The 144,179-nt window shown below is 32.5% G+C and overlaps 3 protein-coding genes across 4 annotated transcripts; 1 reads left to right on the top strand and 2 right to left on the bottom strand.

The window, feature by feature from the left end:
* The first annotated feature begins 4,713 nt into the window (after positions 1-4,713).
* Positions 4,714-48,677, top strand: LOC127718961 (uncharacterized). 2 transcript variants are annotated; one of them, XM_052225030.1, is made up of 6 exons: positions 4,714-5,134; positions 6,445-6,613; positions 26,528-26,700; positions 28,045-28,072; positions 42,261-44,316; positions 44,419-48,677. In XM_052225030.1, the coding sequence occupies exons 1-6, from the start codon at positions 4,985-4,987 to the stop codon at positions 45,305-45,307; spliced, it is 3,465 nt and encodes a 1,154-aa protein (XP_052080990.1). In that variant the 5' UTR covers positions 4,714-4,984; the 3' UTR covers positions 45,308-48,677. The 2 variants fall into 2 exon arrangements, with proteins under 2 accessions (XP_052080990.1, XP_052080989.1); XM_052225029.1 differs by having other exon boundaries at positions 42,261-48,677.
* Positions 48,678-53,319: 4,642 nt separating this feature from the next.
* Positions 53,320-58,529, bottom strand: LOC127719132 (macrophage mannose receptor 1-like). Its single transcript, XM_052225157.1, has 5 exons — positions 58,422-58,529; positions 58,184-58,266; positions 57,176-57,263; positions 55,422-55,645; positions 53,320-53,877 (listed from the first exon to the last, which is right to left on the bottom strand). The coding sequence occupies exons 1-5, from the start codon at positions 58,492-58,494 to the stop codon at positions 53,320-53,322; spliced, it is 1,026 nt and encodes a 341-aa protein (XP_052081117.1). The 5' UTR covers positions 58,495-58,529.
* An 11,353-nt stretch (positions 58,530-69,882) lies between these two features.
* On the bottom strand, positions 69,883-142,421 carry LOC127719131 (von Willebrand factor D and EGF domain-containing protein-like). The gene is made up of 29 exons (XM_052225156.1): positions 142,172-142,421; positions 124,322-124,488; positions 122,603-122,828; positions 120,434-120,493; positions 118,235-118,467; positions 117,549-117,620; positions 116,150-116,282; positions 111,702-111,910; positions 108,106-108,179; positions 107,535-107,598; positions 106,851-107,048; positions 106,342-106,520; positions 103,327-103,955; positions 102,575-102,894; positions 99,574-99,708; positions 99,020-99,107; positions 96,140-96,402; positions 95,695-95,800; positions 93,647-93,778; positions 92,753-92,887; positions 90,937-91,062; positions 81,845-81,940; positions 80,521-80,616; positions 78,449-78,640; positions 77,208-77,303; positions 74,811-74,909; positions 72,643-72,738; positions 71,109-71,200; positions 69,883-70,127 (listed from the first exon to the last, which is right to left on the bottom strand). Exons 1-29 carry the CDS (start codon positions 142,239-142,241, stop codon positions 70,113-70,115), a joined length of 4,401 nt encoding a protein of 1,466 aa, XP_052081116.1. The 5' UTR covers positions 142,242-142,421; the 3' UTR covers positions 69,883-70,112.
* Between the last annotated feature and the right edge of the window lie 1,758 nt (positions 142,422-144,179).

Here is a 144,179-nt window from a genome sequence, read left to right as displayed (position 1 = left end):
ATATGGACAGAAATTTTACCTTAAAACCGGCCATCCACGGACCCTTAAAAATGGTGTTTGCAAGGGTTCTTATTGCACAATGAGCGTAGCACTCTCTATTAATGCCCAAATTCTGACCGGACATGGCTGCGTACTTGAAAATCCCACACAGCCAAACGGGCGTCCCACTTTGGCAATGGTCGGCCGGAAGAGAACTTAAGTGATCATATATCTATTCCCTTTCCCCACTTGGAGGTAAATGATTTTAGAAAAGTATTTAATGTATACATGTCAAGTACTGACTGCTGAGCTGGTGATAAACTCGGAGACCTGTCCAATGTCTTTAATAAACAACAGAATAGATAATCTGTAAGTTTCAATACGATCCTTATTAAATAATAGTAAAAAAAAGCATAAATGTGAATTTAATATGCGTTCACCTCACAAATATACATTGTCAAGTTTTATTCTTTTAAAATCTGATGGGAATGAAGCTATGCTGGTGTTTATAATTACGCATACTATTGATAAAACTTCTCTTTACAGTAGGAGAAATTAAACGTTGTTCTTGATTTCCATTCTTAGAACGATAAAACATTCAATTGATTTCGTTTGAAGCAATAATCTTGTAATTTAATTTGTCAATTACCCGTTAATAAAACCCCATCGTAGTTTTCCAGGGGATAAAACAAATATGCTAAAAATTCCCCAAAAGATGCCGAAATAAACTTTTGGAAAAAAAAATAATAAAAGAAAATAAAAAAAATAAAAAATAATCCTACGTTATTAGCTGCTTTGTCTGCCGGTACGAACATAAACCGCTTTGGAGTTTATTTTTTACTCTAGAAATGGGTATATCATTAACCCTATTATTGATTTCAGAATTGCTTTCAAAATGAGATATACGAATATCAACAGTTTTCATAATTTTATTCAAATAACTGTCGAAAGATTTTTTATCAGATTTTTTACGTTTACACCAATTTTTACAGTGAGCAGACATTCTTTAATAACCTGACATCACTTTTTGCAATCTATAATAGATGGCGGACAATATTAAGGTCCTTTCATAAAAACAGTTTTGACTTCACGGCCTTCAAAGATGTTGAGGTCTCCTGTAATGACATGACCATAGGGAACATATCTAAAACTAGATGTTTCACAGTCTGAAGTGGAAGGATCATTATATTCTATATTGACGTGTGATGTTACTGTCGTATAATTGAAAATCAAACTTTTTTTTGTAAGAATACGAATTAATAGGTGGTTTTGTATAATCAAAATATTGAGGTATTTGGCTATGGACGGTGGAGTCATTGAATATTCTAGATAAGTTAATAAACTCAATACCTCTGTTTATATATTTTATTTCAGAAAATGCCGTTTATGATTCTTAGGTTAACCGATACTAGGAAACAGTCTGTGATGCCAAAAGGCTGTAATAATACGGGAGTATTCACTCCACGGGCTAAACAATGAAATTTTATAACACTCCAGGAAAATATCATATTGTTTACTTATTGATATATGACCAAGTTTGCTGAATAGTTCATGTCTATTATTATTTTTTGTTATAGATCAGATCAGCAAGTATAATTTATACGATGTTTAATATGCAATTTACGGCTTTTATGTTTACCAGGAGACTATTATTTCTTACCCGTTTATTGAAAATATAAATGACATCGATAGAAGTTTTAGATATGTCTCCCTGTCCCAATATTTTGTCATTGAGACCGAGAGGATAAGCTGTTTAAAAATATATTATTCAAAATGATTCGCGAACTTCACGAGATTTTTCAAATTGCTTGTGTGATTGTGTTGGTTGTTTCTGAACGGTTTCAAGTTGAAGGAATTTTATAAATTTTAGACTGTGATTATGCTTATGCTTATCTAAATGTTGGTATATCAAACTTTTGAATTTTTTAGGTCTTCGAAAGCGGTAAGGGTGCTTCTGGTTTTTTTCTGTAATATTCTCGTCCCGTCTGTCCAACATATTTGAATTGTTAGTAATTCAACTTTATTTTATCATGTTAATCCAACGTGACAGAAATGTGCAAAAAAATTAATTAGAATTTATAGTGTCGTATTAATTTTACGCTACAATCTCGTCAAAAGAAAAACGATAATATTAAACGTCACATTTACGTGTGTTCAACATTATATATAAGATGTAATGATTACAATGCTGCACTAATGTAACTAAAACATAAACATAAACAAATATAATGATAAATTGGTTACAAGATAGCGTTTATTTATACTGAAGACACATGGTAAATAATCGTTTTAAAGAATACAATGAGGGTGAAATGTTCAGACTGTCTAGTGGTTGCTATTTACTTGTACACATTAACATGATTAACAACATACGGAACCGTCTGAAAAGCTAATGAACAGTACTTAATTGACTGCAAGCAAAATATCCGAAAATTGACTTAAAGATTGATAATGACTTAATAATGTATTGTTCAAACTTTAAAGATGGTGTTAAAATGACCGTTTCAGAAAAAAAATGATTTAATCTTTTTGGTTATGGTCAGATAGAATGGCTCTATTTGAGGTTATATCCTGAAAGAAAAGAAGGTTGAAAACAAAATATGCAATGCCAACAAAGACAAATCAATACCAAAATCCTTTATCCAACGCCTAATGATTATAGAGATAATTCTCCGTAACAATCCGAAAGTTTTTTCGTCGATATAGTAATATGTTTTATGTTAAAACACTCAAGAATCATTAGAAGTTTGACATTTCTTTTTTCAAAAATATTTGTATATCCTTTGAAAACATGTTGAATCTGAGACAATTGAATTATACAATTTATAACTTAATGTAAGCTTTATAAAATACGTCTGCCACATTATCTTCATATTTTCGTTCAGTTATTTATATGTTGCGCTTGATACATAATCAATCGAAAATTGGGAGCTACTGCGGTGAACTAACTGTGATTATATGCATGATGTTAATCGAGACAGGCATTTACAATTAGTCGCATGTTCTACAATGAGAAAAGATGGTAAGATTGGCAATACATATCCAAAATGTCAAAAATGTCAGAATGATACAGATGTAGCAACTGTCTGTCACTCTGTGGCCTTGAACAATTTGAAAATCCCATTGAACGTTTCTTAGTTTACCTGAGAAACTTTAGGACAGAGCTGAAAGTTTCGTAATTATAACTGTCAACCATTTGGTCATTTTGGTTATATATACTTGTAAAACATCAGTCAAACAACTTGCTACATAATTATGTGTCTCTTTTATCACTTAATAGAAAGAATGAGTAAACCAACAGAACGCAAACCATTAATAACGACAATAACACCTGAGTTACAGAGACTAGTAAAAGAAATACCAAAAACATTACAAAAAAATACAGGTATGGAAATGTGTTATATGAATACTTATAAGATAAAAACCTTTGGTAGATATTGCATTCTAAAATATATGGGTCAATGATACAATCTTGAAATTTTGTTTTAAACAACTTGTAAAGCAGTCTTTTAATCTGAATTTCAGTATTAGTTGTTAAAAAAAAAAGAAAGGACTTAAATTTAAAGTTAGAAGTATGTGAAGGAAAGGATGTTTTGTGTCTACAATAATATTCGGTAGCAATTAATTAACAAAACAGCCTTAAAAACTTGAATACGACCAATTTGGGGCCTTATTGGTCAAAGGACATAAGACCTAAAGGCCTTTGCGTCCGTTGGTGCGTTATTCCGTTACATTTTATTTACACTCGCTACCTTCATAACCCCTAGCGTTAAGAAGTGAAATGGGAATCATATTTACCTCTACTATATATGTTATCCTACGTTAAAGGTCATGGTCAAAGTATTAGTTTTACTAAGTCACCCCGTGTATAGTTAAAAAATCGTTTCCGGTCTTCAAAATCTAAATTCCATTTAATATATTTGTTCACCACTACTACAAGGTGTGTCTTCTATAAAGTCAAAAGTTCAACCCTGTCACCCCTGTGCATATGTAATCAATCGTGCTATCTAAATTGAGACCGAATGAGTTAAGTATTCGAATTTCAGAGAATATTCACAACATTTAGATAATATACTCGTACAGAAAGTCAACACACAAAATGAAGGCCATGGTCAAACGCGCACTTCAACTAAGTCAATCCTGCAGTGCATATGAACAAGATCCTTCCACCCCCTATATTTCAAACACATGAATTTGGAAATGTTAACTACAATGATGAACATTCGCCTCAAGAGAGAAAGCCATACAGTGAATGTCTTGGTCAAAAACTTTCAAAAACTCTGTCGACCCATTTTTTATCCACAACTACTCCTTAAGCCCTGTTTAGAATTGGTTTACCCTTAAACGCAAAATTTAGGGTACGTAAACAGTAATCATCCTCTTTCTCCATCCGTCAATTATTTTCTGTTTGTATGATCATGTGCCTTCTTAGCACATTTCCTCCTTACCTGCTGGGCAAATATTGAAAATACTTTACAAAGATGGAGAACACTATCTAACAATGTATCAATGAATATAATCATGGTTCTTCTTGTTCAAGGTGGATAAAAAAAACTCGTTACTTTTGATGATCTGAATGCCAATTTTAAATGATAATTCATCATAGAATGTTTAAGACAAGTTCAAATTTAGATAGCAGGCACATATTTACGCATTTGAATACGAGTATTACAGAAATATTGAGCCCTACTTTATACGGCTAAAAGTGTATGTCTCAGCATGATTATTTATAGATCTACCAGACGAAATAGATGACAGGAAAACAAGATGGTTAATAGTGGGTATCTGTCTTCATACAATCATATCTCCAGTACTGAGGAAATATGTTGTTCCCGTTGTTACGAGGCTGTTTTTTTCTCTAATAAGTCGGAACAAAATTCATAAGCAAACTTATGGAAGTCATCTAAAGATATTTGATCTGACCAACACAGAACTGAATTATGAAGCAATTAATAAAAACAAAACTAAATATGGAAGTGATAGGGCTCTTTATGATTATAGAGTCATGAGTCCTGTGGATTTATCCCGATTATTCCTTCAGACTCATATGGCACATTTCACAGCATTTGATAACTCGTGTGATTCATCTGCCCTACTTGGAATCATTGTTAACATTGGCAAATTTCCAGCAGTTGTAGAGTCTGATGCTAGAAAGGTAATTTTAATATACCGTTCCTCTTTCGATTTGTAATTGTACATATTTTCTAATTCCTATACACATTTTGTGCACATACGTGTCTGTCAATTGTATTTTGAACAATGCCGGAGATCAAATTGGAAATTGTTCAATTTTTATAGAAGCAAGTATAAATTATTCAATTGAATTTTCGTTATTGAAACAAACAGTTTTTAGAATAATTGTGTTTCATCAAGTCAAAATCGCTGCCCTTCGAACGTGTAGTTTTATGTCTATTTTGAATAATAAAAGTTCTGAATTATCCTATTAAAATCAAAAGAATTCTCCCATCTAGCTTCACACTCATTTTAACATTGGAAGGCATTATCTTTGCCAAATGGTTTGTACATATTTCTATTTTTGGCCAAATGTGAGTGAAAGACCAGCTCACATTTTGTAAAGAAGGTCCTTGTATTTGATATAAGATTAAAATATCCTTTCTTACTTCGGTAGTATTATTCCATTACTGCACGTCCCCAAACTTCAATTGACTCGTGAGTCTTGTGGTAGCGTACTTGCCTTAAATTATGGAGATCGTGGATTGAATCCCTGGCAAAACAAAAGACTTAAAATTGGTATTCGCTTCGAAAGTGGAATTTACGAGTCAGAGCATAGGCTGGTAGACTTAGAGTAAGAATTAGAGTATTCCTTTTGACCTGTTACCTTATGTTTGTATCTTGTGAATTAGGTAGTAGAGTAATGTCTGCCTCATCGTTTTGGTCTAGTACAAGGTAAGGTTGATATCCAAATCTTATTTTAACATGTTTACTCCTGATATCTTTCTAATATTTTCACTAGAACTTTAAATTCAATCTGTTCATTCTTTAGTTGTTTGTTATGGTTTTATACCTACCTGATCAACTGTGGCATAAAAGAGATGTGAAAGATAGCAAGAGACAACATAATCTGACAACGCCATGGCTAAATAAGAAAAAAAAGAAACAGACAGACAGACAGACAGACAGACAGACAAACAACCGAACAACAAAACACAACATGGAAAACTAAAGGCTTAGCAACTCGTATTGAAATTTTCGACTTATTATGATTAACAATGATTGCAGTTATTATTTATACATAAATATTTTCATAATTAGAACGCTTGTATTAGTCATACTTAATTATGGTGAGCTGCATTTTGTGGATATATATCGACAAGTTACAAATTTGAATGTTCGAAAAAATATAAATGTATTGTAGGTTTGTACACTATTTCACAGCTTACCTTTTTGAACAATTATGTCAGTTTATATTTTATTTTATTTATAAATGTGAAGGTAATTTTATAGATACGATCAGATGTACAGAATCCCTGGACACATTGGGATTTTACAGAATGGACTTCTATAAGATATAGAGATTCATTCCAGTCGATGAGACATCTTATTAGCAACCTCAGGCTGAGTAACAGAGAGGAAAACAAAATCCAATGTGATCTACATAGCTGGGCAGGAAAAGGTAAATGCATTAATGATATACAGTCAGGGACATTACTTAATCAAGTAACTTTTAAAATTACCCATACAAGTTATGTTGAAAACGAAGCTATTTTAAATATTACTTATATAAGTAACTTTTCTAAATATTGTTTTTATAAGTGTCCAACTTTACAGATTTTACTAGCTTTAAAAAATCTTGGTTATTTTCCCCATAGAATATAATATCTAATCCTTCTGAAACACTAATTTTCTTTCTGACGCACATATCTTTGATATCGAAGCTTTTGGGTCAAAGATTGGTCTCTTTGGGACTATTGAAATATAATTTTCCTCAAAAATCTTGAAGGTAGACAGATATGTCAATGCAACTTCCTAAATGTATGTTAAACGTAATTTTAAAAAGACCAACAGATATTTTTTGAAATTTCAGAAATCATTGTTTGAATTTCAAGACTTTGTTAGGAATGTATTCAGAACATTTTCAGTATTTTTCAAATATTTTATTTACAAATCCTCACGGATACAAATTCTACAATTTTACCCACAAAAATTTGATTTACAGTTAGATGTCAAATTTCAACCATAATTGGCTTCTATGACAAAGATTGATAAAATAGTATAGGCAGATAAAAAGATACTCTGCATTTATACCAAGGTTAGAGAAAGGACAATGTATGATAAGGGTCATTTTTGGCCCCCTCTCGGAACCAGTTCATATTCATACCATCAATAGCCCTCTGGCAGGTACTACAAAAAATAACAATTTTTATTCGTTCCTGTGACTCTTTGGTTGCTAGCAACCGATTTCTAAAATCAAACTTGCAGTCTGCTTTTCGTTAAAAAAATCACTTTTCAATGATTTTTGATGGTTTATTATGTTAAATCATATTATATTGTTTATCTGTACAAGTTTTTTTTGTTTCCTTCAACAAAAAAATAAATGTCTTATGCCTAGCAACTACATAACTCAGATATTTTGCTTAGCAACCATACTATTGCAGGCATTTAATGTATGTATTTGCACAAACAAGTAACATTCAGTGTATGACAACACTATAGTATTAATACAAACAAGCTACTTTGTTCCATGCATCAGTTTAAGACTTGAATTTTGCTTAGAAACTACCTAGCAACGTGGATTTTGCATAGCAACCATACTATTTTAGGCATTTAAAGTATGTATTTGCACATACAACGAAAATCACAAACCACAAATAAATAATTCATATCTACTGGCTAGATTTTCTAATGCATTAGTTTTAGATTAGTATTTTCCATAAAAACTACCTAGCAACGTGTATTTTCCATAGCAACCATACTATTTCAGGCATTTAGTGTATGTAATTGCATATATAAGTTACATTGGGTGTTTGACAACAACATATTATTAATACAAACAAGCTAGTTTGTTCCATGCATCAGTTTCAGATTGGTATTTTGCTCAGAAACTACCTAGCAACATATATTTTACATAGCAACCATACTATTTCAAGCAATTAATTATGTATTTGCATATACAATTTTCATGGCATGACAACAACAAACTATTTCTTCATGCAAGCTATATTTGCCTATGCATCAGTTTCAGATTCGTACTGTCACCTAAAACTACCAAGCAATTTCAATTTTGCATAGCAACAAGTTTTTGTATTGTTACATTTTTGTAGAAAATATATGATTGATTTCGACATATCCATGATTTTTTCATATATATAAGCTGCAGTAACTTTCTAAATGTAGCTGCATAACAATGTGTGTATCTAAGGATTTCATCAGCATACTAGTATAGTATTTTTTTTAACAGTCACTACAGGTTTTACATTAAGTGCATGGTTGCAAAGGAAGATGTATTGTATATATAAAAAAGAAGATGTGGTATGATTGCCAATGAGACAACTCTCCACAAGAGACCAAATGACACAGAAAGTAACAACTATAGGTCACCGTACGACCTTCAACAATGAGCAAAGCCCATACCGCACAGTCACCTATAAATGGCCACGAAATGACAATGTAAAACAATTCAAACGAGAAAACTAACGGCCTAATTTATGTACAAAAAATGAACGAAAAACAAATATGTAACACATAAACAAACGACAACCACTGAATAACAGGCTCCTGACTTGGGACAGGCACATACATACAGAATGTGGCGGGGTTAAACATGTTATAAAACGGGATCCCAACCCTCCCCCAAACCTGGGACAGTAGTGTAACAGTGCAACATAAGAACAAACTATCAAAATCAGTTGAAAGAGGCTTAACTCATCAGATGGATAAAAATACAAAAACTACAAATACAAGTGGACGTGGCCGGGTACTTGTACACCCAAACAACAAAAAGACACTAAGTACAGATCTGAGAGTACTCGCAGTTACTGACAGCTAGTTCAAAGCCACTAACAACTAATAAAAAAAATCATGCATCTAAGACTAAATATGCATAATTTCAGCATTGCCTTTCTTTGTATGTCAAGTTTTTTCAGATGGGTTGGGTAATCGTGGTTGCAGTATTTTTGGAAAATTCGGGGGTGTTATTTTTTTTTTTTTTTTAAATTAAACTTACAATTAGAAGCTGCAAACCTTTCTTTAGTAAATAGTTTTTTTTTTCTGTCGAATGGACAAAAGAATCATTTTGTTTATACAAATTCTATATATTAAATAAATAAAGTGTCACATTTTCTGTGTATCCAGGTGACAACACTCTGTTGATTTAAAAATGTACTAGTTTACCTCTGTTTCATTACACAATTTTTTTAGAAGAGGGTGTTTTTGTGTTGACCTATGAACTTTGTTTACCAGATTTCATTTGGTACTAAAGAAAACAACCAAACCTTTAAAAACAAATATCATTTTAATTTCCCTCACTATCATTGAAATGCAATAAAATAAAAACATTATAAGTAACAGGGAAATACATCTCTGTCTGTCTGTCTGTCTCCCTATTAAGTACCATACTTTCATTGAAATACATTGTATTTAATAAAATAAGTACATTATAAGTAACAGGGATATGAACTTACACACACACACACACACACATTACTTCTCTCTCTCTTTCTCTGTAAATATCTCTGTTTTCCATATACTATCATTGAAACAAGGTGTGTTTAATAAAATAAGTGCATCATAAGTGGCAGTAACTTGCACACACACACACACACATTTTCTCTCTCTCTTTCTCTCTTGCTCTTTCTCTTACTGTCTCTCTTTTGCTCTTTCCCTCTTTCAAATAGAATTTCCTCCATGTATCATGAGTATTTTAAATCGATTATTTGTATAATATTTGATTGCGGAATTTAAAAATTAACAAGATCAACTGAATCATATTAAAGCATGAAAAAATAGTCCATCTCCAAAGTAAATGAACATCATTCACACACACATACAAATATACACAGACAAAATTATTAACTGCAATATGATAATTTTCAGAAAATGACTATGGTCAACAAGCAAAATCAAACATAATCTTTTGTGACAAAGACTTTGTTTTGAATGTCATTATTCTCCTTAATTAATTTCAGACAATTAAATTATTTGTATTCACGTAAGGACTAGAAAAATGTCTAAATGTGTGCAAATTCCAAAGATCATTGTGAAAAAATTTGTCTGTGGAAGATTTATGGATTCATAGACTAGGCCATTAATGCAGTTATTAGATTAAAAAAATCAAAGGTCTTTTGTGATTGAGTTCCATATTTTGAACCATATTAAAGCTCTTATGATTTAAATGTCAAGCTACCGATATTTAGTTTTTAGATTTCCTGTTACAAATGGATTTTATAAGAAATAGCATTTACTATTTAATTATTCAAGCTCAAATTGTTCATCATCTGTAAAAGTAACTAGCTATATATAGATTTCACAATTTACAGGCAAATACTTTGATTTTATGATGTCCTTTGAATTGTAAATATATGGAAACAGATATTAATTATCAGATAATTAATGAACTTCAAGCAATTAAATATATGAATACAAATTAATTTCATCTATTTACTAATTAATGTTAATTAGGTTATACTGATAAGGAAACTATTGTCTACTCTTCAATGCCAGCTGATGATGAGGGATTATCTGACAGTGTACCCGTATGTGCATATGAAATGGAGGTATTTCCCGATAAACGTGATGGCTTGAGACTTTTCATGTGCCTCTCTAGTCCCAAATACCACAGCACACTTGCCACATCTGCACAGCAGCCCACCATCCTAGCCCCAACTTTGCACGTGCAGTACCATCCATTAACAGGCTTTTCCACACTTAACCCAGCATTGTAGTCAATCCATAATGTATGGATGGTAGATTTGGAATGTCTTGATTGAATTTTGACTTGCAGAAGAGTTTCAGATTCTTTGCAAAGTAATAGTTCATAATTTCCAGATTCAGAGAGATGTTCCCTTGTGTATCCTGGTGCCTGTTTAAGTTGGTAGATACCTAAAGTGATATCCCTTAATATTTCCTCTGTCAGTTTTGGAAAATTTTCAAGTACTGTGCCAGAAGCATTAATTGGTAAGTATACAGTTCTCCGTCTAATCAAGTTGTTCTGTTCTACATAAGTTTGTAGACTGTTTTCTAAGACAGAGCGGTCAAGCATCTTCTTAGCTACTTCTTCATTTTCAGGGTTACAGACAAGAGGTCGTTTGTACTTATTTAGTATACCACCAGTAATCTTTACTAAATCACCAATACTGGAAATCATGGTATTTGGAACCACCTTTTCAAAAAAATGAAACTGTTTCAATCTGGCATTTGTGCTTTCTACAACCCAGCGACATTTAGTTACTAAGCGAGTCAGATTAGCTTCGTTCGTTGTTAACTGTTTTTTCCCTTTTACCAAACAAACAGGCATCTTAACCATATATCCCTGATCTTCCAAGTACTGAACTGCATCCCTGAAACCCCTATCTACAATGCAAATATCATCATCCTGCAACCATGCTGTTATGTTCTCCAAGTTGTTTGTTATGGCATGTTTTGTTATTGATGCATCGTTATTGTGACCGTCTGCAAAGTAAGGCCCTAAGATCGACAGGATATAGCCGTCAGTTCCTACAATTATCATAGGTTTGACCAATGGGCGGTGTTTGTGCATGCTGTAAGACATTCTCTGGAAATGATAATCACTACTTTTTTGAATGAAAATGTATGTGCCGTCCAGGACGATTACTGCTTGTCTTGGATCTGTAGTGAACAATTGCTTTGCTACTGGTGTTGTATGGTTTGTTACAAAATCTCCATGACTTATATGCTGAAAACCTAGTGTATGTGGAACAAAGGTTTCCATTAAAGTTCTTCTTGCTGCATGGATAATTCTCTGTACCTGAGATGTTTTCAACCCAAAGACTGTTCCAAGAATTTTGTTTGACAAACCAACACGGAGCTTGGTAAGAAATACTCCAAGGCAAGTCCTTACTGACCTTACTCCAGAACTCCTTACAGTGGACATGTATCCAAGTAAGTCACTAAACTGATCCTTACTCAGTCCTGTCAAGTCATTATAATTTTCTTCAGTCATGAGTGCAGGTATATCAAAGTTTAAACGTGAAGATGTCATTTTCATTATTGTTCTTAAATCATTTAAGAGACCTGTTATGTCAGTACGAGAAAAATATTCATGCTGTTTTGATGACTGTAAAACATCTAATGCTTTCATCTTAAAAAATCTACTTTCCATATGTGTTTTGCAACATCGACTTTTTTGGTTAATGAAAATTCCTTTTTCAATAAATGATTGAGTTCTGGCTTCAGATGTTATTGTTACCAGACAATGCCGCTTGTTTCCTTCCTTCTTACATACAATGCAGTACCTGTGTGTTTTTGGTGCGGATTTTATATCTAGCCTAATTGACTTTGGTGATGTAAAAACATTAGCTGCACATGCTCCAGGAATATCTGCCACATTTTTTCCCCTTGAATTGTTTGTCTCAATTGAGCGAGATCTTATTGTTTTATTGCAAGTTTTTACTTGTTTATAAAGTTTTGCTGTGCAAGATGCACATAACCTGTCTGTTTCCTGGATACATCTCTGCAATTCATCTGTTAGGAGTGTCTTTAATACACCACTGAAGCAGCGTCTTCTGTTATTAAGCTGGCATCTTTTCTTACAAAGACAGCAATTCACAGACTTTGTCATCTTGTAAAAATACTGGAATAGAAAAAAAATAAAATGAAACACTGTGAGCATTATGGACATAATTAATGGACAAAAAGAATATATGTATATATTTCATTACCTGAAGATCTGTTAAAGCAGTGAAAGTGCTAGTAAAAGTGATGAATTGAAACCGTTATTATCTTATATTTATTTTCTTACATATTATATATATATATATTTTTTTTTAAATGCCTAAAAAGTGTACAAAAAAACACCAATAACAAACAAGAGGCTCTCAAGAGCCTGAATCGCTCACCTGTATTTCAGAGGAGAAGATTTTTAAATGTAAGCAAACTTGATGAACAAATTGTGTAAAATTGTCTTTAAAGGGCAATAACTCATTAAGGGGTCAATTGACAATTTTGGTCATATTAACTTTTTTGTAGATCTTACTTTGCTGAACATTATTGCTGCTTACAGTTTATATATATCTATAATAATATTCAAAATAATAACAAAAAACTGCAAAATTTTGTTAAAACTACCAATTCGGTGGCAGCAACCCAACAATGGGTTGTTCGATTCGTCTGATAATTTCAGGGCCGATAGATCTTGACTAATTAAACAATTTTACCCCATGTCAGATTTGCTCTATAAGCTTTAGTTTTTGAGATATAAGCCAAAAACTGCATTTGACCCCTATGTTCTATTTTTAGCCATGGCGGCCATGTTTGTAGATCAATCAAAACTTCGGATACAATTTATAAACTAGATACTCTAAGGAACATTTAGTTAAAGTTTGAAGGTATTTGGCCCAGTAGTTTCAGAGGAGAAGATTTTTTAAATAGTTCATGACGACAGACGATGACAAACCATGACAGATGACGACGACAGACGATGGACGCCAAGTGATGGCATAAGCTCACATGGGGCCCTTGGGGCCCCTGTGAGCTAAAAATGGAGTTGTAGATTTGTATCCTAACTGTATATATGTAGTTGATAAAATAGAATAAAATGGCCCGCAGGGCGCAGCTTGACACAACCGCAGAGGTCGAACCCTGAACAATTGGGGCAAGTATGAAAACAACATTCAAGCTTGATGCAACTCTGAATTTGGATTGTGATTAAATATTTGACACAGCATAGGTTTCTGACACAGAATGAATGTGGTCTAAGAACTTAAAAATTTTAAATTGGACATTTACCTATTATGGTCCAATATCCCAAATCTAAATACATGGTTAGATTCAGCATATCAAAAAAAACAAGAATTCAATTTTTGATGAAATCAAACAAAGTTTAATTTTGGACCCTTTGGAACTCAATGTGGACCAATTTAAAAACAGGTCGCAAAATTCAAAAACGTAATACACCGTTAGATTCAGCACATCAAAGATCCCCATATATGCAATTTTTGTTGAAATCAAACAAAGTTTAATTTTGGACCCTGATTTAGACCAACTTGAAAACTGGGCCCATAATCAAAAATCTAAATACATGTTTAGATTCAGCATATCAAAAAACTCAAAGATTCAATTTTTGTTAAAATCAAACTAAGTTTTATATTGGACCTTTTGGACCTTAATGTAGTCCAATTTGAAAACAGGAACAAAAATTAAAAATCTAAATATACGGTTAGATGCAGCATATCGAAGAACCCCAATAATAATTTAATTTTTGATGAAATCAAACAAAGTTTAATTTTGGACCCTTTGGACCTCAATGTGGACCAATTTAAAAACAGGGCCCAAAATCCAAAAATGTAATACACCGTTAGATTCAGCACATCAAAGATCCCCATATATGCAATTTTTGTTGAAATCAAACAAAATTTAATTTTGGACCCTGATTTAGACCAACTTGAAAACTGGGCCCATAATCAAAAATCTAAATACATTTAAGATTCAGCATATCAAGAAACTCAAGAATTCAATTTTTGTTAAAATCAAACTAAGTTGTATATTGGACCTTTTGGACCTTAATGTAGTCCAATTTGAAAACAGGAACAAAAATTAAAAATCTAAATACACGGTTAGATGCGGCATATCAAAGAACCCAAATAATTCAATTTTCAATGAAATCAAACAAAGTTTAATTTTGGACTCTTTGGACCTCAATGTGGACTAATTTAAAAACGGGGCCCAAAAATTCAAAAACTTAATACACGTTTAGATTCAGCATATCAAAGTACCCCATATATTCAATTTTTGTTGAAATCAAACAAAGTTTAATTTTGGACCCTGATTTAGACCAATTTGAAAACTGGGCCCATAATCAAAAATCTAAATACATGTTTAGATTCAGCATATCAAAACACTCAAGAATTCAATTTTTGTTAAAATCAATTAAGTTTTATATTGGACCTTTTGGACCTTAATGTAGTCCAATTTGAAAACATATTGGACCTTTTGGACCTTAATGTAGTCCAATTTGAAAACAGGAACAAAAATTAAAAATCTAAATACACGGTTAGATGCGGCATATCAAAGAACCCAAATATTTCAATTTTTGATGAAATCAAACAAAAGTTTAATTTTGGACCTCAATGTGGACCAATTTAAAAACGGGGTCCAAAATCCAAAAACTTAATATATGGTTAGATTCAGCATATTAAAGAACCCCAAGAATTTAAGATTAAAACGCCATTGAAATTGGTCAAGAAATTATCAATTTATACAAAGTATTAGAAAAGTATTGTTTTTGGCCCCTAATTCCTAAACAGTTTGGGCCATAATCCCCAAAATCAATCCCAACCTTCCTTTCTTGGTATGGAACATTGTGGTACAATTTCAGTAAGATCCATACACTTACACACAAGTTATTGTCTGGAAACTAGAAAAATGCTTTTTTGGACCCCTTTTTAGACCCTTAATTCCTAATCTGTTGGGACCATAACCCCCAAAATCAACCCCAACTTTCCTCTTGTGGTTTCAAACCTTGTATTTAAATTTCATAGAGATCCATTTACTTAAACTAAAGTTATTGTCCGGAAAGAATGTGTCTTCGGACGACGACGACAACATACCAATATAAGACCGCAAAAAATTGTGGCGGTCGTATATTGGTGTCACGTTGTCGTCCGCGTTCTTGTTTAAAAATTAGAAGAGAAATATAGTGTTTAATTATCTAATAATCCGAGCAAGCATTAAAAGGATATATTCATTTGAAACCAATTTCATTTATTTGTTGTTTTATACAAAACTGTCAATATAAAACACCATTCTTTTTACTACTTTAGACATATTTATTATTGGAAAAATATTCATTTTGAATTTTCTTGTTAAAAACAATTAACAAATACTTACTGTAAGGTACGCATTTGTTTAACTACTATTCAACATCAGGCATAGGTGTTCTTCATACATGTTAAATCAAAATTCACATTTATGGTACAATGTATCTATGGAGAAATCTGAAAAGGAAAAAAAAATATTATTTTTTTACAAATAACACAAGAAAAATTATGAAACAGTTTTGAAAAACAAAAATTTTACAACAGGGGTAGGGAAAATGTAAGAGTGCAAAAGTAATGAACTAAGAAATAAATAAATGTTGTAATTGACATAAGAAAGTACATGATGTTACTTACTATCTATGTAATTTATATAAATAAGCGGTTTTGGTCTCTATATAAGAAAAAATTTCTAACAATTTGCGTTTATTTACAGGATATATATTTTCAAATTTTTTATTATGAATACAGCATGTTTAATATTTAATAACAATGATGCTGATGAACTTGTGCATGGTGTTTTATTTTCAGTAGCAAATATAACATGCTTATTAGGAATGTGAATATTTTGATGAAGCATGAAGTGTAAACAGTGGCTTCTTTGTACTTTAAAGATGTACACTTTTGTAAAGTTTACTTCTTTAGCATAGGCACTCAGGGGTGGGGAGAGGGTTCTGAGCCACCCCCACCCCCCCTTATTTTTTACTGCCAGGTCAGCTCTTATTTTTGAGGTGATTTCTCTTGGCACCAATTTTCTGCAAAGTCCTGGACAGGGTACATGTATTAGGTTACAGGACTCCTATATTTTAAAAGGGGTGGGGTTGGAGGGGGGTCAAGAGGGGTTGCAATCCCCCCTTACAGAAATGAAAAGTTTGCTGCAATATTGCAACAATATAGCGGCAATATTGCAGCAAACAAATTTGCTTGCAAGAAGTGTTTGCAAGAAAGTTGCAGGTTGTCGCAGCTACCTGCAACATTCTCGCAATGTTACTGCAACAAAATTTGTTTGCAAGAAAATTGCAGCAAGTTTGCTGCAATGTTGCAAGAAAGAATTTGTTTGCTAGAAAGTTGCAGGAACCTTTTCTTTTATTATTTAAGGAATGACTTTTTGCAACAACTTTGCAAGAAAAGTTTCTTTAATAATGTCAGACAATCAGATAGTTTGCACCAATATTTCAAGCATTTTAAAATATTACATATTAACTATCTTTAAAAAATATGGAAAAAACAAATAAAAAACAAAAAAAAAACCCAAACAACAGAAAAAATGTACCATGCACTTTAAAACACTATACTCTCTCTCCGAAGTCGTAAATTATACATCATACATCGAATGCCCATCGGGGAATTGCTGTTCCAGTGGCTTCTTGATGAGTTTAAGACTATACTAAAACTTGCAAAAGTACATGTTACACATCATAGCAATCTAAAGCACCTATTATGTATACATTATGTGGACAGAGGCAGTGGGGTCATCGTTTGATGGTGTTGAGTCTGTTGTTGAAGATTTCAAACAGGATATCTTAGTCAGACCTTTATTTTAATATTGCGAGGTCATAAAAAGAAAAAAATGATGCATTGTGAATGTTAAGAAGAAAAAATCAACTTTACATCACCGGATCTAGTAGTAAAAAGTGTGAAATTTGTGTTGTACCGCAATGTAGTGAAGGAATAAAGAAAAACAATATGTAGCAACTTTTCCCGTGTTACCTATGCTGTAACAATGGTTTTAAGTTATCACCTGCTACATCATGTGCAGTGCAGCCACTGGAACAAATATTTTCTAACTTTTGCTTTATATACATTTTGTTGTACTAGCTGGGTTTTTTTATTATTAAAAAGGTTAAAGTTTCTTATCACTTCAATAAAGGTCTGACTAAGATATCCTGTTTGAAATCTTCAACAACAGACTCAACACCATCAAACGATGACCCCACTGCCTCTGTCCACATAATGTATACATAATAGGTGCTTTAGATTGCTATGATGTGTAACATGTACTTTTGCAAGTTTTAGTATAGTCTTAAACTCATCAAAAATTAGCAAATACTTACTGTTACAATTCATCTTTAATTCATTTCTTAGTTCATTCCATGGCTTATTTGTTGTACATGGCATATTAATACATATTCAAAACTTTTTGGAGGCAATCTACAAAATAAATTAAATAAAATATTGATGAAAATCAAGTGCAGCAAGGGATTTATTTATTGAAATAATCTTGAATGACTTTAACATTTGAATATTACCTACATGGTGAAGGAAACCAATGAAAGAAAGTGAACCTAAATAAAAGAAACTTGTTTTTTTCATATCTAAGAACCACACATGTTAAACTAATTTGTATTTGGATATAGTATCAAACTGAACAAAAATTTGGAATAGCAAATACTTACGGTTACAATTCATCTTTAATTCATTTCATGGCTTATTTGTTGTACATGGCATATAAATTCACATTCAAAACTTTTTGGAGACAATCTACAAAATAAATTAAATATTTATGAAAATCAAAAACAGCAAGGGATTTATTTATTAAAATAATCTTGAATATTTCAAACAGGGTTAAGGAAACCAATGAAAGGAAGTGAACCTAAATAAAAGGAAACTTGCTTTTTAACATATCTAAAACCCACACGTTTAACTAATTCATTTTCACCCAACTATCGAATTTTTGGTTTTTAGTCTCTTCAAAATTTTAATTGGGAGGCCAACTCCCAACCGTTTTGATTTGAAAAACATTGGTAAGTATTTTTATTTGCAACATTCTGGGAACAATTTGTCAACCTGAATGATCTTTGATGATTTATTTTTTCAATGTTATTTATTAGATTCAGTTAACCTAGCATTTTTCTATGTATGTTCACGGGGGGGGGGGGGGGGGTCTCAACATGGGATTTTGGGTACAGTTGTGCAGCTGAGATTTAAAAAACACCCCCCATTCATATATTGAATAATTGTGAAATCCCTACCTATACATATATTTCACAGCGAAATCATAACCCATTCATATATCTATCAATAACAAAACTTGTGTCAATAAGTTTCAGCAGATGTGGAAATTTTAATGACAATGAGTTAAACTTTGAGAAAATCAGTGAAAATCGTTGCACAACAAACTGACCCATTTATATATCACAATTACTACCTATTGATATATTTCCTCGGTAAAATTGCACCTCATTGATATATTTGACGTATCAAAAAAGGGACCCATTCCAGCGGCACATATGTATAGACCTTCATATAGGAAGAGACCCCCCCCGTGTGTATGTTGCATCATGTGCATTTTATTCATGAATGACTAAGAAATTATAGCACATTTTACATTGAGATATTGTCATTTCAAGAATTCAAGCACAGTTTTGACAATTATTTGTTCTTCTGGAATTTTTTCCCAACAATACAATGCTCCAAATTAGGCGAACTAAGAATTTTTAATGGGTATATATAGTCATACATCTACCTTCTTCCAAGTCAATAGGTTTATAATATTAACATAATTTGTTATTTGTTATTGCAACATTTTATTAAATTTGTATTTTTTTCTTTTTATCTTCTGATATATATTTAATAATACCCTATGAAATGATTTATGGTTGTGTTAATTTATCTTTAACAAATACTTGAAAGAAGAATTTTATAAAAATTACTTTTATACTGATCGCGAGGGGAGATAATCATTTTTAGACTTCCGTACAAAAATACAAATTGTTTTTTTTTTAAACCCAATGATTGACCATCTGGATGTCCAATTGCATTAACCACATCTATATTCGGAAAATAATTGATCTGAAAGGGAAATATATTTTTGCTTTCAAATAGAGAATTACAAGTATGACGTCTGCTCTGAGCATGAACGGCGGTGACCCCGTGTTTTTGTGAATTTAGACTTCTTTGGTTTGGAAGTATTTATGGAACCTATACATTATCTCACGTAATGTTTATAATATATATATATCAGTTTTTTTTTCAAACAAACAAATATCACATTTATCACTCTATCATAATATAAGCTTTGAAATAGAGAGCTAACAGTAACATATGACGTCTGCTCTTTTTCGTGAATTTATTTTATGATTTCTTTTGTTTCTTCTTGGAACTATTTAAGGAACCCGTGCACTATCCCACATGAGATTTATGATATATCTCTGTTTTTGCATGAATAAGTATCACATTTACCATTCTATAATCATATATTATTACAGCAGCATTAAGTTTGTTGACTCTGATGATATCCAGCTTCCCTGACAACTGAAACCGGAAGTTGTCAGACTGAAATAAACCGCACGCAAAAATCAACGACTGTACATGATATTTTTTAAAGATTTTGCTATGAGCGCAGTTGAGAACATCTATGAAATTTGTATATAATGTCAAAACTATATCATACATGCCATATGTAAAATATCTTACATGTTCTCACTTGCGCTCATATTTAAATCATTCAAAGTAGAGTCGGAAAAGTCCGATTTTCCGTATAGACACCCGTTTATGGTGTATTCATAGTATCATTTATAATCGATATCCTGCATAACCTTGAAAAATAAGTTTATTTCAACAAAATACAAAACTTCAATAAGGTTTTATGGTCATTTTTGCCCCAGATATTGTTATTGATTTTTTTTGCATACAAAGGGGCCAAATACTGCACTTATCATACATCGTCCTTTTTAAACTGACCCTAAACTAACTAATCTCAATTTTCTGAAATGAAAATAGTCAATGTAAGAACAAACGTTTAAGGATTATGGACTTTCCGTTTTGAATTTTCCTCGGAGTTCAGTATTTTTGTGATTTTACTTTTAACATAGCGTGTAGCTAAATGTGCTATTCAACATGTTGATGTGCTGTTTGTTGCAGGTAAAAAAAAAATCGGAATACACAGCGGCCATATCATTTTCCTTCGATGGTATTATTATCCTTTAAGTTTCCGGAAACGTAGTATTGGAATTTTGAAAAATTAGCGGAAACGCAATACGATCATATTTTCGATTGCAGGTTAAATTAATTACACAAATGTCATCACAATTATTTTGTGTTATCATATTTCGTGTTATATAGCTTTTAGTTAAAACAAATTTTATTTGAAATACATGAAACACAAAATATGACTGCAGTTATACACAAAGAGATTCAGAAAAATATTGTTCTTATATGAATCTCCCTGTCAAATGAAAAAAAGAAATGACTGCTATTCACATGGTTAAAAATGTAATCAGGATATGTGTTTCAATGCTGTTCCAAATCTGAGATAAAGAGAAACTCACTTTAGGCCAAATAGTGAATAGATATTTTTATGGAACATATTATTTTCTAGTGTTTACGTTTTTTGGCAAATGAATAATTATGACACTCAAAAAGGAAATGATTACTGCTATCTATTCTGTCACATTCATGAACAGTTTATATTTTCAATGAGACTTCTGTCATATAAATGTTCATTAAAACTACTGCAAACCAATGCAAATAAACACTTTATTGCAACTGGGATTGAAATTTTGTATTTACGCTAGATGCACGTTTCGTCTACAAAAGACTCATCAGTGACGCTCGAATCGAAAAATGTAAAAATAAACATATGTCTGGCATGAGTTTTTTTTTCTCCTTTTTATGTTACGATTTGATTACAGTTATTAGGTATTGTTATCAAATTTTTTATTTAAACCTCAATTACACATTTGAAAGTGTTCCTGATGTTTGAAGGTTTTGTTTTAATGGATGCAGTCTGCATTAGCGCATCCGGTATACTGGGAGAGGGTGTTCTGGTGGTTGAAACTCCATTGGTTTTCGATTTATGTTTATTTTGTGAACGTTCCAGTGTGTTCCGTGGTTAAGCTCTCTCTTTTTTCGGAAAAGCTGGATCCGCGCCTGGTCTGATATCGTCCATGATAGTATTAAACGATGACCTGATAATTCAACCGATTTTTTTATAGTTTGGTCTTGTGATGTACTGTAACACCAGTCCCAGTTTTGGAGAGAACTGAGCGCACACAAACATGTTTAACCCCGCCAGTCCCAATGTACCTGTTACAAGTCAAGAGCCCGTAGTTCAGTGGTTATTGTTGGTTCATGTCTGTCATATATAATGTTCGTAAATTGTTTTGTTACAACTTAGGCCGTCAGTTTTCTAAATTTATTGTTTCATATTTTTCATGACGGGATCTTTAATAGCCGACTATAAAAGAGGGATGAAAGATACCAGAGGGACAGTCAAACTCATAGATCGAAAACAAACTGACAACGCCACGGCCAAAAATAAAAAGACAAACAGACAAATAGTAGTACAGATGACACAACATAGAAAACTAAAGACTAAGCAACACAAACCCCACCAAATTGCTTACATCCACTTCATTTTAACTTTGGTGGATAGTTGTCTCATTGGCAATCATATCACATCTCCTTATTTTTATATTGAAGATAGAAATGTGGTTTGAAAAAATGTTGTTCTCACTAAAAAAAAACTGTGTCGTTCATTCGTCGGGAGTTACAATTAGGAATATTAAAAAGTTCCTGGAGGGTGACACTACTCATTATTATGAGAAAATTCATGTTAAAGGAGTTTGTGTTTTCTCTGTCTTTCAGAAAACAAGTCACACCCCGATCCTTGATAACGTTTATTTTTACGGGAGCTTTTTTACCAGTAGCTATAGCTTGTAATAAACAGATATCTCATTTGCAATTATACCTCATCCTCTTATTTTATATCATGTTTATTGACTTATACGTGTCTTTTCTTGGTTCCGTGAATAGCTACCACAATTAATCCACAATCGAATGCCTCCATCAAGTTAGAATATCCTGATCCTCTGATGAAACATTCTTTTGTTTAAATTCATATATATTATTTTATTCGACATGTTGCAGTCTACGTGCCAACTAGTAATTCGACATGTTCACTAGTCTGCAGTCTACGTGCCAACCAGTCATTCGACATGTTCACCATTCTTTCTACGTGCCAACCAGTCTTTCGACATGTTCACCATTCTGTCTACGTGCCAACTAGTCATTCGACATGTTCACCATTCACTCTACGTGCCAAACAGTAATTCGACATGTTCACTATTCTGTCTACGTGCCAACTAGTCATTCGACATGTTCACCCATATCCAACTAAGTCAGACATCACGTGACTTTTGTGACGTATACTAGCCGCCATTTTGTATTATATTGCCCCATATAAAATGCATAGGTGCTTCAATAAAAGTTTAGTTTTCTCATTAACCTGACCCGTTTTCTAACTTTTGCAAATCAATCCTTGATATTCAAACATATTTCTATCAAACAATGTTGGTCCTAACAGTTTAATTTTTGATTAAATTCTGTCACTGGAGAATCGTAAAAACATGTACTTTTTCTCGTTATTTCTCCGTTGACTCAATGCTAAATGTACCGATACCCATGTCGACTTGTATAACAAATAAAGAAATTCCGTTAATAAAAATAAAACTTTGCAAATCGATTAAGTATATTCAAACATATATCTGGCGAAAAATACTATTTAAAACAGTTTAATTTCTGGGCAATTTCTGTCAAAAATCGATTTAAAAAAGTGAATATTTCGGGATTTTTCAAAATGGCGGATGATGTATATGGAAATGTTGCATCAAATCGAGGATTTGTATAGTAAGACTTTCCTTGATTTAATTTAATTTTTCATGTAGAATCTCTGATGTTTCTGTTATTTTCTTTGGTGATATTTCGATATGATTGATTTCAAAAGTTCTTGATAAAAAAATATTATTTTAAGTGTGACACGGGAACATTTTATTTTGACAGATATCCAGGATATACTGTTACCAGAAAATAGTTAACAATAAAATTTATAATAAAAATTTTTCTCTTCTTTTTTTAAAAGGTTTTTTCCTGTTTTCTGTATAATTTATCTTTCTTTATAAATATATTTATACATTCCTTTTAGAACAAAAAAATATTTACGTCCCAAGAGAGAAAAAAATCCCAACAATTATTATAGATAAATATTCCATACCTTCAAAATCCCATCACTTGACGAACAGGTGAACTCTGACTTTGGATGTAATGTTACATAACAATATATTGTCAGGTAGACGTGCAAACCAAAAGCAACCAGGTGACATTAAACATCCTGTGTATACATGTATTACAAGAGTTTAAATTTTGTGATATACAAAAGTTTTCATAACTGTACAAATAAATATCTTCTCTTCCCCGTGTCAAACCAGAAGAAGTATGTATCATAATAAACTTGAAGAAAATATGAATATTATAAAAAAAAATCTTTAAAAAAATAATTTTTGCTTTAAAAGATAATATCAACTAATATTTATGTTTCTATGATTATTTAAAAGAAATATTTTGATTCAAATTTTAATTTAAATGGATTTTGTATTATTTCGTAAAAAATTAAACGAGATTTCATTGAATATGATTTTATTATTTATTTTTTTTAATTCAATATTTTAAGCAAAATCCAGGCATTCAATAAATCGATATAAAGTTAAACTTGTGTAAAAAAAATTGTTATTGTATACATTTCAACAGAGACATATAATACAATTGCTCTGATTTCAACAACATTGTATACCCGACAATATTTATCGACAGAGTTATCGGTCCTGAATAGGACTGATATAGTTGGGTATGATTCTGTCTACGTGCCAACTAGTCATTAGACATGTTCACCATTCTGTCTATGTGCCAACTAGTCCTTCGACATGTTCACCATTCTGTCTACATGCCAACCAGTCATTCGACATGTTCACCATTCTGTCTACATGCAAATCAGTCATTCGACATGTTCACCATTCTGTCTACGTGCCAACTAGTCATTTGACATGTCCACAAGTCCGTCTTTGTGTCCGCCAGTCTGTTTATAGATTCACCAGTCTGTTAAGATGTCCACAAGCAGCCTGTCTACAGTTCCACCAGTCTGTGTGTGTGTGTGTGTCAACTAGTCTAATGGTCCATCAGTCTGTCAATATGTTCAATGGTCTGTTAATGTGTCTACGATAATTGTTTTGTAACGTTTAACTAATTAAAAGAAGGTAACTATCCTTAACTGATTAATTAATTTCCCACTGACGTTACAAGGGGGGAATTAGCTTCCCGTGTTACTAAGGGGAAAATACGCCTGATCCTGGTTTCCCCCCGCCACGCTGTGGTAGAAAAGTGGGATCATGCCATTTTTTTCCTTTGGGAAAAACTGGATAAATCCAGTTCTTCCCCCCGGAAAATTTAGCAATGGGTGAAAAATGGTTATAGGACACTGGGCTGACGTTAAGCCGCGAGTCACCCATATCGAAAATGACAGCCTAATTATTATAATAATAGATCATTGTTTACGCTTTATTTCGCTGTCAAGTCTAGGTATGGATGTGCAAACCTAGGTTGGTTACGAGTGAAGGCTGTCTTCTCGAATGAACTGGGAGGATTGGGGGATAACTACAGTTTGTTTATGTGAGGTAAATGCTAAGCATTTTTTGTGAGTTTCTATCCTATGCGGTCCTATACGGTGTTTAATTTGCTCATTGTTGAATGTCGTATGGTAAACGTTTTAAAAATTGCTATAAAATTGGCAGTCGGACGCGTATATCTGTACTCAGACAGTGATGAGTTAATGCTTTTTCAGCTGATTTTTATAGTTCGGTCTTATGTTTTACTGTTACACCAGTGTCCCAGGTTAGGGGAGGGTTTGCATCCCGCTAACATGTTTAACCCCGCCACATGCTGTATGTATGTGCCTGTCCCAAGTCAGGGGCCTGTTATTCAGTGGGTGTCCTTTGTTGATGTGTTACATGTTTGTTTTTCGTTCTTTTTTTGTACATAAATAGGCCGATAGTTATCTCGTTTGAATTGTTTTACATTTGTCATTCGGGTCCTTTTATAACTGACTATGCGGTATGGACTTTGTTCATTGTTGAAGGCCGTAAGGTGACCTAAAGTTGTTAATTTCTGTGTCATTTTGGTCTCTTGTGGAGAGTTGTCTCATTGGCAATCATATCACATCTTCCTTTTTATATTTAATAAATGCAAAATTAGTTTGAAAAATACAATATTGTCGCAACGAATCGTACAGTGTAAAAAAGTGTAATGATACAAAACCGTTCACAATATGAAAACAAGACGCGTTTAAACATGCATTTCTTTGTTTCTAGATAATACATAAACCTATGATCTTAATTTGTTTGTTAAATTTAAAACTATGATATTTTCAAAAAATGTATGTTTTATAAAATATGAGGCACGGGAAACTTAAAATTTTATATATTTAAAAAAGCAAATATGCTTTTATCAGTTGCATGTTCGTGCGTTTTTTAAAGTTTGCCTATAAAAATATCACATATTTGAAAAACCTTGCAGTAAGCACCGAATAGTATGACAAAGAATATTTTGGAGCAAAATATCCTAAGAATAAATATTGGACTTTCTGTAAAAGAGTAAACTCATCGCCGTTAGAGAGATGCACGGTGTTTTCGATTTGAACGCGTCAACGTCCGGATTTGTTTGTATTGGGGTTATAAGGGGTGAACACGAACTCATATAGTTATCCTAATATATCTTTAAAAGTTAATTGAAATCCTTGCTTGAATATTTAAATAAAGATCTTTTTACAGGAGATTATTTTGTGAGAGGAATAAAACTTGATTATGAGGTGGTAAAGGAAATCAGTCAACAGACGCACGTTCTCAGCGAATATGTACAAACTTTGTGTACAAAAACAGAAAGTCAATTTATCACCAAATTGCAAATCAAATTAAAGGATTTAGAAAACGACCTACAGGAAAGTGTATGTATAATTTACAAAACTAACGAAACCATAGTATTTTAATTACACCCCAAAAAGCTTTAGTAGATATGCTAAAATCCAAAGGTCAATCCGTCTTATTTTATGTCTACTCAAATCTTCAAATCAGCATTTTTTGTTTTATGTATGAAAAAACAATGGCCATGATATGTCAAAATTGTTGGCAAAAATGTAACAGTCTGTAAAAACATGGTAGAAAAATAGGTCATGATTTGTCAAACATAGGTCCTTTTGTCTATCTTTTTATCACCTTATTCTGCTGAACCTCATTACAGGATTCCGTGATATTTGTCAAATTTTACTCCTATAATGTTCTTCTGTACCTCTTATTTCGTTTTTCATATTAGCATTTTATCAGTTTACAATCCACAGTGACTTGACGACTTATTACCAACTATTAATTTGATATTACTTGAATGCTTGAAATTCAGAACCGTTAAATCTGTTTTAGCAAACGAGAAAAACAAAAACATGCTGTTTGGTGGGGTAATGTTTTGTTTTCGATATTAAGCTTTCGTTGTTTATTGTTAAGTCGTGTCCACTTATCCATTGCTATCCACCGTGGCATAAAGTGTAAACTGTGTCCATCATTATGTCATTCAGTTATTCCGTCATTCTGTACTAAAATCAATCAATTGTCCTTTTTGGTCGTTATGGCTGCTGATGTTTATATAATTTTAGATACATTAGTGTATAATGATGACTTACAGATTCTCATATAACCCCCTTGTGCTCACCTTGACCGAAAGTCAATATCAGATATTCATATCAAAGTATTTCAATTATCTGTGGTAGCCATTGGTTGTTGTTAGCCGGATTTGTTTGTCAATTGTGCTGTTGTCACAAAACGTTTTTATGACCTAGTATCTTTAACGGATAGGCAAAAATGTCTAACATCTATTATAACTAGCAACAGAAGATTTACAAACATGTTGATTGAATGAAATCGACAACTGACCCTCTATAGGCCCCTTAATTACAATGTGTCCAATGTTTTTTTTTTCAATTTCTGATTATTTGAAAATCTGCAATCGACAGATAGAAACTGATTCCTGGAAAAAATATAAACATCCTTGAACTTTGGCATACAGTATCTATTCAACACTTATATTTTTGTTGCATTGTTTATATTCGGAGACATTCATATCGTATCTACACATCTAGGTTTATTTTGTCTTTTCATTTAACAGTTTTTTATTTTGTTATACATTTTTCAAAATGATTTTCCAGCCATCACAGTAACCTTCTAAATACAACTTTAAACTTAAAACAGCACTACGGATTCACTGAGTTCCTTCTTTTCCTTACTTTCTAATTTTTTTTCAGATAACTACAGAGCATGGGAAAGAAATAAGTGAGTTTTCAGTTTTTCAGTTAAATACGTTTTCATAGAATATCAAAGGGTTTTTCATATATCAAAGTCAATTATTTCGAACTGCTATAATTGTGATAATGCATAATGGTATAAATGATTGATAGGGTAAACACCAAAAGACAGCAATCTTATAAAACAGTTAACAATACAAAAAGTGATCTCCATATTGTCTTATAGTATCTCATAATCACCAGAACTGGTAGAATCAACTTATGGCACCGAAAACAAAGTTTTGGGGTTTATAGGATTAAGTCTTTAAGTTCGTCTGTATGTCCCTCTATCTATATAGAAAAACTTCTTTGTTATTTTTTTTATTCACGTTAAACTTTGTAGTATAAAAGATCATGGCATGCAAACATTACTTACTTGTAATTTTTATTCTGTTTAGTTTATTCAGAGTTATGGGGCATACCTTACAAATGTTAGTCCTTTTCAGAACTTTACTAGTTACTTGATACTTGTACTTTGCAACTCGTCATACAAATTTGTCGCATATACACGAAATTTTGTACATTGTTAGATTCTTATATGTTGTTTTGCTTGTAGGTAGAAGTTTTTGGTTCATTGAGTTTTTGTTACTTATGTCCCTTTCAACTAAGAATTTTTGACAGAACCGACCTTGTCATCCCAACTATTATTGCATGGTTTAATGTATACACATGAAACCTACTACATTATTAGATCGTACACGTGGGTAGGATATTCTGGTCCCATGAGGTATTTTTTTTTGTTATGCTCCTTTCAACTTAGACGTTTTGACAGAACCGACATTAAAGAATATTAATTACCATACATGACTTGAAGGGGACGTTCCATATAAATTATACATGAGCAACTCGACGGATAAAAACGATAGCATAAGCAAAATTTATAAAGAATCGTATGAACTTAAATCGAATCGAGACGGACAGGATAAATATCTCTTGTTTTTTTTTTAAATTACTGACTTGTGTATATGTCATTTCTTTGCAGATTACAAAAGTTACAAAATGAAATGCACTATAAACATCGATTTAATAGATTCTTTGTTATTGTTACGAGTGGCTGGGCATATAGTTGTACCAATTTCTGAGATTTTATTTTACTGTTATTCAAAAAGTGTTCCAGACCTTTCACATTATGCCTGGAAATATATATATTGGGCTAATTGTTTAGCTAGTGTATAATTCTAGATCACAGAACAAAACTCATTTCTGTACCAATGATGCACCAAATGTATTCTTGTTTTAACAAATAAAAAGACAAGTGCATGATAATTTAAAAAAAAAACAATATCAAGAATACATATAAATTTGAGAAGGTGAATGCATATAGAAATAAATTCATATTATTACATCTTAGACAGTGGTTTTTTTTTCTAAGTAGGTGCTAAATTATGATTGGATTTATTAATAAACTGCTGCTGAATGTTTCGTTCCTCATGGTGCCACCAGCCCAGTAGTCAGCGCTTTTGTGCAGACATGAAATATTGAAATGCTCATTTTCTGAAAATTTACTGTTTAGGTGTAATACCACCAAATCATAGTACGTCACATCCGGTTGCCTATGAAAATAGGTCGAAAAAAATATTCCCTTGAATTTGACAGTTGTAGGTAATTGATCCTACATCTCATTGCAGTAAAACATTTCTGGGTCATAAACATATATCTTGGGTATTTCAAAGCACAGTTATTTTTTTATTTGGGGTTTCAATAGCTTGTACACAGGTTAAAAAAGGGGGAAAATTTGATTGGTTAACTTCAAGTGATGGTTATTTTCTTCTTATGCAATGCAATGTTATGTGAAATTTTTTCTATAGTACTGAACAGGATAAAACTTTACTAATGCCAAGTATTTCTTTATTTGAAACAAAGATACATTCTGCACAATTTTTTTGAAAAGCGCAAATTTAACAAAGCCTAATAGAGGAAAATCAATGGTGGTATTACACCTAATATTGGAAGCTATACGTGCACCTTTGACCTTGTGAGTACTTTCATGTGTAAAAATTTCTTGCTATTTAAGTGAAATATTACAAATAATGAAATTTTCTGAGTGGATTGAGTCTCCAAAACACATTTTATAAGAAAATTTTCTTGAAATATGAGAAATATGAGAAATATTTCTATGAGAAATAGGACTTTACCATGCATATTAGTTGACAGAACAAGCCATACTTAGAGTTTTGGGGAGCTTTTTCTCCTTATTTCTTACATTCTGCTATACTAGAAAATTTTTCCTAAGAAATACTTTAATAAATATATAGTTTTAAGTAAAGAAATTATTTTTAAAGCAGTAACAACAAATTATTCACCAAAAGAGAAGCTCTTTATGTCCCTCTCTGGAAAGCGGCGTAAATTTAAGTTTTACGTTAACTTCAAGTGATGGTTATTTTCGTATATGCAATGCAATGTTATGTGAAATTTTTTCTATAGTACTGAACAGGATAAAACTTTACTAATGCCAAGTATTTCTTTATTTGAAACAAAGATACATTCTGCACAATTTTTTGAAAAGCGCAAATTTAACAAAGCCTAATAGAGGAAAATCAATGGTGGTATTACACCTAATATTGGAAGCTATACGTGCACCTTTGACCTTGTGAGTACTTTCATGTGTAAAAATTTCTTGCTATTTAAGTGAAATATTACAAATAATGAAATTTTCTGAGTGGATTGAGTCTCCAAAACACATTTTATAAGAAAATTTTCTTGAAATATGAGAAATATGAGAAATATTTCTATGAGAAATAGGACTTTACCATGCATATTAGTTGACAGAACAAGCCATACTTAGAGTTTTGGGGAGCTTTTTCTCCTTATTTCTTACATTTTGCTATACTAGAAAATTTTTCCTAAGAAATACTTTAATAAATATATAGTTTTAAGTAAAGAAATTATTTTTAAAGCAGTAACAACAAATTATTCACCAAAAGAGAAGCTCTTTATGTCCCTCTCTGAAAAGCGGCGTAAATTTAAGTTTTACGTAAGTACTTATTGAAACCTCCTTGGAGACAGTAAACTTTTATAAGGATAGTTCATTCAGCTTGAAAACTTCAATTAATCATTTATTATAACATTTCTGTCATAAATGAGTGAAAGTTACCCCAAAATTTTTATTTATTGGCCTAAAAAGTAGAAATTTTGAAGAAATGAGAGGTATAAATGGACCAAAACAGACCTTATAATGCAGACAAAGAGGTCCATTAGTAGTATTTATCATCCTAAAGTCATCTTTTGTATCATATGCAACTGTTTGTAGGCAGATGAGATAAATATTTGATCATTTATTGGTCCACACTATATTCTATCCTGATGCGGCTTGGTTTCGATTTTTCGAAGAAATTTTGCTCGAATCGCTGTAGATGTCGTCTTACATTTTACTAGATTTTCTCAAACTATTGAACTGATAATGACAAAACTTGACAGGAATGCTTGAAATAACCAGTATTACAAAGGAAAAAAGTCACACTCAGTTTATTTAACAATAAACTCTTCTTTAGGTGTAATACCACCAAATCATAGTACGTCACATCCGGTTGCATACGAAAATAGGTCGAAAAAAAATATTCCCTTGAATTTGACAGTTGTAGGTAATTGATCCTACATTTCATTGCAGTAAATCATTTCTGGGTCATAAACATATATCTTGGGTATTTCAAAGCACCATTATTTTTTTATTTGGGGTTTCTATAGAATATTTTGGAAACTTGAGGTTACATGGTTACTAAAGATGGAACACAGGTTAAAAAAGGGGGAAAATTTGATTGGTTAACTTCAAGTGATGGTTATTTTCTTATATGCAATGAAATGTTATGTGAAATTTTTTCTATAGTACTGAACAGAATAAAACTTTACTAATGCCAAATATTTCTTTATTTGAAACAAAGATACACTCTGCACAATTTTTTGAAAAGTGCAAATTAAACAAAGACAAATAGGGGAAAATCAATGGTGGTATTACACCTAGTATTGGAAGCTATACGTGCACCTTTGACCTTGTGAGTACTTTCATTTGTTAAAATGTCTTGCTATTTAAGTGAAATATTACAAATTAAGAAATTTTCTGAGTGGATTGAGTCTCCAAAACACATTTTATCAGAAAATTTCCTTGAAATAGGACTTTACCATGAATATTAGTTGACAGAACAAGCCATACTTAGAGTTTTGGGGAGCTTTTTCTCCTTATTTCTTACATTCTGCTATACTAGAAAAATTTTCCTTAGAAATACTTTAATAAATATATAGTTTTAAGTAAATGAAATTATTTTTAAAGCAGTAACAAGAAATTATTCACCAAAAGAGAAGCTTTTTATGTCCCTCTCTGGAACGCGGCGTAAATTTAAGTTTTACGTAAGTACTTATTGAAACCTCCTTGGAGACAGTAAACTTTTATACGGATAGTTCATTCAGCTTGAATACTGTAAATTCAGAAATTATTGCGTGCATTTATTATTACGATTTTTGAAAAATGAACAAAAGTGGTAGATTAATTATTGCGATTTCGGGAAAATCTGTATACAGATATATGTACTAAATATCAGAATGCGAGTTCTTATTATTGCGATCATCACCAAGTCGCATTATTCGCATTAATAAAAACCTCGCAATAATTTCTGAATTTACAGTACTTCAATTAATCATTTATTATAACATTTCTATCATAAATGAGTGAAAGTTACCCCAAAATTTTTATTTATTGGCCTAAAAAGTAGAAATTTTGAAGAAATGAGAGATATAAATGGACCAAAAGAGACCTTATAATGCAGAAAAAGAGGTCCATTAGTAGTATTTATCATCCTAAAGTCATCTTTTTTATCATATGCAACTGTTTGTAGGCAGATGAGATAAATATTTGATCATTTATTGGTCCACACTATATTCTATCATGATGTGGCTTGGTTTGGATTTCTCGAAGAAATTTTGCTCGAATCGCTGTAGATGTCGTCTTACATTATACTAGATTTTTCTCAAACTATTGAACTGGTTATGACAAAACTTGACAGGAATGCTTGAAATAACCAGTATAACAAAGGAAAAAGGTCACATTCAGTTTATTTTAACAAAAAAGTCTTCTTTATTGGAAGCTATACGTGCACCTTTGACCTTGTGAGTACTTTCATGTGTTAAAATTTCTTGCTATTTAAGTGAAATATTACAAATAATGAAATTTTCTGAGTGGATTGAGTCTTCAAAACACATTTTATAAGAAAATTTCCTTCAAATAGGACTTTACCATGAATATTAGTTGACAGAACAAGCCATACTTAGAGTTTTGGGGAGCTTTTTCTCCTTATTTCTTACATTCTGCTATACTGGAAAAATTTTCCTTAGAAATACTGTAATAAATATATAGTTTTAAGTAAATGAAATTAATTTTAAAGCAGTAACAACAAATTATTCACCAAAAGAGGAGCTTTTTATGTCCCTCTCTGGAACGCGGCGTAAATTTAAGTTTTACGTAAGTACTTATTGAAACCTCCTTGGAGACAGTAAACTTTTATACGGATAGTTCATTCAGCTTGAATACTTCAATTAATCATTTGTTATAACATATCTATCATAAATGAGTGAAAGTTACCCCCAAATTTTTATTTATTGGCCTAAAAAGTAGAAATTTTGAAGAAATGAGAGGTATAAATGGACCAAAAGAGACCTTATAATGCAGACAAAGAGGTCCATTAGTAGTATTTATTATCTTAAAGTCATCTTTTGTATCATATGCAACTGTTTGTAGGCAGATGAGATAAATATTTGATCATTTATTGGTCCACACTATATTCTATCATGATGCGGCTTGGTTTCGATTTTTCAAAGAAATTTTGCTCGAATCGCTGTAGATGTCGTCTTACATTATACTAGATTTTTCTCAAACTATTAAACTGATAATGACAAAACTTGACAGGAATGCTTGAAATAACCAGTATTACAAAGGAAAAAAGTCACGTTCAGTTTATTTAACAAAAAAGTCTTCTTTATTGGAAGCTATACGTGCACATTTGACCTTGTGAGTACTTTCATGTGTTAAAATGTCTTGCTATTTAAGTGAAATATTACAAATAATGAAATTTTCTGAGTGGATTGAGTCTCCAAAACGCATTTTATAAGAAAATTTCCTTGAAATAGGACTTTACCATGAATATTAGTTGACAGAACAAGCCATACTTAGAGTTTTGGGGAGCTTTTTCTCCTTATTTCTTACATTCTGCTATACTAGAAAATGTTTCCTAAGAAATACTTTAATAAATATATAGTTTTAAGTAAATGAAATTATTTTTAAAGCAGTAACAACAAATTATTCACCAAAAGAGAAGCTTTTTATGTCCCTCTCTGGAACGCTGCGTAAATTTAAGTTTTACGTTAGTACTTATTGAAACCTCCTTGGAGACAGTAAACTTTTATACGGATAGTTCATTCAGCTTGAATACTTCAATTAATCATTTATTATAACATTTCTATCATAAATGAGTGAAAGTTACCCCAAAATTTTTATTTATTGGCTTAAAAAGTAGAATTTTTGAAGAAATGAGAGGTATAAATGGACCAAAAGAGACATAATAATGCAGACAAAGAGGTCCATTAGTAGTATTTATCATCCTAAAGTCATATCTTGTATCATTTGCAACTGTTTGTAGGCAGATGAGATAAATATTTGATCATTTATTGGTCCACACTATATTCTATCATGATGCGGCTTGGTTTCGATTTTTCGAAGAAATTTTGCTCGAATCGCTGTAGATGTCGCCTTACATTATACTAGATTTTTCTCAAACTATTGAACTGATTATGACAAAACTTGACAGGAATGCTTGAAATAACCAGTATTACAAAGGAAAAAAGTCACATTCAGTTTATTTAACAAAAAAGTCTTCTTTAGGTGTAATACCACCAAATCATAGTACGTCACATCCGGTTGCATACGAAAATAGGTCGAAAAAAATATTCCCTTGAATTTGACAATTGTAGGTAATTGATCCTACATTTCATTGCAGTAAAACATTTCTGGGTCATAAACATATATCTTGGGTATTTCAAAGCACCAATATTTTTTTTATTTGGGGTTTCTATAGCTAGTACACAGTTTAAAAAAGGGGGGAAATTTGATTGGTTAACTTCAAGTGATGGTTATTTTCTTATATGCAATGAAATGATATGCGAAATTTTTTCTATGGTACTGAACAGGATAAAACTTTACTAATGCCAATTATTTCTTTACTTGAAATAAAGGTACATTCTGCACAATTTTTTGAAAAGTGCAAATTTAACAAAGACTAATAGGGGAAAATCAATGGTGGTATTACACCTAATATTGGAAGCTATACGTGCACCTTTGACCTTGTGAGTACTTTCATGGGTTAAAATTTCTTGCAATTTAAGTGAAATATTACAAATAATGAAATTTTCTGAGTGGATTGATTCTCCAAAACACATTTTATAAGAAAATTTCCTTGAAATAGGACTTTACCATGAATATTAGTTGACAGAACAAGCCATACTTAGAGTTTTGGGGAGCTTTTTCTCTTTATTTCTTGCATTCTGCTATACTAGAAAATTTTTCCTAAGAAATACTTTCATAAATATATAGTTTTAAGTAAAAGAAATTATTTTTAAAGCAGTAACAACAAATTATTCACCAAAAGAGAAGTTTTTTATGTCCCTCTCTGGAACGCGGCGTAAATTTAAGTTTTACGTAAGTACTTATTGAAACCTCCTTGGAGACAGTAAACTTTTATACGGATAGTTCATTCAGCTTGAATACTTCAATTTATCATTTATTATAACATTTCTATCATAAATGAGTGAAAGTTACCACAACATTTTTTATTTATTGGCCTAAAAAGTAGAAATTTAGAAGAAATGAGAGGTATAAATGGACCAAAAGAGACCTTATAATGCAGAAAAAGAGGTCAATTAGTAGTATTTATTATCTTAAAGTCATCTTTTGTATCATATGCAACTGTTTGTAGGCAGATGAGATAAATATTTGATCATTTATTGGTCCACACTATATTCTATCATGATGCGGCTTGGTTTGGATTTTTCGAAGAAATTTTGCTCGAATCGCTGTAGATGTCGTCTTACATTATACTAGATTTTTCTGAAACTATTGAACTGATAATGACAAAACTTGACAGGAATGCTTGAAATAACCTGTAATACAAAGGAAAAAAGTCACATTCAGTTTATTTAATAAAAAAGTCTTCTTTATTGGAAGCTATACGTGCACATTTGACCTTGTGAGTACTTTCATGTGTTAAAATGTCTTGCTATTTAAATGAAATATTACAAATTATGAAATTTTCTGAGTGGATTGAGTCTCCAAAACATATTTTATCAGAAAATTTCCTTGAAATAGGACTTTACCATGAATATTAGTTGACAGAACAAGCCATACTTAGAGTTTTGGGGAGCTTTTTCTCCTTATTTCTTACATTCTGCTATACTAGAAAATTTTTCCTTAGAAATACTTTAATAAATATATATTGTTTTAAGTAAATGAAATTATTTTTAAAGCAGTAACAACAAATTATTCACCAAAAGAGAAGCTTTTTATGTCCCTCTCTGGAACGCGGCGTAAATTTAAGTTTTACGTAAGTACTTATTGAAACCTCCTTGGAGACAGTAAACTTTTATACGGATAGTTCATTCAGCTTGAATACTTCAATTAATCATTTATTATAACATTTCTATCATAAATGAGTGAAAGTTACCCCAAAATTTTTATTTATTGGCCTAAAAAAGAAGAAATTTTGAAGAAATAAGAGGTATAAATGGACCAAAAGAGACCTTATAATGCTGACAAAGAGGTCCATTAGTAGTATTTATCATCATAAAGACATATTTTGTATCATTTGCAACTGTTTGTAGGCAGATGAGATAAATATTTGATCATTTATTGGTCCACACTATATTCTATCATGATGCGGCTTGGTTTGGATTTTTCGAAGAAATTTTGCTCGAATCGCTGTAGATGTCGTCTTACATTATACTAGATTTTTCTCAAACTATTGAACTGATTATGACAAAACTTGACTGGAATGCTTGAAATAACCAGTATTACAAAGGAAAAAAGTCACGTTCAGTTTATTTAACAAAAAAGTCTTCTTTATTGGAAGCTATACGTGCACTTTTGACCTTGTGAGTACTTTCATGTGTTAAAATGTCTTGCTATTTAAGTGAAATATTACAAATAATGAAATTTTCTGAGTGGATTGAGTCTCCAAAACACATTTTGTCAGAAAATTTCTTTAAAATAGGACTTTCCCATGAATATTAGTTGACAGAATAAGCCATACTTAGAGTTTTGGGGAGCTTTTTCTCCTTATTTCTTACATTCTGCTATACTAGAAAAATTTTTCTGAGAAATACTTTCATAAATATATAGTTTTAAGTAAATGAAATTATTTTTAAAGCAGTAACAACAAATTATTCACCAAAAGAGAAGCTTTTTATGTCCCTCTCTGGAACGCGGCGTAAATTTAAGTTTTACGTAAGTACTTATTGAAACCTCCTTGGAGACAGTAAACTTTTATACGGATAGTTCATTCAGCTTGAATACTTCAATTTATCATTTATTATAACATTTCTCTCATAACTGAGTGAAAGTTACCCCAAACTTTTTATTTATTGGCCTAAAAAAAAACTTTTGAAGAAATGAGAGGTATAAATGGACCAAAAGAGACCTTATAATGCAGACAAAGAGGTCCATTAGTAGCATTTATCATCCTAAAGTCATCTTTTGCGTCATATGCAACTGTTTGTAGGCAGATGAGATAAATATTTGATCATTTATTGGTCCACACTTTCTTCTATCATGATGCTGCTTGGTTTGGATTTTTCGAAGAAATTTTGCTCGAATCGCTGTAGATGTCGCCTTACATTATACTAGATTTTTCTCAAACTATTGAACTGATTATGACAAAACTTGACAGGAATGCTTGAAATAACCAGTATTACAAAGGAAAAATGTCACATTCAGTTTATTTAACAAAAAAGTCTTCTTTATTGGAAGCTATACGTGCACCTTTGACCTTGTGAGTACTTTCATGTGTTAAAATGTCTTGCTATTTAAGTGAAATATTACAAATAATGAATTTTCTGAGTGGATTGAGTCTCCAAAACACATTTTATCAGAAAATGTCCTTAAAAAAGGACTTTACCATGAACATTAGTTGACAGAACAAGCCATACTTAGAGTTTTGGGGAGCTTTTTCTCCTTATTTCTTACATTCTGCTATACTAGAAAAAATTTTCTGAGAAATACTTTCATAAATATATAGTTTTAAGTAAATGAAATTATTTTTAAAGCAGTAACAACAAATTATTCACCAAAAGAGAAGCTTTTTATGTCCCTCTCTGGAACGCGGCGTAAATTTAAGTTTTACGTATTCTAAGTACTTATTGAAACCTCCTTGGAGACAGTAAACTTTTATACGGATAGTTCATTCAGCTTGAATACTTCAATTTATCATTTATTATAACATTTCTCTCATAACTGAGTGAAAGTTACCCCAATTTTGAGTAGAATTTTTGAAGAAATGAGAGGTAAAAATTGACCAAAAGACCTTATAATGCAGACAAAGAGGTCCATTAGTAGCATTTATCATCCTAAAGTCATCTTTTGCGTCATATGCAACTGTTTGTAGGCAGATGAGATAAATATTTGATCATTTATTGGTCCACACTTTATTCTATCATGATGCTGCTTGGTTTGGATTTTTCGAAGAAATTTTGCTCGAATCGCTGTAGATGTCGCCTTACATTATACTAGATTTTTCTCAAACTATTGAACTGATTATGACAAAACTTGACAGGAATGCTTGAAATAACCAGTATTACAAAGGAAAAAAGTCACATTCGGTTTATTTAACAAAAAAGTCTTCTTTAGGTGTAATACCACCAAATCATAGTACGTCACATCCGGTTGCATACGAAAATAGGCCGAAAAAAATATTCCCTTGAATTTGACAGTTGTAGGTAATTGATCCTACATTTCATTGCAGTAAAACATTTCTGGGTCATAAACATATATCTTGAGTATTTCAAAGCACCATTATTTTTTTATCTGGGGTTTCTATAGAATATTTTGGAAACTTGAGGTTACATGGTTACTAAAGCTTGTACACAGGTTAAAAAAGGGGGAACATTTGATTGGTTAAATTCAAGTAATGGTTATTTTCTTATATGCAATGACATGTTATGTGAAATTTTTTCTAATGTACTGAACAGGATAAAACTTTACTAATGCCAAGTATTTCTTTATTTGAAACAAAGATACATTCTGCACATTTTTTTGAAAAGTGCAAATTTAACAAAGACTAATAGGGGAAAATCAATGGTGGTATTACACCTAATATTGGAAGCTATACGTGCACCTTTGACCTTGTGAGTACTTTCATGTGTTAAAATTTCTTGCTATTTAAGTGAAATATTACAAATAATGAAATTTTCTGAGTGGATTGAGTCTCCAAAACACATGTTATTAGAAAATTTCCCTTGAAATAGGACTTTACCATGAATATTAGTTGACAGAACAAGCCATACTTAGAGTTTTGGGGAACTTTTTCTCCTTATTTCTTACATTCTGCTATACTAGAAAAATTTTCCTAAGAAATACTTTCATAAATATATAGTTTTAAGTAAATGAAATTATTTTTAAAGCAGTAACAACAAATTATTCACCAAAAGAGAAGCTTTTTATGTCCCTCTCTGGAACGCGGCGTAAATTTAAGTTTTACGTAAGTACTTATTGAAACCTCCTTGGAGACAGTAAACTTTTATACGGATAGTTCATTCAGCTTGAATACTTCAATACATTTATTATAACATTTCTAACATAAATGAGTGAAAGTTACCCCAAAATTTTTATTAATTGGCCTAAAAAGTAGAAATTTTGAAGAAATGAGAGGTATAAATGGACCAACAGAGACCTTATAATGCAGACAAAGAGGTCCATTAGTAGTTTTTATCATCCTAAAGTGATCTTTTGTGTCATATGCAACTGTTTGTAGGCAGATGAGATAAATATTTGATCATTTATTGGTCCACACTATATTCTATCATGATGCGGCTTGGTTTGGATTTTTCGAAGAAATTTTGCTCGAATCGCTGTAGATGTCGCCTTACATTATACTAGATTTTTCTCAAACTATTGTACTGATTATGACAAAACTTGACAGGAATGCTTGAAATAACCAGTATTACAAAGGAAAAAAGTCAAATTCAGTTTATTTAACAAAAAAGTCTTCTTCAAATCATAGTACGTCACATCCGGTTGCATACGAAAATAGGTCGAAAAAAATATTCCCTTGAATTTGACAGTTGTAGGTAATTGATCCTACATTTCATTGCAGTAAAACATTTCTGGGTCATAAACATATATCTTGAGTATTTCAAAGCACCATTATTTTTTTATTTGGGGTTTCTATAGAATATTTTGGAAACTTGAGGTTACATGGTTACTAAAGCTTGTACACAGGTTAAAAAAGGGGGAAAATTTGATTGGTTAAATTCAAGTGATGGTTATTTTCTTATATGCAATGACATGTTATGTGAAATTTTTTCTATAGTACTGAACAGGATAAAACTTTACTAATGCCAAGTATTTCTTTATTTGAAACAAAGATACATTTTGCACAATTTTTTGAAAAGTGCAAATTTAACAAAGACTAATAGGGGAAAATCAATGGTGGTATTACACCTGTTGATAAAATGTTGAAATATTCAAAATACTAAGGTTTAAACTGCCATTGCCGTATTTGGTACAACGTTTCGGCATTTTCGGTAATAAATGCAATTCAACTTAGTTATATCTTATTTGCATTAAAACTGTTTTGTTTCGAGTGTCACTGATAAAACTCGTCTGGTGTTCCAAATTATTAGCCTGGTATGTTCGTTGAGCTGATATAATCTAGTATAAGGGTGCATGCAAGGGTAAAGAAGGCTGGATACAGTATTTGACCTGCATTTCATACTTCAATTTAGTTCACTTACTGAGTAAATGCATGTTATTCGGGTGTCATGTTTTAATTTCTTTTGATTTTTACAATCTCGTGTTCGATTGGGGTTTTTTGGTTTTTTTTTTAACCCATTCGTCACCATCGTACCTGATGAAGATTATTGTTCTCACTTTTTCTATTGTTAGTGTCTTTGCTGTTGTGCATGAAGCATTTATAAGAACGAGAAAGTCAGCTCATATTATTTAACATATCTTAATCTGAAATATACACGTTAGACTTGCCACGATAGGATATGGAACTATCAGACAATTAACCAGTCATTACCGTTGATGAATTTCTCTCAGATACTAAGTGACTTATATTAATTATACATGTTGTATGAGCTTTTTTCTACACCAGGTATAATTAATATAAGTGACTTATATTAATTATACCTGGTGTAGAAAAAAGCTCATACAACATGGAGAATTGTGACTGTCATCAATCAAACATGGTTTATTACAGAAACAAACTAAAACACATCTTTGTCACTGTTTTACTCCTAAATTAATGTGGTTTTCGGATATACCTTTAGATTGATATCCTCCAAAATTTATTGACACCTGCATTACACTATTGATAAATCTAAAATACAGTGTGTAGCTGAACTAGCCCTTAAAAAAGGAGCGACTGTCGTCCTTCTTCTGTCGTGAGTCGTCATCTGTCATCGTGGTCCGTTTTCAAACTACACTTGGTCTAAATACTCATTTGGGTATTTAGTTTACAAACTATATCCGTATAATCTGACATTAAAAAACATACATGACTGACATAGCTAAACATAGAACATTGGAGGTAAAATGCTTATTTTGTCTGTTCATTCAAACAGTTACAGGTAGAGAAAAATCTAATGGGCTTAAATACTTCTACTCGCATGCACATATATTTTATTGTATACTCTTTAAAGCAGCTATAATGCCTAGCATGCATTAGGAGGTTCTCACAAACTAATTTAATTTAAACCTATTTTAAAATGTTTTTGAATTATCAAAATTCATTCTGTCAGAATGCATACTACTACGCAATTTTATAACATGTAATGCAGTATATATCAGTTACAAAAGGGAACCAATGCTTGTTAGATTGAAACAACACGTCTTCCTCGTAATCAAAAATAGATTATTGATTTTAAGTTTATGGTCAAATTAGATCACCAAACAGAACATCAGTGGTTATTATTTCTTTTCTTAGCTCAACATGATCAAGAAATAAGTGAATGGGAGCAAGATCAAACTACCTTTGTTAAAATCAGAGCAACACGTCACATTCTGAAATATCTACCCTTGAATAACTGTATTGTTGTGATAGGAAGCTCAGGTTGTGGCAAATCGTCAAATATACACCATGCTGCCTTACACTTACGTGACAGATATGAATATGAGATAGTACCTGTGTTAACAGGACCAACAGACATTATAAACTATTATAATGAAAACAAAAATCAAGCCTTTGTTGTTGATGACATCTGTGGAAAAGAAACAATCAACATGCAGGCATTACAGATGTGGAGAGATTATTCAACAAAAATAGAGAAAATTTTTGAAATGGCAGAAAAAGGTGTAAAGAATAAAACTGATGCCATTGTCTCAAAAGTATCAGGTCCAAAATTAATTGTTTCCTGTAGACCGCATATATATAAGGAATCACAGTTGCAACTTTTCACATGGTTATCAAGAATGGAATGCAATTTATCATCAGAAAAGTGGGGTCTGCTAAAAGATGAAAAAATGTTTATTGCAAATATGTACTTTTCAAATGACATAACTGACAAAATAAATGTCACACAAGTCATGGAGGAAGTGGATTTTTTTCCATTGTTCTGTAAGTGTTCAGAATACAAATCATCTGAGGAAGTCATCAAACCATTTACAGCTCAAGTGGACACTATTACAAAGAATGTATACCACATTGTTCATACACATAAAGAACAGTTCTGTGCTCTTGTTCTGTGTATCCTTTTCGAAAATGGATTCAATATAGATTGGCTGGAATTATATTTAGCTTCTCAGAATATGGAATTATATTTAGCTTCTCAGAATATGAAGGACAAACTTAGAGACATTTTAAAAGAATTTGACATAGACTTCAGCAAAGAAATGTACAGAAAATCATTAAGATTTGGTTTTTCATCCTTGAATGGTACCTTTTTAAAACGAAGAGGTACACATTATAAAATGATACATGAAAAAATGCACCAATTGGCAGCTGTTATCTGTGGACAGCATCTTACTGAATGTTTTATCAAATATGCTCCTATTATATTTATACGTGACCAATTTATATTTGAATCTATTTCGAAAGGAAAGGCAAGTGATTATCTGATATTACTATCAGAGGACAAAGAAGAAAATTATTTTGAAAGATTGCTAAAGGACTTAAAAGAGTATGTCATTACAAGTACATTCCATAATAAACAGTTAACATACCAGTCATTCATTCATAAGTTAATAGGCTTTTTTGGAAGAAATAATAAAGCAATAACATTACTAAGGACATTGGATACTGAAGGTTGCGAAACAAAAGGAGTTGATTATTATGAAACATTTCGCACGACACCTTTGATAGAATCAGCATCTGGTGGTTACTCTGATATAGTTCACTTTCTGATTGCTATCATTAAAAGTAATGTGGAAAACGAAGATGGGAGAGGCAGAACATCTTTATATAGAGCTGCCGAAGGCGGGAACATTAATGTTGTAAAACTGTTACTAGAGAAGAATGCTGATGTGTTACATTGTAATTATGACAAAGAATCCCCATTGTATGTGGCTTGTAAAGGAGGACATCAAACAACAGTGGAACTGTTTCTGCAAAACGATGCTAATGTCTTGCAGTGTGATAACGACGAAAAGTCGCCTTTGTATGTAGCCTGTGAAGGAGGACACAAAGATATAGTCGAAATGTTGCTTAATTATAAGGTTGATATATTTAAGTGTAATTACGAAGAAAGGTCGCCATTGTTTGTGGCATGTGTAGGAGGACGTATAGATATAGTTGAACTGTTACTGCAGAACAATGCTGATATCTCTAAATGTAATAACGAAGAAAAGTCGCCATTGTATGTTGCCTGTGAAAAAGGACATGCAAATATTGTGGAACTGTTACTGCAGAACAATGCTGATATCTCTAAGTGTAATAACGAGGAAAAGTCGCCATTGTATGTTGCCTGTGAAGGAGGACATGCAGATATTGTGGAACTGTTACTGCAGAACAATGCTGATGTCTCAAAGTGTAATTACGAGGAAAAGTCACCATTGTATGTGGCATGTGAAGGAGGACATAGACTTATAGTTGAACTGTTACTGCAGCAGAACAAAGTTGATATCTCTAAGAGTAATTACGAGGAAAGGTCGCCATTGTTTGTGGCATGTGAAGGAGGACATACAATTATAGTAGAACTGTTACTGCAGAACAATGCTGATATCTCTAAGTGTAATTACGAGGAAAAGTCGCCATTGTTTGTGGCCTGTGAAGGTGGACATAAAGATATAGTGAAACTGCTACTGCAGAACAATGCTGATATATCTAAATGTGATGACCAGAAAAAGTCGCCATTACATATGACCTGTGAAGGAGGACATACATATATAGTGGAACTGTTATTGCAAAAAAATGCTGATGTCTCGCAGTCTGACGATGAGGAAAAATTATCATTGTTTGCGGCATGTGAAGGAGGACACATAGATATAGTAAAATTGCTGCTACATTATAAGGCTGATATTTCAAGGTGGAATTACGAGGAAAAGTCGCCTTTGTTTGTGGCCTGTGAAGGAGGACATACCGATATACTTGAACTGTTGTTGCAGAATAATGCCGATATCTCTAAGAGTAATTACGAGGAAAAGTCGCCATTGTATGTTGCCTGTGAAAAAGGACATGCAGATATTGTTGAACTGTTACTGCAGAACAATGCTGATATCTCTAAGAGTAATTACAAGGAGAAGTCGCCATTATATGTGGCCTGTGAAGCCGGGTATACATATATAGTGAAACTGTTACTTCAGAACAATGCTGATGTATATGCATGTGACTACGAGAAAAAGTTGTCAATGTATGTGGCCTGTGAAAGAGGACATATAAATATAGTGAAACTGTTACTGCAAAACACTGTTGATGTCTCTATGTATTGTGACAGGTGGAGCCGGAGGTCGCTATTGTATGTGGCCTCTGAAAGCGGACATCAAAATATAGTGGCACTATTAATACAGAACGATTTTGACAAGTATGTACAACACTGAAAGCTGATGTTGAGATGCAACTTGCTTCTTTTGAACTGGATAACTCTTTTCGAAATGAGAAGTAATATTTGCGATATTTTGAAACTGACCAGCTAATGCTTGCTACGAATCTAGAAGATAGATTGTGTAATAAAAAACGTCAGTCAACACTTGATATTGCCCCTAAGGCACAGTGGATGGAAATTTATCATATTTCGAGTCAAATTTCCAATTTTGATAACAGCTTAGAGTTGTGACTAAAACAAGTTATTTTATCTGTATTGTTAACTTCATTAGAAAAAAGTGTCTGTATGTTATTCGTTTATGAAACATGTCAGTATATATATATATATATATATATGAAATTGATGCAATTAAATATGAGTATGAATAAAGAGTGTAAAAAACAGTTCTGTATATGTATAAAGTGTATGCTTTTTAGCTAGTGTGTGCATGGAGTAAATGCATTTGTCAGTAGTGTTTAGAGTGTGTGTAATTGGTCAGTGTATTTAATCTGTATGTTTTTCTTTTTTGGTGTTATACCCTTTTATCTGCTTTTTTTGTATAATATACTTTTTATTACAGAAATTTATAATCGAATGTTGGACTTTATCACACAACGGAACAGATGGAAAACAAATGTCATATTCCCATCTTGGTACAGGCATTCTATGACAAAAATGGTGGGTTAAACTTGTTTTTGAAGCTAGCTAAACCTCCCACTTGTATGACTGTCATTGACAGTTAAAAGTTGTTCATAAATCCGTTATGTTAATAAAGTTGGGTTAGCGATCTAAACAGACACGATAGGTAAATGTGACAATAATTGGGATTCAGAAGCTACAACTATGCAAACATACATCCGACATATAACTCAGATGACTTTAAAATGTAAACAAAAATAAAGATATATCTAGGAGACGTCAGCAAAATAATTTTAGTAGTTGTTTAACAATTTGACAAAAGATGATGCTCACGTTGTATGATCATGCTTTAGATTTTGGTTTGCTTTAACGGGTCGATTGGCTGGCAAAATATACGACAAGGTCAAACTCGTGCACTGATAAATCAATTTTAGCCTACAATATGAAAAAGCCTAAATTGCACCATCATAATGTCGGTTTCATGTACGAAAATTTTCTTGGGTCAAAACTGGTGGATTCACCCTTGATTGAATTATGAGATTTATCATATACTTATATGGTTGCTTATAAAACAAAGACTTTGTCCGTTATCATAGATGTTTCAAAATTGATCATAAAGATTTATAGTTGTACAGTGTTTATTATAATTGTTGAATATAATTAGATAACCCTTAATCTTATTTTTGTGTGTTTCAATGATTTAGATATAGATTAGAACTTATTGTTACCTATTTTTTTATTCATTGCCTTGTTTATCCTTGATTTTGTTGGAAAATTGTTCATATTCTAGAAAGAAAAAAAAATACTTTGCACTTACTTTTCTGGGAAAACATTTCACTTATTGCATTTGTAGTTAATCATGTTATTTAACCCAATTATTGTTTTTTTAATTTTTAATCTGATATTTTATAGAAACATTATACATGTATATAATCAAGTTTAATGTCACAATTGATATGAAATAATATGTGTGTGCATGTTGGCATTTTCCCCTAAGTTAGGATGGCTGATGGATCTATTTCGGATCTTTGAAATACTTATGTGGCTTCTCTGATAACACAGTGTCATTATGAAGTTACAAATGAATTGTTATAATTAAAAATACAAGGATTTTTTCCCTGCAGAGAACGTGGTGATCTCTCAGTATGATAGATTTGAATTATCACCACCATTCTCATTAGGATAGTCGCATACTAATATTTCCCACACCTTCAAAAGAAGGAACTTTCTACATCCTTTCCAACCAGACATTAAAGGACATATGACCGACCATGTTTGTATACCACAGTAAACCTTTAAGATATTACCCAAAGAACAATAATTGATAATTTATCTTGTGATATGTATCTTTGATAATTTGATTAATTACACTGTCTTATATTAATTGATGGCCATGATTTCTTCTTATACACTGTCTTATCTTATGGTGGATGCATCCTTTTAAGTTGGTATCAATTTTCATGAAGTCAATAAATATTTCGTGGTGTGGTCGAAACCTGCATACAACTCTATAGAAAATGATTACTTTCTTAAACATTTAAATTCGTGTTCATTGTCATGATTTCTACTAATACATTGATTGATATAACTTATTTAGATTCAAAGTAAAACTCTAGTACAGCTAAATCATTATCTTGAAATTGATCCATTTGGCGACAATATTGGGTTCATTTAAGACGCAAGTCAAATGTTTAACACTTGTAAATATTGTTAAATACCAATACTTAAGGATGACAATTGAAAGCATTTATGTGAACACTGTATTCATGACAAAGAATTGTATAATTCTACTGTCTCATTAGCAATCATACCACATCTTCTGATTTTTATATAATAAAACAATGCAAACGGGGAGTGTGTCAAAGAGACAACAACCCGACAAAAGAGCAGAAAACAGCCAAATGCCACCCAGGGGTCTTTAACACAGTGACAAAAGAGAGAGAAAAAATTATGTAATATTTCTGCTATGGTATTCAAATGAGAGGCGGAGGGTACTGAACATGCTGAAGGGATATTTAAACTTATTAGTCAAAGTCAAACTGATAACGCCATGACAAAAATGAAAGACGAAAGTTACAGAACAATAACAGTCTTCAAAGCACAGAATAACAAAAATTTACTTATCTTTTTTCAGCATCTGGAACCATTACCAAAAAGAACTCTGCAATAACCCGAGAATGGTTCCAGATGCTGAAAAAAGATAAGCAGATCCCGCTTCACATGTGGCACCATTCGTGTGGCTCATGTTATTACAAAATAGGCACATTCGAGGTATTCATATAATTGAATGAAAAAGCCTTAATTGCACTGACATATTGGTGTACGAATCTTCCTAATTTTGTATAGATAAAATAAAATTGTGTTTGCAGTCTTTCAATTTCTCCAAAATGTATATTTCAAACTAAATTTTAAATAAAAAAGTTAAGTCACGAGTATACCCGTTTGGCAATTTTAAACTTAAAATTTGGCCGCTCGTCTAGCAGTATAAAATGATAACAATCGAACTAAGTAAAGGCCTAAACTGGTGGATATACCATTGATATCATTATAAGATGTATTATGTACATATATTCATGCTAAGTTAACATTCATTGTATTTTTTTTTTTTTTTTTTTCAACATTGATCGCCTCAAATCTTAGTTCTGATGTGTAATAATGAGTTAGATTTAGTATTTTTATTATTAATACTTTTATGATAATACTAGCATAGATGGTGGAGGGAATTATTGAATAAATATATAACTATATCGCTTATTTTTATTGTATTTTCCAAACAGTTTAGTACATGTTTGAACGGTTGATAGGTAAAACAAAATGAAGGTTAAATCAATAAGACAGCAATACAAAAAAAAATGTTCATAGCCTTTCATTTAGTGTGTGACACACAATTGCCAATAATATAAGATCGTCAAATTATTCGTCGTCCAAAATATTTGAATCTAGAAATCGAATACAAAAATAGAGGTGAAAGAAACTAAGGAGACATTCAATAATCATATGTGGAAGTAAAAATAACAAAACCTTGGCAAAAAAACGCGAGAGAAAAAACACGATTATCCTCACCAAAAAGCGGGGCTGAACTCACTGAAAGACATGTATTTCAATGCACATAACTTGCTTCTGAAATGTTCTTCATCAGGGATACAAAAAACGACAGCGTGTGGAAGCATAAAGTTATCTTTTCTATAAGAGATCTGACACTGATTTTAGGGGTATTTCTGAAATTTTAAAAAAGTAAGATACAAAAATGGACAATTACTGACCGAAAAGTCCTGAATTGGCAATGACATAGGATAAGTAGATGTTATGTTTTACAAAAGGATAGTATTTCCTAAATAGAGAACAACGCGATTAGCCACTGTTAAATAAGTTTCCTGAATTGGGAAATGTGAATAAGGATAAGAAGGATAAGGCGAAGTTGAAGTTGTTCAACAGGTACGGAATGCACCATGTCAAAAGACCCATATGAACTTTTGTCACCACTTGGCGTTCGTCGTCGTTGTCATGCACGTTAAATAATTCAAATCCCTGAAGCTACTAGGCGAAATTTTTCATGGCCGTTGTTGCCCCTTAAATTGAACATAGGGGTAAATTGCAAGAGTAAAACTGACAAGTGGTAAAAATTATCAGCAGGTCAAGTACTAATTATTATGACAAGAGCAGTTGAGTTCATCCCCGGTTTTTGGTTGTGTTCGTTTGCGCAGTCTTTAGTTTTCTACGTAGAGTTTGTCATTGTTGTTAGTACTTTCGTCGTTTTTATTTTTGGCCATGGTGTTTTCTGTAAATATTGGACTGAGGATTTTCGAATTATCCCTAGGTATCTTCTTACTCTTTTTTGACGACTTACAGGGAGATAATTTGTACTCTTTTATGTACTTTTCGTAGAAACTATGCACCGTGTATTTGATAAAGAGATATAGACAACATAAGGTTATCGATGTACTAATCGGTTTAGAAGAAACAAATACAGGTAGCTAACAAAAAATGAGGGAATCATATGACCTCCAAAAGAAGCGATACCGGGTCCGTTTGCAGGGTAAGCGGCTCCTTCTATGCATGCAAAACTCACCACTCGAATGCGAACTCAGTGAAATTGCACCATTGGGAATAGAACACAATTGGTATATTTACAGATCAGACGACTATCTAAAGTTCTAATACAGTGAAAAAAATGTCAATAGTGAGTTGAGACACAGACACAATAAAACTAATTGTAGAAAAAGAAGGAGATTTGGTATGATTGCCAATGAGACAACTGTCCACCACAGTTCACATGACGTTGATGTTAGCAAGTATAGGTCATCATACGGACTACAATAGTGAAACCCATACCGTATAGTCAGCTATAAAACATGAAAAATGTGAAACAATTCAAATGAGAAAACGAATAGCATAATTTATAACAATTTAACATATGAAAAACAAATATTACAGCCAAGGACTTACGACAACCACTAAATAACAGACTTTTGACTTTGAACAGGCACCTTATTAATATGACGGGTTAACATGTTTTGAGCGCTCAACCCTATGCATACGAGTTGTGAAATATACAAAATGACACCATTAGAAGGGGTCAAAGGAACATAGCCGTCCAAAATGGGAATGAACAAGGGTGCACACGCTGAAATATCTCGCCTTCTTTACTAACCATTGATATTATGTTGATAGTCCTAAATATAAAGATTTTCCCGTTTGAATGGTTTTACACTAGTAATTTTTTGGAGCCCTGTATAGTTTGCTGTATGGTTTACTTTTATAAATTGTGACTTGGATGGAGAGTTGTCTTATTGGCACTCATACCACATCTTCCTATATCTTTTTACTACAACTTTCACATAAACTTAACATGATCCAAGAAAATGAGGTCAAGGTCAATTAAACCAAACTGGAAATACGTGTACACTTTATAATCATTGAATACACTAAATATGCATTAAAAATAGTTGACCTACTGCATATCGTAGAAACAAACTTAACCAGGAAAACTTATAAACGAACCATGAAAATGAGGTCAAGGCACTGTGGATTCATTAAAATTCGTTGGATACTAAGTGTCGTGGATTTCGTTGGTACTGGGGAACCACGAATTTGAATGTTCAACGAATAACATATTTTCTAAAAGAATATATTCAAACTTTGCCATGCAAAGCCACGAAATTCAATATCTACGAAAATGCAAGTCTTCATCATCGGAATCCACGAAAATTGGTAGCCACGAAAATAAATGAATCCACAGTAAGATGAACCCTGCAAGACATGTACATCTTACATTCATTACATGCTTTTAATATAGTTGACCTATTCCGTATAGTATCTAAGAACCAAACTTAACCAGGAAAACTTAATATCGACCAATAAATCATGAAAAATAGGTCATGGTCAGATGATAAAAGCCAGACAGACAAAACCTTAAAATCATTCCATTCACCAAATATAGTTGACCTATTGCTTATAGTATTAGAAAAACGGACCAAAAAATCAAAACATTACATTGGTCAATGAACCGTAAAATTGAAGTCAATGTCAAATAAACCATGCCAGACTGAAATGTACATCGTTAAATATTTTCTTACACCAAATATAGTTGACCTATTGCATACAGTACCAGAAAAACAGACCAAACACAAAATCTTAACTTTAACCACTGAACCATGAAAATGAGATCACGGTCAAGTAACACCTGACAGATGGACATGTAAACCTTACAATCATGCAAATACACCAAATATAGAAGACCTACTTCCTATAGTATCTGAGATATGCGGTGTTTTACGTTTCCGGAAATTGGCATTACTTTTCCAGGAAAAAAAGATGAAGTTTCCGGGAAAAAAAGTTCACGTTTCCGGAAAGAAATACCTTACTTTTGCGGGAAAATAGTTACGATTCCTGAAAAAAAAATTGTTACTTTTCCGGGAAAATAATTAAGGAATACCTGTTGAACGAAAGCAAAGTCATAATAAAATTGTAGCCAACACGTCGTAGAAAGTCCACAGTAGTACATTCACCATTTAAAAGTTTTGTGTTTTTTTTTTCAACAAGGAAGTCCATCTTCTCCTTTTCATATTTTCGAACGGGTGCTTTAATAGATAAAGTTCTCATCTTTACGATGATGTTTGCAGTTTTGAAAGCACATCGACAAAGACTAAAAGGTTAGGATGGCTAGCGTAAAACTGCTCGTTTAAGTGGAAATTAAAATACTCGGAACCATTGGTTGGTGGAAATATCGAATTGCCATCTATATAAAATTCCAATATGTAATCTGCAAACTTCATGCATTTATCGTCAGATGGAGCGTCTGCTATTAATTCTACAAACCATTCTTCAATATTATTGTTTGGCAAGTAAGCCAAACCAAAGAAATGTGTCAGCCATTTTTTCCAAAATCCGAATCTTTGTCCTTGTAGTCGTAGTCAACTGGTTATATCTTATATATTGTAGATTTAATATCAGAAACGTTTTTGTATAAAAGTGTAAAATAAATAATTATCTAACATATATTCAAATATTTATGATTTAATTCCAAGTAAATCTCCGGAAAAGTAATAAATACAAATTCTGGAAACGTATACTTAAAGATTTCGGAAACTTGGTATTGGAACTTTGAAAAATTAGCGGAAACGCAATACGCCCGAGATATGGACTTCACAACAGGTACTGCTAACCCAAATAATGTCAGTCGTTACTAGTATTCCGCCGATCTCCGACTAATCTCCGATTGCTACATTAGCCTCGATAGTATAGGCTAAAGGCCGCTAAAGGGCGCAGAATTATTCGAGTTATATTACTGCTAAAAAATAAAAGTTGACAATAAGCAAATTGAAATTATTTCATTTGTACAAAATATAAGTTTGAAATCAATAAAAGTTCGAGATATGAAACAGACCTTCTAGTTTCGGATGTATCATTGATCTCAAGTTAACTGGAATATATGAGATGCAATCAGTCACTAAAATATATTCAGTGACAGGACATCATTAATATATCTGAAAATTGAAATATTTAAGTTCTATTTTAAGATTGATGATCATTTGATTATTTCCATAAGTCTTTCTGTGTTTCTCCGACATAGATCAGTCTACAAAACGTACATTCAATACCGTACACATTTATCACCTAAGGCTAAACGTGCAGTGTTGTACATAAATTGTTTTATGAAGTTTTTATTTTATCTAAAAAAAATATTACAAAACTGTATTAAAATAGAACATTTTATTAATTTCTAATACTTAATTATTAATAGTGCATACAATGTATAAGATCTCTTCTAGTATGGTAGAACTCTTGAGTACATTCTCTTTAAAAACAAAAGAGAGAACTTAAATCTAATTTTAATCTTTAATGCTAGTGAATTTTATCTCTGTCTACACTTTGCTATATACTATACATCTAATATCGTTTTGGAGGAAGAGGACGAGGTTGTGGTTGAGGTGGAGACGGTATTTTCTTTGAATACGACTTTTTCCCGCCACTCTTTTCATCACTACTGGAACTGCTGCTGCTTGATTTTTTGTTGTATCTTCTTTTACTTTTGCCTCCACCCCATTTTTCGCTGCTGTTAGAACCGCTAGATTTTTTGTTATATCTTGTTATGGTATTTCCATCTTTGTAGTTTCCACCACTTCCAGATATTTTTCTGTATGATTTTAATTTCTTCTTTTCTTCACTTGAGCTGCTACCGCTCGATTTTTTGTTGTATCTTGTTTTGGAGTTTCCACCGCTGCCAGATTTTTTTCTATATGATTTTATTTTCTTCTTTTCATCACTTGAGCTGCTACTGCTTTTTTTGCCCGATTTTCTGTACTTCTTTGGTCCTTTCTTTTCAGATGAATCTGACGAGTCAGAGTCGGGATAACTCTTTGGTCTAGGTTTAATAAGTGGTTTTTGATAAGGTCTCGGAAGAGGTCGAGGGATCGGCCGCGGAATTACTGGAGATGGTACTTGTTTCTATTAAAATTGAAAGAAAAATACATTTGTTGAATTTCAACATTAAAGTAACATGTATAATGTGTATTTCTGTTGGAAAATTACATGCAAAATGCATAATTGTTTTGGCTAAGATGACCAAAAACATTTATAACATCTATTCAATAACTATAGAAAATGAAAGGATATGGAGTAAATGTACATGGGACAAAATCGCACACAATACATAGAAAACATAGAAAATTATCAATGAACAGGGCTTTTATTCCTGTTCTTCATCTTGACAGTTGATGTAGGGTCTTCAACAATGAAGGAATCATTCATACCCTACAACAAGGTCAAGACGGCCCCTAGCGTCGACTTAAGCGGTACTATTGATAAAAATAAACCACAGTTCACCTTCTTGCTCCCCACCCGCCTCGGAGTGCCAAAATGTGTGATGCTTGTGTAGTTAACAACACCAAACATTTTTAAATGTTATTTAACCCTAAAAAAACTCGACTATAACAAAATAGGCATCATTTGATTAAAATCATTGATATATCAAGAAAAAAAAGGTTGTCTGCTCTATGGTCGGGTTGTTGTCTCTTTGACACATTCCCCATTTTCATTCTCAATTTTATGTTTCACATTTTTCAGACGGAACTGTACCAGCAGCAAATTTGAATTAACAATAACAAACAGTATCAAATATTGTAAGCATTCATATCTTTGCAAAAGAACATAGGAAGTATGTGCAATTGTATTCAACTAAAATTGATCGGATTTACTTCATATTTGTTTTCATATAATGTCGGATTAGAAAACTATGTAGAATCACCACCGGATATGCAAGTACCCCAAAGTAAAGAAACAATGATAGCAACAAGTATCTATTCTTTTCCCCGAATTTAACCTAACCTGACTTCCCATTTGTTTTTCCGTCGCATCGGGGATACCTATATCCGGAGGTGATGATACACAGTGTTGAAACAAAACCAAATCCATTCATAAATTGATAATATGACCATTGACGATAGCCCAATAAATACCAACTATGGCATGTGCTCCCAGACACTCATATCTACCATTTATAAACAAAAAGTAGTATTTCAGGGATTACCTGGCCATGACTTTATAACAGTGGTCAACGTAAATTTTTCGTGATAAGGTCCGGTTTATTAGGTTTAAGTTTTTTCTGACATTTGAAGACCTTTTTATGACTTGCTTGGACTGTGGGACGTCAGTCCGGAGTGGTGACATAGATTCTGATTGGCTGGGTTTATCCAAATGATTTTCAACATAAACCTGATCGATTTGGTAAAACAAACATTTTCAACATAAAACATGATTGATTAGGTAAAAAAAAACCATTTTCAACATAAAATATGATTTTCTTGGTAAAAACAGAAAACAATTTCAACAAAAAACATAATTGACTGGGGAAAACAAACTTAAATTAATGATGTTTCTATGTTTTTTGCTTTATACACATCACCAGTGCACAAACATTTATTTACCAGTTCACAATGAACTACAAATTCAATACAACGTTTGAAATTTAATAGTTAGTTAAAAATACTCACTTCACAGATGTAGTAAGCTTTATCATTACAGTTGAAATCATTCCAAGAGTATCTGTACCCACAATACAGTACTGCACATTTCTGGTTACTGTTTGGTTCATAGCTGTACCATCCTTCATAGGTCACGGCCTTATTATTAGATTCATGTTTCCATGAGCATTTGTATTGATAAACTCGTTTCTTACATACCGGTGAAATCCAATAGCTTCCTTTTCCGGCAATACCTACAGATAAAAGATGATATAAAATATTTTCAATATTGTTTTATAACATTGGTTGCAATGATCTCGTATCGTTCAACTGGAATATACGCACACAAGTGTCATAAACAAACTAATCATAGATGCAAGGCTTGAAATTCCGAAAGGTTTTGCCAACTACAGCTAAGGTAATCTAATCCTGGGGGAGTCCAAATAATTATGACGTAAAATAGCCTTGCAAGACGTCATAATTATTTGGACTAATCCTGGGGTAGAAAAAATAAACCTCAGAGAGTATAACATCTGATTTTTATAACAGAGAACTAGCTTTGTACTTTTTATTTTTCGACCCTAAAATTAGAATGACCTTAAATTGTTTATGTCCATAATTTGGATTAGTTAATTCTTGACCATCAAAAGTGCTGGGTAAGAAAGTCTAGTTCGTGTGAACCTTAAGAGGAAGGCCGGGTTATCCAATTGATCAAAAACAGCTACTGTGTGATCTTTTGGTTAGATGATGAAATTTCAACGGTTTGTTTATACTTCTTGTAAGGAAAACAACTGTGAAAGCAAAGTTTCCTGTTTGTGATTTTTATTCAGATGCTGAATTTTAACGGTTTGTTTATAATTCTTCTTGTCTAAAATTCGCTGTTAGTGATTTTCATTCAAATAATGAATTGTCAACGGTTTGTTTATTCTTCTTATTTGTAAGAATAACTGTTAAAGTAAAAGTTGCAGTTTGTGATTTTTATTCAAATAATGAATTGTCATCGGTTGCTTTATACTTCTTGTAAGGAAAAGTGTGAAAATAAAGTTTGCTGTTTGTGCATTTTATTCAGATGATGAATTTTCAACTGTTTGTTTTTACATTGTTTGTACTTCTTGTTAGGAAAACTGTGAAAGTAAAATATTCTGTTTGTGATCTTAATTCGATAACGAAATTTCAACGGTTTATTTGTACTTCTCGTAAGATAAACTGTAAACGTCTCTTCGTTCCTTTTTGTAGGCCTCTCAATTAATGATTCAAATCTGTTGTGTGTACATTTTGCTTAGATTTGGCATTGGTATTACATTTGATTTTATCATTTCGTGTTTTCTTAGTCCGAGGAGGCGAAGTCAAACAGCTAATAACAAATTTTGTGCACTTGTTTAAGCTCCTTCCATCCTATGCTTTTCATTTGACAGGCGCGGCCAAATGTTGATAGACTACATGTGTAGTTCAATAAATAAGAAAAGCCTCCGGTTTATGCACTTCTCTTTATATACTGTTTTTCAATAATAAGAAAAATTTCCATTCATAATACAAAGTCCTTGGTAGTTTTTTTTTGGACACGTGGTCTTTAACCAGATTTTGAAATTTTGCATACGTTTATTTATACTGCCCTGTGAAAAGGATCTTTTTACGATATTTCTAATTTGAGATAATTCATTAATACATTTATTTTTGTAAATAATTTCCTTTCCGTTTTCAGACTGGAAAATTTTGTTTCTGTGAACTGAAGGCAGAGAAAATAAATCATAGGAAATACATATGGTTATAACTATTCGACTCACTGAGAGATTTTGCCTGCTGTTTCAGGAAGTTGTCCTCTGCAATATTGTCTATTCTTGCCAGGTAACCTCCCTTTTTCTCGCAAATATCCTGAAATTCCAAGACAAATTTTGTGCGAATAAAATGCGATATGTTTGGATCGTTCAAGTCTGTTGTATGTTTTATTGTTTTTATTAAAACCTACAATGTCATGGTTTTCCTGTATTTTGGCCAAAATTAAAACATGATATTGCTGAATACTGTAGATCTTGTCACAAAGGGTACAAAAGCCAAACCAGAAAATATCTTGAGTGCCTGTTCATCAAATACCAACATGCGAGAAACCATTCCTGAGCACCTGATGATCACCCCTGCATTTTGGTGGGGTTATTGTTGATCACTCATGGGTTTTATCTAGTGTTTTGTGGACGGTATTGTTTGGGTTTCGACTTTTACCTCCCTTTGGTATCTTCCTACTCTTTTCACCATCATAGGAAAGACCGATTAAATTCGAATAGACAGGCAACCTAACAACTAAAATTCAAAGGTTAAAAAAATCTATATTTAAATTTTGCTTTTCCAAATAACAATGATTTATTAAAAAAATATATATACATATAATCTTATTTGTCACAAAAATTAATTCGTAAGCTTTTAACACGACCAATTTCTCCTGCATTAAATCGTTTCACTCTGAAAACTCACAAGTCGAATAAAAAACCGACAACGCATGGCAGAAAACGCAAAGCAACGAAATGACAAGCATGTTCTCAGAACACTACATAGAAAACTAAACACTGAGCAACACGAATCCTACCAAAAATTGGGGTGTGATCTAAGATGCTCTCGAAGAGTACACATATTCTGCTTCACATACGACACCCGCCATGTTACTCTTATAAAACACGTTGATAAGTGATGTCAAGTAATATGGCATCACGCAATGGTGGATTTGTAATAGACTCTTACCTAACCCTCAACATCATATTTTAAAATGTTATACTTTAAGTGCAATACATAAATTAACTTACTGAGGCAGTTTTCTGATTAACTTGCGTGCGACAGAAAAAATAACAACTTCTTCCATGAAGATACCAGCCACTAGGACATCTTCCTAAAAAAACATACAAATATCTAAAAAATAAAAACCAAAATACGGGATAAGTTTTTTTTTAGAAGAAAAGAGAGTAAAAAAGAGAAAAAAAAAGAAAAAATAAGAAAAAAGGAAAAAAGAAAGAAAATAAAAACTATAAAAAAATCATTACTTACGGGGTGGCTTGTAGTAAGTGGCACTACTCAAAACCAGGACTGTGCTTATTAAAGCAAGTACTCTCAACAACATCTTGGTAGAAACGATGGAGTGTATTGGAATAATTACTATTACGTGTTTATATACTTTAAAGTATCATGAAAATCTTTTCAAATAAGTGTAATAACAATTTATAAGAAGCAGAAATAATCGCCTAAACTGATGTCAAACATCATTTAATTATGTCGGTAGTAAAACAGATCAAAGCATAAAAAATTCATCAAAAATCAACAAGATTAATTAAGTGTAAAGGTTGTGGTATATTTTCTTGTTTTGTAACAGATTTTTATGGTCATACTTTATTTTTCCGATAAAAGGGCGTTTCAACCGGATTTATCCGGAACGCACTCTCCTCAAACTTGTATCAGCACCATGGAATTTGATGTGTAATAGAATAAATGTAATTATATTGTTCTTCTTAAAATATCCATAACCTACATTGGTTATACGCATGTTCATATGTGACGTAGTATTTGTATGACCCACGCAAAAAAAAAACACATTGGACTTTCTCGTACATGTATCTATAGACACAAAATCGGTATGTGTAACTATTGTTTCCCTAATTTTTTTCACTATTTTCACATTCCCAACCGATTGTGAAAAAGGTGTTCTCCTCACTAGTGAAATAACTGTTCTCGGCAAATGATTGGTCGAAATTTAATTATGATGTCAAATTTTCTTGGTTTCTTCTGAATTTCCTATTGTGACGTCATGAAAAAAAGGCAACCATGCCTGATGACGTCACACATAAAAATCATTAGAGAAACAGATTTCACAACTATAACTCGTGTATTACGATATTTCTCCACTCTTAACAGTTCAATTTTAATTATTCAAAAAGCTCGGCAAGCCTCGCGCTTTAAATATTAAAATTTAACTGTCTCGAGTGGAGAAATATCGTAACACACTTGTTGCAGTGGTGGAATCAAAATTTCTCGGATACTCCAACAATACAGCATTGTTATTTCGTTTTTATTCATATCAAATTGATGGTCGCAATTAATTACTGAGTACTTAATGATAATATAAAACAAATTGATGTACTATGAGGGTCTGTATGGGGTTTACAGAATAGAGAATATTGGCCTTAAAAAAATATTGAATAGAGAAAAATGAGCAAACAATTTAAAGAATAGAAAATAATGGGGTGTAAAAGTATAAAAATTAACTGCGGGAAATAATAGAATTAGGTAATACAATACTCATTACAGAAATGAACTACGTACGGTATAGTTGTTAACTTCTATATATATATATGTCATCTGGTCTCTGGTAGATAGTTGTCTCATTGGCAATCATACCATGCACATCTTCTTATCCTTATATCAAGTACAGGATATAGAATAGTAAAGAGAAATTTTAAAGAATAAGTGTCATTAAGAAAGTCAAGGAAAAATGCCCCAAAATTTAAAGAATACTGAATTTAAGGACCCCAACCAGACTTTCAACTATGATTGCCAATGAGACAACTATCTACCTATAGACCAAATAGTTGCTTGCATTTTATACAAAGATACTTCATCTGCAGAGGAAAAATGAACGTTTACCTCCTAAAATTCTTACAGTTGGTTCGAGAACAACAGTATATTCGTAGTTCTTTTCTTTCAAACAATAAACTACATGTAACAAAATGTATATGCAAATTAAAATATTGTACTTGCGCTTTTTCTATAAGATTTTCATAGTGTACTACTTTTGGGACAAATTATATAAAAATTATAGAATGCTTCATCAGCTCTAACTTAAAATATTATAGCAATGGGTTACTGAATTCAGTTTGACAGCATCAGTCGCACTCATTTTTGGACCTTTTCAACTGGACCAAATCACTACGTTACCTTAAAATTAAAGACCTTTTTTTACAGTGTAATTTCATACCTAGTTTTACCATTTTATGCATAAAACAGAAGACATTAATTGGGAAAGTGAATGATAAAAGTTGCAAGTAAAACACTGTCCACACTATATTTCTCGGACCAGTTTTTATACACAACCTTTTCGTCTTCTAATATATAATTTCAAACTCCTATCAACTTAATATGATTTATCCGAGTTGTGTGGTATTCGTCAATGAGACAGTAACCCAACGTTAAAAAAAAAAAAAAAAAAAACCATTTAGAGGACCAATAGAGGACAACATAAGTATTTTAGATCTGAATCCGCTCAATTTTGTTTACCTCGATCTTACAAAACAAACATAAAAGAATATACACAAAAAAGACGGTGGGCGATTTGATATATTGTATAGACATTGACTATTAGACTATAGAAAAGTTTTTCTTTTGCTTGTCACTTTCACAAATTTGCCCCTCCCCTCTAATCCCACCTCACCCCAATTTTACAGGTTACTCCTACGCCACTCGTATTTGTATACAACCGATGTCGAAAAGGACCACTATTATGTTACTCGCTGTATATGACCCAAATACAAACATAAAAGTCAGATCTACAATATCAATAAACAATTGTAGTTTACACACTTTGTGACACAAGTTAGTTTTAATACATGATTTTTGTGTATATCATGTATATATATCAACATAAGCCAGAAAATGTCAAGCGTTTGCTTTCATGATATTTACAGATTTACTTGTATTCTGTTACTGATGTATGTTCATCTTAATCCGATTTGAAAAGTCATGCACTTCGTGTTTGTTTAGTTCGCTTTCTGTATTTGATGGTAAACTGCACATGAAGAAAAATCGTATGATGTAATTAGGGTTGAAGGGTGAATATAGAACATAAAGGTTGCTTCAGGATTTGTGGGTCTCATAATTTTGCCGATGGCAGATCGAGGAGAAATTCTGTTTGACGTGTTTTATGTGTTTTATGCCAAAATGATATTCTTACGATTTAATAGGGCGCACGCCCCCGACTGTATCAACGCCTTAATAAACCGTAGTTAAAAAAATAGAAATACAAACATTGCACAGAATTTAAAGCTTAACCATATAACTCCTGTATAAAAGATAGTGTCTGTGGTTCATTCCTCCTATTCCCACTTTTTATAAATCTGGTAAGAAAAGTTAAAATTTCATGTGGGAATAGGGGGAAAACTTGTGCAAACAAAGGATTATACTGTATAAACATATGCATTGTTTAATCAACTTTTAATTGACAAGTGTTTTTTTTATAGGTAATAGGTTATTTTTGTATGTGTATGAATTCTGTGTTTTTAATTTAAATAAATACGCAAGAAATGGAAACAAATACAAGTAAATTATTTTATTTCTTTTATAACACAAATTCAACAGTAGATTCAAGCAAGCATTATAATATGAAACAAACTATACAAATTAACAAGATTCAAGATTCTTTATTTCTCAAACACCATACAGTTACAATGGTACAAAGAAGTTCATCAAAAGTTATAACATAACATAAACACACATGACAAGATGAGATGCAAAAAAATAAATAAAATAAAATAAACAGTGGCGAAGAGTGGTGATTTACCAGGAAGACTTACTTGAAAAGTTATAACCCTGATAAATTTGCACAGCATTTTTAACTCATTTTTGTATTTTAACTGAAATAGTTTTACAAACTTTAGTATATTAATTCTGTGCAAGAAAAAAGTATTCAAATATTGTGCTTGAAAATTTGCCAAAGAGCTACACTGCAAAATGTAATGAAACTCATCACCAATCTCGTTGCATTGACATAAATTACAATATCTATAGTTACGTTCAATTTTATTCCATCTACCAGTTTCGATGGGTAACTTGTGGTTTCCCGTTCTAAATCTGCAATATGTTATTCTATCTTTATCACTTAAAACATTCAGATATTCTTCATATTCAAATTTTTGTTTAAACAATTTGTAGGCCAAACCTTTTGATGAATAGTCAATATCTGCTCTACATTTCTGTTGAAACTGATTAAATAGTATTTTAAACTAATACCCAACCATATAGAATTAAAATTTCCTTGTGATAACCATATATTGCTATATCCACATCTATCTAATGTATCTTTAATGTATTTCAACCAATCTGACCTAAATTGGTTTTCAGAATTCTTCGAGAACATGTATCTGTATAATATTATAGGAATCCTGTTATCCTCCCCATTTACCATTTTTGACCAAAAATTAACCATATGCAGCTGTATATATAAAGACATGGGATAAATACCAAGTTCACCATAAATCATAAAATTAGGTGTCGACTTCTTAAGATTTAATAATAATTTACAAAATTTTAAATGCACTCTTTCTATAATATCAGTATCACTGAAACCCCAGATCTCACATCCATATAGTAGGATTAGCTTCACAATTTTATCAAAGAGATCATATTGAGTTTTCAATGACAAGTTGTGCAACCTCCCCTTTTTCAATACTTCATACATTGCTTTATTTGCTTTTCGAACTAAAATTTTCTTAGCACTCATAAAGCTACGTACCTGTTCTTGAAAAATTCAACAGCGTTAAAACAAATCAAACATTATAGCACACACCTTAAAAATTCAATGTATATAAGTCTATTAAAGTTTATTAATCTATTCAAGTGATTAAGGTACTGTTGTGACTTCCTGGTTGCGGTATCTATCCATAAGATTTCTAATCTGTTGTTGATTTCGACATACTTTGGTTTTTGGGCCACTCTCTCTGCCCACCGGCTGCATACTGGATCATGGTCAGGGCATAGCTTCCTCATGTTTCAGTAGTTTAAAGATGTTTGGATGTGGGTGTTGAACATATTTCTTCAGCTTGAATTGCCATCCCTCTAAATGATGTGTAGTCCTCAGTCCCTGTGTTTTGTAATGGTCCCATCAGTATTTTGTTACATTGTCTGGAAAGGGCGTTTAGCTGATGTTAGTATCAATCTGATCAATGTCGGTTAGGGCATTAAACCACACATCTTCGACCTCAGGTATGAAACCTCAAATTCAATGATTTTTTAATCTTACTTCTATTTATCTGACTTATTATTATTTATTTTAAGGTAATTCTTTGAAGAAGAAAAAACATATTACAAACAAACAGTGTATTATTTTTTTTTTAAATAATATACTTAAACAGTGTATATGTTTTCTTTAAAAAAAATACTGGTAAATCTTAGGTGAATTCTTAATTAACCTTGATTGTTATAAAAACAAATTATTTATCAAAACATCTATTGTTATTTGCATGTGGGAATAGAAGGAATAGTGATTTTTAAAAAGTGGGAATAGGAGGAAGACACCGTGTCTGTCTGCACTTCAGTCTCCCAAGGCACAGTTATTACATGTCGGATCTCCATGAAATTTAATCGATGGATTACGTACACTTCCTAGTACCGTCAACAATTTCGAATATAAAAAAAATGTAAAATGGTTATCAATGTTATAATGGCTTACATCCACTTTATTTGAACTTTGGTGGATAGTTGTCTCATTGGCGATCATACCACATTTCCTTATTTTTATATTAAATGGCAATTTCTCACAAATACCAAAAGTGCTTCAATAAAAGGGCAAACAAAATGAAGAATAGATAATTTTTTCACTTATTTATTTATTCTTCATTTTGTTTGCTCTTTATTCTGCACTTTTTGTCCATTAATCTCTATCCTGCAAACCCTAATAGGTGTATCTAATATTAGTACTTACAGCAGTTTCATTGGAGATAGAGTTGAATCAACTGTAACAGAAGGCTACATAGAGCCTTGTAAAAATATGCCGTTTAATATTTACTTTACATAAAATTGAGAATGGAAATGGGGGATATGTCAAAGAGACAACAACCCGACCAAAGAGCAGAAAACAGAAAAAGGCCACCAATGGGTCTTCAACACAGCGAGAAAATCCCGCACCCAGAGGCGGGCTTCAGCTGGCCCCTAAATAAAAATGTGTACTAGTTCAGTGAAAATGGACGTCATACTAAACTCCAAAACATATAAATGAACTAAAATTAAAAAAACATACAAGACCAACAAAGGCAAGAGGCTCCTGACTTGGGACAGGCGCATAAATGCGGTGGGGTTAAACATGTTTTGTGAGGTCTCAACCCTCCCCCTATATCTCTAGCCAACGTAGAATAAACAAACACACAGCAATACGTGTACTGCAATCAGTTATGTTTTTTGTAGATATTATATATTGATGGTCATGCACCGTTTACAGTTTAAAGGTGGACATGTGTATAACACAGATCAGAGATCACAAATCATAACAGACCCCAGAAAATATTTACCACAACTGACCCAGGGAACAAATGTCACCGTTACACAGTCTCTAAAGGAACACATGTGTAGCACTAATGACTCTAACAGGACAATTGTGTAGCATAGCTGTCTTTAAGGGGACAAATACGTGTATGTAGCACGGGTGAGACTATAAGAGAAACATGTGTGTATCATAACGGTCTCCTGGGGGGATAAATGTGTAGCACATGTGGTTCTAATGAAATAAATGAGTGTTATAATTGTCTCTAAGGGGACAAATGTGTAACATATCTGTCTTTAATAGGGACAAATATATAGCTGAGCTGTTTTTGGCCAATAAATATGTAGCACAGCTGTCTCCTAGGGAACACATGAGTAGCACAGCTGCATGTCTCTTGAGGGACAAATATGTAGCATAGCCGTCTCCATGGAAACAAACGTGTAGCACAACTATTTTGTAGCAAACACATATGTATAACAGGTGACTCCATGTGGACAATGTTTAGCACAGTTAACTTCAGAGGGGGAAAAGTGAAGTACAGGTATCTATAAGGGACCAATGTGTAGTACAGGTATCTCTAAGTGATCCATGTGTAGCACATTTGACTCAAGGGGGGACAAATGTGCAGCACAGTTGACTCAAGACGGGATCAAGTGTAACACATGTGTATAATAGGTGACTCCATGTGGACAATGTGTAGCACAGTTAACTCCAGAGGGGAAAAAGTGTAGTACAGGTATCTATAAGGGACCAATGTGTAGTACAGGTATCTCTAAGTGATCCATGTGTAGCACAGTTGACTCAAGAGGGGACAAAGTGTAGTACATGTATCTCTAAGGGACCAATGTGTAGCACATTTGACTCAAGGGGGACACATGTGCACAGTAGACTCAAAAGGGGACAAAGTGAAGTACAGGTATCTCTAAGGGACCAATGTGTAGTACAGGTATCTCTACGGGACCAATGTGTAGCACAGTTGACTCCAGAGGGGGACAATTTGTAGTACAAGTATTTCTAAGGGACCAATGTGTAGCACATTTGACTCAAAGGAGACAAATGTGTAGCACAGTTGACTCAAAAGGGGACAAAGTGCAGTACATGTATCACTAAGGGACAAATGTGTAGCACAGTTGACTCAAAAGGGGACAAAGTGTAGTACATGTATCACTAAGGGACAAATGTGTAGCACAGTTGACTCGAGGGGACAAAGTGTAGTACAAGTATCTCTAAGGTACCAATGCGTAGCACAGTTGACTCAAGAGGGGACAAAGTGTAGTACAGGCATCTGTAAGGAACCAATGTGTAGCACTGTTGACTCAAGGGGGACAAATGTGCAGCACAGGTGATTTGTATTTTATACTTTCATTTCATGCCAGTCTCTCAAAACACCCAAAGTTTTTTTATACTTCTGAGATGAAATGATATAATTATATGACTTTATTGATTTTTAGAAGCCAAATTATGACAAAATAAGTTCATATAATACTTTTATAGCTTACTATTTGGTATGGGTTTTGCTCATCATTGAAGGCTGTACTGTATGGTCACCAATCAGTAGGGATATAGGGATAGTAGATCTTGCCATGGATAGAAAACAAGTGCCTGTGCATATAGCAGTTGAAATAAATCTTTGGAAATACAGATTTGCATAAAAAGGTAGTTGTAATTTTAAGTGCTGTAAAATGGTCAGCATCTCATATAAAGAAAGTGTCATCTGCAGTGTTTGGTGAGGATGGTAATGAGTCAAATTCTACGACACAATGTGAGGCACTTGTGAAGACCAGGAAATCATTTTAACACACTGACCAGGCAAACATAATAAAAATTTGCATTCATAATTCCAGTACTGCGATTTTCCTTCATAAAATTTTTGCAATTACACTTAGATTAGATTTCACATTTTTGGCAGATGTCAAGAATTTATAACAACCCCATTTGAACTTTGGTGGATAGTTGTCTCTTTGGCAATCATACCACAACTCCTATTTATATTAAACCAAGGACAATCCTAGCTATTATAAACCAGATTATATATTCTTATAATATTCAGTCTAAACAACAATAAAAACTTATATTTTAATAGCATTCAAAGCCAAACATTCAAATAAATATCAAACTGAATTCAATTGAACAGACATCATATTTTCACAAATTTATTTAATAAATACAAATTTAACGTATTTTTTTTTTCATAGTAAAAATAAGTCTCAACTATTGAATAAACATATAATTAGGAAATTTGTAATATCATATATATATATATATATTATACATACTAACACCAGTACATGAATCATCACAGATTTTCATTATCTTATTCTTTTGAATAAAGTGTTTGTTTTTATTCCAAGCAGGTGCAGATCCAGGATTTTTAAATTAAGGGGGGGGGGGGGGGGGGGGGGGGGCTAGCCCAATGGTAAGACGTTAGAAGCTGGACTTAAAAAAGTCTATGCATTAACCATAACTGAAGCTCCATAATTGGGGCCTGTCCCCCTCCCCTAAATCTGCTTCTGCCAAGCATACCCATTATTACATGAAAATCATTCATGTAGTTTAATATATACAATGAAAATAAAACTTATCCTGAATTGTATGGTTATAAGTAAATGAATATAGATATAAGAAGATGTGATATGAGTGCCAATGAGACAACTCTCCATCCAAGTCACAATGTATAAAAGTAAACCAATATGACTAGTTAACAGAAAACGTTCAATAAATAAGTAAATAAATGTAATATATGGTAAAAAAAGAAAATTACACATGATACACAAAATAATCACTTTCTAGAAACATAAGTGCACAAAAAAATCTACTTAATATTTCTTAGTTCCTTCCAAGGAAGTTTGCTAATAACAGATTCTACTAATTGCCAATACTTAATTATAATAGTTAAACCTCAGAATTATTTTTATTTTGAATATAAAACAAAATTAAGTTAAATAAATACTATATTTCTCTTTATTCCTTATAAAAGATATGTTTTATAGAATTCATTTGGCAAAATATTTTGCCGTTTTTCTACTAGGGTCTTGATAGAACCCTCACCCATCACCACCACCACCACAATCCTCTCCCCCAATACAGACCCTCTTCTATACTTTTTTGTTTCATTTATTCAAAATCTCAAGAAATTTATTATATGGAAAAAAATTGTTTCTTTAAATGCTAATATCTCAAAATCAAGCATATGGATCTATCTTAATTTTAACATTTATATAAATATATTTTGTATACTTTGCATGAAAATTTTAATTTAAAGAAACTTTTGTTATTTTTTTTACCATTAAATTCAGAAAAACACTTTCCCTTCAACTGACTTTGAAAACTTCTTTTACACAAGCATAATAACCTGTCAGCAGCTAAACCTTTCTTTTCTTTTCTTTTAAATTAATTTATTACTAAAGAGCATGTCATTTGACTGGCATTCAGTCATTTAAGATGGGAGTCAAATGCACCTGCCACCAGCTTGGTTCCTCTGTGTTGACAGGCTAGTGATGGCTGTAGGGAAACTACTTAGACCACTTGACCGAAGAAGCCCTGCATTTGATTAAATGGTCAAGCTTAATGAAGGAGGTACGATACAAGCAATCATTTGGCCTTGATGTTGCAAAAAATAGTAGAATTGTTCAAACCTTTCAAATTCTGTTAATTTTTCTTGATGAATGAACAGTATAAAATAAGGAGATGTGGTATGATTGCCAATGAGACAATTATCCAAATGACCTAGACTTAAGCAATTTTAAATTTTACAACTACAATTTGAACAAGGTTAATTTAGTGCACTTGCTATGGCACTATGATTTCATAATTATAAATAAGAAAATGTGGTATGAGTGCAAATGAGACAACTTTCCATCCAAGTCACAATGTAAAAAGTAAACAATTATAAGTCAAAGTACGGTCTTCAAAACGGAGCCTTGGCTCACACAGAACAGCAAGCTATAAAGGGCCCCAAAAAGACTAGTGTAAAACAATCCAAACAGAATAAACATGTCAATATTGATATATTTGACCTTAAAGGGTCATTCTGCCCATAGCTTTTTTAGACAAATGAGTTATGAGCTAAGCCAACCAAAATAAAAATTTTACACACATTGACATCTTTTTAATATAGTATACATCTTGCAGCAAAATATATTTTCGTATATATTCATGACATAATCTGAAAATTGGGCTATTTTGATACTTTTGACACTTTTGCACTAAGTAAATGCAAGAAGTTTGAAGCCCTATAACAATGCCTAAGGCAAATATGAAATTATACATAATTATAAATGCTGATATGTGACAATATTATGAATATTTGATAGATTTTTAAAACATATTATTTTTATTTATTTCAAGTGGCATAAAAAGTGGCCTTATAACCTAACTTCTCTTTTATATATTCTGCATTTTTGAAAGTATACTACCATTCAAAAATTTTTAAATCAGCAAAAATTTTATGTAGCTTTTAACTAGTTTTACAATGACTGTGGCCCAGAATCTTCAGAACTTTACAATATAGAAATAAATGAAACAATGAAAGGTATCTGACAATTTGTAAAAGCAAAAAATATCCAATTTCAGACATTTATCAACAGATCATGACAGTGAGAATGAATTCATAATGATTGTTACATGACATGAAATGTATGTCTTTTCAACCTGAATTACAAAATACCTTTATAAATCAAAAAGATGTATCTGCTTTAGTAATGAAACAACCACTAGTTTTTGGCAAACAGGAAGTAGAACATTGTAGAAAATGAAAACCTGGTCATATTTATAAATTAACCAGGGGCAGATCCAGAATTTTAGGTTAGAGGGTGCAAACTTAAATTTTTTTTATCTAAAACAAATTACCTTTTTTTGAGGTAAAATTATCGAAATATTCTGTATTAAGCTGAGGACAACCCATGCTTTGCAAATTTTACGGGGGCGCAAGAGATTACCTTAGTTATATATGGCAAAACCTTTTGGAATTTTGGGTCTCTATGCTCTTCAATTTCATTCTTTATTTGGCCTTTTAACTTTTATGATTCCAGCATCACTGATGAGTCTTTTGTAGACAAAAGTATAAGCCTGGTATCTTTAATGATTTTTCCCTGAAAATCCTAAGGCTTAACCAGATTAAGTTTGGTGTCATTGATCAAGTGGCTATGAATTGTAAATGCTGAAAAGATGGGTCTTAAATTTGTTATTGACAGAGGGACCAATGTAAACCCAGTATCTCATCCTTCCTTAGGACCTGGGATATAATAATAATTATGGTACAGATAAAAACAAGATATGTATAAGGTGTAGATTTTTGGCTTTGATTAACAAGCACACTCAGTATGGTCAAACCAGCAAATATTTCTTCTGCCTAATTGTTAATTCAATACAGGAGTATTAACCAACAGACAAACAATCTTGGCTCTGTCTCTTAGAGAAAAAACCGACTCATATTTTCGTGCCTCACATAACGTAGTTTAATCTGGAATGTTTTGGAATTCTTTGGAAAGGTCACTATTTCATCTTTTTCTTCTCTGCAATGAAAACAAGTAAAAGTTATAGTTAAAAAGTTTCAAGGATTTCCTTTAATAAACGCTGTCACATAATTCACATTTTTGTACTTTCAGTAGTCAAGATATCTATTGTTTCTTTTCTTCTAGATGTTGTATGGTTGCTGTCTCAGTGACATATACCCTATATCACCTTTTATCAAAAAATTTCGTGGTTACCGATTCTCGTGGATAGATGAAAAAATGTACCTTCAAGGATAATTGATTTTGAGGTTTTGCCAAAGTCTGCATACAAGCTCATAGAATTTTTTTTCTTCATTTAACATTTCAATTCATGGTTAGCCAATACCTACAAAATCGAGAAATATTTGTATCCAAAAAAATAATAAAACGCCAGTACACATTTCTGTAAAACGAGGAAAAGGAACAATCACCTGCTATGACATAACTTTTTGAAAATGCAGAAAACACAGATAATGTGATTAAGTTTACAGCATCTAAGGGATTATAAAAAAAAATATAAAACACAAGATTACCATAGCAAATAGGAAGCAACAATATTTAATCTACATATTATTTGCTTGGTATTTTCCCAATTTTGTGGCATTTTATTGATAACTATGGCATGTTTCTATGAACATAACTTCATATCTTAAAGAAACAATCTTGATTTTGGGAGATGTGAGTTTTGTAGCATCTCAAAATCTCACATTTACCTTTGATATGTTCAAATAATCTTTCCAATAAAACCCCATGATCATTAATAAGACTGAAATGCCAATAAAACCATAGGTCACTTCAGCAAATAGTAGTATGCAGTCAACATATTTCAGACCCCCCCCACACTTTTCAGTCTACTCCTACACCATAGATACTAATGTTAAATGATGTTTGTAAGACTTTAAAAGGAATGACTTCAACTTTACCACTTGGTTAAACTCTAGTTTTAACACTGCATAAACTTTGGATCTTTCCTTAATATTTACTCTGACTCCCAATACTTACTCTACAATATTTTCCTGTATAATATTTACGACATGTGCAGTAATTTGTCGACGTGCACAGACTGCCATATCCACAAGGAGGGTAACATGAGGCTAAAAATAGATCAAAAGTTTACTGACTTTAAACAACATTTTTGGAAGTAAAAGTTTGAGTAAAAAAGACAATTGTTAAGTTGAGGAAGTATTGATTTAAAAAGAAATTGAGCTCAACATTCCACAAAAATAAATGCTGAATCCCAAATTCCCAAAAAATAAAACACTATTCCCCTGATCCCCAAAAATAATTCATCAATTCCAAAGTCCCATTAAGTATAAAACCCGAATTTCCTGCAAAAATAAAGGCCCAATGCAGACATCCTGAAAAAAGGTACTTCTGTCCCTCTCTTGACTCTTCTTAGAATTAAAGGAAAAAGAGTACAGCAGCATATAATAATTTTTGATTAATTAATGAACTTTCAGTGCCATTTTTTTATTGCTGAAGGGTTTGATAAACATGAATTGAATGGCATTTATATCTTTTGACATAAAAATTCACAATATCCAATAAAATTAGTAGATTTGGCAAACTAAGTCTTTATATAGATATAAGAAGATGTGGTATGAGTGCCAATGAGACAACTCTCCATCCAAGTCAAAATTTATAAAAGTAAATCATTATAGCTATGTCAAAGTACGGTCTTCAAAACAGAGCCTTGGCTCACACCGAACAGCAAGCTATAAAGGCTCACACCGAACAGCAAGCTATAAAGGGCCTCAAAAATTACTAGTGTAAAATTAAAATTAATGACTGAATAAAGTAACATTTATTTTCAGTGGAATATAGTTTTCAAGTTATTTTTTTCCAAATAAAAACCTGTGTGCTGGCCACTGTTGGTGATTTAGGTGATTTATGCAAGATGACTCTGTTTAATTTTTTTTCAACATTTTATCACTATGGGGAGATAATCCAATTTGTTCATCATATTTAATCTTTAAAGAAAATTAACTACATTTTATAGTAAGATTAAAATTACTCTTAGCATCACAGGCAGCAATCTTAAGGGTGTCCCAGGAAAAAAGTGTTAAGGCAATTCTTTATAAATGTCAAAATCATTATTCATTAAAATTCAAAACAAATCTGAATGTTTGCTTCTAGAAATACATTTACATCTACCTCTTACACAAGGGCTCTAAAACCTTTCAATTTAAAAAAAAAATCTGAACGATATTTTATTACATCAACATTCTCCCATTTTTTTAGGCAGAAGGGGGAGAGAGGGATTCATAATACTTGAACGGTTTTGGCCATTTACATACCTTAGCATATGGTAAAAGAAGAGGTAAAATTAAGATCAATAAGACAGCAACCTAACATGTATAAATGATGTGTAACACCTGATTTATTTTGACTTGAATATTATCTGAGGTTTATAGGAAATTTGATCATGAATTATGGGAAATTTAAATTTTATCTGAAACTTGCATTGCTTGATCAAGTTTTGTTTTATAAAATTATTAAATTACTTAAAATTTTTTACTAGCTGCAATTTACTTACGAAATTGACAAAATGGTCCCCAGTACTCAGGTGGACAGCGACATCTATTCGGTAAATAGCAATAGCCACCATTTTGACAACCAAGATGACATGTAGCTGAAATGAAATTTGAATCTTCAGATATTTCAAAATAAGTTCTGTTTCTCAAGTTTATTTATCTTTGAATGCTTTAAGGAATTCACTTTTTTTTTAAATATCATTAAATTGTTTTAAATCAAAATTCTATTGTAGATTCTATTCCAAAACAACAGAAAATGAAAGAACCTTAGTGAGCTTGCTCACATACCCCACGTCCCCACATTGTCATTGAAGAAATAAAATAATTGTAAGAAAAAAAAATTGTATCAGAAAAAAATATTGAATCATAATTTCCTGTCAATATGCACATCTACATAGTATGTCCTTATTATCTACACAGTTTCATGAAATTCTGTTGTGTGGTTTGAGAGGAGTTGCGATGACAAAAGGTTGCAGTAGTATATTGGGCAAATAAGTTCAAAGGGGCGCAACTCCTGGAAAAATAATTGAATCGTATTTCCTGTCGATATGCACATCTACGTAGTATGTCCTTATTATCTGAAAAGGTTTCATGAAATTCTGTTGTGTGGTTTGAGAGGAGTTGCGATGACAAAAGGTTGCAGTAGTATATTGGGCAAATAAGTTCAAAGGGGCGTAACTCCTGGAAAATTAATTGAATCGTAATTTCCTGTCGATATGCACATCTACGTAGTATGTCCTTATTATCTGAAAAGGTTTCATGAAATTCTGTTGTGTGGTTTGAGAGGAGTTGCGATGACAAAAGGTTGCAGTAGTATATTGGGCAAATAAATTCAAAGGGGCGTAACTCCTGGAAAAAAAATTGAATCGTAATTTCCTGTCGATATGCACATCTACGTAGTATGTCCTTATTATCTGAAAAGGTTTCATGAAATTCTGTTGTGTGGTTTGAGAGAAGTTGCGATGACAAAAGGTTGCAGTAGTATATTGGGCAAATAAGTTCAAAGGGGCGTAACTCCTGGAAAAAAAATTGAACCGTAATTTCCTGTCGATATGCACATCTACGTAGTATGTCCTTATTATCTGAAAAAGTTTCATGAAATTCTGTTGTGTGGTTTGAGAGGAGTTGCGATGACAAAAGGTTGCAGTAGTATATTGGGCAAATAAGTTCAAAGGGGCGTAACTCCTGGAAAAAAAATTGAATCGTAATTTCCTGTTGATATGCACATCTATGTAGTATGTCCTTATTATCTGAAAAGGTTTCATGAAATTCTGTTGTGTGGTTTGAGAGGAGTTGCGATGACAAACTGTTGCAGTAGTACATTAAAGTTAATAAGTTCAAAGGGGCGTAACTCCTAGAAAAATAATTGAATTGTAATTTCCTGTCAATATGCACAACTACATAGTATGTCCTTGTTATCTAAAAAGGTTTCGTGAAATTCTGTTGTGTTGTTTGAGAGGAGTTGAGATGACAAGAAACAGGACTGACGGACTGACGGACGGACAGACGGATGGACAGACAGACGGACGGACGGACGGGTCAAAAACATTATACCCTCCGCAACTCGTTGCGTGGGGTATAATAACTTATCAAATAAATGTAAAGATAAGACACAACTGAATAAAAGTTAAGGTAAAATGATAATCTTGATTCACAAGTAACAACTTTAATATCAAACAGATTTTTCCTTATAAAGACTGCTTCTCTTAATTACTTGTAACAAATGCATTTGTACTAAATAGTCAGGATTATTTACATAAAAATAAGAATATGTGGTATGATTGCCAATGAGACAACTCTCCAACAGAGAAGTTACATAGGCATTTCTCTAACAGGTCTTCTTGCATAGAGATTGACAATAAATGGAAGAAAACATGCATTTTCTAGATCTCTTAGTCGAAATGGTATTTTATACTACTATTTTTCCTGTCTTAAGTCTTGGATTATCTTATTTCAAGATGATGAAATAATATCAAATTGACCATATGGAATTCAAAATTTTTAAATAATGTTATGATGCAGAGCTTGTGAACTCTAACTTTTTTCTCTGTGTGCTGAAGAGCACTCTCTCTATTTTCATATAAAATGTTGTGAAAAGAAAGAAATATTTCAATCATATTTTGTGATTTAGATTTATGAAATCAAAATTAAACAATTCGTAAAAACTTACGTCTTCTGCAATATTTGCCTTCCCATCCCGCCCTACAAACACATGCTCCAGGTCCAACACATCTTCCGCCATTCTGACACATATTTTTCAAGCAATATTCTATAAGATAAATTTATAAATACAATGATCATAAAAATGTCACTTTTAAAAGAAAACACATATCAAACAAGCATTCTGAGAGTATTGCATGGCAATACATAGTCCCCTACCGGGTAAAAATTCATTTACTGGAACAAAATGTTAACTTGTTCTATAACTTTTCATGGTGTAAACAAAAAGTAAATATCATGTCAATATCTTCAAGCATGACTAAAAACAGTGTGGAAAACTGATTATATGAGTGAAAAAAACATTAGATATGATTAATAGTTCTCTAAAATTAGATATGATGTAATACAGTGTATATCTATTTTCAAATTATAATCAAATATAATTAATAGTTCCAAATATTTTTTCTTTCATTTGTCACAAACTAATATAGATTTGTAACTTATCTATAAAATGTCAACAACTTTTATCTACACAATGTAATGTATTGAAATATATACATTAATAAAAATAGATTATTATCTAATTAAAGGATTTCTCTTCATAATTTTTTTTTTATATATATAGCATTCAGAAAATTAGTTTATACTAAATAACAAACAAACCTGACAAAAAATTCTTCAAATAATTTAACAAAGAATGTCTTTTAAAAAATGAGTTATCTCCCTTTGTACAGACATATGGTTTAACATAGTACTCTTACATTAGATATGGTCCAGAGTTATGGTCCATAACTCTGGACTAAATCATCAGACCGGGACAAAATTCGAACTTGATCTATAACTTGTCATGATAAAACTATATACCAAATATCAAATCAATATCTTCAAGAACGAAGAAAAAAAGTGTGGAAAGCTGATTTGCCGGACTGACGGATGGACAGACGGACAGATGGACAGACAGACAGACGGACAGATGGACGGAGTGCAAACCTAAAGTCCCCCTCGACTTTGTCAGTAGGGGACTAACTAGAGTGCACATGCTTAAATGTCTCACCTGCTTAAATGATCATGATTGAATTTTATGTTGAAAATCTTTTTAAGGTAAGTTTTTACTAGAGGTAAAACAAAAACTTAACAACTGAACCATGAAAATGAAGCCAAAGTAAATTGAATCCTGTTAAAAGGACCTGTATATCATATTTGTTTTTCATTCATTGTTTTGTACATAAATCAGGCTGTTAGTTTTCTTGTTTGAATTGTTTTACTTTTGTCATTTTGGGGCCTTTTATAGCTGACTATGCATTATGGGTTTTGCTCATTGTTGAAGGCTGTACAGTGACCTATAGTTTAAGACTTCTTTGTCATTTGATCTCTGGCGGAGAGTTGTCTCGTTGGCAATCATACCTCATCTTCTTATTTTTATAAGTACACCTTGCAATGATACCAGATATATTATCCTCATACTCACAACTGATAAAATCATCTGATAAAAAATTATATAGCCTTTTTACAGTAGTCACTGAACCATGAAGTCAACAACAAAGGACATATGCCAGATAAAAAATTCAGAACCATAAGGCAACTGTATACAAGATGTGGAATATCAAGCTAGTTTACTTTAGAAATATAGAGCATTACACACCTAGTTTATGCTATGTCTTTCATTCTGTGATAGAGAGACAAAAATATATTGTCAATTTTTTGGAACATAATATGCATCACTTATAAAAATAAATGGAGAATGTGTGCATGGGACACAGATGATGCCCTGCTTGCATATAACGTTATAAACGACATTACTCAAGAACGGTAAAGGTGACGCCAACTTGATCTGTGTATTGTGGTAATAAGCATTGTGTATAAGTATCATAACAGTTGGTTGAGGCAAACTAAAGTTAGAGAACAGAAACCATTTTTGGACGTAAAACTATGGACGAACATACTGACGGACAAGGGTAACACTGAATGCCCCCTCTGCTGCAGCGGGGGCATAAAGAAATTTCTGTTTAATAATCTTTGTGGCTGAAATATGCCATTTTATATTATGAATGTCCTATTTTAGATTCTACATGAGCAGAAGCACATCATTGTACATGTCTTAATAGTCTTCTAAAATAAAGAATTTATCCAAATAAAAAGATAGTGATGCTTTCGCTCGGTGACAGTTGAAATGAGAAAAAAATTCATTGGATAGAGAGACTGACATACACATGGATGGACAGATGAGGAGGAACACCAGTATACCCCTTGGAGCAAGAGTATGAATATGTAACAATATTTACAAAATTGCCAATCTGACCCCTTGAACCCTGAATTCCAGCAGTTACACTTGTTACAATATCAATTGTATTGAAAAGTGAACCTGCAAACTCTGGATGACAGCCTTCACCAAGGTTACAATACTTACTTAACTGACATTGTAATCCTGCAAATCCTGGACGACACTGACACTGGTTCCCTGCTACACAGTAACCACCATTTTCACAAGTAGGATAACAGAATGCTGAAAAATAAAACTTGTATTTTCAATTTCAGTGACTCTGGAGGACTCAATACTTCAAAATGACATTGGTAAAATAAACTCTTATCAATTAATGCTGGAAAAAGTAAACAATTTCAAGACAGAACCAATTTTTACTGAACAAGTCAGAAAGGCTGATCAACCTTAGGAATCACTTTAAATTTATTTACTGTTTACAGGCAGCTCTTGTAGAAATCTATTTTTGCAATCTCAACCTGTATGCCTGAAATTTGTGAATCTAAATTGTTTTTCTGTATTGAATATCTGTACAAATTTGTTTTGGGCATTGCGTAAGATCTTGTCTTTCTGTACTCTTTGAAACCTTTCTAAATTAAAAGCATATTGAAGTACAACCACCAATATTAGAGTGTAAGAATGCATGATTTCATATCAGTATGCTAATTACTGGGGATTCATTTATTTTCATGGATACCAATTTTCTTGGATGGAGGGAAAATTGTATTTTTGTGAGTATTTAATTTTGTAGTTTTGCCAAAGTCTACATATAAGCTTATAGAAAATGTGTACTTTGTTGAACATTTAAATTAATGGTTGCTTTCAGTAACTGTTTGAATTTTTTGCTTTTTGTGGTTGTTTAGTCTGTACTTGTGTTTTTGTAACCCTAATAATTCAGTCATTATATTCCAACGCTCTTCAATGGCTACATTAATGCCCCAAGGCCTAGTCCATGAAAACTCATCATTTAGTCATTCTAAATAAGCTCAGGATTTACCTATCTCAATAATAGTAAGTTACAGGGTATTTGGATCTCTCAGCTAGAGAGCGCAATAAAAATTCTACTTTATAAAGTGTTCAGGCCTTGGAGAGTGAGAAAATGGATCATGTGGAGGAACTGAATTATTCAGGTTACTCTTTTTAATGCTATTATGTTTCCATAGAGTTCAGTATTTGCCTGTAACAATTACTTATTGCATGTTCTTTTTAATTCTTAAATGTTGCTTTTTTAATTAGATCTGTCAGGTTTACCCATGTTTTTTCAAATGTTTGCCGAGATTTATCAATTCAAGATAAACAGACGTTACATGAGAAAAAACAAACCATTTTCACTGACGTTTGCAGAGATTTATCTATTCAAAATAAACAGACATATCTTGAGAAAAACAAACCATTTTCACACTGACGGCCATGGTATCCCATGGGACAGTAACAAACCCCTGGACGGACACACACACCTCCATTAATACAGTCTTGTTCACACACAGCTTGTTCACAAAAGACTCCTTTGAACTGTTCTGTACACCGACATCGGTTAAATCCAACACAAGTTCCACCATTGAGACAGGTTATAGAACAAGATTCTGTAAAAAATATAAATATACAAAAATTGAATATTCCAGCAATCTCTCTACCCTACAATCTTTGGGGCCACTAACTATGTAACAGGCGGTAGGGATCAGCAACTGAAATAGGTAGTTTTTTCCAGCATCTTTATATATGATAAGGTTGAGAAATTAAGGTGAAATATTATATAAATAACACATTGCTGAGAGGGTGATAGAGCAGATTGTTACCCCGAGAAAACATTGTCAACTGAGGCGAAGCCAAGGTTGACAATGTCTTTTTGAGGGGTAACAATCTGCTCTATCACCCTCTCAGCTATGTGTTATTTAATTTATTATACTGAATGTTCTGTTATTACTCTCTATTAAATTTCAAATTCAAAGTAATAAACTATGTCTTCTTGTACATAACAATCATCCGTATTTATTAAAGCGCACACTTGAGCAAGCATCTCTGTGAAGGGTAATAGAGCAAATTGTCTCCCTCGTATTAACCAATCAAAGTCTGGCATTTTGACATGAAGTATAATAAATAATAATGTTGCAATTAAAAACCTCTGTTCTAAATACATCAGATATTTGTCAAATCTATTTATCTCTTCCTTCAAAAGCGTAATCATGATCACTATAGATATATTTTTGTCAAAAAATATATGTTTGGGTAAGTATTTTTGCAATTCAAAATATATGAAAATGTTGTGATACTGGATGTTCCAGCTGCTCACCCTTACCAAAAAAGGTTAAAAGTGGTCCCAAGCATATAATTGTCAAATAATGCCAAGGAGAACAGAGTTACATTTTAGGAACTTCTTACTGGAAAATTACCCATCGAGTATTTTTTTTTTTTTAGTGTGAAAATTGTTACATATATAGTCACATTCAAAGGTAGATAAGACGGGGAATGGTGACCCAACAATTTTTGTAACTACTGATAAGTCAAACATTGATGCTGTTGTCATATTTTCTTGAATGAATCAAAAGATCTATTTTATACTAATTATTGACAAATTTTCAACCATCTTGATTTCTTAATTTACAGACACATGTGTCATATGCATGTACAATGAACTCCTCTAAACAGATTCCTTTATTTTTGTGGGTACTAATTTTCGTGGATTGAGGAATAGTTGCAAATTTTGTGGATATTTGATTTCATGGTTTAGCCATTCCTATAGAAAATTTGTAACTTGTTGAACATTTAAATGTGTGGTTAACCTATAATAATAATAATAATAACAATAATAAATTCTTTATTTAAAGAGGGTAAACACAGTTAGTTACAATTACTAATCTTCGCTGAGGCCCTCATATACAATACAAGTAAAAAAAAATAATAATAAGAGAAAAAAATCAAACATACAACATTTAAAACACATAGTCAGTTCACAATCGTATAGTCATGATAGTTCAGTGTACATGTACCATTAGAACATATAAAACAGTTACAGAGTGCTTGTAGTAAATAGATATTATATACAAATCAAAATCATAAATTCTAAAAATGTAATAGTTGCAATCATTTCAAGACTGAATATTAGAACTGCCTCAAGTATCGTTTTATAATTTGTTTAAAACAAAAAGTGTTTTGCACTTTACACATTTCATATGGTAGTCCGTTCCATAAAACTGATCCAGAATAAGCAAATATCCCGCCAAAAATAATGAGTCAACATAATTCTACATCAATAATCTCTATCTAAGAGAATTAATCCATATCATATCTAAGGCAACAATTTATAACATAAATTACATGCCCCTGAACTCACCTATTTCACACCTATGACCTCTGTAGCCAGATAAACAGACACATAAGTTTTTTCCCTTCAACTCACCTATTTCACATCTATGACCCCTGTAGCCAGATAAACAGGCACATAAGTTTTCTCCCCGCAACTCACCTATTTCACACCTATGACCCCTGTAGCCAGATAAACAGGCACATAAGTTTTTACCAAGACAAGATCCACCATTAGCACATCCACTGGGACATAACTCTATAAAAAAAATAATAAAAAAATTAAAATCTTAAGACAGATAAAACCAAAACTTTTTTTCTTTATTAAATGTAAAAATACTTTGAAAAATGCAACATAGATATAATTGGTATTTTGATGTTTGCTAATCAATCCCCTGCTTTAATTAGCAATTTACACATTAAAAAGATTTTGATAACGACTATTTGTGCAATAACATACTTGAATTTTAAAATAAAAAAAGTGTTTATACTATATGCATGTAACATAAATTTTCTTAAAACTTAGGCCAGGGTTTTTAAATTTGTTTGTTTACAGATTTTTCACATGAAAAATTTGGGTCGGTCGGTCGGAAAAAAAAAAGAAAACAAAATATCTTACAAGACATAAATATGTAAAAAATAAAATATATATTTCAGCTTGCTAACAATATTTTTGGTATGCTATTTTGTCATCATTTCTTAAATTTTAGTTCCAAATATTATTGCTTTTGAGTTTGGAGATGATAAATCTTACAGAATTATGACAAAAAAGGCAAAACGAACTTATTGTAATGGGTTTTTAACACAGGTTTCGTTCTGCAAAATTATTTGCCAAAACAACATTTCAAGGTCAGTTATGGTTGTCTATTTTTTAGATACGTAAACCTACAGATTATTCTTAGATTTTTATTTTTTTTACAACACAATATGTAATCATTTCTGTCCGCCAATGTTTAATGCATTTAATTTCATAAAAAAGAATATTTTTATTTAAATTTCAGGGATAATGTATTTGTTAGGGTCGGCTGGAATAAAAAAGCATGAAATGTCAATTTTTTTTTCATTCTGCAAATCGGAAAAAATAGGGTTGGCATATCCGTAAACCAACAAATTATAAAACCCTGGCCTTACATATGAAAGGATAATTATAGGGTTTTACTTTTCCATTTATTTTTATAGATTTAAAAAAAAAATCTCTTCCAAATAACAAATATATACAACTTGAAATGTTCCTAATGAAGATATAAAATGAAAGCGAACTGAATGCAGTAGATTAAATTGGTACATTTTAGTCAGATGGTTATTCAGGCAATGCTAAGCAGAAATACGCTTAAGTGTCCTGAGATCTCAGTTATAAAACTATTCTTAGTACTCTGAGTACAAAATCCAGAATTTTGATTGGTTGAATTCTAAGTCTGAGTATGATAATCGTACCAGAAATTTCTATGACCTGAAGTTATAATTAATTGTTTAATCTTTAACATTACCTGTTTCACAATACTGCCCTGTGTATCCAGGGGGACAAAAACACTTGTCTGGTTGGTAACAGAAGCCTTCATTCTGACACTTGACTCTACATATAGCTAGAAGTAAAAGAAAGAGTCGTTATTGTGTTGATCAACCAGGTCATCAGTTTTCTTGTTTGAATTGTATTACATTTGCCATTTCTGGGCTTTTTAAAGCTTACTATGCAGTATGGGTTTTGCTCATTGTTGAATGCAGTACAGTAACATTTAGATGATAACTTCTGCATCATTTGGATGCTAGTGGATATATGTCTCATTGGCAATGATACCATATCTTATTATTTTCGGGTTGAATTTCAAAATGAAAAAAATATCCAATTAAATTGATTGTTATTCACTGACTTTAAAAAAAATATTCAAGAATTTTCAGTCTGAGTTCATACATTTAAAAATCTAAAGACATTAGGGTAACATTTGTTAATCTCAGTCACAACAAGAATGTGTCCATAGAACACGAATGCCCCACTCGCACTATCATTTTCTATGTTCAGTGGACCGTGAAATTGGGGTAAAAACTCTAATTTGGCATTAAAATTAGAAAGATCATATCATAGGGAACCGGTGTACTAAGTTTCAAGTTGATTGGACTTCAACTTCACCAAAACTACCTTGACCAAAAACTTTAACCTGAAGCGGGACAGACGGACGGACTGACGAACAGATGCACAAACCGGAAAACATAATGTCCCTCTACTATCATAGGAGGGGCATAAAAATAATAAAAGGTACATGAACAACTATTTTGTTTTTTTTAACAGAACTCTATATAAGGGTCTGGCTGAGGGTCCTCAAATTCTGAATTCTTGCATTTTTAAGGCATTTTTCTCTATTCTTTATAAATTTTGCCTATTATTATCATTTTTTTTCATTTAGCACTCTGTTATTCTCTTTTCTTTATTTTTTGGGCCCATTTTTCTGCAGTATTGGCCCATTATTCTCTATTCTGTACACCCCGTCCAGAGACTCCAGACCCTCCTATGTTCTAAAGCAAGATAATATATTTCTTTGTCTAAAAATGTCAAGTTTCCTAAATTCAAGAATGAAATTAAGTGATGATGTCATGTCTTTGCACTTGTACCAATAAAAAACCAATTTAAAAGCAGAAAACCTGGCAAAGGAGAAGGGGCTATAATGGCCAATATTGGCCTCAATTTTGAGAATTTTTCAAATTCTACTTATTTGTATGTGTATGGCTTTCTTTTTCCGTTGGACATATGTTTTTCTGTAGTTATGACTACACAATGCCGTGTTTTGACATCACTTCACGTGCATATTTGCTGGATTTTCGCAATTTTTTACTCATTTTCACTAAGTTTTTTTACGAAAAAAGTACCAGCCCATTCTTGCCCCAACAAAATATTTTGTCAGAGCAATAATATCAACAAAAAGCATCTTGTGTTGAAATATTTTCATGGGGCAAAGCTGCGTTCATACTGAATTTTAATTAAAAACTTGCTGAAACTGGCATCAAAATTCTAAGATTATCGTCTGTTTTTCATATTTATCGGTACGCAATTGTCAGACTAAGAGTTGACCAGGAACAGATGTATTTTTTTTTAACAGATTTTTTTGTCAATGGTTGATAACAATAAAGTTTGGCTATAGTAAGTAAAGATCAGTAAATAACAAAGTGTTTTCTTCATATTAAAGTATAACATAGCCTCTCAAGCATAGCCTAGCCCTTGCGTATATTTGTTGTAAGTGATTACGGAACTGACGCACGGAATTTTACTGGTGCTGTTGTTAAGAAGCTTTTTATAGCGGAATAGAAATCAGCGTATCATTCGTTATTACCAGACAGAATTGAAAGAACTTAATATAATTTAAAAGATGCGATCATATTTTTCAAAATGGTGGAATTTGTACCTCGTGAAAGGTAAGTTATGCATAAACTACACCCTGAACATGTCACGTAAAAAGTTCTTCCGTCTTTTCATATTATTATCTCTGAAGAAAAAGCAAAATAAAAACAAAATTTTAATTCTATGATTTATTTTCTTTCAATTGCTCCAAATTATTCAAAATTAAGTAAAACGGAACACAAACTACAAAACACGTATAAAATTCCACGGCACAGCAGACGAAAACTTCATTTTCCATTTTGCACGTCTGTTTGGTAAAACAAAAATAATTTAGACCATGACACAATCAACAATAATGAAATGGCCATATCAATGATAAAAACAATTTAGTTGAATCGTAAATAAGTAGTAAAGAAATGAAAACGAAATAATATTGTTCCGTCCTTTTATGAATCAAAATTATAAATAAGAGTTATTAACGTCATGTAGTTGATGTGGCAGTGTGGTTCATATCGCCTACACGCTATGTCAGTAAGCTAAGGAATTACGGTCGAGTCTCATCAGGACCAATTATTTTTTCCTCGTTTCGTAATGTTTTACATTTGTCGTTTTAAATCATATTATCATTTATCAATAATATTGTAAAGACACCTTAAACAACAAACAATTTAAAAAAAAGATAAATAAAAGTATATACCCAAACTTTGTTAATTGTTAATTCTCAAGCTACATGTACTATTATTATGGATAGATTTGCATGTGTTTTACCCATGAAGAAATGGTATATGTGCTAAAGAGGAAAGTTCCGTCTGTTGACTTTCATGATAGATATAAAAAAAAAGAAACAAAATCAATATGCACCAATATACATTAAGACGGTTTTTTTTTTTAAATTTTTAGACATAAATGGATTCTGCAGACAGTGGACCTAAATTATTACATGATAATTTCCTTGTAGAATTAAAAATGAGTGAGTATCTATATAATTTTATGCAATCGATTATTTGATATTGAGTGAAGAAGATTCATAGTTCAATTAAAAGCATTGCGAAACCAGATTTAAAATTACATATGTATGCGCAGTATCCAGAAGTAAAAGTACAAAATATGGAACACATCATGTTATAGTCTGAAAATGTATGAAATATTTGCCACTGGATTTTAAACATCAATACATTCATTTAATATTCATATAACCAAACACAGAAATGAATTTGACAACTTAGAATGTTATTTCTACTATGGAAAATCTTGTGAAAATTTTGGTGCACTGGCTTGCATAATCTACGCTAGTAAGAAGAGTGGAAGACAGAGTTTCATCTTAAAAGGAATCTGTTATATTTGATCCAAATTTTGTGTTATGTAAATAACAAACACCAAACATAAAACCTCAACATGACTGTTACTTAAAACAGCAATTTAAGTTGAACAGTCATTATAATGCCGGGCTTGTCTAATGTCGAACATGTTCTGGTATTGTCTGTAGTTGGTTTGCTGTCTTATTCATTCACCTCGCCATTTAATATGGCTATTCTGCACAACACATTGTAAAATATATTCCGCCTATATTCATAAACATGGTTATTTCTATTCTCTTTTTTACAATTATAGTTATTAAATTTAATCATGTTATTTCACCATTATTCTTTTAGCACAGGCTAACGTTAGATTTTGAAATACAGTTAACACATATATATTAAACAAAAAAAGATTGCAATGAAATTGTTTAGGAGTTGAATAGAATTTGCAATTGAATGTACCAAATATTAATTGTATCCTCTTATGTATGTTTTTTTTTCAGAATGGACAACATAAGAAAGGGACGAAAAGATTTTAAATGTATATTGTGTGAAAAAAGAACAAAACCCGGAAAAAGAAGACCTTTGTGTGGAGAAGCAAATAAAAATCTGCACAATTTTCTCAGTAAGAGTTTCCTTGTTTTATCTAATGATGATGACGTTATCTGTGATACTTGTTGACGGAAATACTACAGAGAAGAGCAAGCTCAAGTAAATACACCAACTGTTCTTACAACTGATACAAATACAAATGATCCTGATTTTATGCCACCATCCGCACCTAAAAGAGCAAAATTAAGTTCTCCTTTATCAATATCGCTTCCTATTTCTTCAACAATTGAATGTCAAGCACAATGTTGTCTTTGCAAAAAGCATGGTCCAAAACTTATGGTTGTTACCCAAGAGGCACGATTTAACACATTTTTGGGAAAGAATATAATTATTCCTGCCGGATCACGGTGCTGTCCTCGTCATTTATGTACTGAAGTATTTACAAAAGAAGCTTACGAAGACATAACAAGTGTGTATACTGTTTCTGACTTCAATCGCAGCGGACTACTTGAATTGATAGATACAATTAGAGAACATGCATTAAAAAATAAAAACGCTAGAATTGAATTTGATAAATCTTCTTCTTTAAATGACACAGACTTTGGAAATTTGACTGGCTTAACAATAACTGATTTTGAAGACTTATGTTCTCACATTCCAAACTCAGCTATAAGAGATACCCGAGTACGAAGCATGAGAACATGCATTGGTATATTTTTTACCAAACTTCGTTCGGGGATGTCTAATAAGATATTAGCAACTCTGTTTAATATAAGCAAAGATTCTATCAGGAAAGCTATATCATCACCAAGAGATGCAGTTAAACAGCACTTTACACTAAAATATTTAGGTTTTGATCATGTATTTTTGATCCGAGAAAGTGTTATATAAAACCACACTCGTCCACTGGCACAAACACTATTTGGTGATATCACAAACACAACTGCAATACTTGTAATTGATGGTACTTATATTTACATACAAAAGAGTGGACAATTTAAATTTCAACGTAGTACATATAGCATGCACAAATACCGCAACCTGATTAAGCCAATGATGTTTGCCTCTACTACAGGATACATTGTAAGTGTGATTGGACCCTACCTTTGTAACAGCAAAACAATGATGCCAAAATTTTAAACTCAATTTTCAAAAATAACTTGGAGAGCATTAATTAAAGGAATGGTTTGAAACAAATGATGTTGTTGTAGTTGATTGGGGATTTTGAGACAGTATCGACCTGTTAGAAGAATTTGGTATTCAAATTAAAATGCCAAGCTTTCTTAAACGTAACGAGAAGCAACTTTCGGTTGAAGACGGTAACACAACACGTCTAGTAACAATGGTCTGCTGGGTTGTTGAGTCAGTTAATGGTAGAATCAAGCAGTGGTGATTGCTTGACAAAGTATTACCCAATTCCCTTATACCATATGCTGGTGAATATACACGTTTTGTCAGTGCCATATGTCATAAGTATAGACCACCACTTAATGCTGGTAATGAAACTGAAGACCTACTCTTAGGTGCAAAAATGCTTTACATGTCAAATAAGAAAAATGAGCTCATGGAACGGGTATCAAATGAAAACTTACATTCCAGAAGTGGTAGGTGGTAAAAAATAGATGGCAACGATTCAGTTGAAGATTTTCCGAAGCTATCGGAGGAGGACATCAGGGACATAATGCTCGGTGTATACCAGCTTAAACTACCTAAGAGTTATACAGAGGAACATTTAGAAAATGACGAATACTATGAAGTCATGCAACAGGGACATCAACTCATTAGGGTTAGAATGGCAAGCAGGCATACAAGCAGCAAATCGCATAATCTATGGATTACATACGATGACTGCTGCATAAAGGCTTGGTACTGTACTTGCAAGGACGGTGCTCGAATTGTTGGCACTTGTAGTCATATTTCCTCAGTGATATGGTTTCTAAGTTTTTACTGGCATCAAAGTTGCAAAGGAAATCAAGCAAAGCAATGGAGGGACTATGTCCATGATGCTAATCAGCCAGAAATCATTGATGATAGTGACAGTGAACCGGAGGAGTAAACATTAAACATTTGTATTTTACTGAACAATTACTTGGACATATAGGGCATATAGTATAATGTCATTTTTGTTTTGTATGTCATTGTTGGGAATAAAACTGACGTACGTCGATATCAGGGTACCATTATGTGGAATATTAGCAACAACTGTCAATTTTATAAAAAAAAAAAAAAGCAGTAAAAGTGTTTTTGCCTGATTTAATATCTACTTCTTTTAACATTTCTTAAGCAAAAAACACATGTCAAATATGATGGCTTGACTGAGATTTTTTCAAAAAATTTTAATGGTGATACTTCAGAAGTTTTTTCATTATATTTAATATTCAATCATGCTCAATTATCCTCATTTCATTTCTCATATATTTGTTTTCCCTTTCACATATTTATAAATGAATATGTTTTAACTCTAATATTTGGAAACTTAATTTTTGAAAATTTCAGTACGGAAAATCTTAAACAACAATTGAAATGATTTTAATTCAAGTTTCATGTGTATCTGCAGATGGCGAATATAGAAGGGAAGACATTTATTGCAATAGTTAAATTGGTAAATTGGAACACTGAATTGTCACACCAAACTGGCATAGTTATTATTGATAACATAATACCTGAATTTGTGATAACTGTTGTTTAAAAAAATAATAATCATAGTCTAGTAAGACGAGTTTCTTAATCAACAGTTTGGTTAATCTGATACACTATCTCCTGATGTAGCACTTGTAACCTTGGCAACATTTAAAAAAAGGAAGGTTGAGGTAAAAAAAAAGGGGGGGGGGGGGGGGGATTTGCGCATTATATTTCTTAATTTGATATGAAGAACATGTGAAAAATTTATAAAGATAAACGTGCTAAGAATATTTCAGTTTTAATAAGGTTGAGTAATTGTTGAAATGTATAGTTTATGAAATTGCGAACTTTATTCATATATTATCTGTATACTAGTACGTAATATGTTATACCTTCTTTGTGTTTTTATCAACAGACTACATAAAAGTACACACAATACTCATATTGGTAATTCAAGGTAAAAGAATACACAAACAATAGTTGTAGATTCCATCTTGTGAAAAATTTCTGTAATTTAGTCATACATAGAAGAAATGTTAACTGTGTTGTTACCATAGCAACTATATTGCTGATATTAAATAGTTAAACTTTATATCAATTTTGTTCTTCATTGTATTACTACAATGTTACACTAGTAATAATGTATTCACGTTGATTATTTAAGGTGTAATCTATTGTAAAAAGTACACAATACATAAAAAAAGGATAAAATATGTTAAAAGCTGATATTTTAGCTTAGTCAGCATACCATTTTTATGACGTCATAACAAGAAAACAGCAAAAGATAACTATTAAATCATTGATGTTTTATAAGCTCCATATCATAGATATCAATTGAAAGAAATATCAATAGATTCGGAAGTGGGGCCAATTTTACCCCTTAGAGCCCCTTCTCCTTTATTTCAAAAAGATAAATGTCCATTGCCAACTAGTTTTCACTGCATTTAAGTTCATGGAAAAGCAACAAAATTTATACCTTAAAACCATTCATAGATAGATACTTGCAAATACATGAAACCACCAAAAAGAAATATTACATCAAAATTAAGTAAAAAAACTTTTTTACAGTAACTTCCTCTAAAAGATTTACACCAATATTTCAATATAAAATACCTTGACTACATCCTGGTCCCTGGTAACCATGACGACATCCACAAACACCTGGCTGAATGCAAATCTTTCCATCTTTACATGGCGGGAAACAGAATGCTGTAAATAAATTTCAAGAAGAATCAGTGGAATTGTTGTACATACCTGCCAACCTCTGAAACCTTCAAAGAGGGAGATCTCCCCTTCAGCTATGACAGCTGAGGGGGAGATTTTGCGTAAACGACATTTTCAAGTTAAATATATGACCTGTTTATTTATTCATCTACAAAACACCAATAACAGTTAATAGATATTCTTTATTTCTTCAATTCATGGTTATAATCTTTACAAGGTATGTTGTTTTTTTTTTTTTTTTCCCTTTTTCAATACCTCTGAGTCTCATAACTCATAACATTCCATATTTTGATTTTGTTGTGAGACCCACATTAAGCATGCTTTCAAACGTCGTACAGACCGTCAGATGAAACCGAAAACTTGATTGAACATGATGTGCAAAATGAAGATTCATTGCCAATTGTCAGTGAACTTGGTCGTAAAAATTAAAAATCTTTCATTCAGTCTGCTTGACATTTCGATTTGCAGTTGTCTATTTCTACTTTTTTACACTGCCGATTGGTCCAGACAAAGACCTCTATCTTGTTGGAGTTGACATAGCAGAAATGAATTTCGATTACTTATAAATCAAACAAAAAAACTACTGACCAAAGTTTTCAAAAGATCGGCAATTGTTTATTTATTTCTATTGACAGTAATGAAAAAGCCAGAGAATTACGAACGCGGGTCATTCCGGGTTAAAATATCCGAAAGCAGGAGATTCTATAATCCCGCGCAGGAGCGGATCAGCAAGCAGGAGATTTCCGGAATTTCGCCGTTTCAGTGGGAGTCTCCTCCTCAAAACAGGAGGGTTGGCAGGTATGGTTGTATAAATAGACTTACATAAGAAATAAATTTAAAAGTTACATATAATTGTCTTGTAAATTTGTTTTCCACATATTTTCTCTTTCATATGCTAAAGCTGAGCAAATCCTCATATTTACAAACAATCCTCTACCAGTTTGGTTAATGATGAAAGAAGAAGGTATTTAAAGTCCCTTGAATTTAAAACATAAAAGGTATCAGTATTAATAATTTTTAAATTGGTTCTTGCATATCTGCACTGGTGTTTCAAACGTTTTGCTTTTTAATGCAAAACTGTATATTCCTTATCAGAAAAGAAGATTTGTAATGTACAAAAATGTTATTGCTGAATATCTTTTTTGGTAAAACCTTGGCTCATATTTAGTTCTGCCAAAAACTACATGAAAATTACCATTTTCAGTCAAATTTGTCACTTTTTACAGGTTCATTTGATCACAAGACTATTGATTTATAGCTCAGTCGCTCTGTAATTTTTGTATCATGGCTTTGAGACATGAGCAGAATTTATCACAATGTCACAATACATGAGGAGAAGTTATCAGTGATGTCATAATGCTTGAGGAGACATTATCCAGCTTCCTTTTGTCAGGCGTAAAACTTTCTAAGGGTGGGGGAAAAAACCAGAAAAAGCTCCATAAATAGATTATCTGGTTTTCTGGAAAAGGTTTACATTGTGGCAAGTGGCAGATATTTTACGATGTCAATGTGCAGAAAACCTGATAATCTAAAAATGCAGGTTATTCATACTCACCTTGACACATAGTACCATTGCCTATGTAACCATGGGGACAGTTACCACAGCGATATCCAGGATAATCCAAACTTTCTTCACAAGTAACAAGGTCTGAGCACATTGTTTCTTCACAAGCTTTCTCATCTAAGAAAAAAATTAAATTGAATTGTAGTAAAACTTTATATTAAAAGCCATAATTTTTACAGAAAAAGTTATTCTGTGGAATCAATTATTTTTCGTGGATACCAATTTTTGTGGATTTAGAAAAAATTATGTTTTTCATGGATATTTGATTTTGTGGTTTAGCCAAAGTCTGCATACCAGCTTACAGAAAATTTGTACTTCCTCAAACATTTATATTTATGGTTAAACTATAACCATGAAAGCAGCGAAAATTGATATACCACGAATAATCATGAATCCATAGTATTGAATAATAGTGGTGTATTTTCTAAGAATCTGACTAGTAATTTATATAAGACAGTGTATTCAAATCACAGAACACCATACAACATTTTCTTACTTTTATTCAGGCAATATCTTAAACTCTTGAAGGGTAAATATCAGATATGACAAAATCAAATAATCATATACTATGTTATCGTCCTTCCCTTTGCCTATATCACCCTCCTCAGCTCTTAATAAAATTGCATATCACAGCTTTGTGACGTCAAATACCTTAACCTGGCCTTAATAACTTTGATCCGGATGTATCAACAACCTCAGTATGAAAGAACTGACGTTGATAAGTTTGACCCGAACTTATCAAGTCATCTTCCGGTTTGCTGGTGAAACAAAGAAAAACGTTTGTTTCTGTCATGCAAAATACACAAAAACAATCTGATAAATTTATTATCAGATTCTCATCATATTTATATTGTGAAATATCAGCTGCTCTCTACACAATATTTTTTTGAACTCATTTGCTGCGTTCACTCGACAAAAAGCTTCATATTGTGACTCGCAGCTGATATTTTTAATATCAATATGTAGATAACCTTGTAATCGGTATGTACATTGTGCAGGACTTAATGTCCTTATTTCATTAATTTACTCAAGTCACTTATTGGATCAAGTATATTACTTTGTCAACAACAAAAAAAGATAACAAAATAACCATGTGAATGACTGAGAGATATACATCTCTTGTTATTAATTTCACCAACTGCTTTTGTAAAATAGAATATTTCTCAACTTGCAATAGATATAATATCAAATATTGAAAATCCTCACATTTTAACATTAAAAAACTTAACCTTTCTATAGCGGAGAAGTATCCTATTATTGGCAAAATGTTTTCAACATAAAGGGGAAGTAACTCTTAATACCTGACAATTTTGTACCACTGTTCACCATTGTCAACAACGTAGAATGGGAGCAACTCTAAAACCAACATATTCTATAATATAAAAGGGGGGCAACTCTAAAACCTAACATTTCTATAACATAGAAGGGGAACAACTCTAAAACCTAACATTTCTATAACATACAAGGGAATGAGCTTTAAAACCTACCATTTCTATAACATAGAAGGGGAACAACTCTAAAACCTAACATTTCTATAACATACAAGGGAATGAGCTTTAAAACCTACCATTTCTATAACATACAAGGGGAACAACTCTTAAACCTACCATTTCTATAACATACAAGGTGGGCCACTCTGAATTCTACCATTTCTATTTCATACAAAAGAAGCAATTCTGAAATCGACCATTTCTATAACATACAGGGGCAGCAACTCTAAAACCTACCATTTCTATGATTTACAAGGGGAGCAACTCTCAAAATAGCGATTTTTGTAACATAAAAGGGGAGTAACTCTAAAACCTACCATTTCTATAACACTTTTCACCATTACCATAATAATATTTGGGACAAGCACCGCAGACGAAGCCTTGATAAGGACTGTTCAGGTCTTTACACACAACACCAGGAAAACATGGCTGTGAGGCACAAGTTTTTCTACCTGAAAAGTACAAAGTACTGTAAATTCAGAAATGAATGCGATGTTTTTATGAATGCAAAAAATGTGACAGTACCAGGTTTGCAATCATAAAAACTTGCATTTATTATTTCAGCTGTGATTTTACTTCACAAAATTTCTGCAACTAAATTTATTAGATCTATCATTTTTTACCAGTAGTAAGCGATTAGCAATATTAGATGCACACATTAATTTTTGAATTTATAGTACTTTAAAATGCTTATTTCAATCACAGTTAAGTTCTAAAATCTAATGCTTGTAATAAATGTTCTTTCAATTATTTAAGATGCCCCTAATGTTCTTTATTATCTCTGAAAAGCAAAAAGGTTAGTATTAGACGAATATTTGATTGTATGGGCTTATTACTGCTCATATCTTAACAAATGAAAAAAATCTTACTTGTAAAGGACTTGACACAAAATCTACTAAAAATTACTAAATCAGTTCATGATTGTAGGAACAGACTGTGCAAAGGACCTTTTTCGAGACATCAGGATTGGTCCTATATTTTTGAGGGAATTTAGAGACAAAAAAGATTTTAATTAGTTAGCAACTTAAAATGTCATCTCTTTTTTAAAACATTACTATCAGCAAACACTCAAGTTTCATCAACTAATGAAAGCAATCTATCTTGAAATTGTACAAAAAAATAAAAAGAGTTGACATCTAGATGTTCCCTATTGTTTTTCAATGTTGTAATGTTTACTTGAGTTTGCAAATTTAAAAACAAAAAGTACTTACAATTTACTCCATCACCTTGGTAACCATCAAGACAACTACCACAAGCATAAGATTCAGATGTCTCTGTACAATGGACTCCAGGGAAACATGGGTCACTATGGCAACCATTTACTTTGGTCTCACAGAATTTTCCTGGAATAAACAGTATAGTATTATTAATACTGTATGAAGCAATTTAAACTTCACTGAATATTAGAGAAGCAGGCAGCAAATTACATGAGAATCTAATTAAAACAAAAAAAAGACAAGTTGTTCAGATATCTTCAATTGTCAATTTAATGTTGTTTTTTCAGTGAAGCATGAAAATATGGCTCAAAACCGTAATATATTTTCAAAAGTTCACAACATAATGAACTTGAAGGCCATACGGTTGCCTATAATTGCTTACATCCTCATCATTTGATCTTTGGCGAATAGCTGTCTCATTGGCAATTATACCACATCTCCTTATTTCTATATTGTATACTAAGTTTCAAATTGATGTGGCCAAAACTTGATGGTAAACTGGAAAACCAGGGGCTGCTCTGGCTCCAAAAAAGTTGGAGCCAGAAAAATCGCCAGCTGCTATATTTTGTCGTCAGTTTTGACAACTTGGAGCCAGCTAAGAGTCTTGATTTCCTCTACCAAAATTGAAACCATGTTCAATTTAAATTTCTTTTGCACTGTACATCATTTAACATGATATTGCATAGGGTTTATATACATGAAAAAAACATGTGTACTTTTATTTTCTTTGTCAGTATTTCATAAGTATACGAATAAAAATATAACAATAAAGATTAAAACAAAGCAGCTGTTTTTCCACAAAACAGCATATTGAATGTTTTTATTTTAATGTTTATGTCTCCAAACAGGGACTAATGGGACTTATATAATGACTATTGATGAATGTTCCTGTCCTTATAATTAGCTTATGGTCTGTATATGCTACAGAAACATGAGAAAAAAGAAAATGTTTTTTATTAAAAAATAAAGAATAGAAAAATGGGCAATTAATTGAAGAAAAGAGAATAATGGGTATTTAGAAAAATCAGAGACATATATGTCATAATGTGTATATCTGTCTCTGGAAAAATAGAATAGTGAAAATTTGTATAAAAAGTAAAGAATACAGAAAATGATGACCCAAACACCCTACCCATCCTGCTACTAAGACCCTCTTAATTTTGCCCATAACTCAAAAGAACTCTGAAACCTATAAATTCTAAAGTCAGAAGTATGTAGACATATCTTGAGTAGGTATCTCAAAACTAGAAAAAAATAAAATTGAGATATCTTTCTTTATTCTGGTGTGTTCCTTCTTTGGAGGATTATACACAGTACGCAGTAGAAGTAAATACGATCAACAATGGCGGCCGGTTTTGTTATTTTCGTATCAAAAGTGAGGGCAAACAAAGACAAATTACGTCTGAATTTACCATTTTTTACGGAATACAAGTAAAACGATGTTTTTTAACAAGCTTGTTATGGTTTTTGTCTTTCTGTCAATTACGTTTTCTTCATGAAACTACGGTAAACGTTGCAAATTGTGTTGCCGTATGAAAATTTCTTCAAATGAAATGACAAATGCTGACTGACCGATTCTATTTGAACCTGATCATTATAACCCAACTGATAAACGGATTACCTGTAACAACAGATTATGACACCTGTCGTAACTGTGGCTTTGATGAGCTTGGGGTCGTAAACAAAGTCATAAACTTGTCGCCAGGTAAACTTTCGTACAATTATTTTTTTGACTTTACCAATTTAAACAAAGATGATAATATTACCGTTACAGTCAAGAAATGAAAATTTAACAAAGGAAAATGCTGGCGCCAGAAATATCGCCAGCAGCTTATTTTGTCGCCAGATGAAAATAAAAACTCGCAATTTACGACATTGGCGAAGCCCATCGCGGTCCCTGGAAAACATTATTCCCCCTACAATTGTAGTCAAGACATAAAAATATACAGGATGTATTTAAATTGGCAACAAAACTGTCCAGACAGGAGCAAAAAAGCCAACTCATAAAAAAGTCAAACGGAAACTTTTCTCATAACATTTACCTGTGAAAGATGATGAACAACTACAGTTATAATCTGTTCTATTTTTAGTAACAACTTCATTCTCACAAAGTCCACCATTTTGACAGGTACACTGATTTACAAGTACCTACAATGAAATCATCAATACAATTATATCATATGTCTTGTAAGATCTCAACCCTCCCCCCATACCTCTAGCCATTGTGGAATAAACAAACACACAGAAAAAAACGCAACAGTAAAACTTAGTTCAAACGAAGTCCATGTCAGATGTAAGAATAGGTAACAGAATAAACTAAGCAAAATGATAATGATCAACACAAAGTAAGAAAGGACTACTAGCAGTTACTGACATGACAGCTTCAAACCTTAATTAAACTGATTGAAAGATTATGTCGTCATCACATGAAAATCAAGCACAATCCCTGCTGTTAGAGGTTTCAATAAGTTTCTTATGAATACTTACTGTTAAAACAAAAGTACTAGATGCCCCACAACTGTCAGTAACATTTATCACAAAATTATATTGTTCACCCCTCTTGGTTGGCTGTGATAACTGGACATGCCACATGAATTCTCCTAACATACTGACTGTAGCACCCTCATCATCAATACCATAGTAGATATCCATGTTTTCTGGATCTCTGGCTGTTATATTAGTCTTTATTGTGTCCCTATTAATGACTGAAATAGTAGACTGGTCTTTTTCCAAAATTGGAGGAAAATTGTCTGAAAATATAATTAGGGGACTGTATTGTACTTTAAGCTCCAACGGCATCAATTGGTGATTTGATGGTTGTAAATTAAGTTTACCGTCAACATGTTAGCGGAGCCATTAAACAGGTATTTGATACCATCAAATCACCAATTGATGCTGTTGGAGCTTAAAATACAATATTGTTATCCCCATTCTAAGGGCTGTTCAAGAAAATACTATGTCCCCCTCAGGAAAGGCAATTTTCTTTAAATTTATTTGGGTGGTTGTATTTGAAATACCAAAATGCAAAGGGAGTGTTGTTCTAATTCATTTTTATTTCTGTGGGTGGTGGGGGTTAAAAAAAAGTGCCGTCACTCGGGGGGGGACATAGTATTTTCTGGAACAGCCCTAATGAAACTGACAGAAAACAACGTCAAATCATACATTTAAAATCTGTTATATGTCGTCTGCACTTAAGTGTACGTTTTCATAGCATCAATTGTGAATTGACACCATGAAAATTGGTGACGTTATCCAATCAAAGTGACATTACAAACGATGTTGCATTAGAATCAACAATAAAGTAGTAGTAACTTGTAAAAACGTCCAAAGAATCATTTTTGTGTGTAATCAAGGTGAATTCAAATTGTTGTATTTAAATCCATTACCTTTTATTCAATGTTGAATAAATAGAAAACTTTCCTTTTGACAAAATTATGTAAAATCAAATTATGTACACATGGACTATGTTGTCATTTCTATACATAAAATTTTACGGATGGGGTCAAATACACACATTTACAAGTTGCTCAGTCTTTAGTTTTCTATGTTGTATTTTGTGTACTTTTGTTTGTCTTTTGGTCTTTTTCTTTTTTTGCCATGCCGTTGTCAGTTTATTTTCGACCTATGAGTTTAAATGTCCCTGTGGTATCTTTTGCCTCTAATTTTACAACAACTGGATAAACACTTTTCTGCAAAAATGAATACAAACGCTCAATGATGTCTGACTCTACCTATTCTCGAAGACCATGTGTTTTTACTGTTAGTTGTCAGGCACTGCAAACAAACATTCCTTGGATTGATATCTTTATCTCTGTAACATCTTCTGTCTATGAAACAGGTACCTTGCTACAATAATAAATTCATATTCTTTCTATTTTCATTTAATTCAACAAGAGGAAGATAATAGGAATGACCAAAACAGGAGTGGATCTGCCATATTTAGAAAAACGGGGGGTTCCAATACATGCAAGTCATATAACAAGGGAGTTCCAACCATATGTCCCCATACAAAAGCTTTAGTTGTCAAACAAAAAGAGAGGATTCCAACCCCTGGATCCGCCACTGCTAAATTTCTTGGACAAATAAAAAGATTACATTTTACTACTTTCTAATATATTTGTTTTATAAAATGCTTTTCCAGCTTAAGGCCTTGTAAGTGCTTGCACTTAATGACATTTTACAAAAAAAAGTCATTTTAGGTGTCAGGTAAGAGTTGTTTCCCAATAATAAAACTCTTTTTTTTTACAATGTTAATTTGATTGTTCATGTCCAATTTGAACAACTGTCAAACTATTGACTAAACATGACAAAACTCCAGTCCTTCACCTTTCATTTGATACCTTAATTACTAAAATATATGATACATAGTTTAAGATTTACACCTGTGCTAAGGAACTATGTTGTTTTAAATATGTACTATTTCCAATATATTCTTTTTTCAACCGGGCCTGATTAGGTGATATTACATCTTACAAAGTCTATCCAAATAATTTTTGCAGAGAATTCCGTTCAAGCCAGTGCTAGGGCCGTCATAAACTTGCAGGGAGGTGAGAATTTTTGCACTTGTTGAAGGCTTCACTGCAATAAAAGTGGTGTTCCTTTGCTTTTTGTGTGTTTTTTTGCTGTGCATGTACTGATTTTGTATCATGGATGGATACCTCATATCCTTTGTTTTTCTAATGAAGTCATTCTGTTAACAGTTCTTGAGAAAAGTGTGATGGAAATATTTGTTGAATGAACAGACAGACAGAATGACTGATGGATGTACAAACTAATGGACGGACAAGGTGAATGCATTGTAGCCCTTGACTCCTATCCAACACTGAGATGTACATATCCACGATATCTGAAACTGATACTGAAGTTAATTCCCTCATCATATACAGGTTAGGGGGAGGGTTGAGTGCTCACAAACATGCTTAACCCCACCACATTCTTTATGTGCCTGTCCCAAGTCAGGAACCTGTAGTTCAGTGGTTATCGTTGTTTCATATTAGTCGTATTTGTTTTTCATAAACTGTTTTGTTAAAAATTAGGCTGTTAGTTTTCTCAATTGAATTGTTTCATATTTTTATGATGGGGCCTTTTATAGCCGACCTTATGGTATGTGTTTTTCTCATTGTAGAAGGCCTTACGGTTGCCTATAATTGCTTACATCCACTTCATTTAAACTTTGGTGGATAGTTGTCTATTGGTAATCATACCACATCTCCTTATTTTTGTGTGATTGGAAATTGGAATACATCAAGATATTTTATTTTACATGAAAGTTGAATTGATTTGGCTTATGAAAACTGAAACTAGTTAAACTTTGCTACATATTAATGTAGTTTGATTTCTGTATCACACTACTCACTCTCATCATACATCCTCCGTAGATATCACACATCTGACAAAGACCGTCAATAACAGCAACTACTTGTGTCCTTAACACTATATTGTCACCTTTTGGTATCTAAAATTAAAAAAACAAAATGTCCAATATGCAGCTGTCTCTATGTAATTTCGTATAGGAAAGTATAGTTGGGTTCTCTCCTTTACATTAATTTTACCCCATGAAACAAAAGTTTAGTTTTTCAGTTTGTGTTGAGCTATGTACATGTATTACACATGCCTATTCTGTAAATTTATAAATTGTTGTGAGATTTTTATTAATGCGATAATGCAACTGGTTGAATCGCAATAATAAGAACTTGCATTCTGATATCTTTTATGTATATCTGTATGCAGATTTTCCTGAAATCTCAATAATCAATCTCACATTTTTGTCCATTCTTCAAATATTGCAATAATAAATGTTCAAAATAATTTCTGAATTTATAGTATTCTGTTAAAAACTGACATGATGTAAGATACAGCTATGACAACAACACTTTGTTATTTTGAATTAACTTTTTTCCTTCAAACAATTATAAATTTACCTGAACTCTGTACACATTGACAAATTCATCACTTCTGGTAACCCTTGGTAACATACATTCTACAGTTGTGCTGTCAACATAACGTAGTAAAGTTGTATAAACATCTCCAACTGGTTCCCAGCCATATTGTGTGAACTGAAATATTTAAACATTGTTTAATAGTTCTATCTCACTGTGGATTCATTATCATTTGTGGGATAGAAATTTTCATGGATTTTGTGGGATATAGAAATTTTCATGGATTTTGTGGGATAGAAATTGTCATATGGATTTGTGGGATATAGAAATTTTCATGGATTTTGTGGGATAGAAATTTTCATGGATTTTGTGGGATATAGAAATTTTCATGGATTTTGTGGGATAGAAATTTTCATGGATTTTGTGGGATATAGAAATTTCATATGGATTTGTGGGATATAGAAATTTTCATGGATTTTGTGGGATAGAAATTGTCATATGGATTTGTGGGATATAGAAATTTTCATGGATTTTGTGGGATCGAAATTTTCATGGATTTTGTGGGATATAGAAATTTTCATGGATTTTGTGGGATAGAAATTTTCATATGGATTTGTGGGATATAGAAATTTTCATGGATTTTGTGGGATAGAAATTTTCATGGATTTTGTGGGATATAGAAATTTTCATGGATTTTGTGGGATAGAAATTTTCATGGATTTGTGGGATATAGAAATTTTCATGGATTTTGTGGGATAGAAATTTTCATATGGATTTGTGGGATATAGAAATTTTCATGGATTTTGTGGGATAGAAATTTTCATATGGATTTGTGGGATATAGAAATTTTCATGGATTTTGTGGGATAGAAATTTTCATATGGATTTGTGGGATATAGAAATTTTCATGGATTTTGTGGGATAGAAATTTTCATATGGATTTGTGGGATATAGAAATTTTCATGGATTTTGTGGGATAGAAATTTTCATATGGATTTGTGGGATATAGAAATTTTCATGGATTTTGTGGGATAGAAATTTTCATATGGATTTGTGGGATATAGAAATTTTCATGGATTTTGTGGGATAGAAATTTTCATATGGATTTGTGGGATATAGAAATTTTCATGGATTTTGTGGGATAGAAATTTTCATATGGATTTGTGGGATATAGAAATATTCATGGATTTTGTGGGATAGAAATTTTCATATGGATTTGTGGGATATAGAAATTTTCATGGATTTTGTGGGATAGACATTTTCATATGGATTTGTGGGATATAGAAATTTTCATGGATTTTGTGGGATAGAAATTTTCATGGATTTGTGGGATATAGAAATTTTCATATGGATTTTGTGGGATATAGAAATTTTCATGGATTTTGTGGGATAGAAATTTTCGTGGATTTTGTGGGATATAGAAATTTACATGAATTTTGTGGGATAGAAATTTTCATGGATTTCAATGTTCAACAAACTACAAATTTGCTATAGGCTTGTTTACATAATTTGGCTAAAACAACAAAATCAAATATCCACGGTCATACAATTTTTACTGAATCCACAAAAATTGGTACTCACAAAAATAAATGAATCCACAGTATATTATATCAGTATCTTATACAATAACATCTGTTTTAAATCTGAACATTTTAAACTGCAGAATATTTAAAGCCAGTATGAACAAGTTGCCATAACTTTGTGCCAGACAACCATCTTTATATTCATTTAATATCAACTGAATCAGACTACTGAAGTCTAGTTTCAAAATTGTATTAAATGATGCCTAAAAACACAATAACAAGATTGGTGTTGATGTTTCTTTAAATAGAACGTATAAACAGCAATCCCAATTATGTTTAAGGTAGATACATGGTATACCACCATCTTGGACTGTACAATCGCAGTACAAAATCGGTCAAGTTATTTGCCCAAATCTGCAAATTTGGAGACAGATTTGCAATTTAATGGTTAGACTGTTTATTCTTATAAGGAAAACTTGGTAATTTATTGTATTATACAAAATATTTAATCAAATATCACATTTTGTGTTTTTAGAATCATTTTTTTCAAATAAGCCATTTAAGGGGAGATAACTCTTTTAGTAAAGAATATATACTGGACTGATAGGGAAATTTTTTATTTTTACTTGAAGCAAGAAAACAAGTTTGTTGACACCATTTTTTCTTTATATTTTCTTAAAACATATTATAAAACCTATATTCTCACAATTAATCTCAAAATTCTATCTCATAGAATTTTTTTTATGCACACAAATGTGTTTTTTCATGAACAATCTAACCAAATTTAGGCAATTTTCAACGACTCATAGCTTGGAAAATATCACGGTGACCCATACTTTTTATTATATCTGTGAAAAAAGCATAATAAAATCTTCATTTTGGCAAAGTATAAGAAAATTCTATCTCAAAAAATACTTATGATCTACCTTAAATGAAAGAACTAAGGGAATTTTTAATTTGGATTTGCTGAGAGGAAATTTTCCTTCAAATTGCAAGGGGATCTGAGAAAAAATAAAGGTGCTAGCATGGCAACAGCAAAGGGATAACAAAAGGATAGACTAACAGATAAATGGACAGGACAAAAACATAATTCCCTCCACAACTCACTCCCTGTGGAATAATACTAAACATGGACTCCTTGATGGGTGGATGGGCAAATTGTTTTTTAACATCCAGTGTCAAATATCACATGCATATATTATAAACCCTTATCTGTACAAAACCACCTCTCTGAGGTTGATTTTTAAAGTGCTAGTTCACATAATAACAGTCCTAAGGATGACATTTCACTCTACCTCAACTCGTTATTCTGACACTTGTCTGACAGTTATTGCTCCTACTTTTAAATGCTACATGCTTAGGGTACCAAATTTTAAGTCTTTTAGTTAACTGCATGGCTAGGGAACGAACCAAGGACCAACCCCACATTACCAAAAGACCACTGATGTGGTTTACTTCTTGAATCCTCTACTAACCCTAACCCTACACCTAAGATTCTAAGTTAATGCTATTAATAAATACCTGCATTAGTGTCACATTACATTTTGTTACAAATTCACCGGACCGTAACAAATCAACATGAACTGTACTACAATGTGAGGATCTTGTATCACAGGTAACCATGGATACAGGAACTTCAGTTGTTGTTGACATTTCTGTTGATGATGAAGTGGTTGTTGATGGAGTTGTTGTTGTAGTTATAACAGTTGTTGGAGTTGTTGTTGTTGTGGTAACAGTTGTTGTAGTTGTAGGTGGTAGTGTTGTGCTGGTTGTGGTAGTTGTAGAGGTCGTGGTACTGGAGGTTGTTGGCATGGTAGTAGAACTTGTGGTGGTTGTAACTTCTGTGGTAGAAATTTTCACAACAAAAAAATCTTTTTATAATAGCTTTGTCAGTTTATTTCTAACTTATGAGTTTGAATGTCCCTTTTGTATCTATCGCAACTCTTTTTGAATAAGTTTTATTAAATTGTTACCATATGTTCTATTTCATTAAAATAGATGTGGAACTGTAGAAAGGACTCCTTTATTCCTCACAAAAACCAAGACAAAATCTTTCAGTAATTTTGCTAACATAAAAATCGGTTTAATTGCTGCAAATATCCACTTACCCAGCTCTGAAACATGTTACTAGGGCAAACTCGATTTGTGACAGTAAAACATATTTTTTACGTCCCAAACTTAAAATATGGATATCTCCAACTTTTATCTATGTTTGAACTAGAACATTTACCTTATTTTAGCTACTTGAAGCTGAATAAATATAAAATATTTACCTGTTTTAGTGAGACATTCTATACCAGAGTATCCTTGGTAACAAAAACATCCATTTTCTATACAAATGCCATTTCCATAGCAACCTTCAGGACAAAGAATTGCTTGACGAATGTCCTCAATATTCACATCAGCAAGTTCTCCCAAATCAGTCATATTTGATCTTTTATTCAATTGTGTTTCACATAAATTTTCTAACAAACGTAGAACCTCTGGCACCCATGTTGAATTTTGATATGAGGTTGCCAAGGCAACACAGATATTCATCACTGTATCTATATCAATTCTTATTTTATTTAAGCACGTTTTGGCAATCCCTGAAGTCATAAACATATTTTTACAACTGTCATTTGCAAGCTGACCATCTTTAACAGGCTGTTTAGTTTCAATTTCTTCATCATCAAAATCTCCTTCAAACATGTAATCTGGTATTTGATTGGTTCCTTGAGTTTTGTTTATCCAATAGAATGTGGTCTCTTTCAGATGAAATAAAAACTGTGGTATTGCAGTAGATGATTTTGGACAGGAAGTCTCATATGACGACAGGGAACAATCACATTCTGGCATTTGAGGGGTCAAGGTCATTGATAAGAGTTCATAATTCTCAAACAAACTAAGACCAGGAAGTAATCTAAAAAATATCACTTAGATAAGATCGCTATGTGTTACTACTGTAAAAATTATTAGTAATATTATCAATATGTTTTACAGACAAATAATTTCATAAAATTCTTTTATGATGAGTAACTGCAGCATGCTTAGCAGAGATGCGGCAAATTTAAATTTTGAATTGTTTGGTTTGATCTGGTGGGCATTGAGAACCCATAAGCTCCTCAATAGAGGCCAGCACACATTCAATTCAGCTAGATATGAGATTTATAAATATCCAAGATGTCTGACCTTTGTATTGCCGAGGTAGATGTCTTAAGAAAGACCAACATGACAGATTTTATCACATTCCATGAAAAGATAACTGTAGCTATGTCATGCATGTCATAATTAAAGGAATTTCTGGAATTAAAACCGAGCTTACATAGGTTTTAATGAATTTTCTTGCAACTAGTCTATTCTATTCCAACTTTAGGAAGAGCTGTTAAGGTTTTATAGCCGAACTGCTTAGGGAAACTCAAGTAGATTTAAGGATGTTGACGCTCCTCTTGTTTCTAAATTCTTGCCAGATATTCGGAATCCTCTGGTTTTATCCATGTAGTGCCATTAAAAATTTTGCCCACTGACCCCTACTTTTCTTTTCATAATTTGATAACATATAGTTTACAAAGCCATATTTGAAAATCTTGTAAAATTCTTGTTATTTTTTCATAGTTTTTGAAAGAAACTAGAGGCTCTAAAGAGCCTGTGTCGCTCACCTTGGTCTATGTGCATATTAAACAAAGGACACAGATGGATTCATGACAAAATTGTGTTTTGGTGATGGTGATGTGTTTTGGTGATGGTGATGTGTTTGTAGATCTTACTTTACTGAACATTTTTGCTCCTTACTATTATCTCTATCTATAATGAACTTGGCCCGGTAGATACAGTGGAAAATACTTTGTAAAAATTTACAAAAATTTACAAAATTTATGAAAATTGTAAAAAATTGACTATGAAGGGCAATAACTCCTTAAGGGGTCAATTGACAATTTTGGTCATGTTGCCTTATTTGTAGATCTAACTTTGCTGTACATTATTGCTGTTTACAGTTTATCTCTATCTATAATAATATTCAAGATAATAACCAAAAGCTGCAAAATTTTCTTAAAATTACCAATTCAGGGGCAGCAACCCAACAATGTGTTGCCTGATTGGTCTGAAAATTTCAGGGCAGATAGATCTTGACCTAATGAACAATTTTACTCCCATGTCAGATTTGCTCTAAATGCTTTGGTTTCAGAGATATGAGCCAAAAACTGCATTTTACCCTATGTACTATTTTTTAGCCATGTCGGCCATCTTGGTTCACGGGCGGGGTCATCGGACACATTTTTTAAACAAGATACCCTAATGATGATTGTGGACAAGTTTGGTTAAATTTGTCTTAGTAGGATCAGAGGAGAAGATTTTTGTAAAAGATTACAAAAATTTACGAAAAATGGTTAAAAATTGACTATAAAGGGCAATAACTCCTTAAGGGGTCAACTGACCATTTTGGTCAAGTTGACTTATTTGTAGATCTTACTTTGCTGAACATTATTGCTGTTTACAGTTTATCTCTATCTATAATAATATTCAAGATGATAACCAAAAACGGCAAAATTTCCTTAAAATTACCAATTCAGGGGCAGCAACCCAACAACAGGTTGTCCGATTCATCTGAAAATTTCAGGGCAGATAGATCTTGACCTAATAAACAATTTTACCCCATGTCAGATTTGCTCTAAATGCTTTGGTTTCAGAGATATAAGCCAAAATCTACATTTTACCCCTATGTTCTATTTTTAGCCATGGCGGCCATCTTGGTTGGTTGGCCGGGTCACCGGACATATTTTTTAAACTAGATACCCCAATGATGATTGTGGCCAAGTTTGGTCAAATTTGGCCCAGTAGTTTCAGAGGAGAAGATTTTTGTAAAAGTTTACGGACGACGGACGACGGACGACGGACGCAGGACGACAGACGACGGACGCAAAGTGATGAGAAAAGCTCACTTGACCTTTCAGGTCAAGTGAGCTAAAAAGGTGACAATGTTAAATGTAAGAAAAATCTAGAAAGATTCATTTCCCGCCAAATTTTCAATAGCTTATATCTGGAAAACAAGCACACGATCCCTTAATTTTTTTGGGCTTTTTTAGTTCCTTTATTTATTTGCTATCAATATATGTCTTTTTGAAAGCTTATTTTTTTGAAACAGATCTAGAGCAGCGAACATCCTTAAGGTAAAGTCACCTTTTTCACATCAGATGCAGTCAACTTGTATCTTCGTGGCTGATGCCACTCAGATATAAGAAGATGTAGACTGACAATACAATGATGGCAACACCTTATATGGATCTATAATTACTGACTGTGTAACTTACCTCCAATCAACAAGAGGCTGACTAGTTTGTACATCGTTACTATAGTACCATGTATTATTACCAATCTGACCACACAACCCATCCATCCTGTCAGTAAAATATCCTGATGACTGTACAGTCAAGGTCATACTTTTGTGTCGAAGGTCAATTCGTAACTGAGCTTTACCGTCCAAAACAATCTGAAGGAAAAAAGATGCTTTAAGATACTATTTTGATAAAAATATGATTTTTATTTTCAAACTTTTTTCTGCAAACTTTAGTCCTACAAGTCTATATTTTGCATCCCATTCTGAATGTTGATTTTAGTAACATTGTTTTTAGTATTTGCTGTTTTTATAAGACTTCTAAAACTTTGGCTTGATTGCTTGATTGATTGTAGATGTTTAACACCACTTTCAGCATTATTGGCTATATATATTGTAGAGGTCAGTTTATATTGGTGGAGGATGCCAGTGTGCCCGGAGAGAACCACCAATTGTTAAGATTTTTTTTTATGTAATTTAACTTACATATATCAATCTCCCATGCCGTCCTTCAAATATCTTCATGTTAGCCCTCATGGCAGGGTGATACTGTATAAATATGTCCCCTTCCTTATCAGTTGACCTACATTTATCAATGATCAGTTTAGTCTCCTTGTAATAGATAGCAGCACCACAAACACAAAGTAAATTTTCATCTGGACAGCTGTTCACTCGTATCTGAATCTGTTAAAGAAGACAACATAGATTTGTGAAATCTGCGAGATGTGCAGATTAACTTGAGTGATGTGCATTTAATGTTCAAAATTTTTATTAGAAATACATGTCAAATGTCAAGAATTTTAAACACAGGCTATATCTGTGGTGGAGAACAGAACTTATTTTTCTAACAGAACAACTCAAATATATCCAATTTTCCTTCTACCAAGTAAGCACATACTGTAGATTCATTTCTTTTTTTTTTTTTCGTAGATTGAGGAAAACAAATTTTTTGAGGTTATTGGATTTCACGGTTTTTACCAAATTCTGCATTTACACTAATAGTAAATTAGTACTTCATTGAACATTTAAATTCGTGGTTCACCCATACCCACGAAATCTAATAAAATTGGTAACCCACAAAAAAATTAAATTGACAGCATGTAAAAATCAGGACTAGAAACTAAATGTTAATTTATAACAAGGAAAATACTTTAAAAAAAACATACTTACCTCAAACTCATTATTTCTGCTCTTCAGAAGGATGTATGTTCCTCTTCTAGATAATTTAGACATACTGCAAACATAAATATAAAGGTCAAAATGATACAATATTATGGATATCCACTTTTATTTCAAAGGCAATTTCAGACATTCTACCAAATTTATTGAGTTAAAACCAAAATCATATAAGAATCACTATTCATGATAAAAATGGGGAGAGTTTCAGTTCTTTAAAACACTAGTTTTATTCATGCAAATTAGTGTGTACCTAGTAAGGAGTACACTCTGTGGTTTAGGTTGTTTTTATATTAAAAGTGTTTTGTCCATCAAGAAATTGGGTGTTCATGATAGTTAACTGGTGTAACACTTAAGGTAAGGCATTTAGATCTTGACCAATTTTACGATAAAAACAAATATTGAAGATGATACATGTGTAGCTCTCTGTTTCCATAATGTTGTTTGGTTTCCATCTCAATAACTTTGTACCTCAAATTGTTTCTGTCTATTCATATGCATACTTTTTGATGAATAAATATATAAATGATGTATAAAAGAAATATTTGAGATTGGGTTTACTTACTTGTTCTGGAATGACAAAATAAATACACCAGCAGTCATGTAACAGGAAGCTGATGGCAGATCTATCACTTTTATCTACAAATAATACAATTAAATCGTCATAACTTTATTCAATAAACTGGGAAGACTTCTGTTTTGAAACCTTGACCCCTTAAAAAGTACTTCTGAGACATAAACACATTTAACATCAATACAAATATATATAAGACTTAAGGATGTTCGCTACTCTGTTTCAAAATAACAAGCTTTCTATAAGACTGTTATTAATTGATAGCATATAAATAAAGGAACTAAAAAAGCTAAAAAAAATTAAGGGTCCGTGTGCTTGTTTTCGAGATATAAGCTATTTAAAATTTGGCGGGAAATTATTCTTTCTAGATTTTTCTTACATTTAACATTGGCATCTTTTTTCTTTCAAAAACTATGAATAGTCAGCTGCGCCATGAGCGCATGATACGCCTGTCTTCTTGTGTGTAAATTTTTATGCAATAATCATAAAAAGTTTCTGACATACGGCGTGACATGCGAAAACCCCTCTTTTTTTTTTACAAAAAAACTCAATATCTCTAAAATAAAATTTTGAATCAAAACCAAAAAGTATACAGATCTTTAGATTAATATAACTAAGAAGTGTGTAAAATTTTAAGCAATAATCATAAATCATTTTTGAGATACGGTGCGACATGTGAAAACCCCCCTTTTTAAAAAAAAGATATCAATATCTCTAAAAAAAAATTTGAATCAAAACCAAAAAGTATACAGATCTTTAGATTAATATAACTAAGAAGTGTGTAAAATTTTAAGCAATAATCATAAATCGTTTTTGAGATACGGCGCGACATGTGTAAAACCCCTCCCCTTTTTTTACAAAATACTCAATAACTCAAAAATAAAATTTTGAATCATCACCAAAAAGTATACAGATCTTAAGATTAATATAACTAAGAAGTGTGTAAAGTTTTAAGCAATAATCATAAATTTTTTTTGAGATATGTGAAAAAAAACACACACCTGTTTTAGTTACTAAGTCCCGTAACTCAAAAAGTTTTAATCTTATTTTCACCAAAAAGTATACAGATCGTTTGACCATCATAAGAAACAACTGTGTTAAGTCTCATGAAATTTGGATTAGTCGTTCTCAAGTTACGGTACAACATGTTTACACCGGACAGACGACATTTGTATACCATAATACGTCCCCTCAAAATTTTGACAAGCGTATAAAAAAATAACGAGGATTTTGATAAGATTTTCAAATATGGCTTTTCAAACTATATGTAATAAAATTATGAAAAGAAAAGTAGGGGTTAGCGGGCAAAATTTTTAATGGCATTACATGGATAAAACCAGAGGATTCCGAATATCTGGCAAAAATTCATAAACAAGAGAAGTGAACATCCTTAAATAACATTATGATTTAGTCTTGTAAGCATTCTTAAGTGTTTCTCGTTTCTCGTTTTATATATAGATTAGACTGTTGGTTTCCCTGTTTGAATTGTTTTACACTAGTCATTTTGGGTCCCTTTTTAGCTTGCTGTTCGGTGTGAGCCAAGGCTCCATGTTCAAGGCCGTACTTTGACCTATAATTAAAATTGAGAATGGAAATGGGGAATGTGTCAAAGAGACAACAACCCGACCATAGAACAGACAACAGCATTGTTTACTTTTTACACATTGTGACTTGGATGGAGAGTTGTCTCATAGGCACTCATACCACATCTTCTTATTTCTATATATTAAAAACAAAAAACTATTTTAAATTTCACTCATATAAGTTTTTCAGATAGTCTCAGTATCTCTTTTATTGTGCAATCATATCTTAAAGAAAACTTTATTACACGAGTACTGAGCATGCTTACTGAAAAATTTGTTTTGTTTTGAATTTACAAGTACATAAAAAAAGGAGTAAGACCCCTTTTTGGCTCCAAAATATAGCATTTCAAAAATTTGTTAAAAATGTTAACTTTTAGCTATTTATTGGAAAGTAGAATACTTTTATTACATAAATATAGACTGTTTTTGACTTTACACTGCACATTTATCAGGTACTAGCATCATTAATTCATGCAAAATTACTGAAATCTTCACAATTTCAGCATTTGTGCTAATTTTTAGAAAGTTTTTGTCTTAAATGGAAGTGGCGGTAATTGTGTTCAGTCTTAATATTTAAATATATGTTTTGTTTGATGATGATACATAATATATATAAAGGTTGAGACTGAACACGAATGCGGCCACTTCCATTTTAGACAAAAACCATCTGAAAAGTGATGTTTTGTGGCATATTTGAAAGATTTTTCATATTTAATAGATATAAGAAGATGTGGTATGAGTGCCAATGAGACAACTCTCCATCCAAGTCAAAATTTATAACAGTAAACCATTATAGGACAAAGTACGGTTTTCAACACAGAGCCTGAATTTAGGCATCTTTAATGACCAAATGAGTTCAAATCTTTTACATAAACTAATTGAATCAACTGAGGAAGACACTTAAGTGTTTAAAAAATGTCACAAATGTTACATCAGATGTACTTCAAATTTTAGGCCAAGATAAGCCCTTGACGGACCTTCTCCTTTGCACATGAGAGCCAAGCGATCAATTTTCCAATATTTTACTTTGATTATGAAGATAATAATATTCTATAATCTGTAAAGGAACTAACAGAGTAAAATCTATTTACAAGTCGTATTCTAATCCTCAGGAGCCACTTCAATACTTAATTGATTAGGGGTGTCACAGGGGTTCTGTTACCCCACCCTTTTCATATGATTTAGATTTTTAAAATGTATTCCTTTTCATATATTGCGTAGGTAAAAAAGTAATCTTTTCCCATATTTTAATTACGAGTCCACAGAACAAGAATCACATTCCTGCAAAATCGCGAAAAATTTTGCCTTTGCTTAGAGCTCAGATTTGAGGCTCAGATTCCTTATGTAATGTTAACTTACCACGAGACTTTTGGCTGGAAAATGTGACCTATTCCAGCGGCACATCCCATCACCTTGTATATAGAAAGTGACCCCCCCCCCTGAGTTTTAATTAAAAGAGATAACTAATAGTTTTCCAAAAATAATTGGAAGTTGAGGAAGCCCTCTAACCATCCTCATTTGTCTTCCGAAAATGAACTTTCAAGGTAATTTTAAACATGGTTGAGTTTACTTCTAACACAGTTGCATCAGTCTTCTTCTTAGGTAGGTTATCTCCCTTTTCAAAGTTTATAATTCAATATTCATTTTGAAGTAGGAATTCTAGCAAAAACTTTAAATGTACATAAACTCTTTGAAAATATTTACCAGAAATTTTGTTTAAAACTGTCACTTGTCATGTCACAGAGCTGTAACAACACTTTTCTGCAAAAATTTGTATAATTTCCAGGGTGATAAAAAGTAAAAGAATGTCTATATGGCTTGTAGGTATCTGAGTCAAATAGATTAAGGACAGGGGGGGAGTCAGTCTATAATCTTTTAATATCTAACTTTAAATATAGTTGTTTTTGTTAAAATCTTAGATTAAAAGTATCAAAAATTAGCAAACTGACAAAATATGCTGAAGTTGAAAGGTCATATTGCCATAAAACCCCGACATTAATTTACCTTTGCCTGTACAGTGTCTTGATTCCACATGATCTGTTCATCAACATACAGATAGCCAGATATATGAATGTCCTTGACATTTAAAGTGTAAAGATTAGGGATCATTGCAATCTTGACCTGTTGTGTGATGCATCCAATACCTTGACATCTGTCATTAGGACGGAACTCTAGGAGACAACCGGATAGTAAAACATTTGATAGTGTGTTCCCTAGAATTAGAAAGATAAAATTAGTTAACAGAATTCACCATTCCACAAACTTATTGAATTACCAAATGTATAAAAAACAATATGATTATTTTTTTACACTAAATAAATAGAGAATGTGTCTATGGGCCACAGATGCCCCCTCTGTAAATATGTTGTCTGATCTATGGTCGGGTTGTTGTCTCTTTGACACATTCCCCATTTCCATTCTCAATTTTATGAGTCATCTTCCACATACAGATGCAAGATTCATGAAGTTAAGACCGTTTTGTGATTATAAGCATTGTGTATAAGCTTCATAACATTTGGTTGAGGCAAACTAAAGTTAGAGAACGGAAACGACATATTTAGCAATTTTTCCATTTATAAAGGAGCATAACTCAAGAACGGAAAAAGTGATGCCACCCAATTTCAAACTTGACCTGTGTTTAGTGGTAATAAGCATTATGTATAAGTTTCTTAACATTTGGTTGAGGCAAACTAAAGTTAGAGAATGGAAACGACAGATTTAGCAATTTTTTCCATTTATAAAGGAGCATAACCCAAGAACGGAAAAAGTGACTCCACTAAATTTCAAACTTGATCTGTGTTTTGTGCTAATAAACATTGTGTGTAAATTTTATAACATTTGGTTGAGGCAAACTGAAGTAAGAGAACGAAAACTTCAGCAATTTTTATGTTTATAAAGGGGCATACCTCATGAACATTAAAAGTGACGCCACCCAATTTCGAACTTGGTCTGTGTTTTGTGGTAATAAGCATTGGGTATAAGTTTTATAAAATTTGGTTGAGGCAAACTAAAGTTAGAGAACGGATACAAATTTTTGGGACATACAGGACAGACAGGACAGACAGGACAGAAGGGACGGACGGACGAAATGGGTAACACTAAATGCCCCCTCCTCTACGGCGTTACATATTTTATCTATCCAAGGTGAAAGGGTAATAACTAACAAGAGGCTCTCAAGAGCCTGAATGGCTCACCTGTAATTTTTTGCTTAAATCTTTCATCAATGATTATTTTTAATTTTCAATATATATTAATGAGTGGCTTAAAAATGACATTTAAATGTTCTTTGTATCTGTCATATTTTCTTCAAAAGCAAAAAAATGCATTTTACCACTATGTTCCATTTTAACCATAGTGGCTATGTTTCTTGACGTACAAGGAAATAAAATACAAAATTTATACTAGATACTCTGAAACTCATTCAGCCCAAGTTTGGCTGAAATTGATTCAGCAGTTTTATTTGTAGATCTTACTTTGCTGAACATTTTTGCTGTTTACTGTTTACAGTTTATCTTTATCTATAATAATATTCAAGATAATAACCAAAAACTGCAAAATTTCCTTAAAATTACCAATTTGATGGCAGCAACCCAACAATGAGTTGTTAGATTCATCTGAAAATTTCAGGACTGCATTTTACCCCTATGTTCTATTTTTAGCCATGGTGGCCATGTTTTTTGACAAAACAGAAAATAAAACACAAACTTTATTCTAGATACCCTAAGGATCATTCAGCTTAAGTTTGGTTGGAATTGGTTCAGTAGTTTCAGAGGAGAAGATGTTTGAAATAGTTTACACCGGACGGACGATGACGACGGATGCCAAGTGATGGCAAAAGCTCACTTTTCCTTCGGAAAGGTGAGCTAAATTAAGCAACTTTTTATTAATATCTTAGAAGAGCAAAGTATGCAATGTGATTTCCATTATAATTAATATTTTCAAGGGGCATTACTCGTTAAATATATTTGATCGACTTATTCTAAAAAGTGTGAATGATATTGCTGATATAAATCTATGATATAAGTTTCATAAAATTCTGGCAATAATTGTACACATGAGAGCACTGACAATGCAATTTTTCATATAAACAATATTTCCAAGGGGCATAACTCTTTTTACAAATAATTGATCGACACTGATTTTTGAACTCATCAAAGACCATGATGAAATAAACCTATAATATAAATTTCATAAAAATCTGGCATGATTGTACACATTAGAGCACTCATAAGGCAATTTTCAATATAAATAATATTTCCAAGGAGCATAATTCTTTTAAAAATAATTGATCGGCACTGATTTTTGATCTCGTCAAAGACATTGCTAATATAAATCTATGATTTAAGTTCCATAAAATTCTGGCAATAATTGTTCACATGAGAGCGCTAAAAATGCAATTTTCTATATAATTAATTACATTACTCTTTTAAAAATAATTGATTGGCACTGATTTTCGAACTCAACCAAGATATTGCTAATATAAACCTATGATATAAGTTTCATAAAAATCTGGCAAGAATTGTACACATTAGAGCAGTCATAAGGCAATTTTCAATATAAATAATATTTTCAAGGAGCATAATTCTTTCAAAAATAATTGATTGGCACTGATTTTCTATATAATTAATGTTTCCAAGGACATAACTCTTTTAAAAATAATTGATCGGCACTGATTTTCGAACTCAACCAAGATATTGCTAATATAAACCTATGATATAAGTTTCATAAAGTTCTGGCATGAATTGTTCACATGAGAGCGCTAACAATGCAATTTTCTATATAATTAATGTTTCCAAGGACATAACTCTTTTAAAAATAATTGATCGGCACTGATTTTCGAACTCAACAGAGACATTGCTAATATAAACCTATGATATAAGTTTCAAAAAAATCTGGCAAGAATTGTACACATTAGAGCAGTCATAAGGCAATTTTCAATATAAATAATATTTCCAAGGAGCATAATTCTTTCAAAAATAATTAATTGGCACTGATTTTCGATCTCGTCAAAGACATTGCTAATATAAACCTATGATATAAGTTTCATAAAAATACGGCAAGAATTGAACACATGAGAGCGCTAACAATGCAATTTTCCATATAATTAATGTTTCCAAGGGGCAAAACTCTTTTAAAAATAATTGATCGACACTGATTTTCGAACTCACCCAAGACATTGCTAATATAAACCTATTATATAAGTTTCATAAAAATCTGGCAAGAATTGTACAAATGAGAGTGCTAACAATGCAATTTTCCATATAAATAATGTTTCCAAGGGGCAAAACTCTTTTAAAAATAATTGATCGACACTGATTTTCGAACTCATCCAAGACATTGCTAATATAAACCTATGATATAAGTTTCATAAAAATCTGGCAAGAATTGTACAAATGAGAGCGCTAACGATGCAATTTTTGATATAATTAATGTTTCCAAGGGTCATAACTCTTTTAAAAATAATTGATCGGCTATATCATAGTGGCCAGTTTTTTTATTGGAGGAGGAAGCCAGAGAACCCGGAGAGTACAATGACCTTTGGCAGGTAAACTGGCATTCCTGGTTAATTAAGATAGGAGTCAAATGCACCTGCCATGAGTGGTGTTCTAACTCACAACCTGAGTGTTGACAAGCGAGTGATTGCTATAGATGAATTACTTAGACCACTTGGCTATCAAGGCTTATGTAAACAATGAGTTACTATGAAGATTGATTTATTGGTGTTTAATGCCACTTTCAACACTATTGTGCTATTTCCTGGTGGTCAGTTTTTATTGGTGGAGGAAGCCAGAGTGCCTGCAGAGAACCACCGACCTCCGTAGGAAAACTGATAATCCTAGTCAATTAAGATTGGATTGGAGTCGAGTGCACCTACCCCATGCGGGAATCAAACTCAAAACCTCAGTGTTAACTGTTGACTGGCTAGTGATACAGTAGTTGGACTACTTAGACCACTCGGCCACCAAGCCCCCAGTTACCATGAAGAAAGAAAAGTGTCTATATTTAAGAATCTAATTACTCTTGTGTAAAGATTATCCACAGTTGACTCAGTTTCATTTATCTGTTACAAAAACACAATTTTATATGATTTAAGGTGGTACCAAAAAGCTCGACTAAAATTAAATTGGCTAGTTTAATTTTCATAAAATTTTGACAAAGTATTTACTTTGACCCTTTGACAAAAATATAAAAATTTCAAAAAACTTGAACCACACACTTTATCGGAAAAATTTCATTGGATATATAGCAGTTTGACAAACACTAATTTCGATCATTGAGAAGCTTAATATTTCCTTAGCAATAGAACGTGATTAAAGCGTTCAGCTGATTTTTACAGAGTTATCTCCTTGTAGTGTTATGAAACCACCTTAACTTTACAACAAAGAAAACATTTATAAAACTGACTTGTACAAGAAGTGTTAACGATTCTAACGGACAAAACAGATCCTAACCTCTTGGATATTTAACTGTTAAGACCATGTCCAGTTTACACTTCTCCTTTTCACATGTTAATGGAACTGTTGACACAAAAGTTAATGTCTCTGGTAGTCCATTCTCTTGTAAAACTATATTTGTCTCCATCACCTGTTAATACAAACAAACTTAAAAAGTCTTTAGTTTAGTTTTATAAATAAAAAAAACAATCAAAACTGTATATTCAGAAGATAATTGTTGCATTCATTATTGTGATCGCTATAAATCAGTTACAATATGAGAAGTTTTAAACAGTTTTATATCAATATAATGTTTTTAAAATTAAGAAATAATTCTTTCATGCCATGCTCTATGCTCATTTTATCATGGGTAGGCAGTATATTTGTCATGATAGAATTATTTTGATTCTAATAGGAAAATTTAGAACTTTTATCCTCTGAAGCAGACCTATCATAGCTGTTTCAAAGGGATCCATTTTGATTTGATGAAGGCAAAACAATATAAAAAATTAACCATTTCACGATAAAAAAATGAACAGATACATGTAAACTTACTTTTATAATGATTTTATTTAATTTCCTAGCAAACAACACCAACACAAATGTCCATTTTGATCTCCAGCTTTGTTTAAAATACAACTGACGTTGCAATTTCAATTGTGAAGTCAATCACGTGCAGCCCATGTTTTATTCTAATTAGAACATGGCTTTGTTTCCAAAGCGAAAGAAGACATCATATTAGAATAAAGAATTAAGACAATAAAAGTTTGAAAGTCCTTTAAAAATCTTTTTCTTTCAATTAAAATTGAATACACTATATTCAAATCCCTAAGGCAAAGTAGACCTCAGATGAAATTAGCTTTTTTTCAGGTCCCTTTTTGTCATATACTTGTATGTAGCTCTTCATGTATTCAATTGTCAAGTTATATGTTGTGTTTAAAATTTTCTCATTGACATTTACATGTACCTACATCTCATTTATTTTTTCTGAATTCAGAAATTATTGTGAGCAATTATTATTGTGATTTTGACATGACCAACCATAACGTTGAGATAAATTATTGCGATTTCAGGAACAGCTGTATCAGATATCAGAATGTGAGTTCTTTTTATTGCAAAACTCACTCAGCGGCATTATTCGCATTAAGAAAATTTACATTATAAAGTGACTGCATAAAACTATCTGAGCGACCACTTTTTAATATCATCAAGGAGCCTTTTAAAGCTTGCTATGAGCTTTTGATTTTGCTTGTTTGTTGAAAGCCATACGCTGACATGAAGTCGCTAACTTCTAAGACATTTGGTCTACGGTGGAGAGTTGTCTCATTTGCAATCATACAACATCTTCTTATTTTTATATGGGTGGTCACTTTACACAGGTTCCACTGAATTATCTTGATCTGGCACCAATTCTTACCTGTATTCCCAAGAACAGTAACTCTGAAGATTTGCTTTGTTTCTGATGGACTGGCATAACTTCACATGCAACCTAAAATGTATAAAGAAAAAAGTAAAATAACAAAAATACCGAGCTCCAAGGAAAATTCAAAACGTAAAAGTCCCAATATCAAGTGGCAAAATCAAAAGCTCAAACAGAAAATTACTATGAGTTTTAAAATACCATTGAATTATCAACCTTATCATTTTTGGGGATTTCTATGACACCGGATCGAAAAATTTAACCATATAGGAATCCACCTGCCATGTGCAGGTTCTAACTCGCAACCTCAGTGTTGACAGGCTAGTGATTCTGAAAATGAACTACTTAGACCACTCACCCACAGAGGTCTTAATTAATAATAAGATGTATATATAAATGAGTAAATTTACCCCCCCCCTTTTAAATGTACCAGATTTGTACTTGCATGAGCAAAACTACGGGTGCACCTGAGTTCACCACCAGTTTTTGGTGGGTTTTTTTTGCTCAATATTTAGTTTTCTATGCTGCATTTTTCGGATTTCTTCGTCTTTTCATTGTTTTAAATTTTTTGCCATGGTGTTGTAGTCAGTTTTTCTTTGATATATGTGAGTTTTGAATATCCCAATGGTATCTTCCGCCTCTTTTTTATTGTAGGATATTCAATGTTTGGTACATATACTTACTGAGTCCCCTGTGAGAACATCTTTCCCCAGAACCACTTGGTCTCTTGTATCCGACAGGAACTTGAACTTAATAATCGTAGATACACCATTCCTGATCCTGATCCAGGTTACCGAGAAGGTTGGTTTATGTTGTGATACAGTGATGTTTTTTACGTCAAATAAACACACAACTGACACTCTGTCTGGATATTTTTTCACGTGTAACTTTGGTTTAGAAATCTCAACAACAACATCTAGAAATATAACTTAGAATGTAAACCATACAATTAGTTAATCAATTGAACAGTTACCACCTTTTCTGAGGGTCTGGATGGGGGTCCTTCATTTCTGTTTTCTTTGATTTCTTATGCCATTTTTCATTATTCTTCAATTCTTTTCCCCATTATTTTCTATCCAACATACTTTAGCACACCAGTATTTTCTAATCTTTATCTCTTGAGTCTATTTTTTCTCTATTCTATATATTTTTTTTTGCACATTATTCTCTATTCTATAAACCCCATCCAGTCTCTCTTTTCTATTCTGTCAACTGAAGAAAAAATTGCTCTTCAGCTTCGTACTTTATTTGGCCTTTTAACTTTCTTGATTTGAGCGTCACTGAAGAGTCTTTTGTAGACAAAACATGTGTCTGCCATACAAATTAACAAGCCTGGTATCCTTGATGCAGTTTTTTGCATATCTTTTACAAAGCTATTTTTAAAAAAAATATTTTTATTTTTACAAAGCTAAGTTTGAATCCATCAATCATGTTTGTCATTACATGTAGCTATACTTGCTTGAATTATTTTTTAGAAATTACTACAAATTGGTAAATTTTACTTTCTTTGAATTCAGAATTGTTTGCACTAAAAATGACATAATAGTAGATAAATTAAGTGACAACTTCATCATTTAAGACTGTAAAGGACTTGAATTGCTTTGTACATAAACCAGGCCATTTTTTCTCACTGTATTGAAGACCCATTGGTGGCCTTCGGCTGTTTTCTGCTCTTTGGTTGGGTTGTTGTCTCTTTGACACATTCCCCATTTCCATTCTCAATTTTATTATTCATCTTTGAATTGTTTTTTACATTTGTTATTTCAAGGCCTTTTATAGTTTGCTATGCTGTATGGTTTTTGCTCATTGATGAAGGCTGTACAGTGACTAGTTGCAAACTTCTAAGTCTTTAGTCTACTTATTATTATATTTAATATTCATAACTTTCTATAGTATAAGTAGCATTTTTTTCTTTCTTTAATTTGTTTCATTGATGAAATTGTATTTGTTTCTTTAGACCTGTTTTTTTTCTTTGCTCACTCTTCTATAACCTATGAACCTTTTTTTATTGTATTCTTTTTTGATACAAATATATACAAATATAGATGCCATTTTTATTTTTGATTCTAACATCAAGAATACAAATCATTCAAGTGAGCCTGCTAGGGTGAGATGATATTCGTGCTGATAAACTCAGTATAAAAAGATAAAGTGCCATTATTCTTTTTATTGTCAATTTATCTTATAGTTTGTTTCTTTGGTTTAAAGTATGACATCAAATAAAATAGTTAGTAAAACTGTTTTCACGCGTACAATTTACAAAACGTATTAGTTGTTTTGTTGTATGAATAGTTGTGTGCCTTTCATTGACAAAATTAATGCAGATGGATATGAAAGAGTGATGGTGCTGCACTGACATGTGACATCATTGCCCAATATTTGTATCTGGACTTGTGGTTATAAAACTTTTAAGGAGCCTCGGTGGCTGAGTGGTCTAAGTAGTCCAACTACTGTATCACTAGCCAGTCAACACTGAGGTTGTGAGTTTGAATCCTGTATGTGGCAGGTGTGCTCGACTATAACCTTATTGGACTAGGATTGTCAGTTTTCCTTCCGAAGGTAATGGTTTTTTCTGGGCACTCCAGCTTCCTCCACCAAAAAAACTGACCGCCAAGAAATATCACAATAGTGTTGAAAGTGGCATTAAACACTAATCAATCAATCAATCAATATAAAACTTTTGAGCATGATTATCATACTCAGGCTTAGAGATCAACCAATCAAAATACTGGATTTGCTGTTTCGAGAAAAAATCGTAATCTGAGCACTGAGTAAAGTTTAATGACCGATAACCCAGGTCCTGTCCATGATCTAGAATAATATTAGTCAGCAGGATCAAAGGGAAAATGTTCAACTTGCCAATAATTACAAATATTACTTACCAACACATTTTTGCAAATGAAGCACATAAACTTGTCCAACTTCACAAACCACATTTATAACTGAAAAAATTATAATAACTAGTTAATAAACATCCCAAAAATGGTAAAATCAGGTGAAATTCCTTAGATACTTAGTGGGCATATTAAGTGGGTATCTGATCCAGTTAATATAAATTTGGTCTCTGCTAGCTCTATCCCAACTACACAAATTGAAAGCTATTCTGTCTTGTTCTCATGCAATAGTCAGTCGATTATGATTTTGACTGGATATTCTGTCTTATAAAATTCATAACTTACTAGAGCATTTTCCTAATACTCAGATGGGAATTCAGATACTATCAAAATAAAAACAGTACAGAATGTTCAGACTCAGTACATATCAGCCAATGCAGAGACTTCACACCCTGGGTATTGATGAATATATTGGGGGCTCCACTCCAGTAGGGTGCTCTCTTAAAGTTGAAAGGTCACTTTTTAAAATGACTCAGGTCACCAGGTGACTTTAAAGCCAATTCAACATGTTCAAGTAAATCTTTAAAGTAAGATTTTAAACTTTTCTGAAGATCACAGGTCACAAGTAATTTTAAATGATATGTCAGGTTGCAAGGTTGCACACCAAATCCCCTAAAGGAGGTATGTCGGATTTGACTCATATCTATTATTCATAATCTAATGACCATCCGTTGTTAAGAAGATTTCAATGCCCCACTTTTAAGGCAAACTAAGGGGACAACCATTTGATTCTGAGAGTATATGTCCCCCCCTTTCTGACTGAACAATATCATTTTTTTTATTTTTTATTTGCCTTCCTACGCTTTGAACATATTTTCTAAATTGACACAAATTATGCCCTCCTTTTCTAAGAGCCAGGGATCCAACCATGATTGTTATGCTTAGTACCGGTATCATGTTTCAATAGAATCAAAATTGTAAGATTGAATTTGTCTGCATTTTTATTTAAGTTGTATGTGTATCCTAACAAAAAAGTGATCTGTATCATAAAATTTTAATTTCGAGCAGAAAATAAATATTCTGGCACTGGGGCGAGTCAAAATAAATAATCTGGATGCCTTCATGTTGGAAAAAAATATTCTGACCTCAACAAATTTGCCAGCCCCACTCTCAGAATTAAATGGCCATCCTCTATAGCTTATGACACAAAATATTGAAAATAAAAGAAGAATGTGTCTGAGGGCCAAATGTCCCCGATCCAGCATTGCAATTTTCTATGTTATAAAGGGGCATAACTCTAGAACAGTAAGTGACTCACTGCCCAAATACAAACTTTGTCTGCGAGGTTTTAATTTGGTTCTTATCATTGAGTTTCATAAAATTTGCATGAGGCAAACTTAAGTTAGAGTGAGGAAACAAAAAAATTGGCAATTTTCCAAGTTATTAAAGGGGCATAACTCTAGAACAATAAGTGACTCACTGCCCAAATTGGATGTCTTTCTGTGATTTTTGGTTTCATAGCATTGTTCATGAGTTTCATAAAATTTGAAAGGGTAAAAACTTAACAGTGGGGAAATGAAAATGGGACGGACGGACAGAAGATCAAGGGTAACACTTAAGGCCTCCTTTGCCTACTGGCATGGGCATAAAAAATTAATGGTAACTGATTTTAACATGTGCAAGTATTTATTATTTATATGTTTTATAATTTTTTTTTACAATTTTAACTCTAGAACAATTTTTGAAAGTAGAAATATATTAGATAAATAAAGCTGTTTTCAGAAACATGGTGTTGTGAGCAAAAATCTTAAGTTTATGAAGTTACTCATTGTTGAGGTTCTCACTAATTTTAGGGCGAGTGCTGGGACTCGTAACTTTTACAGTGGTGTGTCCTAGCTGATACTGATAAGTCTATATTTGCTAATTGATCTTCCTATGATGTATTGACCAACTGTGGCCTACAAGGGTACGATTTTGAAAGGACGACTGCCAATTGTGATTGCAGTTTTCATTATTTAAGCTCTTACACAATATTTTCTATTACAAAAACACATAACCGGAAGTCTCTATTAGAATTTCTGTAGCAACTTCCGAACAGTTAATGCACAATTTCCGGAAATCATTGAACGTTCGTTTTATATTAAAAAATTTCGATCCGTGGATGGGCAAAAATGTTTCCCTACGTGTGTCTGTGTGTTTCTCATGTTGAGTTAGTACCTTTAGTACAGTAAGCAAGATCGCACCCTTTTGTACTTCGCAGACGATACGCAAAGAAATCGCCACAGTTTTTAACGGTAACTGGGAATTTTAATCCACAACATTCTAATTCCCTCCCTGGTACCTCAAACGAAGCGCATGCTTGCGTTCTTATTTTCTTTCCGGGAGACGGTAATCCATCTGCTGGTAGAGGAAGCCAAATAGGGGCACGTGTTCCACAACCATGCTGAAAATAAATTATCAGTAGTTAAAAATTTTCTGTAAACACATTTTTTTTGCAATTACGTAAACTTCAAGTCTTGTTATTGTCTTTTAGAAGGAGTAAACACATTTAGTTCTGTCGTTCTATATTCGGTTTACTTCAAATTGGTTTAAGTTGGTCAAAATAATTTTTCGCCTATGATGAGGGTCTTGATGGGGTTTCCAGAATAGAGAATCATGAATGGACAAAACGTGCAACATAAAAGGTAAAAGACATACAGAATAAAGAAAAATAGGAAAAACAATGAAGAATAGAGAACTAATAAATGATGAGCTAAAATATAAAGAATAGAGAATAATTATGGACGGAATAAATAATGAAAACAGAAAATGGTATAAAATTAAAGAACAGAGAAATTAAGGACCCCCTATTCAGAGGCTCCTATATTGAGGTCGATGACACGCTTTTCGGGAGTGAAAGTGTGAATATTACAAAACAGCGTGAATTGGGAAATTCGCATCCCGTGTCACCCTCTCTATATTTGTCATTGTCGTCCTACTCATCATCATATTTTCTACTCTATACAGTTCTTCATCTGAAACATTTTAATCTGTTTTGGATGCATTTTAAACGTATGTAAAAAATGGAAAAGTGTGAAAAGCTGCTGGCACGTTCAGGCAAAATCGAAGATAGCCTATTTAATATTAAGTTATCTTTTGTCAAATATTTGAAAGTTTGCTTTTATTTATGCAGATTCCAAGCTTGAAATAGAATTATTAACTATGACGCGACAATGAAATCGATAAGATTGTCGAGTGTCAAGTCCTGTCAATATATAGTATGTCCCAGTTCCATGCATGCAGGCATTATCATTTGTCCAGGAAAGACAAAAGACTTGCACAATTACTTATCCACGAAAACAATACATAATTTCTGTGTTTGTTCTGACAGCAAAAACAATACATAACTTTTTTTATTGTCAAGTAAAGACCAACATTTTTGCTTTTTTTTTATATTATTAAGCTGCCAAAATGTCAGTTTTTATTTATCCATGAAAGAGTACTGACTATTTTTTTTAGGAGTGACAAGTCAGATTTGATTCAAAGTGTATGCCTGCGAAAACAAAGGTCAGACTTCATCTATCCGCGAAAGACAAAACGACCAGTTTTTCTCTATGATAAAAGGTCGAAAATCTTTACAGGAAGTATGGTCAGCTATTTTTTATCCAGCTGCGCAAAGACAACAGCTATAAATCAATAATTGCCACATTAACCAATTGTGATGTCTGTTTGGGTTGCTCACACCATAGATGCATGTTGGTTTAGTCTGGTTGTATGGACTTCTCCCTTTTTGAATTTACCTTTGAGTTCGGTATTTTCGTTAATACATTTTTTACAAAATGAGGAATGGTAATCTCACAAATATTTAAAAGTTTAGAATGGACCTCGGAATGTGGATTATAGCTGAAACGAAATAAATCGATCTTGCTCCAACTTTGATGGCTTTCTTTTACTTACTGGAATGCACGTGGTTGGAATTTCTGCATCAGATCCATTGATTTTAAATCGATACCATCCATGCTTGATTCGATTATCGCACAACCGGCGTTCGGAAGGTTTTGTCTTGTAGTCAGGTGATCGTCGATAATCGTCGATAACTGTATACTTTTTTTCTGAGCATGGGTCTATCTTGATTGAGAAATAAAAGAAAAATGATTAGTGTCTCTTTCAAATTAAAACTAATAATACACCGCGTATGATTATATTTCATCCCCTTTAAACTTAAGATAAACATATTGCGTCATTAGCTACTCGCTTTCTTAATTAAAATAAGATGTACTGATGTGTTGTATTCAAATGTTATCTTAATCCATTTTGAATCGCTAAAGACACTGAAATTTTAATATAACATCTGTAATTAATTAACATGTCCCACGCCAGAGCATATCAAGCTCGATAAAATATATCTCTAACCGTACAATAGAGATAAACTTGTTCAAGCTTATTTTGGAAACATGTGGCTAAACTATACGATAATAAACTTTCAACGGTATTTTCAAACCAGGTGTAATGCAGCTGTGAACATTCAGCTGTATAGTTTCCTATATAGTGATGGTCTGGATGGGGGTCCTTTAATTCTGTATTCCTTATTTGACAAGCCATTTTTCTCTATTCTTGATACATCTTGCCCATTATTCCCTATCCTTTATATTTCTGGCCTTTTTTCGATAAGATTGACTTAAAAGATTCCACCCATGTCGAACCCCTTTCACCTGGATAAAACCCAACACACAAAGTATAAATCCCTCGGTGAAACCGCTGGGTTATAGCAATTAATCTTCATCAAATGTAAATTTCAAAGGTGCCGCTAATTACCAAAATTAACATTACAATTTACATTGTAAATTTCAACAAACATTTTGAATGACAACTATACGGTGCAATGTCTGATATATTTGCTCTATTTAAATAAATGTAGTATATTTGGTCCGGTATAATCTATAAATGACATTTCAGAGTCATAGCAGTTAATCAATGTTGTTTAATTACATTTATAATTAATTTATTGAAAGCTTCATTCACGATATAAACAAATTCAATGATTGTCAGCCTAAATATTTATATTTTACTTCCGTAGATGGTCAATATATCTATTCAAACGTTCTGAATTATGATTCTATATGATTGATATTTTTATATACATTACAGATTTCTAAATTTATAGCCTTGAATTTTCATCTCGACCAAAACAGTAAAAGGTGACTTGTCGACAAGCAGATATACTTTCGGGTTTATATTAAAGATATCATTTGATTTTGTTTGTTCTGTGAGCGTCGGTGATGGTTAGGTTTAGGGTTTGGGGTTTATATGGTTTTGGTCCCTAAAGTAAAAAAAAGACCTCTATATGACGATGACGATTGCATGCATTGTTTTACATTTGTCATATGCGGTATGGGTTTTGCTCATTGTTGAAGACCGTACATCATTTGGTCTCTGGCGGAGAATTGTCTTATTTGCATTCATACCACATCTTTTTATTCTTATATGGTATTGTTAAAACAGCCGAGAAAATGTTTGACATTAAAGTTTAAGGAATGATCACAAAAAAGTAGAATACAAAATATAATAATAAAGCTGAAGTCCAAAGCAAATCTTTAAATATTCATGACTTGAAATATTTTTTTCACAGACCGACAGTCCCGAATCTTTCATGAAAAAAAACCCGTTATCCAACTATAAAAAAACCTGGCCTGACTAGTTTCTATTGGTGTAGAAACCGGGAGAAAACTGTACTATCCATACTGGATGGACAAGGCCATTGCAGTGTTTCTGCCATACTGGAGGGACAAGGACATTGTAGTGTACAACCCATACTGGATCCACAAAGACATTGCAGTGTACCGCATAGAATGGATTGTAAAGGTCAATGCAATGTACTACCAATACTGTATAGACAAAGCCATTGAAGTGTACGCCCCATACCGTACTGTATAAAAGGTCATTGCAGAGCATCATTTATATTGGATGGACCAGGTCATTGCAGTGTATAAACCATACTGTATTGGCAAGGTCACTGAAGTGTACCAACCATACTGGATTTACAAGGTAATTGCAGTGTACCATTTATACTGGATGGACAAGGACGTTGTGGTGTACCACCCATACTGGATGGACAGGGACATTGTAGCGTTCCACCCATATTGGATGGACAAGGACATTGCACTGTACCACCCATGCTGGATGGACAAATCATTGCACTGTACCACCCATACTGGATGGACAAGGTCATGGCACTGTACCACCCATACTGGATGGACAAAGTCATTGGAGTGTACGCCTCATACTGGATGGACAAGCTCACTGCAGTGTGCCATTTATACTGGTTGGACAAGGACGTTGTAGTGTACCACAAATACTGGATGGACAACATGGTCATTGCACTGTACCACCTATACTGGATGCACAAAGTCATTGAAGTGTACTTCCATACTGGATGGACAAGGTCATTGAAGTGAATGCCTCATACTGGATGGACAAAGTCATTGAAGTGTACGCCTTTTACTGGATGGACAAGCTAACTGCAGTGTACCATTTATATTGGATGAACAAGGACATTGTAGTGTACCACCAATACTGGATGGACAAGGTCATTGTGGTGTACCACGGGCACCCATACTGGATGGACAAGGACATTGTAGTTTTCAACCCATATTGGATGGACAAGGACAAGGACATTGCACTGTACCACCCATGCTGGATGGACAAATCATTGCACTGTACCACCCATACTGGATGGACAAGGTCATTGCACTGTACCACCCATACTGGATGGACAAAGTCATTGAAGTGTACGCCTCTGACTGGATGGACAAGGTCACTGCAGTGTACCATTTATACTGGATGAACAAGGACGTTGTAGTGTACCACCAATACTGGATGGACAAGGACATTGTAGTGTACCATCCATACTGGATGGACTAGGTCATTGCAGTGTACGCCCTATACTGGATGGAAAAGGTCATTGCACTGTTCCACCATACTTGATGGACAAGGTCATTGCAGTGTACGCCCTATACTAGACGGAAAAGGTCATTGAACTGTACCACCCATGCTGGATGGACAAGGTCATTGCAGTGTACGCCCTATACTAGATGGAAAAGATCATTGCACTGTACCACTCATGCTGGATGGACAAGGTCATTGCACTGTACCACCCATACTGGATGGACAAGGTCATTGCACTGTACCACCCATACTGGATGGACAACAAGGTCATTGCACTGTACCACCTATACTGGATGGACAAAGTCATCGAAGTGTACTTCCATACTGGATGGACAAGGTCATTGAAGTGTATGCCTCATACTGGATGGACAAAGTCATTGAAGTGTACGCCTCATAATGGATGGACAAGGTCACTGCAGTGTACCATTTATACTGGATGAACAAGGACGTTGTAGTGTACCACCCATACTGGATGGACAAGGTCATTGTAGTGTACCACGGGCACCCATACTGGATGGACAAGGACATTGTAGTGTTCCACCCATACTGGATGGACAAAGTCATTGAAGTGTACGCCTCATACTGGATGGACACGGTTACTGCAGTGTACCACCCACACTGGATGGACAAGGTCATTGCACTGTTCCATCCATACTGGATGGACAAGGTCATTGTACTGTACCACCCATACTGGATGGACAAAGTCATTGAAGTGTACTTCCATACTGGATGGACAAGATCATTGAAGTGTACGCCTCATACTGGATGGAAAAGGTCATTGCAGTGTACTACCAAACTGGATGGACAAGGTCATTGAAATGTATGCCTCATACCGAGTGGACACTTTCATTGCAGTGTGCAACCATACTTGATGGTTGTACCACCCATAATGGAGCGACAAGGTTATAGCAGTCTACCACCCACACTTTGAATTTGGGTATACATCTTTTTACACAATTTTCATATTTTTTTAAAGATGGTAACTTTGTAATTAAATGATCAAAGGTTGTGCATGGTGATTTATCGTAAAGACACGAAGATTTAAATAATTCGTGACCTGCTAACAATTAATCTTTATAACTAATGGCTACTTCATAAAAGTTTATCTTGTCATAATAATCCATTAAATGACAGAGCGAACAGTATTTATGAGTGTAAAAATATATAATTATGTGTTATGCAATACACAATTCATTATGATTGATAACAATTGGGTTGCTATTCATCGTCAAAATATGCACTTTATATGATACAGACAAAGTAAACAGTCGGAAATTTTAAATTATACCTATAATGTCAGACTTAAAACAGATAATTTGGAATGGGATTTGATTTATAATTCCAGAGATGTAATACTAAGTTTAAAAAAAATGTGTTATTATGTCTTTTCTTTACACAATTGTAGACAAATTGTAGACAAATAAATTTACCTTTTTACGAAATTGTCTTAAAAAGATTATTTAATGGTGAATAGTTTCAAAATCTATGTACTGGATATGAACGATCTACAAAAGCAAACATTTTCCCGTAAAAAGTACTATTTACCGGTTTATATATAGGTTCAAAAACTATTTACGTGGAATGAACTATTTACTGGAAGCAAACATTTTTCCGTACTTTCTGTATGATAATACACTTATTTACTGTCCATTCGGACAATAGCAAATTTAGTGTCTCCCTCGACACCAACTTTTTCACTCCGTTTCGCTTCGGGAAATAGTTGAATTCTCGGGGAGAATAAACTTGCTATTGTCCTCATGTCTTCATATTTAGTAAATAAGTGTATGATAAGGAGGGTGTGGAATGGGGTCCTTCATTTCTGTATTCTCTTTTTAGACCATTTTTCTGTACTTTTTTATAAATTTTGTCTGCTATTCTCTATTCTTTATAAATTGTGACTGCTATTCTCTATTCTTTATATTTTAACACCCCATTTTTCTCTATTCTTTATTTTTTTGGTTTGCCCCTCATTCTCTATTCTGTAAACCCCCATCCACACCCACATAAGGTTAACGTTTTAAGGTAGACATTGTCGGATCCAGAATTTTCCAATGCCCCCTCGCAATCCTCGGAGGGAAAAAGGGAGGTCTATCGAAAAGAATGTATAAAAGCAGGGGTCAATCAAAAATTAAAATATAAATCCCCTATAAGGGGAGCGCTTGCCCCAAATGGACCCACCCGTCCTGGTTGATATAGATATAAGGTCGAGAATGATGCTCCAGGTACCTTCTGTTCAGTTTAAGCAACGAATGCATAAACAGTTGATGACGCGTGCCTTTTATGATATGCGTATGACGCTTTGTGATAAGAAAATTTATGGAAGAAACACAACTCCCTTAACTAGTAACACGGGACATGTCCGTGTGGAACTGTGTTTCTGTTATCCGGCTGTACAGGGATGAGCTTGGGTGTATTATCAATTGTACCAGAACACAGTCGACCCTACTGTACAGTGGATGCTGAGCGTTGGGGAAACAGATCAAATACCACCAAGAAAGTTTTTGTCAAGATTAATTGAGATATGTTCAAGTTCTGACATAGTAAAATGTAAATCAAGTTATATAAGTGTTATATTAATGGATATATTGACTTGCTTTATCTTCACTGTTATTAAATATGTAAGATATTGTGGTGTTATGTCAGATATAAGAAATTAGAGGCCCTACTGAGATGGTAAATGGCATATAATTATTTCTCGTAAGTGGTAGATTTAACTTTTTTGGTGTCAGAAAAGTCAAACAAGAATAGTCTGTGGTTTTGTCTTAACTTGTTTACTGATGAAATCGTTATTCACCTTTAGTTAGAAATATAAGTGATAGATGAGGATCTAGATGGGGGATCCTTCATTTCTGTATTCTTTAATTTTTTATGTCATTTTTCTCTATTCGATCATATTTTTTGCACATTATCCTATATTCTTTATATTTTAGCACCCCATTATGATTTGTTTATTATTTTCTTGGCCTTTTATTTTCTCTATTCTTTATTTTTTTGTCCATTTTGTCTGTTGTAGTGGTCCATTATTTTCTATTCTGTAAGCCCCATACAGATTCACATAGATTTATATTTTTAATGTTGCAGTACATTTCTCCAATCTCTCCCACGATAAGATTGAACGAGTTTCTGCTATTCACATTTATGCTAAATTATAGGCTGATGTTGTTTATAGAGCTGGTAAATTTAGAAACGATTCATATTGGTTGCTGTTTGTCGCGTTTTCCGTTTTATCATAAATCATGTCATTGATATTATCTTTCTTTTGAATTGTTTCCCATTCTGCCACGATGAGGCCTTTTAAAGCTTACTATACTTTATGGGTTGTGCTAATTTATGAAGGTCGCACGGTGATCTTTGAATCTTTTCTTGGTTTACTTGTATACGTTTGTGATTAGGTCAGTTTATTGGAAACCACTAATGGTATCTCAATGATATTTGGTATGAGTAGTTTACATTCTTGTCCTTTGGTCTCTGATGGATAGTTTTCTCTTTGGAAATCATACGACATCTAGTTATTTTTATATTCCATTGAGCACGATTTACGCAGATCGATAGCATTCTTGTCACTTGTGTAGGAGACGGAGGATGTAGGGGATCAAGGGATGCTATGTTTTTGTCCCTCTTCCACTTTTTGACAAACAATCTTTGTTTTCACAGTTGAATTGTTTTATATTTTTCATATCGGGGCCTTTTATAACCGACTATACGGTATGGGGTTTTTCTCATTGTTGAAGGCCGTACGGTTGCCTATAATTGCTTACACCCACTTTATTGGAACTTTGTTGAATAGTTGTCTCATTGACAATCATACCTCATCTCATTTATTGGCAAATAAAAAATGAAATGATAGAACACACCGACTTATTAAACTATAAACATGACAAAAGTTTGTTATTTTGTTGTGTTTTTTTTTTTTTTGGGGGGGGGGGGGGGGGGTTACCATTACAAGTTTGTTCTCCCCACATCTCAATATAATCCTAAATAAGTTGCTGAACTTTCAATGGTAATTTTTCATAAATGCAACAATAGCGTGCTCTCATCAAGTGCGTGAAGTCGGCAAGCAGTCGTGAGATCCCCGTGTGGGTTAAACCAAACAAAATTTGCTGCTTCTCCGCTATGCATGCGGCATTTAAAGATAAGAACAAAGAATGGCGACTCGAAGTCAGAACAAAGTGTCCATGTATAGGTAGAGTTGCCTCCTCTAGACAAAATGTCCAGGTAGGATGACATGCCTTCCTCTAGACCGAGTGTCTAAGTAGGATGACATGTCTTCCTCTAGACCGAGTGTTTAAGTAGGGTGATATGTCTTCCTCTAGACCGAGTGTTTTAGAAGGGTGGCACGTCTTTCTCTAGACCGAGTGTTTAAGTAAAAAGATGACATGTCTTCCGCTAGACCGAGTGTTTAAGTAGGGTGACATGTCTTCCTCTAGACCGAGTGTCTAAGTAGGGTGACATGTCTTCCTCTAGACCGAGTGTTTAAGTAGGATGGCATGTCTTCCTCTAGACCAAGTGTCTTCCTCTAGATTTCTACATTGTGAATTTGCGTGTTAAAAATCCGACCCAGCGCGTCGGTCTGATACAAAACAGGGTTCATATTTAGGTCACATTAACACGTTCTCGTCCTGATATGCATGTAATATTTGCCACTGGAGGTTAAACACTTATTCACCATCAGCATGAAGATTATATATAGTTATCTGTATTTCGAAGGTTATATCAACGAGAAAGGATTCATATACAACACGCCAAGGCATATGTCAGGGTCTGGATGGGGTTTACAAAATAGAGACTATAATAATAGGTCAATTCTACAGAAAAATGGACCAAAACAAGAAAGAATAGAGAAAAATAGGGCAAAAAATAAAGAATAGCGAATAACGGGGTGCTAGAATATAGAGAAAAGAGAATAATGGGAAGATGAAAAATTACCTAAGAATTAAAGAATACAGAAAAGAAATACCCTTATCCAGACCCTCATGTGTATGTCATCGAATTTGGCATTCAACAATTTTCAAAATGACTCCCAAAACAAACGTAAAACGATTATGAAGAGGTCGAGTTGAACATCGAGCAAACAAAAACAATGGCAGAAATTACATGGCCAACATCTGCTTAGATAAATAGGATACACTGTAAAATTTTTAAAATTATCTTATCAATTTTTGAAATCTGGTTTAATATTCAAAATGTATGACTTTGACGAGTTTTCAAGTGAGATGAGCGATGTATGAACAATGAATAACTACGAACAATGCAGCAAATAAATTGATAAACAGAAAACAAAACAGATATGCATGTGGAATACACGTGTTGAAACAATAACAGACCCATAGATAAACATTGAAAAGTAATTAGTTGATAGTGACACTTATCATCATACCAGAGCAGGAAACTGTAAAAGCTGGAGACGTTTATTGGACCGGTAACATTTAATTTATGACAGAATTCTGAAGAAAAAAAACCCCAAAAGAATAGAGAGCTTGCCTATTAAAACATTATGAGCATTGCAGCAATATATACTTTGATTCATCGGCATGCATTCATTCTTTAAAATCCAAATTAAAATTCATCGTCTAATCAAAAACCTACATATACATATATTGTGGTCTAGCCAATCGTTATGCAGTTGAATTGCCCGAAAATGTGTTGTTTTTATTTGATTGACAGACATTATATATTTATCATATATTTAGAGTAAATAACTCATAATTTTTACAGTATGATAATAGCATTAAATTTACGTAAATTCCATATTTTCCAAAATGTTGCTTAGCGGGCTGATATGAAAAATTTATCAACTGCTTCAGGCTATTGTCGCATGCCTTTCCGTTACGTTTTCGCATGGCATTCCGGCGTTACTCGGCAAATTCCGGAAAATACATCTCAATGGTACGTTTTCAGTTAAAAAATATAATAAAGTAGGGTACAAAACAAATATTAGGAAACCGGAAAATATATTATGTAAAATGCAATTAAAACAAATGATACAATAAATGCATTTTTCAAAGTTTTCAGTATAATTTAGCAAGTTACTTTACAAATGTTGACTTTTCCAAACAGTGTTCATTTTGTTTTGATTTTTTTTTATCGTGAATATAAAGATATATTAACTGTTGTGGCATATGATAGATAGATTTCATATCGGATGTATTACGTTTGGCGTCCGTCGTCCGTAAACTTTTCACTTTTAGAACTTCTTATAAGGATCAATATATTAAACTGTTATTTTTCTCCATTATTGAAGCATATGTTTAAAAGATCATAACATGTCATTTTTCATATCAGATTTATTATCAGCCCTCGAGCCTTCGGCACTTAACAGATAGTTTTCTCCTTATTTTTAATTTTTATTGCTGTTTATTATCATCTGAACGTCCTATAGTTATATTTTTTAACAGTCTAAGAACTTAATATATTCCGAAAGTCATAAAGATTCATATTTAATAGTAAAACATAAGGTACTTCAAAAAATAACATCTGATAGAACAGGCACCAACTATATTTATAAGAAATTCTTAATCGTATGTACCAGTGCTCCATGAATACGTAGAATCCATATTTTACACCCTGTTTTAAAATACCATTGAAAGACAAACCCCGATCAAAGATAGACATACTTATATTGTATTCTTGTATGATCGCTCTCAATTTAAGATTGCAGATCGGCTTTTAAGTGTCCTTAATTCTTTATCATGCAGAGAAATTGCGCGTGAAATCCAGCTCAATTGCATATGTTTTATACCGCATCAGAAATAGAAACTCGTTCAAACTTTATTTGGAAACAAATATAAAAAAAAAACTAACTACAGGTGTTGACCTGAAATCGGTCAACTTAATTACTTTCAATTGTATTTTTTAACGCGCTGTGACGTACATAACAGTTTTGCACCTGCATAAAGTCGACGAAGAGGTTAAACTTACTAAGAGACTTCTTCGTAGTAATCGGAAAGTAATTTAACCCTTTAAAACCTCAATGCGTGAAAATACTTCGAGTGATACAAGATTATACATGTCTGTCCATGATAATACGCCTGTATTGAGATGTTCAAGATTGCATAATGCGATTGCTTTCAAATATTTGGTAAATCGAGATGACTTTTCATGACCTGAGCCTCATCGTAACGTGTAACCTGGTTGTTAATTGACTAAGTATTGGTTTTAATGTATGTATATAATATTTCATATTCTCCTTTGATTCTAGAGGAGGTTTACACGATGCATTGAAAAATTAACTGGCATACCTTTTATCTTTCTATCAAAGTCACGAGGTCACGGGACTGAAATGACTGATTATTGAATTGCATGGCTAAATTGTGTATATGTTATTTAATTCTTTTTTTTTAAACATAAATAAATTTAATGAATTTAGAAAGAGAAACTCGTTATAAGGTAAATTTATTTGCCTTATTCAAGCATGCCTGCCAAGTTATTTAACAAATATCTCAATGTGCATTGTGCTTGTCTAAAAGTTAGTAGAAATTCTGTATTTTACAATGAGATCGGCTAGCACGTTATGAAAAACTTGTTAAATAGGAATAGGTTTTTATTCCCGTCATAGACATTTTTATTTACCCAAGATGCATCTGCGTTCCTCAATGCTCAGATGTAGCATTATCAATATTAAGCAAAGAATGGCACTCAAACCAGTGCTAGGACCGTCTTGGACTCACAATGAATAGTACGAGATTGCTCTGACGTCAGGAGATTTTTTAGGGACTATAAATATAAGTTGGTCCGTGGTCCCTCGTCCCCATCAGGTACCCAAAACGGCCGTAAGACGGACATCAGAACTATCTAGTGTGAGCTTTTGATTCATGTTGAAGGGTTCATTGTGATTTGAAGATGAAGAGCAGCAATTAAAGTTACATTCCTGTGATTGTGTATTTCAAAGTGCGTGTGTGAATTTGGTGTCATGATTTAAAGGTTTTTTTCCATTAAATGAGTGTTTGAATATAATTATTCAATGCATCTTATTTTCGTCAACAATTTCTCTCATTTCAAATTATATCAAGTTTATTGTGTTCGGGGTTATAGACTTTAAGTGTAGCACCTGTTATCCCCTGTGTGTTGATAAGACAGAACTAAATCTTTCCTTCTTATCTACTATCTTAATCTTTCGGATTATATGTCATTTCATTTCAGCAAGTATATATGTATTCAGTAAAGAAACAGAAAACTTTTCACTGCTAAAAGGTCGTATTAATTCGTGACAGAAAATATAAATGAGAAAAGGTCGTATTAAAACAGAGACAATTCTTAAATGCGTGTGGCAAACTTGATCATATGTATATTTGTTTATACTTTCTGATCAAAGATCACATAAAAATCCCAATGGATTTCTGAGGCACTTACATTTGCAGCGGATTTCCAACTTTTATCAACATAAAAAAAGTATACGAGCTTTAATAATATATAAAAGGAATCACTAAATATACTGGACAGTACAACTGACCTCATCAAACATCAAAACCCCGAATCCTCCGCGAAAAACGACCGTACAAACAAAGACAAACAATACAAAAACGGACAATAGAGGTCGCAGTTAGCCTCACCCTGACTTCAAAAACAAACAATAACGATCAACAGGAGGCGCAGTTGGCCTGAAAAACAATAACGAACAACAGAGGGCGCAGTTAGCCTGACAAACAATAACGAACAACAGGAGGCGCAGTTGGCCTGAAAAACAATAACGAACAACAGAGGGCGCAGTTAGCCTGACAAACAATAACGATCAACAGAGGGTGCAGTTAGCCTGACAAACAATAACAAACAACAGAGGGCGCAGTTGGCCTGACAAACAATAACGAACAACAGAGGGCGCAGTTAGCCTGACAAACAATAACGAACAACAGAAGGTACAGTTAGCCTGTCAAACAATAACGAACAACAGAGGGCGCAGTTAGTCTGACTTGTTCCAGGCACAACCTGTGGTGGTGTTGACTATACGACTATACGGTATGGTTTTTTTTCATTGTTGAAGGCCGTACGGTTGCCTATAATTGCTTACATCCACTTCATTGAACTTTGGTGGATAGTTGTCTCATTGGCAATCATACGTACCACACCTCCTTATTTTTATATTGAGCCAGTTTTACTAGCGTACAAGCCTATACCTTTTCCAGTCCAGACCATATCGTTACAATAAGCATAATTTTACCTGGACAAGAAGTTCTTTTTTTCTTTGGCTATGAAACATGTAATGTTTGTTGCTGAACGATAAGCAACTCACAGTATTTGTTTCATGGGACATGTAAAAATACTATGCATTAACAACAAATGTAGCTCCTTAAACCGAGGGCTTATATATTCACCTAAGTCCGTCTTTGTTTAAAATTATAAAAGAATAGAGAATAAGTGTCAAAATAAATAAAGAATTAAGAAATGAAGGACACTAATCCAGACCCTCATCTATCAATGAATCTGAATAAATCTTTATTAAATGACCCGATTCAAATTTCTTTGCTAAATACCGTATGCATTGATCAGAATAGTTTTTTTCTGTTGATATCTATAGTCTTAATCAAACATTTTAACATGTTCAAATTTAAATCTAGTTCAAAGAAGATTTAATAGTTAATTAACCTGTTAACGACATAGTTAATGACCCGTTTAAATACTTTCAATCTGTGAGCGCAAGAATATTTACAGTTTATTAAAGAAGTATCTATTTTTATGGGTACATTACTCTTAACATAAGTCGACACATTTAGATAAATATCTAGATGCATTAACTATGGTATAAAAGTATAAGTTTTAAAACGTGGAAACGCGAATAAAGTACAAATACAAACAAAATTCTAAACAAAAGTGACATATTCAAATACAAATAAATCTACTAATACATAAAAAAGGTCTTTGAATGACTGATTCGTGATAAAGAGTTGTATGTCAAGATAAATTTTGAACAATAAAAAATGAAAAAAAAAGAAGTTTAAATGGATAGTCAATGAAGACATTCAGAGTTGGACTCAATTTTTATGAACAGGAAAATTGGTGTGAAAATAATGACGGAATGAGTTTGATACCAGCACTTCAACAAACCGGCGTGATTAGTGATTGTTGAGTCTGTTCGTCTGTTATCCGAAGCTTTGTGAGCTGACTTTAGTGATATTTTCATAAACAATGAGCACGTAATTGGCTTAACTTATGCACGTTTTGCTTTATTCATTCATTTGTTTAGTTTTTTGGTTTTTTTTTTGTCAGGGTAGGGGTAGTAGGAAGGGGTCATACATGCACATTATTTCAAAATTTTGTCAGGGTAGGGGTAGGAGGAAAGGGGTCATACACATTATTTCAAAATTTTGTCAGGGTAGGGGTAGGGGGAAGGGGGTCATACACATTATTTCAAAATTTTGTCAGGGTAGGGGGTAGGAGGAAGGGGGTCATATACACATTATTTCAAAATTTTGTCAGGGTAGGGGGTAGGAGGAAGGGGGTCATATTCACATTATTTCAAAACTTTGAAAAAGCGATTCTTGTCCATTCATAAAAGAGAACGCGCGAAAGAAAAAAATATTGATTATAATTTGCCCTAAATTTCTTGGAGGGTTCTTTAACTTGAGAGTATTTAGCACTTTCCCTAAAGAATGCATTGGATTAAACGCCTTCATTCCCACCAGACGATATTACGAATTTAATTACATCTCGCATAACCAAAAAAGGCTACCCTTACGAGGAAGTTGTACCCGTCAGACGGAGAAAGTGTGACCTGTTTCTATACCCAATGAACAAGATAAGCCATCTTTGTTAAGTCCTACATAAAAACCTTCACCAAAGAATAATTATTTGCACTATGGGCAGTTTTCATCTATTGTTTGCCAAAATTGAAAAGACGTATATAATCATTTGATAATAGCATATTTTTATGTTTAATACACCTGTAATAGTTGCAACTGGACATTAAGCACCAAGTAATCAGTCATCTGCTTCGTTGACCCCTTATTTAACCCGTATGCTAAGGCATTGCAAACACTTCCATTACCATATAGGGATATGGGGTTCAGGTCAATCTTCCAACATATTATTCTTGCACAACAAGCTGAATAAATATTTTGACATATACCATGGCTATGGCAAGCCGTTTTACTATTTATTCCAACTTCAAGATATCTAATAAACTTTAGAAGATATCTCATATAGTTTATAAGATATCTAATATACTTTATAAGATATCTTATGAACTTTAGAAGATATCTTATGAACTTTAGAAAATATCTTATAAAGTATACAAGATATCTAATAAAGTATACGAGATATCTTATAAAGTTGATAAGATATCTTATACAAACTAGATTATATAAAATATCTTATATATTATAAAAGATATCTTATATATTATATTAGATATCTTATATATCATATGAGATATCTTATATATTATATGAGATATCTGATATATTATATGAGATATCCTGAAGTTCGAATAAATAGTAAAAAGGCTTGCCATACATGGCACTCTACGGTCAGCAAATCAAGATAATTCAACCCCCAATTTAATTGATTTTTTAAAATTATTTTATATGTAAGAAGTGAAATAACTTTCTTCAAAGATCTAAATATCTTGTTGATAAATATTAATCTTATAGAAATGTGAGGTCAATGAATTTTCTTTTTTGTTCCCAAACGTAATACTATGCGCTAATAAATCTGATAATGTAAAGTGGACGATTATTCAAGTTCTTCTAATTGACAGTGTGGCCATTTTTATTCAAGTGTTAACACTGAACATGCATAAACAAACAGCAGAAATAACAAACTTATATTTTTATAATTGTATCGCATTCATAACATTGACAGGACCACACCAGAGAGGAAACGAATAGTCGCATTCATAACATTGAAAGGACCACACCAGAGAGGACACGAACAGATACAGGGGACCAGGGCTCTCGTCAATTTTACAGTGTATATTGAATCTTATAAGCCGGAACTGGGTTCCCCTAAAGGGAGTTATACAAAAGTCGTTTGTCAAGTTAACTAGAAATCAAAAAGTGTGTGCATCTTGTGTATAAAAGTGTTAAAAACTCTTAATCTGGTATACATACGTGGTGTTCGGATAATTAAGTGACTTAATATATATAAAATTTACAATCATAAGTTTTTGAAAATTTCCTTGTATTGAAAAACGTAAATATTTTGTAAATCAATAACTCTCGTCCACGGAAAGGAGAAACATCTAATAATTTTCTTTGACTATTTAAAATAAAATCTAGATCGAGATCTATAAGAATAAGAATAAGAATATTTATTGTTCTATTCCATTAGGCCCCTTGATGGGCAGCATGACATTTATACACATGCACAAAACAATACACTGTGATTTTGTAAAAAAGACCCAAAAAAATTACATTTAAATGAAATATTAAATGTTCATATAGTTATTAAGTTACAATATTTCTTCGTCTTATATAAATCATAGAATTGAGAATGAAACGGAGAATGTGTCAAACAGACAACAGCACGACCAAAGAGCAGAAAACAGCCCAAGGCCACCAATGTGTCTTCAACGCAGCGAGAAAATCCATTACCCGGAGGCGGGCTTCAGCAGGCCCCTAGACAATAATGTATACTATAGTTCAGCGAAATGGACGCCAAATTTCCTTGTATTGAAAAACGTAAATAACTCTCGTCTCCACCTTTTTTTTTTTACATTTTGAAAATTGTGAATTTTATCTCAAAAGTTGTTGGCTTCTACTTAATATTTATGACTTTATCAAACTTTCAAGAGACAAATTTTCGTATATTTCAGATTTAAGAAAATTAGTGAATAGAGGTCAATAACATTATGTATACAGTGTATATCTTTGAAGATAAGAAAACAACTTGGGTATATTTACTTAGATGATGTAAAAGCCATTCACAGAACCTCAAGTGTTTGACTTCCGTAAGTTTAAGACCAATTAAAGTCGTAAAACTCTTGCAAGACCAACAGCGAATTGTATCTTTTACATATTTTGAAGGATTCAAATTCTTATGAACTTTATATCTTTCCTTAAATAAAAAGTTATTTCGATTATAAAAATAAATGACAGTGAGTGAACTACAAATATATACAAAGTGAGCTTTATGATGGAAAAGAGGACGTGAAGCGAAAAACTGAATCTTTTTATATCAATAAATCTGTTGTCTTTTTCCTTAATGACCACTCATCCACGGAAAGGAGAAACGTCTAATAATTTTCTTTGACAATTTAAAATAAAATCTAGATCGAAATCTATATCTATAACAATAAGAATATCTATTGTTCCAATTAAGGGCCCTTGATGGGCAGCATGACATTTATACACACAATATAAAACAATACACTGTGATTTTGTAAAAAAGACCCAAAAACAATGAAATGTTCGTATAGTTATTCAGCTATATATATTTCTTCATCTTATATAAATCATATAATTTCTTCTTCAAAAACTCATCAGTGACGCTCGAAAAGAGCCAAATAAAGTACGAAGTTGAAGAGCATTAAGAAACCAAAATTCCGAAAAGTTTTGTCAAATACAGCTAAGGTAATTTATTCCTGGGGTAGAAAACCCTTAGTATTTCGAAAATAAAGTCAAATTTTTATAAACAATTCATTTATAATTATGACCATATCCATGGTAATTCATGTCAACACAGAAGTGCCGACTACTGGTGATACCCTCATGGAGAAACCTCCACCAGCAGTGGCATTGACCCAGTAGTTGTAAATATATTCAATTTGGTGCATTTTTCTGATGGACTGTTAATTACATGCTATATTTAAACTCCGTGTAAATCTACTATAATTTAATGTAATATTCGATAAGGGAACACTGATATGCAAGATAAAATTAATGTAAACAGCAAGTCTGCATAAATAGTGCATTTTACAGTATGTTTTCACTTTAGATAATATATACAATCAGTCCCCTAGAGGAAAGGCCTTGCGTGGCAACCAGTTCTACAACTTTTTATAGGTCGCGATGCGACATCTTAAGATTGCTGAAATTTTTTTGATATTTTTTTGAATGAATAGCGATTTGCCCTTTCTTCTATTTTACAATTCGTATTCTAAAAGTTTGTTCATAAACAAAATGTATTCAACACTGTAACCAATAAACGGAAAAGTATTTCGTTTCTAACAAAATATTTTTACACTTTTATCTTTCTTTTCTCTGAACTTTTTTTAAACAGAAGAAAGATTAAATCGCTAATTATTCAGTTTTAGTTAACTGTTAAGTCCAAAAATAAAAGTGGTGTTAATATTTCATAAATTTAATATACTAATTGTGATTTTCCACATATAAAAGATAAAATTCCCCCTCCCCTTTCCTCTTATTTTGATGGATATTTGTCCCTCTCTTAAATCGTACGGTCTGCTTATGTCTGTTTTATTCCATTCGATATCAAATTCACTATAAACAATATTAACTTATATGCTTGATAAAAACACATGGAGACATGCATGGCCTTATCTGCAAAAAGTAAAATAACAAAAATATCGAACTCCAAGGAAAATTCAAACGGAAAGTCCCTTATCAAATGGCAAAATTAAAAGCTCAAACACATCAAACGAATGGAAAACAACTGTCATATTCCTCACTTGTGTGTATTTGTAATTGGTAAAAAAAACTGTATAAATTTCATATGAATTAAACATGCATGAATTTATCTATATCTACTGTATAAATCACATAAGAGTTCGAAACCTTTAATAGTATAGATCCATATCATTTTTTTTTAATTCAAAACCTTTAACAGCAGATCCAAATAATTTTTTTTAATTCGTTGTTTAAACAATTTAATCATCTGTAAACTATACTGTTGACATGAAATTGACAATATCAACAAATCTAATTACATACTATTGTCAAATCAAATATATCAAACTAAAAATAAACTTACCGCACTCGTAAAACTCCCATAAGTTTAAAAACACAATTGACAACTTGCATAAAAGTAAATAAACCTCCATTATGAATGATGAGTCGAATGTTATGAATCCAAAATTGTATTTCAATCACAAATTCAAAAATATTTTATTCAAAATGTTAAGGTTTAAGTTCACTATCTTATTGGCGAATTGACCGTCTGCAGGGCAGACGACAATCATTTCAAATGCCTCATCTGTAATTTAAATATACCGGTGCAGCAACGAACACTTTCATCGCAATAAACACATTTTATTAAATGTCCAATACATTATCAAATTATCACAGGTATCCATTTCGAATGGGAGGAGTCGTCGGTAATTTCGTTCATCAGAAAAATAACCTTATACTTTACTGAATGAATCCAAATGAATAAGATGAAGAAAAAATTTGAGAAAAACTGAGAGGGCTGCATGGCGGATTCAAAATTTAAAAAGAAGTGGCAGGAATAACAACCTGGAAAAACAGGTGCTCCATAGTAAGTAATTTTTGAAAGTGTGTCCTTAATCTAAAAAAAAGTAATTACAAAATAATGGATTACATTCCCCCATACTTTTCACGCATTGCATTCGCCACTTAAATATACAAGAAGAAAAACGGAAAGAATTATTTTTTTCTTTGAGTACTTAACTTAGAGGCTACTATTAATTTTATGCCAATTGTCAGTCAGCACAGTACCAATTAGTATTGTATATCCAAACACTTCCTTACTTGATACGGAGGAGAAATTCGCACCGTCAGGAAATTTCCCACTTTTATATTTACAACTAATTTAAAATTATTCATTTTAGACTAACCCCCTTCCCTTTTACTATATATAAAACTGTCTTTTACAATAAAATACGATTTCGCCTTTATTATTAAATATGTATTGTGTTGGATTCACTAGGTTGGTGATGTAGATATTTTGCATTGTACCTGACGATTTACAGGTGTTTAATCCAGGTGCTTGTCAAATAACCACAGAAATTTTTAAATATTTACATTTTCATCTTAATAAATGTAAGTTATGCGTTTAATCATTTCACAGATCGTTTGTTAGTTGCAGTTTTATTATGTGTTATAAAAAGTAATTTCAAGTAATAAAACAAGATTATAATGTTAATTTTGGCAACCTGTAAAATGTTGTCAGGAATGGAGCGAAGTGAAACCGGAGAAAATATTTGCATGCAAATGTATATATTGCTTATCAATTGCTAAATGTCTATTTGGTGTCCATTAGCTAATTGGGAACCGAAGTTTTCAGGTTCTTAATTAGATATAACATAATATTCAAACATCTAATATGGCGGTTAAGACAGAAAAGAACTATGGCAGCTGAATTAATAACCTGGAGGTTACAGTTTAATCTGTTAGTAGCCATGTGTTTGCTCTCTCTTATGCCATGTGATTTTTTTCTCTTGTACTTTATATATCTTTGTTCTCCTAAACCCCAAAACAATAGTATAGAGGCGTGCACAAATAAATTAACATACACAGTAATTAGCTCATAAAGAATAAATACTTGAATAATAATAATTTCATAACCATGTGAACATTACATTTTCATTATTAATTAATGCAGTTCTTTAGTAAACTTGTGTTTTTATCGGACTCGATTTTTACTCTCTAGATTTTACTGTTATTATATACAAAGATTGACTATTTACCGGATTTGTAATAACATAAGCAACACGACGGGTGCCACATGTGGAGCAGGATCTGCTTACCCTTCCGGAGCACCTGAGATCACCCCCAGTTTTTGGTGGGATTCGTGTTGCTTAGTCTTTAGTTTTCTATGTTGTGTCATCTGTACTATTATTTGTCTGTTTGTCTTTTTATTTTTGGCCATGGCGTTGTCAGTTTGTTTTCGATCTATGAGTTTGACTGTCCCTCTGGTATCTTTCGTCCCTCTTTGACAAACAAATCAAAATAGTCAATGTGTACGAGTTGTACCACAACAATAGGAACATTCAAACATATGAGATGACATGTCATGGGTC

The sequence above is a fragment of the Mytilus californianus genome, unplaced genomic scaffold (genome assembly GCF_021869535.1).
Source record: "Mytilus californianus isolate M0D057914Y unplaced genomic scaffold, xbMytCali1.0.p SCAF_10, whole genome shotgun sequence".
Lineage (NCBI taxonomy): Eukaryota > Metazoa > Mollusca > Bivalvia > Mytilida > Mytilidae > Mytilus > Mytilus californianus.
The sequence above is the reverse complement of the archived record's forward strand: the minus strand, read 5'-3'. Positions and strand labels throughout refer to the sequence as shown.

Excerpts from the sequence above, each read along its gene's own strand:
- LOC127718961 (XM_052225029.1), top strand. The coding sequence starts at position 4,985 with ATGAGTCCTGTGGATTTATCCCGATTATTCCTTCAGACTCATATGGCA. Across the intron at positions 6,614-26,527 it reads ACATAGCTGGGCAGGAAAAG|GAGATTATTTTGTGAGAGGA; the intron begins GTAAATGCATTA and ends ATCTTTTTACAG. Across the intron at positions 26,701-28,044 it reads AAAACGACCTACAGGAAAGT|ATAACTACAGAGCATGGGAA; the intron begins GTATGTATAATT and ends ATTTTTTTTCAG.
- LOC127719132 (XM_052225157.1), bottom strand. The coding sequence starts at position 58,494 with ATGTTGTTGAGAGTACTTGCTTTAATAAGCACAGTCCTGGTTTTGAGT. Across the intron at positions 57,264-58,183 it reads TTAATCAGAAAACTGCCTCA|GATATTTGCGAGAAAAAGGG; the intron begins GTAAGTTAATTT and ends TTGGAATTTCAG. Across the intron at positions 55,646-57,175 it reads ACAGCAGGCAAAATCTCTCA|GTATTGCCGGAAAAGGAAGC; the intron begins GTGAGTCGAATA and ends TTTTATCTGTAG.
- LOC127719131 (XM_052225156.1), bottom strand. The coding sequence starts at position 142,241 with ATGGAGGTTTATTTACTTTTATGCAAGTTGTCAATTGTGTTTTTAAAC. Across the intron at positions 102,895-103,326 it reads AGAATGTCTCACTAAAACAG|AAGTTACAACCACCACAAGT; the intron begins GTAAATATTTTA and ends TTTCTACCACAG. Across the intron at positions 77,304-78,448 it reads TGGCCGTCAGTGTGAAAATG|CATTCTGTTATCCTACTTGT; the intron begins GTTTGTTTTTCT and ends TTTATTTTTCAG.